The 143560-nt window shown below is 42.7% G+C and overlaps 3 protein-coding genes across 3 annotated transcripts; all 3 read left to right on the forward strand.

The window, feature by feature from the left end:
* The first annotated feature begins 1752 nt into the window (after positions 1-1752).
* LOC119807109 (ovostatin homolog) lies at positions 1753-46208 on the forward strand. Its single transcript, XM_042054513.1, has 36 exons — positions 1753-1904; positions 3334-3517; positions 4021-4177; positions 5618-5670; positions 6618-6638; positions 8512-8680; positions 9184-9268; positions 10945-11062; positions 12017-12128; positions 12409-12518; positions 12841-12999; positions 13927-14154; positions 15046-15100; positions 16039-16184; positions 16646-16795; positions 21571-21741; positions 22310-22451; positions 23792-23894; positions 24348-24576; positions 25189-25318; positions 27812-27930; positions 29681-29732; positions 31147-31230; positions 32691-32867; positions 34055-34136; positions 34655-34811; positions 37377-37451; positions 38878-39043; positions 39776-39987; positions 41080-41289; positions 42488-42612; positions 43433-43523; positions 43843-43911; positions 45067-45166; positions 45797-45861; positions 46107-46208. The coding sequence occupies exons 1-35, from the start codon at positions 1753-1755 to the stop codon at positions 45847-45849; spliced, it is 4446 nt and encodes a 1481-aa protein (XP_041910447.1). The 3' UTR covers positions 45850-45861; positions 46107-46208.
* On the forward strand, positions 27036-27389 carry Mpc1l (mitochondrial pyruvate carrier 1 like). The gene has a single exon (XM_038319099.1). The coding sequence runs from the start codon at positions 27036-27038 to the stop codon at positions 27387-27389; it is 354 nt and encodes a 117-aa protein (XP_038175027.1).
* Positions 46209-57193: 10985 nt separating the features above from the next.
* Positions 57194-103411, forward strand: LOC119807786 (pregnancy zone protein-like). Its single transcript, XM_038319938.2, has 36 exons — positions 57194-57353; positions 59406-59589; positions 60579-60732; positions 61240-61292; positions 62448-62468; positions 62969-63137; positions 63986-64070; positions 65727-65850; positions 69020-69134; positions 69745-69854; positions 72241-72402; positions 73958-74185; positions 74963-75026; positions 78989-79131; positions 82470-82619; positions 83674-83826; positions 85344-85440; positions 88070-88238; positions 88643-88871; positions 89431-89557; positions 89923-90044; positions 90235-90286; positions 93639-93722; positions 94187-94363; positions 94634-94721; positions 95231-95387; positions 96189-96263; positions 96520-96697; positions 97209-97432; positions 98221-98439; positions 98798-98922; positions 99495-99585; positions 100680-100748; positions 101208-101310; positions 102081-102122; positions 103243-103411. Exons 1-36 carry the CDS (start codon positions 57271-57273, stop codon positions 103263-103265), a joined length of 4449 nt encoding a protein of 1482 aa, XP_038175866.1. The 5' UTR covers positions 57194-57270; the 3' UTR covers positions 103266-103411.
* Positions 103412-143560: the final 40149 nt, after the last annotated feature.

A 143560-nucleotide genomic window follows, 5' to 3' on the forward strand; every position in this document is an offset into this window, starting at 1 on the left:
AGAAGTTTCTGTGACTTGGGTCCCTCCACCCCACCATTCCAAGTCCACCTTCCTGTTCTCTGTGGAATATCAGAATTATTACACTCATGACTCTTTTTTTCCTAACGTGGTCTTGCTGTGTATTCTGGGCTGGTCTGGATTTTCTTTCCTACCTGAAAAATTTCTAATCACCCTGACATTTCCAGTCCCCAAAGCACCTGCTTATTAAACTGTTTGGCAATGTTCTCCTTCACAGTGCTGATGTGATCTCATAGAACACCAATCGTAGCTCCAAAATAAATGACTGCTTGTATCAATTGGCATTGACATCTGTGCTTGCATACGCCTCTGAATAGACAGTGGATTATTCTTGGTATTGTTCATGGTGTTGTCGCAACAACTTGGTACAGCCCTAAGGTGCATTCTCTCTCACCCTGTGGTTATTTCTCAACTGCACCCCTTATACTGGCTGCAATAGGTACGCATGTGTTTGGCTATTTCATCTTTATCTTTCTGGTAAGATGATCACTTCAGTCCCTTCTATTTTTCTATTCATGTCTACCACCCTACCATTACACTGCGTACATTCAATAAGAAGCACCCTGAGTAAGCACAGCCGCAAACACCAGCGACCCACATGGTATTGAATCTGTCAGGTGATTATAGAGACAGGAATTTGTAATGCTCTCCTCATGATAACAGAGTCACACTCAACACTTCTAAAACAAAAGACATGCTGAGAAGAAACACCCATGACAGACTTATCGAATGAAAGTTTAATATGACATGAAAGAACCCAGAAATGGAGACACAAAGGCCCTGAACTGTCAATTTAAATGCTTAGATACGATGAGCAATAAACACAGAAATGTGACTGGACCAAATGGATGACCTTGTGCCAACAGAGGCAAAGCCTGTGTTGGTTCTTTTCGTTGTTGTTGTTTTTGACACTGTGTGTGGTATTCCCGGCTCCTGAGAACAAAGCAAGACTGTTAGAATGGAATCCTTAGATTTACCACCAGTTGAGGTGAATCAGAGAATTTTTTATAGCCAATGATTAGTCAGAGTTACATCACTACCAAAAATACCCGAAGCAGTGAATTTTACAAAGAAAAAGCATTCATTTAGTTCTTCAGAGTCTCAAAGTCCATTGGTTCGATCATTGGTGACAGCGTTGGATACTCAGCACACCTAGGCTGAGGTGCTTATGTGTAGAAGATCTTACATGTTCAAACAGGAAATCAAAGAGAGAAATTGGTATTTCACAATCTCTTCTGAGGCGCATCTCCTTGTAGTGATGAGCTGAGGGCAGGCCTGCTTTTCCTCCCGCCCGGCTCCCGCATGGTTAGCTTTACACCCAAAATAACAACACACAAACTGTATTCATTTAAACACTGCCTGCCCCATTAGTTTCAGCCTCTTACTCACATCTTGATTAACCCATATCAAATAATCTGTGTAGCACCACAAAGTGGTGCCTTACTGGGAAGATTCTTGGGCCGGAGCTTCATCGCGTCTGGCTCAGAGAGCCAGATGGCATCTGTCTGAGGCATCTACCTCACTTCGTTCTTCCGGTTCTGTCTACTCCACCCACTTAAGGGCTGGCCTATTAAATGGGCCAAGGCAGTTTCTTTATTAACAAATGAAATCAACGCAAACAGAAGACTCTCCCACATCATCTCCCCAAACCGGAAAGACCGCCCACTGAGTGTTCCCCAGCTAAGGTCTGCCATCTCCCAACAGCACCATCTTGAAGACCAAACATTGGTTACAATGGCCCCTTGGGAGACTGTTCACATTCAAACAAAGCAGCCAGCTCTGAAAATATGTCTCAGGCTTCAGGGGTTGCCTTTGGGGAAGAGAGGCTCTCATTTTCATGACTCCCCTCCAGATGCAGGCGCCCTTAGATTTTATAGCCCTCCTTGGTGAGAAAAGGGAGCAAGAAAATGGAAGACAGCATCTGAGGGCCTGTGATGTCCGGAGTGCAGTCATTCAGTGCAGATTCCTGAGATTCAATGTGACTATGTGTATCTGAATTTGTTCTTTTTCTTGTATATCCCTAGGCTCAACAGAACCCACTGAGAATACAAGCATGTGGCATTTGGCCTTTCTTATGTTTATTTTAGGTATCATACATACTTGATGTTAACTGAAAATAAGAAGAGCTCCTGATGTTTTGATGTGGTATAAAAGGCCATTAACTCAAGAGTAAATTCCTGATGGAAATACCTCCCTAAGTCCCTCTTCTTTTGTTCCTTCCTTCCTTCCCCCTTTTCTTATTTCTTTACACCTCCTCTTCCTCTCTCCACTCTTTCTTTCTCTCTCTCTCTCTTTCTTTCTACCTTTCTTTCTTAGTATTTGCTTCACTATGCCTTTAAATACAGAAAATTGAACACTACTTATAAATGATTTTCTTTACTTTATAGGATTATAAAAAATAGCTTAGCACATTCAGTTATCTGTAAAGTGCGTCTGTATTAAGATGTGTGATCCCTTTTGATTTCCTTTTGAGACTCTGTATTGAGACAGTGCTTTGCAGAGCTGTTTTCTTCTGAGCATTACTCCCTCGGTAGCGCTGCGTTGTTGTTGCTGCTGCTGCTGCTGCTGCTGCTGCCAGCCCCGTGTGGCACTCGAAAATAGTATGAACGCCTGTGCGTCACACAGCCACTTTCTTTGTTTTTCTATTCTTCCTGTCCAGCTTGCACTGCCGACTCCAAGCAAGCCAACACCCAGTGAACTTTAGCAGGAAGTTACACATAAACTGATACCCCCTGGGGAGGTAACAGGAGAGGCAATGTGAAGGGATCAGTCTCATGATCCTTGCTCCAAAATGTAATTGATCTTCTATTCTGTGCGACTATAAAGGCAAGGCAGGGTTGGAACAAAGGAAAGAAAAGAAAGCGGCACACCTAGGTAGCTGACTTCTGGTGAGAGGAGGAGAGGATGCTTCTTCTAAAGTTAACCATCAGGCGCTGGGACAAAACGATGCCTGCCATTTTGTTCATTTCTCTTCTGCTTCCTCTTATTCATGCTGTGACTTCAGAACCGTAAGGGAATTCTAAACTCTCTGTATCAAAATATTGGCAATGCCATACCATTAAATGGATTCCGTGTTAAAATCTGGTTGGTTCATTGTTCTATTTCAACTTCAGTGAGTGAGTGCGGGTTTGCCCTCTAAGTATTGAGCAAATATCAGGAGAATCAATGTCCTTAAGACACCACTATGATCATCCAATTTACCATAATCCTGCCTGGAAAGATGTGCAGTTTGGGAAATCCTTCCACAACTTAAGTTTGCTGTTTGTGGAGGGTCTTTAGACGTGTTGACAGAGTGCTGGTGTTCTCTTTGTGCAGGCGATACATCCTGTGGGTTTCTTCGGTGGTACAGCGCTTTTCCCCAGAAAAAGCCTGTCTTCATTTTTTAAACCTCAACGAGTCTGTGTCCTTGAGCGTCATCCTGGAATATGATGGATCCAATACTACTATCTTTGACCAGTCTGTGGAGGCGGGGAACTTCTACGCTTGCACCAATTTCCAAGTGAGGCAGCTGGAGCCCAAGTGGGAATAGGAACCTATTCTCTTAAAGCTGCTTTTCAGTAACTAATCTTGATTTGGAGTGACTTGCAAAATCTGGCCCCGGGCAGAGGGTGGGGGTAGTCTAAATTTCAAGAGAAGCAAAAAACAAAACGAAAAAGTTTAATGTACATCCTATATCGCTGCTGTCGTTGGCGATTTTCTATCATAGTAAATGATGAGCCAATTGCTATTTTAGAGAGTGAATGTGTGTCACGGAGTCTAAAAGGAAAATGTAGGCTCAAGGGTGGAGGGATTTGGTCAGGACAACACAAAAAGAAAATAGACAACAAGAAGATAGGGGCCTGGATTTATTTTGGGGGGGGGACCCTTATACTGAGTTGAGCAATTTCAACAGGTGATCAGGGAGTTTTTTGTCAGGTAGTGAGGGGTTTGCAAGGCTTTGCCTGTCTGAGCATCTAAATTAAGACATGTGATCTTCCCCTCTCTGCTCTTCTGCATAAACAGGTGTCTCAGACATCCTCGGAGCAGTTGGCCTTTGTGACATTACTTGCTCAGGGAAACACTCTGAAAATCTCTGAAAGGAGAGTAGTAGCCATCGCTGCTGAGGAAAACGCAACTTTTGTGCAGACAGATACACCCATCTACAAACCTGGAGACACCGGTAATTCACTGTAAACACAGTCTCCAAACTGAATTTAGGAAAGCTTGTCTTTCTTGTCATTGACGGCTGCATTCCCGTCATCCCTTCAGTTAGGAGACGGCATCCTTAGATCAGGAGCTGATGTTCATAAGACTCTGTCCCGACCTTCCATTGTGTACAAATCCCCCTGACACGGCTACATGGTGCAGTGGTTTCCAGCATAGAATGCAGTGTGTAATTGTTTGATCTAAACCACTGGCCCATAACATGCCTGTTTGGCAAGCTCATTAATTCTCTTTCTCAAGCCAATTATTTCATACCTGGATTAAAGATAATGAAAGTTTCTTGGGACTTTCAAGGAAGAAATGAGAGTCATTGTACAAACAATACCAATCACAACAAAGATCTCACCGGCAACATTGATGGATTCTATTGTTCTGTTTTTATGTTCATTGCGATAACACGTGGAAATCAGACGGAGCCTTTCTGCTTTCTTTACTATTGTCCCAAGCAGATTGTGGCAGACAGAACACCAGGCTAAAAGTAAAAATAACTTGCCTTGAATCTTGGCTCTGTTAATCAATGAATGACTTTTGACAAGTAAATTCTGATCTTTGAGATTTAATTTCTTCATTTGTAAAATTAATGTTTTTGAAATGAAACCACCTGTCCTGGTTAATATTACACATTTCTATGTTTTTCAAGGAGCTGAAAATAGGTTTTATTTTAGCTTAAACAACAGACATTTACTTCTGGCAGTTGTGGAACCTGTGACAGTGTCAGGGGTGGTTTCCCTCAGCGACTCTCTGCTGTGCTCTGACTGATGTGATGATGGAGCCGGGGGCAGGGGAGTTCCTCCACGGAGTCTCCGCTGTGCTCTGAATGGCCAGCTTATATAGGCTTCTTTCACTTTTCTTCTATAATTAATTTTAAGTCATCACAAAAGACTGTGAATTTCATTATGACATTTTCACATATAAAATAGCAAAGATAATTCTTAAAGAGAGACTTTCATTTTCTGATATCCCCTTTACTGCTCCTACTAAAATATTAGAATGAGTGGCACAAAGAGCCCACATCTTTCCTTTATAGTTCTGCTAAAATAACTTAATTTTTGCTAGCATCATTTTCAAGGAAAATAAATGTTTCACAGTTTTGTTTCTATGAATAATCTGTCACGAATTCTGTTTCAAGATGTCCCAATCTTTCATCTCATGGCCAACAGCGTAAAAGTCTCTAATGGTAGCTGGTGTCAGCACTGGGAACAAAAGGAATCATTAGCAAAGGGACGATACAGTGAGAAGTTTTCCCCAATGAACTCCTAACCTCAAAGGGTCAAGTGAGAGCAGGGGGGAGGGGATATGGGAAAGCAGTTAACTGTGTATATATTTGGAACAACCAATGCTGTAAGGTGGGAATCACGAGAGAAACACTTTGTGACCCTGCCCTATGTTCTTTCAGTTCTCTTTCGCATTGTGACACTGAACGCCTGGCTCAAACCTGTCGATGACTTGGTGAGTCCGCAGTGTCTAATGATGGCACAATGGAACTTAAATCCAGTAATCAAATCCATTGCTATACAAAGCGCCTTTCGGGAATGTAAGTCAGCGTACTTCAGATACCTGCCCATCCATGCTTTATTCCTGCACTATTCACGATAGCCAAGGTGTGGCACCAACGTAGGTGTCCATCAGCAGATGGATGGATAAAGCGTCCGTGGTGTGTGTATATGACGGAGTTTTATTCAGACATAAAGAATAGAATTATGTCATTTGCACAAAAATTAATAGAACTGGAGTTCATTGTGTTAGGTTAAATTAGCCAGACTCAAAAGATAAATATCATGTTTTCTTTCATGTGCATAATTATACCCAAACACACACAAACACCTACACATGCACACACACGCACGCACACACACACACACACATGCACAAACACATGGGACATGAAAGTAAAAGGGATACCATGAAGGTAGAGAAACAGTTCTAAAGGGAGAAGGGACAGAGAGGATGTGAGAGAGAGAGAAAAAGAAAATACCATGATTTCTCTCATATGTTGGATCTAGACTTAGCTATTTACACACACACACACACACACACACACACACACACAAGCAAGGGTGAGGTGGGGCAGGCAGGAGAGGGTGATATGAAGTGAACCCAAGCATGATGCAATGATGCATATGTGTGAAAATAACATAACAAAGCCCATTGTTTTATACACTCACTAAAAGAATTAATTAAAAAAATAAACCTTGGGCCGGGCGGTGGTGGCACACACCTTTAATTCCAACACTTGAGAGGCAAAGACAGGTGGATCTCTGTGAGTCCAAGGCCAGCCTGGTCTCCAGAGCAAGAGCCAGGACAGCCTCCAAAGCTACATAGAGAAACCCTTGGGAGCAACACTATTTGGCAAAAGAATGTCTCACTAAAATGCCATTCTGTGTTTTTTTCTTCAGTACCCTTCAATCACTGTTCAGGTAAGACATCTACTTTCCATTTCCGGTTTTAAAACATTCAGATTAGGAGTGGCATGTTTCCAGTTTTTCCATTTTATATAACGAAAAATTAAGACAATTGAAATAAATGGTTAGAAGTAGGCTTAAAATATAAGTTTGAAAACTCTGAAGGTGCCTAGAAATAATGTTTTCTTGTCCATGAATCCCCAAGAGTATTGTGCCAGAAATTTGAAGACAGAAACTTGTTTCTTTTCCCCCTCTGTATAATTCTAAATCTTATCATCATCGCTGAATAAACATATTTTGTTGATTTTTTTATTAGATGTCTTGCACTTGCCATGTAATTAGCTGGGCTTTCAGCTTGCTCGTAAATAACGATCAATCCCTATATTCATTTTCTCTGCATGCGGTATGTGCTCCATCATTAGCTAATCCTGGAGGTCAGGATCTAGGCTCATAATTCACAGTTATGGGCAAACTCAGACACTCACAAACTTCCAACTGGCCTGTCTAATAGTTGGATGCATTAAGTTCTTCATATGGGTGGCATCCTTAAGGTGACATGAATTCCAGGTGAACCAGTCTCGGGTTCTCTGCATTTCTCAACAGTTTGCTATCATATCTGCTGTGTTCTACTGAGAGAAACACAAAGCTTGGTTAACATTGGCTTAGATGAGGAGTCGTTCACCAGTCGCAAGTCACACCGTGTCGGTGTGGGCACCCAGAGCAGCATGGTGGCGTTCACCGAGCGTGGTGTTTTAGCCTCAATGCACATGATGCCTGGTTCTTTTGGAAATAGTTCATTCTGCTCTGTGACACCCACTCACATCTAAGCCAGCGTGGGCTCTCATGGGCAATCCTGAAGGAAAAGAGGTCTAGGATATCGAACACTCCAAACTTGAAAGTAGAGGAAAACAAATCATTAAAACCTTTGAAACAGTGGCAGTTTTGCTTCCTTACATAATCTGTTTAATGAGGCCTCTTTAAAGAAGTCTTTTAAACATGACCGCTTTAATCAGAGCTGGAAAGTGTAAAATAGTTATGGAAGTAAACATGTGTGTGGCCATGTGCTGAAAGCAAATGAAGAAGGTTGCTTTCTGATAACTGTCCCTGATTTTTAATATTACAGAAATTCCACGTAGTTATTGTTGGATAGGATAATCCATGGCCAATTTAGATAGAGACCAGGTGGAAATCTGTGACAAAATCATTTTTAATTTTTATTCTTAATTAATTAAAAAATAATATTTTAATTAAACTAATTAAAATTAATGGTTAATAAACTTAATAATTTATAATGTGTTGATTATTATACCTGGGTATTTTGCCTATGTCTATTGGCACCACATGCATGCAGTACCTGCAGAGGCCAGAAGATGGCGTCAAATCCCCTGGAACTGGAGTCACAGATGGTTATGAACCACCACCAAGGTGCTGGGAATTGAACTCAGGACCTCTAGAAGAGCAGCCAGTGCTTTTAACCACTGAGCCATCTCTCCAGCCTCTGTGATGATCATTTTAATCATTCTAAATGTTTAATATGATTGGTGTCCCTTTATATACTTATTAGCTATGATTTCACTCTGCTTTGGAGAGTACTATTCTGGACTAAGTATGCTGAATTTCTAATTTTTTAAACTATATTACTTTGGAAAGATAAAAGTCAAAGGTGTCAGTTATACATTATTTTTATATGAATTTTAGTTTTAAGAGAAAGAAACATCAATTGACTATGTTGGAGTAGTTACGTTGTACCAGGGACTTGAGGTCATTAGTCAGACATTATAGTAGGTTCACTCTTTGCTTCCAATAACTATGGAGAACACTCACGGTAAGGAAAGCGTCATTTTCACACACAACATCTGATCATCCTTCTTTATTCACCGTTCTCGAGGATCCCGAAAGCAATGTGATTTTCCAGTGGGAAAACGTAACCACTTTCAGAAACATCACCCAGCTGGCATTCCATCTGACTCCAGAACCCATGTTTGGGGATTACACAATTGCCGTAAGAAAACGATCTGGAATGACAGCGGTGCACCGGTTCACCGTTAATCGGGATGGTAAGCAAGTACTGGTTTTGATTCTCCTGCCGACGAGTTCAAAGCAACAGAACAAAACTTTCTAGACCCGGGGGTGGGGGAAAGCAGCTGGAGCCAGGCTGGGCCTCTGCTGTCTGCTTTTCTGTGGCCTCCCAGGTCCTCCCTTTGCCTTGCTCCCGGTCCACGTCTTTCTCTGATCCTTGCCCACCCCTCCCCTCACCGAAGAAATACCTCATTTTTCTGAGATTCCGATGCTCTCCTAAAAAAGATCTAACAGCTAAAACATAAAAAAGAGTGAATTTTCGAGGCTAGACAAAAACAATAGATAAAAATAAACAAGCCACCAACAGCAAAAATCAAAACAAACAAACTACGGAAAAGTTGCCCTTTAATGAGGCACCAGCACAGCCCCGGGTGAACTGCAGGGCTCGTGGAGGAAAACAGCCTGCAGGGACACAGTTTGCTCTAATTGCAGAAGCTCTGCTGTAGGGATTCTCAGCTGAAGCGTGTTTCTTTGTTTTCAGTACTGCCCAGATTTGAAGTTGAGGTCAGGGCACCAGAGACAGTAACGATTGCAGACCATCAATTTCAAGTGGTTGCATGTGCAAAGTAAGTGTTTCCTCAGACTAATCCATCCCTACAGGGTAAATTAAGTCTAATTATAAAATGCCATTTATATACTTACATTAAAATTATTTTAGAAATTTGTGAATGCTTGATAAATATAAAGGAAAGCAAACTACAGTGTGTTCTACCAATTGATAGCACATTATAGCTGATTTTCCTCTAATACTTTGTGAAATTTTTCCCTAGTTATATTTATTCTTTTCTTTCCATTTTATCTAATATTTTAAAGACAAACATCTCTATATTTTGCTAGTCTTTCTGTCTCTTCCAACTCCTTGCCCTGTAAGCATATCTTCACATGCAAATGGCAGTTTTGCTTAATTATTGTTCTACTATATAACATGTAACCTGTTGTATTGTGTTTTCTAGTAATTTATGCATTGGTAGTAGATGTCTTCTGAAAAACTGTGTAATAGTCTGACTTAGAACTGAAAATTGTTTACTTAAGAAAGAGTTCACTAAAGGTAATTGCCGAGTCAAAATGTATAAATAATATTCTTTTAGTTATAAATGTCAAGTTGTTCACCTAACTCCAGCCACTGGTGTGAAAGTACTGGCTTCACTGAATCTTTACCTTCATTGAGGGTTTTTAGAAAAGGAGGAAGGAAGGGAGAGAGGGAGGGAAGAAAGGAGTGAGGGAGGGAGGGAGGGAGGAGGGAGGAGGGAGGGAGGGAGGGAGGGAGGGAGGGAGGGAGGGAGGGAGGGAGAGAGGAAAGTGAGCTATTAAAAGTTTATAATTTAGCTTGAATTTATTTGGGTTTCCTAACATAGAAACACCCTATCTGCTCTTAGGAACATTTATCCCCTGTTTGGAGAAATTATTTCTGATGCCCTTCATCCTTTTTGTGATATCTTTTTTCAAATCTATAACAATATGTAAAACAGCTGGTATTTATTAGGTGGCAGCTAGAGAAATTATTCCCACAGTGTCGTAAGCTGGGAGCTGTCACCATCTCAACTTTATAAATCAAGATAAGCCATGAGTACTGGGATAGCCTCGGCTTTGGGAGTGCTCTGGTGGCCGATGGTTACACCTGGGCAGTTTGGAGTCACCGTCATTCTGTCATTTGATAACTATGCCATCCTATGAGCAGACACCTTGTGAGAGACGCTGAATGCTCTAACAGCTGGCATAAAACACTCATTTTGTGTGTGTGTGTGTGTGTGTGTGTGTGTGTGTGTGTGTGTGTGTGTGTATTCAATATATTGAAGCTGCAGTCTGGAAAGGGCTACCTGCTGAAGGCATAAAGGGGGGTCTTCATATTCTCCCAAGAATCTTGGAGTCCGTCTGTGTCTCTCAGAGAAGGATCAAGACATTTCTCTGAGCTTCCGTGCAGAGTATCTGCTCACTTTCCAATACTTCTGACAGATTAAATATATTTAAAATTTTTACTCATTACATTTTTCTTCACTGATATTTTAGATCATCTAAAACTAAATGTAACTATGAATTTATTTTTGTTTGTTTGCTGTTTGGAAAACCAGCCAGGTCCTCTTCATAAATTAATTTCGCCTAAATTCTGTGGCAGAAAATAACCTCAAAGGTGTTCAGATGGCAGCGCTCAGTCTCAAGGCTTCATATACGATTTCCGATGAAGTACATACATGTCACTCTGGTACTGCCCATCTGTGATCATGGATGCACCTTCTCCCACTAGGTACACCTACGGCCAGTCTGTGCACGGGAAAGCCCAGATCCGGGTGTGCAGAGAGTTTTCCTCCTCTGGGTATTGTGAGAGCGATAATAATGAAATATGCGAGCAGTTCACTGCGCAGGTACAGACCCCGGGCTTGCTCCAGAGGGACATCTCCACTCCCTTCTCTTAGTGATTGTATTCCTTTACAAAAGGACTCCTAGCACTGTCATCGTGCAGCTAGCGGAGGTTAGAGCTCAGTGAGGTGAAGAACACAGAGATATCACAGGTTTAAAATAACGTCTTTGCCTGTAGGTTTTTAAATCTGCAAAGAAACTCATTGCTTCCCTGTGCTCTGTGCCATTGGATGGTCTTCACGGCCGTTCCTTGGAGAATCCTCTCTCAGGCAGTTCATTTGGAAACACCTGCAACCCAGAGTGTTCTGTGTGCACTGTTCTAGACTTCTATTCTTCTCCATTCTGAATCCTGCTTATGAAAATCTCACCTGGGTTTACCATCATTAATACAATTTTGTGCATGTCTCTAAGCCACTGATTTTAATTCTCATCTTTTTAATTTTTTTAAGATTTATTTTTTAAACATGTGCATGGGTGTGATAATACTGCCTAGACCAAGGGATTGATATGAGGGTCAAATGAATTAGTGTATCCTTCCAATGTCTAAATTTTGAAGTTAGTAGATATTTCTAATATATACAGATTTCTAATTATTGTTGTTAGTAGTGAAAAAGTATGTTTCTCCTATTTCAAATAATAAACCGTTACAGGTATTGGCATCCTTCATTTAAGGGGTATTTATTACTCTTGGGATATCATTAACTGTATTCTCATCCTTTAACTGTTTCATGCCTGCGTTATTTCCAGGAGAATGGCCTTGAATCTGTAAAGTGCAGATATGTCCCTTCTCTTGATGTACGTCTTCTCCCACTTTATCTTCCTGTTTTAACTTTCTTTATTGGTTCAGTGACTTGGTGGGGGACCCCTGGGCACACAGGAGTGGGATGCATCTGTGCTAAAATTTTATGAGACTGTTGGATCCCTAACTTCTTCATTATACCTCTGTTTATTTTTTTCAGCTGAAAGATGGCTGTGTTTCTCAAACTGTCAACACGAAAGTCTTCCAACTATACCGCTCTGGATTTTTTATGACATTTAATGTGAATGTACTGGTCACAGAATTTGGAACAGGTAATGAGAGTGTTTTATGAACAAATTGGGAATACATCGTGACCCACTGAGAAAGAAAACCATACAGGTTAGCAAAATTGTGTATTAATTATTAATTACTGCTCAAAGGGGTAAAGAAACATCTTTAAAGGTGGCTTTTGCGGGGAATGGAAGTATTGAACCCATGGTCTCACATATGCTCAGGCAGCAAGTTTCTACCACTGAGATACACGCCCCACCCTCACAGGTTTTGTTCAAATGATTAATCCCTTCCTGACGCTGTGTTTTGTTATTTCTTCAGGTGTGCAGATCAGTAAAAAACACCCTGTTTTTATCACTTCGGTGCTTGGCAGCGTGAGCTTTGAGAACATGGACTCTTTCTACAGGAGAGGGATCACTTACTTTGGAACTGTAGGTTTGTCTAGATGTTTTAGATGTTTGGTTTTCTTTGTTCACAGATTATTGCTTGAAATTTCCTAGACACTTTTTTCTAGGTTCACAACCCACTTTTAACATTGCTATGTCTGATACGTTTGGAAAGTTCTAGGCTAAAAGAAAGCAACGTGTGAAATGATAGCCAGCTTCTCCTGTTTTATGTGTAAACACAATTAGCAGGATGGATATTTCTATTCGCTGAAGTTTCTGTTAAGTGGTTGCTCTCATGAACTCAGAATTCCCTGTAGACGTGTGAAGTCCGGGTCATAAAAGGATTAACATATCTGCTCTTGTACAGCTTAGATTTTCTGGTCCTGATAACACACCGATGGTGAGCAAGCTTTTGCAACTGGAGCTCAATGGCAAATTTCTAGGAAATTATACCACAGATGGAAAAGGGGAAGCTCAGTTTTCCATCAACACTTCAGAGATCTTCAATGCACAGATCAGCCTGAAAGTAAGACATCCAAGGGTGGGTGGAGACTGAGGAATCCCGCAGAGGCCCAGTGCTAGGGGCTTAGAGCATGAGAAGGCTCTTAGATGGTAGCATATTTTCTGCGACTGGCTTGTCCCTTCAGTACATGGTGAGAACAGAGATCAGACAATGAGACACCAGTGTTCTCTTCTGGTGACTCTACCATGACCAATATTAATGCTGTGGAAGAACAAGTAGCATGTAAGAAAATCTGGCCTTTGTCCTTACGTCATTCGGTGCACAGAGGGAGAAATGCTGTGGGATCTCTTCTGAAACGTCTACAGGTGTTTGCAGTTAAACTGTTTGTCATGGTTCACATGCAGGTGAAGGATACAGAACTTAAATCTAGTTCTCTGGCTGTCATTAAAGGTAAAAAGTCAAAGCACAGTAGTTATGCACCTAAGATGCTGAGTCAGGAGGATCTTGAATTGCAGGCCACATTGGACTACATAGTCAACCATCCCCTGACTGTCCCCACCAACAAACACAGAGAGAGAGAGAGAGAGAGAGAGAGAGAGAGAGAGAGAGAGAGAGAGAGAGAGAGAGAGAGAGAGAGAGAGAGAGAGAGAGAGAGAACATAACAGTTCACTGTTAGTCCAATTAGACACTCACATAACCACGGTCATTTTTTTATATACAGGAAAGAGAATAGTGTTATTATTATCTCATTTTCTATGAGTCAGTTCTTTCCTTCCACCACAGCAGTGCCCAGAGTCAAGCTTGAGTGGTCAGGCCTGGTGGCAAGTGTCCTTACATGCTGAGCCACCTTGCCAGACTCCCCAATAACAGCTACCAGTCAGCTTCCTCCCTGCTCTAAAGAGATGAGAAGCCTTGTGTTCTGAAGCATTCCCGCTCTTCGGAAGTGCCCACCATTCTAACGTCTTTCCTTTGTTTGTTCTGTCATGGCAGGCCGTATATGTCCGACCCGGAGTCTGCCATCGTCCCAGCTGGTTGAACCCTGAGTATTTGGATGCCTACTTCACAGTCTCTCGCTTTTACTCCCAAACCAACAGCTTCCTGAAGATTGTTCCTGAGCCAGAGCAGCTTCCCTGTAATCAAGAGAAGATAATTTCAGTACTTTACTCCCTAAACCCTGAGGCCTACAAGGATGACTCAGGCGTGAACTTCTTCTATTTGGTAAGTCTCAGCTGGCGGATCTGTCTACTCAGCACAACCCGGTTTAGGAGGTGTCATCTCTTAGGACTTGGCTACCTGAGTGAACTCTGTCTACCCACTTTGCTGATGAATAGCCCTGGCTCCATTAAGGACACGGGAGCCGGCTTGCAAAATAATCCCCGGCAATCTGAGTTCCCATGAGACCGAAACACTTGCTTCTTCAGTCAGTCCATTATACTTCCCATCAATATTTATGAGCATGTGAGAGGGTAAGCAACAGGGAAAGTTCAAAATGCTGAGCGGTCAAGGAGGCTGCTCTCATTCCCTCTCACCAAGGCTTCCTGGAGAGGAAAAACAGACTCGGAAATTAAGACGCTCCTACTTCTATCCCCCCTCCCCTCTCCTAGTCGTTAAGCATGTCCACCTTGGGCACCTTGTTCAGACTCTCTAAGCCCTGGCGTTCTCAGCTGTATATTCCTAACTGGAAACGATAAAGGAATCAATTAGACGCACCAACTACAATAGTAGGCTTGAGGCACTGTTAAAGAGCTTCACATATGTCAAGCCACCTGGTCAGCTTCACGGGCACTCCATTTCACAGCATGGAACAGAGGCAAATGGATAAACAATGGGCAGGTAAAGCCGCCAGCTTGTGCATGCATTGGATGGCTTCGCAAATTTTCTGGTGTTTTCTCTGTTCCGGCCCAACATGTATGAAGTTCCCTTTTAGTGTTCAGTAGTGGACACTATCTTGTTACAGGTCACTCGATCAGTCCACGATGACACATACGATGCTAGCTGCACTATGACACAATATGACGGTCACTGCAGTACTCACTCAGGGTCCGTCCACGATGAGGCGATACGATGCTAGCTGCAGTACTCACACAGGGTTTTCTTTGTCTGCCTCAGGTGATGGCGAGAGGAAGCATCTTCCTCAGTGGGCAGAAGGAAGTCAGAAGCCAAGGTGGATATGATGCACTTGCTTTGAAATACGCACCTTATCGTCACGCTTTTGTCTAGAAGTTAGGACGGGCACTTGTTTCCACTTGCAGTTGGAGGGGAGTAGATAGCATAGCCTGAGGTAATAGACAAAATAGTTTAAACAAGGAGATTGCTACCTTTCTATCAATGTTCTGGTTGGCTTTTTGTTACTGTGATATGCACTGGCCAAAAGCAACTTGGAGAGCAAAGGGTTTATTTCATCTTATACGTTCACCTTGGAGGGAAGTTGGGGCAGGAACCTGGAGGCAGGAATTGGAGCAGAGACCTTGGGAAAATGCTGCTTACTGACTTTCCCAGCCTGCTTTCTTATACCCCCTAGGTTCACCTGCCCAGGACTGGAACAGGCCAGAGTGGTCTGGGCCCTCCCACATCAATCTTTAGTCAAGAAAATGCCCCTATAGACATGCCCACGGGGCAATCAGATGGAGTCAATTTCTTAATTTCCCAGGTGATTCTAGTTTGTGTCAAGTTGACAAAAAAAAATAGCTGGTACAGGAGGCTGGAGAGATGGCTCAGAGGTTAAGAGCACCAGCTGCTCTTCCAGAGATCCTGAGTTCAATTCCCAGCAACCACATGGTGGCTCACAACCATCTATAATGAGATCTGGTACCTCTTCTGGTGTATATATGTTAGCATTGTATGCATAATAAATAAATAAATCTTAAAAAATAGCGGGTACATTACTATCAGTTAATCACACACCTTATAGAAGAGGGGTGTCTAAGACATTCCTGTTGTAATACCGTCCTTATCTGTGTATAAGTCCCCGCTTCTTATTTGCATTTGAATAGGGCCCTGTTTACCTTTCCTGTCCTCAAACAATTCTCCTTCATCCAAACAAACCCACACATACGTTAGGGCCAGCACCATGTGGTCTGTGAACTCTGCCTGTTTCCACAGCCTGGAACGGGAATTTCTCGCTCCCCATCAGCATCCGCGCCGATCTGGCACCAGTGGCTGTCCTCTTTGTCTACACCCTCCACCCCAGCGGGGAAATCGTTGCGGATAGTGTCAAGCTCCAGATTGACAAGTGCTTTAAAAACCAGGTAATGTTTCTTCTAACGGCAGGTCAGCATTTTGCTTCCTGCCACTTTCTTTTTTAAATTTCTTCTACTTTGTGTGTGTGTGTGTGTGTGCGCGCGCGCGTGCATGTGCATACACACATGCATGTGTGCCCATGAAGTGAGTGCATGAGGATCAGTGGACAGTTTGTAGGATTTCATTCTCTCTTTTCCCCATTTGGCTTCCAGGGATCAACCTCAAGCTGTTAGCCTTGGTAGCAAGCCCTCTAACCCCTGAGCTATTTTGCCAGCCCTCATAACCTTTACCCAGTAATCTCCTAGCTAAATTGATAAAGAATGAGAATCGTGAAAAGTTAGTCATCTTGAAGATGCCTGATCGTGGGGAGCTAGGGCACGGAGAAAGGAGATATTCCAAAAGGGAACTGAGAATGGACAGGAAAATGCATGTTATCTCCACCCTCATTGGTTGCCTTTCTCTGCTTCAGGTCAGTGTGAAGTTCTCAAAGGAGCAGGACCTGCCCGGCTCCACCACCCGTCTATGTCTTCAAGCAGCCCCGGACTCCTTCTGTGCCCTGCGATTGGTGGACAAAAGTGTCCTTCTGCTGAAACCCGAACAAGAACTGTCTCCTGAAAGTGTAAGCCCCCTTGTTTTTCCCTCGCTGTCTCCGAGCTGTGTGGATGCAGGCACTGGCCGTCGGATGTTCGAGGCCAGCCTGGTCTACAAGAGCTAGTTCCAGGACAGGCTCTAAAAAAAAAAGCTGCAGAGAAACCCTGTCTCGAAAAACCAAAAAAAATAAAATAAAATAAAATAAAAAAAAAAAAAAAGATAATTTTACTCGAGATGTGACGTGCCAAAATCATCTTTGCTTCTGTGTTCCTTCCTCGGTTGCTAGAACGGGTCACTAGCTACGTGAGTTTCCTGCCTGGCAGAACTCTCCCAATAGCTAGAGCAGGTTAAGAATTCTAAAGCAATGCGATCTTTTATTTTATTTTTTAATTTTTATTATTTATTTATTTATTTTTTTTTTTTTTTTGGTTTTTCGAGACAGGGTTTCCCTGTAGTTTCTAGAGCCTGTCCTGGAACTAGCTCTTGTAGACCAGGCTGGCCTTGAACTCAGAGATCCGCCTGCCTCTGCCTCCCGAGTGCTGGGATTAAAGGCGTGCGCCACCACCGCCCGGCTGCAATGCGATATTTTAAAGTCATAGTGGGAGAGGTTTTCAGTCGGTCTCTGTGCCCTTTGATAATGTCAAATTATAATAATTATGCGATGTCAGATTATATTCTCAGCTCTAACTAACTTCCTAGCCCAGGATGACCCAGGCCTATCTTTATCTTCTTTGTTCCTGCCTTGAAAACTGTTTTTGTTTTTATTGAAAACTGTTGTGTTTCTGGGAACACAGGTTCCTTGAATATGAAATATTTATCTAGTTATTTTTTCTTAAGTAAAATATATCCAGTTGACAAATTACCTCTGCTCAAATGCCGCGAGACACTGCCCTTATCCTCAACGGCTTTTCTATTTATTATAAATTATTTCTCAGTTCTACATTCTGTTCCTTTGGTTTTTCTTTTCCTATGTCAGTCCCACAGGTTCAAGGATAAAGATTAATTTTTGGTTATCAACTCCTTCGGCCAAGGAGTTCCAGGCATCTCATCTCCAGGCTGCCCCTTGCTATTATAATTGATTTTTAATATTAATATACTTCTAACTTCTCTAGCTCAAGGAGGGAAACCCAACTGACATTTTTACTGTGATTGCGTGGGATTTACAAATTAACTTCAGCACTGCCCCCTATTGGGGGGCTATTCTAATTCAGAATTTGGCTTTTTATTTTTCCAAGCATATTTTTCTGTCACTTATGAACTAAGTTTTAAATAGTTTTCTCATGTAAATTGTTCATGACAGCTCTGTCGCCACAGTAAACAAGGCTTTCTGCAACTACGTAGTCTACTGTTACTCATGGACCCGCAGCTGTTCTACATTTTGCTAAATTGATAAATTCCTTTATTAATTGGATTATATTTTTCATTGATTCTCTGTTTCTGTGTATTACATAACCATCAATAGAAAGTTTTCTTTTTCTTGCCCTCCCTCCCAGTCTCCCCTCTTCCCTCCCCTTTCCTTCCTTCCTTTCTTCCTTCCTCCCTTCCCTCCCTCCCTCTCTTTCTCCCTTCCTCCCTCTTCCTTCCTTCCTCCCTCCCTCCCTCTCTCTTCCTCCCTTCCTTCCCTCTCATCCCATGCCTCCTGCAGGATTCCAGCACAGTGTGACATCCTGAAGACAGCAGCATCCTTTCCTTGTTCTTGCCTTAGTAGAAACCACAGTGGAACCTGAGCTCCTGCTGGCTCATGTGGGACAGTCTCTTGACAACTTTCTATGTTTGTTTTATAAAAGTTGGCCCGTTTAAATATTGTCTTTCGGTTGGTGCTAGTTTGCCTCATTTCTTAAGCAATTAAGATAAAAATATTTATTATTTTATTGTATGAATATTTTGTCTGCATATACATCTCTGCATGCTGGAAATCGAACCCAGGTTCTCTGAAGCACAGCCAGTGCTCCTAACCACTGAGCCATCTCTCCCAATCCTAGATTAAGAATTTTATGGAAATTTCCAAATTCATTTTGTTGAAAATTAAGGAAGTCCTTATGACCTAAGAGCTATGCTTTCTGTGTCAACAGTTGTTTCTTTATGTTTTATTATATTTTATGATTATGCTTTTTCCCTTATTCATCGCTGACTTACCCATTTTTTGCTGAGTTATCAACTAAAAATAAAGTGGCTTTTGTGGGGGTTTGCTTGGTTTGGGTTTGATGCTCTGCCCCATTATTCTTACATTTTGTCATTGTTGTTTTTAGTAGTATTTTAAAAATCTATCTCATATTAATGTAGTTAAACAGGTTAGAAGTCTAGGCATTTTCCTGTGATATCATTGGCTGTCTGTTGTTTGCTATGGTGGTGGGATTGGAGCCAGGACTCGTGTGTGCAAAGCAAGGACTTTGTCACTAAACTCTGTTCCTAGCCCTGCTCCCCGCCTTCAAACTCCCCCATAGATGCCAATGTCTAGTGATTGCTCCATTTCTGTTTTTCAGAATTTTTTTTTTCTGTTTGAAGTTACCCCTTTATGCCAAACATTCACATACTGGGACTTTTGTAATTGTATGTAAAAGACAATTTGTCGTAGCTTACTCAGTTATTTTGGGTTATTCTGCTTTATGGTCAGTGATATTTCTATTTTATAAAAGCCCTCTGGTGTGTCGATATGCTCAGATATGGGTTTTGAAATGTTCATGCATGTTATGAAGATATAGTTCTTGGTTTTAACTCATTTTATAGCTATTAAATCTGATTACATATGTGTATGTATATATGTATGTATACTTATATGTGTGTGTATATAAAAGTTGCATCTTTCCTTCCCTGGAGAACACATAATGCTTACAGTTGTGTTTCTCTCTCGTTTCCTGAACTACTCTGCTTCCCAAGCCGTCTTTGGGTTTCCTGAATCGTATCCTCTGCTGGCTTCCTCAGAAGGGCACATGGTTACCATGACACTTCCCTCCCAGAATCATTTTTCCTAAAGCCTTGACTTAGAAGCGGAGCATGGTGGTGGACCCCTGTGACCTCGCCACTTGGAAGGCGGAGGCAGGAGGATCAGGAGATGACGGCCAGTGAGACATGAGACCTGTCTATAAAAACAAAGCAAACAGCAAACAGAAACTTTTAAAAATAAAGAACAATGCCTCGATGCATGAAAGATGGGCTAAGTGACCATGTGCTTTTCTTTAGATTTCTTGAGAACCCTGCTCCCCTATACCTCGCTGTGGACATTATTTTAAGGAATTGTGCTGTCAGGTGAACTTATTTTCCATGGTAGGTTATTTGATCTTCTTCCCTGGAGGCCTTGGAGGGTTTTTCCCCCTTTATATTTAAACTAAACATTTTAGTAAAATGTCACTTAGGATTTATTGTGTGGGGGAAAATCCAAAGCTGACCCTGAATTATAACTTAAATTTTAAGTTTTTTTTATTTCTTCCTGTCTTGAAATTTTTTATTCATGTGTTAGCTGTTTTTCATGGGCTCTCAAACTCTCATGTTTGCCTGTGACCTGCTTTGGTTCTTTTTTTTTTCTCTTGTTTTCTATTTCTCTATTCTGTAAGCTTGGTGTGCTGGCTGTGGTGTGCACATCTGTAACCTCTTTACTTGGGAGACAGACACAGGAGACTCAGTAGATAAAAGTCACAAGATCTGGCCTCAGAAAACAAGAAGCAAATAAGCAATGGATGGTTTCTGTCAATCATTTTTTTTCTTGGGGTCTTTAGTCTTTAGAGTTCATTTCTGATATTTTTGTGATTTCTGAGTTCATTCTCAATTATTTTTTGCTTGGTTTCACCCACTTTTATCCTTCCTTTGTTTAATTTCTGATTTATAATCTTTTTAAGTAGCTTTCATGCCAATTTGGGAATATTTCCTTTATTATGAAATATTCGAGGAATGATTTTCTCTCTTAGTTAATTATTTGGGCTGAGCCATAAGCTACAGTGTGTCCTCTCCTGTCACATCCTCCCCTCCCTCAAGCACCATCTCCAAGGGTCAGTCCTCTCCCCTGTTCACACCACCCTGATCATCAGTGAGTCATGCATTTCAGTGAGAGGAAGCTGCCCCTGCCTCTCAAGCCCTTCCCTGGGAGCTGTTGTGTCCAGGGAAGATGGTCAGACTCTGACACGAGCGGCTGGAGTATTTTTACCCGGGACTGATTTGGTATGTGTTTCTTCTCATTTCTTTGGGTCACTCTCCCTTTGTGCGTGTAGTTTCTTAAGCTTCCCTTCAGCTTCACATACCCTTGTGTCTTTGCGGTCTTTGAGAACATGGTTTGCATAGTTCTGCCAACGACTAGAAGAGGACAGCAACAGTCACCCTCCCTCGTAACGGCGAAAGCATAAGTCTTTGACCTCACTCCTTGTTGGCTTTTTTAATGGGTGCACATTCACTGCACATAGCCCTGGGCTTCACAAGAACATTTTCCTGCAATTATAAAGCACTTGGACTGCTTGTTCATTACTTGATGCTGTATTTTATCTGGGGAGAGGTTTACTGTGTTAATACTTAGATTCAAGCAGCTGACATTACACTCGGGGTCTGAGAACTTTACTATTACACCTTCAGGCAGTTATCTGTGTGCTAGGCTTTGGAACAACTGAGCATGACCTTTTCCTCTTTGCTATCCCAAATCCTGCACTGTTGGCCCAAAAGGCTTGCCAATAACGTTGACTACGTAAAACAAAATTGGTCTCCTTCTTTGAGTTTTTGGAAAGTTGACTCAGAAATAAACAGTTATGACACAGAAATTTCCAATCTTATAATTATGAAAGAGGGCTTAAAGTCACCAAAGACCATATCTTCCTGTCCTAGGTATACAACCTGCTCCCAAATATCCAACAATATGGTTATTTTTACCATGGTCTCAACCTGGATGATGCTACAGTAGATCCATGCATACCTCAGACAGATTTGTTCCACAATGGACTATATTATACACCTGCAAGCAATGCTTGGGATGGAGATATTGCCAGTCTTCTCAGGGTAAGAGCACAAATGAGTCTCGAAAACATTCCCTGTTGTAGCTTTAGTGGTCCTGACCCCCATCTATGTCTCTCTTACTGTTAAACCAAGAAGATAACTTACAGTCTGTATTCCACATAAACAGAGACTGTCAGCTCCATGTGCTCAGGGTCATACATGAGCTTCATGATCAGAGTCATAGCGGCTTAGAAGCGGATACTGAGCCAGACAGCCTTTAGTTCAAGTCCCAGTCTGCTGTTTACCACATGTGCACTGTGTGTAGACATGCATGTGCATGTGTGCATGCATGTTTGCTGTTAAGACAGTAGTGGTGCTGATTTCTTGTTTTCCCTTAAGCATACATGGGAAAAAACATGAAAATATTGGCATAATAATAAAAATATAGTGATTACTGGCTTTCTTCCTAATTGTGAATTTTTCTGTAAGTTGAATATGTAGACTTGATTCCTATGGTACTGGATCATGGCTAATACAGAAAATATTATATTTATTGTCTGTTTATTTTGACTGTAGACCTTTCGTGGTTTTCTCAGGATAGGAATGTATAACTTTTGTTTCTCTCTGAAAGGACATGGGTCTGAAAGTCTTTACTAACTTCCGGTACCGGAAACCAGAGGTGTGTGCATCCCAGGAAAACCTGCACTTGCTGAGGTCGTTTGATAGCCCAGAAGGACAGATGATGATGTTCGGCGCTCCAGCTGCTTCCGCCTGTGGGTAGTCTAGAACCTCCTGCTGGAGTATCAGTCAGCAGAATTCTTTGGACTGGGTGTGTGTAAGATAAAGCCATGTCAAACACAGGTCTTACAGATGACTGATGACGATGTGGAGCAAGAACTAGAATTTCTACAGTTCAACGAGACAGGCGAGAAATAGTTTTGGTCATGAGGAATAATTAGCTTCTGATACAGGAAGAAGTCCAGGTTTTGGTTTCTGCCTTTCATTATCTTTCTAAATTTTTGTTTGCTTCTTAAGATGGGGTCCTTCTCTGTAGCCCAGACTGGCCTCAAAATAGATGTGAAGACAACTATACAGGAAAATGCAGGCAGCAGCTAGACATGGTGTAAGACAACTCAATGAGACTTGCTTGTTTATATTGAGAAAGGGTCTCACATAGCACAGGCTGGCCTTAAACTTGTTATGTAGTCAAGGACAACCTTAAACTTCTGATTATCCTGACTTCACTTCTCAAATCCTGGGGTTTGCATGCATACACCACCATGCTCAGCACCATAGTTATAATTTTCATGCAGAAACACTGACTACATGCATCCTACACAAGACTACAGGCCGCTCCTATAAAGGACAATGTTCTGGAGAATTAGAAATAGTAACGCCACTGAAAACTTCAGCAAGAATAATGTCCGTGGGCGAAGTTGGCAGGTACTGGCATGTCAGCCAAGAGTCAGGGCAGAGATTTAATTCATCCAGATTTGGCTGCAGGTGATTTGTTGTTTGTTTGTTGTAACTTTTAAACAAATAGAAATTTGAGCATCAAAGTTGTGACACCCAGATTGAAATTTGGATTTATCGGTGTTAAGCCCTAAAAGCAAATTTCTGTATCACCTCATGCTAAGACACACTAGGCCTGATAGAGTCAAGAGCTCAACTCAAGGGCCTGGGAGATGGCTCAGTGGGTAAATTGCTTGCTGTGCAGTCGTGAGGGCCTGAGTTCACATCCCTAGCACACGCATCAACGCCAGGCATTCCAGTGTACTTCTGTCACCCTAGTGCTCAGGAGCAGAGACAGGTAGTCTCCAGAGATTAGTGGCCCACCAGTCTAGCTGACTTGAGGTGCAAGTTCAGTGAGACCCTATCTCAGAAATCAAGATGGAAATGCAAGTGAGGAAATCAACCTGTCCGCTAGTACCTTCACAGATGGTCATACATCACTCTCTCTCTCACACACACACACAAACTCACACACGTGCACGAATGAATACACATGCACTAATGCACACACGCGCGCACAAACACACATGCACAAATGCACACGCACACACACGCTATTCCTACATGGGACATTTTTTTGCCCCCTCCCTTCTCATTTTAGTTCATGACATCGCAGATGGCATCAACCAGGCAGAACAGGCCGTCAAAGAGACAGTCAGGACGCACTTCCCCAAGACCTGGATATGGGACCTCGTCAGTGTGGAGTGAGTTTTACTTTTCTGCTACTTCTTAGGTTTTTTTCTAAAACAGATTTCTTCCCTGTACATCTCCATGTCTATTTTTCTTCTTTTGATTTGTTAACTTTTATTTTGGGGCAATAAAGTAATAAAGTATCTGTAAAAAAAAAATCATTCACTTGTACATCCTGATCATGAATGTTTGATGATTTGTTTGCTTACTTGTTCTGTAAAACTTTACTTTTCCACCAAACCTTTGCTCCTATAAATTTCATGCAGGTAGATATATGTTACCTCAGTTCTTTAAAAAATATGTTTATAGAAATATGGCATTTCTAAGGTTCGCTTCTACAGACATTCAGACCAGGGACCTGTAATGATGCCTTACCTAACTCCTGAAGTCACTGCGTTTCTGTGTGTTCTGCCTAAACTCGGGTTCCCATTTAGAGGACATAGGTCACCCACAGCCTGTCTTTTCAGTTCCTCAGGTTCAGCAAATCTCTCATTCCTTGTACCCGATTCTATAACCCAATGGGAGGCCAGCGCCTTCTGTGTGAATGGTGAAGCTGGGTTTGGCATCTCACCCAAAGCGCATCTACAGATCTCCCAGCCCTTCTTCGTTGAAATTGCCTCTCCCTTTTCTGTTGTTCGGAATGAGCAGAGTGACGTGGTTGTCAGTGTCTTCAGCTACCTGAGCACGTGTGTAGAGGTACGTCACCCCCTTGATCTAGAAACAAAACTCCAGCCAGCTAAATTATTCACTAGTCTTTTCATTAAATATCACCAGTCTATTTACAAATAAAAAATTGTACTATAAGAAAGCCATTTCTTTCTATAATCTTTAAGAATAATTATTTACAGTTTTAATTTTATTTTCTGAGTATGATTGAGTGGTCTACATGTATGCACATGTACCATGTGCATTTCTGGTGCCCACAGAGGTCAGAAAAGGACATCAGAACCCCTTGAATAGACGTTATTGGCTGTGGTGAGCTGCCTCATGGATGCTAAGAACTGAACCCAGCTCCTCTTTAAGAGTAACAAGTGTTCTTGACTGCTTGGTGAACTCTAAAGTCCCAGAAATAATTGTTTTACATCACAACAATGACTTGAAATTTTAGTGAGAATGTCATTTTGTGGTGACACACACTCTACTATTTTGTGAACTTGTGAATGAGTCCTTGGGCATCTTTTCATTTTTCTAAGTTAAAATAAGAAAATCTTCTTAAGATGAAAAATGCCAACTTCTTGGGAGCCATTGAAGAAACCATTGTGTGAGAGAATTTAAAGGGCTACCCGGTGGCCATTGTTCTGTTTTTAGATTTCTGTTCAGTTAGAAGCATCTGAGAATTATGAAGCAAATAGCAACACCCTGAGTAACAACGGCAGTGATGTTCTCCAGGCTGGAGAACGAAAAGCATATGTCTGGACCATTGTACCAAAGACACTGGGTAAGCAGCAATCTTTCGTGGATTGACACAGATCCTATTAACCTCTGTTTTTCTTACATTTCCTGAAGAAATGTGATTTTTTTTTCCTTCAGCATCATATTTTTTTTAATTTCCTTTATTCATTTCTCTATATTCAAAATTCTTATAATTTCCTTGTTTAAAGGTATTTTATTTTCTGCATGTATGTATGTGCCTGCATGTATGTATGTGCACCAGGTGCATGCACTGCCTGGGGAATCGAGGACAGGGTGTTCCTTTGGAACTCGATGGTTGTGAGTTGTCTTAGGTGAGTGCTGGAACAAACCCACGTCTTCTGCAAGAGCAGCAGGTGCTCCAGCACTGAGCCCTCTCTCCAGCCCTACAGCCTACTTAGTACTCTGCGGAACAAAACCCCATTCATTCACACAAAAAGTATAATAAGATTAAAATATGGCACAAACACTAATGTGATTTATGAGTCCACATAACATATCCCAAATAAAAACCAGATCTCCAATGCTACCGTGATTCTGGCATTTGCTGCTTTACCCAACATTCACATAAAAATGCCACTTTTAGAAAAATTTCTCCTCAGACAAAACCATCATGAGAGTCACTGGGATTTTTCTAAACTAAATGTAATAGCTCACCAGATACAATAAACCCAACCATTGGATCAAATACTGAGAACTTTGCTCTAGTGCCTGGCAGTTTAGAAAGTGTTTGCAGAAGTCTCTTGCTGATGATACCAGAAAAGGAAAAGCTTAAAAGTTTAGTGAACTAAAACTGCTAAATGTAGATGATTCTTAGTTTGAGAAAATATTTTTAAATTATGTCATTAAAATTATTTTATTCCATGTCTGTGTTTATTGTTTTATTACATCAGGAGAGAATATGTTTTTGATTCATCTGTGATATTGGTTCACCTCAGACCATTTTTCTATTAGATTTAAAACTTATTAATCCTTATACTATGTAAGATCTTCAAATATCTCACTCAGGAAAGGGAGACAGAATACTGCACATGCTATTTCTTGGTGATGCTCAACAGAAAGAAATAAGCAAATTTCACACAAAGACAGAGAAACAATATGTTGGTTATGTCTACAGCACACAGGCTATGTTAAGTCTTATAAGCTTTCCCAATCCTCCTCTCTATAAACAAGGATACTGGAGATCAGTTTTGATTGCATACTGTGATACCACAGAAATTAAAATCAACAGATTTCTTGCCAGCACTCAATTTAAATCTGGTGGCCCTTGTGCTGTATCAGCTCTTACTGTTTTTCTTTGGTCTTAGAAAACATTAGAAACCGCAGTTATTACCAGGTGTGGTGGCATTTTTATTTGATCCTGGGAAACATTAGAAGCCCTAGTTACTGCCAGGAAGGGTGGTGCATGCCTTTAGTACCAGCCCTCGGAAGGAAGAGGTGGGTAGATCTCTGTGAATTCTAGGCTTGGTCTATGTAGTGAGCTCCAGGTCAGCCAGGAAGGACTACATGGTGAGACCCTATCTCAAAAAAAAAAAAAAAAAAGGAAGAGAACCCCCAGATATCTGATGTCATATTGTCCAAAATCAAGGTGTTGGCACAGGTTCATAAAATGTTATCTTTCTTAAAACTTTGTAAGTTGGCCGCTGGCTATTGCTGCATCAGGGTCCGTTGCGAGGTCGGCGGCGTTCGGTGTTCCATTATTGGCTGGCAGCTTGGCCGTTGGCACTCCTCCCACTGGGGCGACCATGTCGGGGGTCGCAGCGCTAGTGCGGAAAACTGGAGAATATGTGAAGACCAAGGAGTTCCGGGATTACATAACCAGCACCCACTTCTGGGGTCCTGTGGCCAACTGGGGCCTTCCGTTGGCCGCCTTCAAGGATATGAAAGCTCCTCCCGACATCATCAGCGGCCGCATGACGATGGCGCTCATGTTCTACTCCATGGCTTTCATGCGCTTTGCCTACCGGGTCCAGCCTCGAAATTACCTGCTGATGGCGTGCCATTTCACCAACGTGGTGGCCCAGAGCATGCAGGCCAGCCGTTACATGATGCACCACTACGGTGGTGGGGTCAAGGGCAGAAACCCTCCGGCCAAATAAGCTTGATGACTGGGGGATGGGAGGGGTAGCCTGACCCAGACTTTGCAGCTTGCAAACCCTGGACTGTATTCCTCCTAAAGAAAGGCCAAGGAAAACTTTGGTTTGGACCCTAAAACAGTGCAAACCCGATTTAAATAAAAACCTGCAGTTTGGTTAATTAAAAAGGCATCAAATTAAAAAATACTTTGTAAATTCTATGGGAATAAATGAGTAACTTACTACAGAGAATCTTGAAATATGTAGAACAAGAAAGACATATTGCCTTCTCTCCAGGCAGGAGAAGAAGCTGGTAGTCTAAACTAAAATTTTGGGAGATTATAAGAGTTTGGTTCATCCTATTTAAGATGATTGACAAACTTGAAGCATCTCCCATTGAAGAAGGTGTCAGTATTCTTTATCTTATTCTTGGCAATATTTTCCAGGTAAAGTAAATATTACTGTAGTGGCTACATCCAAACAAAGTAGTGCCTGCCCAAATGACGCCAGTGAGCAGCAAGATGTCAACTGGAAAGACACAGTGGTCAAAGGCTTACTGATAGAGGTATGTACCTATGAAATACCAAGTTCTCCATGATAGGAAACAGAGTCTACAAGATTAACTAGGACATTCTTTTTGAAAATGCTTAATTGACCAAAGTTACTTTTGACACAAACCTTCTGCTTTTAATGAATTACAGTATTATACATCCATCCTTTCTTAAATCAACACCTCAGCCTTCACTGGGTGTATGGCTCAGTGGGAAAAGACTTGCTTAGCTGCGCAAGACCCTAGGTTCTATTCCTAGCATCTGCCAACCCAACCAACCAACAGAGCCTCACCAAGGATGATGAGGCCCCTTGAAACATGCTTTGTAGTTTCCTGGCTCCCTTCTTGATGTGAAGCAGCCTTTACATCTTCTCCCCAACCCTCTTTTTTTTAATTGATTATTATTGGGCTCTACATTTTTCTCTGCTCCCCTCCCTGCCTCTCCCCTTCCCCCTTCAACCCTCCCCCAAGGTCCTCATGCTCCCAATTTACTCAGGAGGTCTTGTCTTTTTCTACTACCCGTGTAGATTAGATCTATGTATATCTCTCTTAGGGTTCTCATTTTTGTCTAGGTTCTCTGGGATTGTGATTTGTGGACTCGTTTTCTTTGTTTTATGTTTTAAAACCACTTATGAGTGAGTACATATGATAATTGTCTTTCTGGGTCTGGGTTACCTCACTCAAAATAATGTTTTCTAGCTCCATCCATTTGCCTGCAAATTTCAAGATGTCATTATTTTTTCTGCTGTGTAGTATTCCATTGTGTAAATGTACCACATTTTCCTTATCCATTCTTCTGTTGAGGGGCATTTAGGTTGTTTCCAGGTTCTGGCTATGACAAATAATGCTGCTATGAACATAGTCAAGCACATGTCCTTGTGGCACACTTGAGCATCCTTTGGATATATACCCCAAAGTTGTATTGCTGGGTCATGAGGAAGGTTGTTTCCTAATTTTCTGAGAAATCACCACACTGATATTCAAAGGGGCTGTACCAGCTTGCATTCCCACCAGCAATGTAAGAGTGTTCCCTTTATCCCACAACCTCTCCACCATAAGTTGTCATCAGTGTTTTTGATCTTGGCCATTCTTACAGATTTAAGATGGAATCTCAGAGTTGTTTTGATTTGCATTTCTCTGATGATTAAGGATGCTGAACATTTCCTTAAGTGTCTTTCAGCCATTTTAGATTCCTCTGTTGAGAGCTCTCTGTTTAAGTCTGTACTCCATTTTTTTAATTGGATTATTTGTTCTTTTGATGACCAATTTCTTGAGTTCTTTGTATATTTTGGAGATCAGACCTCTATCTGATGTGGGGTTAGTGAAGATCTTTTCCCATTCTGTATGCTGTCATTTTGTCTTGTTGACCATGTCCTTTGCTTTACAGAAGCTTTTCAGTTTTAGGAGGTCCCATTTATTAATTCTCTAACCTTCTTTTTAACTGATCCTAAAGTCCAAGAGACAAAATCATTGTCTCCATGTTTATGAGCAGTTCCTTTTATCCTCAAAAAAAATCAACAGAGCAGTTGAAAGTGTCACTCAATGACTCAGGGTTATCTTTGCACAACCTATGGGAGTCGCAGGTCTAAAGGGGCATTGGTACTGTACACGAACTTTTACATAATAAGGTCAGGAACAAAGAATAGCTCTCAGGAACAACCCTGAGCCAGTCATGCCTCTGGTAACTGATGTTTGGTCTTGTTTCCTTCAGCTGAAAATGGCTCAACTTATTATTCTGTTCTTGTTTTTGTTTACTCTCTAACAGCCTGAAGGTATTGAAAAAGAAACAAGCCAGAGTTTCCTTATCTGCACAGAAGGTAAGAGGGCTCTCCATGTGGTCAGTTGGTCCTAGAGCAATCAGTAAGCACAGCAGGTTTACCTCCTCAGCCTATGCACAAGCCACAAGTCAAGAACCCACTTGGCATCTGGGGGTTTTACTTTATTTCATGTTTTATTGTTGGGGTCCGGTGCTAGCCCAGACCATAAATTATTTCTCTACCAGACCCCAACATAAACTATCTCTCTCTGGACCGGCGTGTAGGAAACGGGAATAAAGACACTACTCACAGGGTTTCATTGGGAGGGAGATTCTTTCTCAGTGGTCCCTCATAAAATCCTGAGTTCACATCCTGAAATTTTTTTCTCATTTATTCTCCAAACAGCCTTTATACCAAAACTTAATTTAGCATTCTGTCTCCTAGGTAACCAGGTGAGAGGCTTTTCCTCACGTCCACAGCTACCTGTCTGCTCTGTATGCTAGCTCTCTTGTAGGCTTGAATCAGCACCTCTATAAAGCATCCTCCAAATTACAAGAAAGGAGCAAAGCATCCTGACCTTTTGTTAGGTTAGGGACAGCCTGCCTGGCAGGATACGTGACCCTTCTCAGGTATGGCTTATGGCTATCATGATGGCTTGGCTGCCATGCCACATAGAAATATGGGCCTACATTTTATCTTCATTGATAGATAATTTTTAGCAAACAAAATGTGCATTAATGAGTGACATTTGTTTGTCTAAGATTAGTCTACCTCTGCCTATTTTCTCCATCTTGATTATTATGATGGTCTCACAATCTTGATCAATGGACTATCACTAGCATAGTGGTTATTTTTATATTCTTGGTATGAATTCATCTGTAAATTCATTACTGGCCCTCAGTTACCTGATTTGTGGCCATCATGAGTATCGTTTTAGCTAGTTAGTGATAATCTGATTTTAATGTCTACTCTGTCTCTAAGCATTCCTTCTATGAGCTAAGTCTTATATCTTTCATTTTTTTCCATAAACAGTTTAAGTACTGAACTGATAGAAAATGGAGATCACTGTTTAAGACAAAGCATGCATTTTTTTTCTGGATGTTCCGCTGTTCTAAACTAGCTCAAATTCTCAGCTTATTTAAAAAGAGCTTTTATTATTACCTTTATTTGTGTGTACAGTGTGCGTGTGTGCATGCACGTATGTGAGTGTGCATTGCAAGCCGCTGGGAGTGTGGAAGTGAGAGGACAACTTGCAGGAGTTCCTTCTCTCCTCCTACCGTGGGTCCCAGAACTTAAACTCAGATCATCAGGCTTGGTGGCACATGCTGTCACCCTCTGAGCCATCTCACATGCCAAATTCACAATTTTATTTTTTCCAAAAGCAAAACTAACCAATGGTCTTTTCTTCCTAATACAGCTGTTCCAAAATTCTGCTGCCATGACTTTGCAGTGTTTGTATGGCATTTTCTTTCAGGTACCAAAGTCTCAAAGCAAATGCTTCTGGAATTGCCAAGCGATGTAGTGGAAGGGTCAGCCAGATCCTTTGTCACCGTTGTGGGTGAGTTTATCAAATTCTTGTCATGGTGATTTGAAAATCTTGATTGAGGTAGTCTGGAAAATAAGTTCTATAATAACAGAATGGAGACACTTTCTCAAGCTATCGGGGCAGGAATGGTGTTCAGACCACCCCTTCTGCCTGTTTCCATGTGGGGTCTGAAAGCGTAGTTTCCAGACCTGCATCTCTAGGAAGCACTCCCGCTGGTCGGTAACAGTAGATGCTCAGGAAACAGGAGATCCTGGTATGACCTGTATATATGAAGGCTAAATTAGCCTCTTGGAGATTATGATATATTGTGATGCTGAGATTTTCTTGGTTAAGAAAGAAAAGAGGTATGTTTCCTAAAAGTAGTTATTCATCTATCATCAGCATTCACGTCTGTAGGAGAGGGGTGGGTTATAGCTTGTATTTCATCAGTATCTAAAACCACAAATGAGAAGCAAGCCAGCAAGGGGCACACTTCCTGAGCATCCTCCTTTCGGTGGGAAGGAGACTTTCAGGAACATTTCATACCCGAAGCCCCTCTATTCCTCACTTAGATTCCCTCTAGGAATCTTTGGCTTGTTTATACATTTTGTTTATTTTAAATTATGTGTGTAGAGGGCAGTATGTGCACGTGAGTGCAGTGCCCAAGGAGGCCAGAGGTGTTGGTTCCCCTGGAAGGGAAGTTAGAGGCAGATGGGAGCCACCCAACATGGGTACTAGGAGCTGAATTCAGACCTGCTTCCTGAGCAGCAAGGTGTAAATGCAGACTCCATTTTCATTTCCCGGATGCCCAGACCCAAATAACCACACAGAAACTATAATAATTACAACACTGTTTGGCCAATGGCTCAGGTGTATTCCTAGCAAGCTCTTCCATCTTAAACTGTTTTCAAATATTTATTTATTATGTACACAATATTCTCTCTGTGTATATGCCTGAAGGCTAGAAGAGGGCACCAGACCCCATTACAGATGGTTGTGAGCTACCATGTGGTTGCTGGGAATTGAACTCAGAACCTTTGGAAGAGCAGGCAATGCTCTTAACCTCTGAGCCATCTCTCCAGCCCCTCTTCCATCTTAAATTAACCCATTTCTATTGATCACAACCATGAGGTTGTGGCTTACTGGTAATGTTCTGGCATCTTTCTCCTTTGGTTGCTACATTGCGTCTCTTCAACTTCACCTACTCTCTATGTATATCTCTGTTCAGATTACCCACCTGGCTTTACTTTGCTAAGCCATTGACCAAAAAAGCTTTGTTCATCAACCAATAAAAGCAACACATATATAGAAGGTCATCCCACATCAGCAAGGGCTCTTAACAGCTAAGTCACCTCTCTGGCCTCCCATTAACACCATTTAGAGCCAACTTTAAATTTCTCTGCTTCCACCATCCACTAATAGCCACAGGTTCTAATGCTGAGGCAGCAGCACAACATTAACATAAGTGAATGACTCTCCTTTTCTGTCTTTAGGAGACATTCTAGGAGTCACGATGCAGAATCTAGATAGCCTTCTTCGCACGCCCTATGGGTGTGGCGAGCAGAACATTGCCCAGCTAGCATCTGACACTTACATACTCGACTACCTGAGAGCAACCCAGCAGCTGACGGAAGAAGTCAAATCCAGGGCTCTACTTCTCTTAACTAACGGTGAGAGGGGATAAGTAGTTTCTGCCAACAAAGGTGAAGCCAATTGCAACTGATATGCAAATGTGATCAGTCTTACTCTGTGGTCCCCGACTGAGACAAATGTGAACCCTTGAGGTACTCTGGGTTCTAGCTGTGTGCTCCTTTTGACTTTAAAATCTATGTCCATCATTTAACCTTGTGTTATAGAACTATAGTTTCAAATGTGACCTCATCTTTATTTTAAATTTTCTTTATTCATACATATATGCATATAATAAAATAGGATCATGTCCATCCCTATGTCTCCCCTTCAACTCCCACCTCACTCTCCCCAACATACCCCCTCCCAACCTTGTGTCTTTTTTTTAATGACCCACCAAGTCCAGTTAGCACAGCCCATAGGTGCATGGGCATAGGGACCCACCCACCTGTGACCACACCCTCAATAAAGAATGAGTCTCCCACCTGCAGCAGAACTCACTGTCAATAGCACCTTAATACAGAACTGTACCTGGAGGCCACTATGCCATCTATGCCAGGATTTTGACTGGCTTGCCCGTATGGAGATCTTGTCCAGGTAGCCATAGCTGCTGCGGGCTCGCAGTTGTAATAGCCGCATCAGCTCTGAAGACAGCTTTCGGTAGCACTCCTCCCCGTCCTCCAGCTCCTGCATCCTTCCGGTCTCCTCCTCCAAGATGCTCCCCAGAACTTGGTGGTAATGGAGTTTAGCATCAATGAACTCATTTGTAAATTGTAATAGTTAACAATAAGGTCTTATTTGTCGTGGTTGTGAACAGTGGCTGAAAATGACTCATTCGTCAGCCCCTAGGCCTGCTTGCTGGGCTGTGTTCCAACGCAGGGAAGTGATGGGATCTGGATGCTGAAAGGAGCTACACAAGCAGCATCACAGTGTGGTAATGAGGACAGGGCCAGGAGGAAATGCAGTTTGAGTTTCCTTCCTAGGAAGGTAAAACCGAGTGAAGTAAAACCACCTCAGGGGATAGGTACCGACTGCTAATAAGCACAGTCCTGAGACAGCTTTTAAATAAGGCATTCTCTGTGAGCATAGAGGTAGACAGCCTGACATTTCGGGAACCAAAACTGAAGCGGTCACATGGGCACACCCAGGGGCTTGCATTCACCCAGGCTGCGTTGTTCTTTTCCTTCTCTCCCAGGCTCAGCAGCAGCTTCCTTCTATGTTGTTTCAGGTTACCAGAAGCTCTTGTCTTTCAAGCACTCCGATGGTTCATATGACATGTTCTGCCAGAGCAATCAGAAAGGAAGCATATGGTGAGAGATAAAAGCTTTGTTTTCAATAATATAGGGGTGTTTTTTCTAAGTGTGACTTGCAAGAAGGTGAGAGCAGCTAGTGCACAAATTTACAGAGAATAAAGCAAAACCCCAAAATGTTTTAGTTCAGATGTCACAGCTCATCAGCTCCATGGCAACTGTCACATCTTACTCTATGCCTCTCAGTCTCATTTACATTCAGGGAAAAGAAAGTAGAAGGCCCCATGGCACCGATTTCTAGATCATACCATTCCTGTTTCTGGGTACATGCAATCAAACGGACTCTACAGTCAGGCCTTTGGGTGGCTAAAATCCATCTGCTCTAATTTCTACAGATTTGCTGCTCATCATATTTGACTGGCTTCAGTGAAAGGGCTACTGTCAATCAAGACTAGTAACTGTCACCACTGGACAATGTTGTATGAATGCATTACCCGAACAGAACAACACTGATAAACCTGTGGAGCAGCGGACATCATCTTTCCCCCTAACTTTTGCTTTGTTGATCCCCGTTACAGGCTCAGTGCCCTTACTTTCAAGACATTTGAGAAAATGAAGGAATATATTTTCATTGAAGAATCAGTCCCCAAACAGACGTTAACCTGGCTTTCGAGAAAACAGAGACCGAATGGGTGCTTTGGGAGGGATGACAAGCTTGTCAACAATGCTTGGGAGGTAAGGAACCCACAACGAGGCGTCCTTTCCCTGTTTCCCTGGGTCATCTGTCTCTGTTGCCCTCCCTCATCGGGAGTGCTTCCCCCTTGGGAATGCTACGCCTTTTGAGTCTGCTGAAGTCACAGGTCCCCTGCGTCCTTTCCATGAGTATCAGCGCTGCTTCACGATGTTTAACCAGAGCCTAAGCATAACCCTGCAAGAGTCTTTTGTTTGCCTTCTTCAGACTTCAGTCTTTCTACAGTCAGGATTCTGTAATTATCAAACTGGGAAGAGCAGAAAAGAGGGACTCAGCCGAGAAAGCTTCTGGGAATTTGGAGTCAGACAAGGAGTGTGTCTTGAATGTGTGAGGAATTCCTGACGTTGAAATCATGGCCACAGGCTGGGAATGCGGCTCAGCTGGTAGTGTGTGTTAACCCAAAAACCCAGCTCTTGCCTCAAAAAGAATAGGAGATAACTTATTCTGAAGCCCAGCATGAGTGACCATGGTCCAGGAACACAGATTTAGGTAAACCCAAATTCCGTGTTCCAAGTTTGCAACAATTTGATTGAGTTTTTATGTAACAGAGTAAAGAAAGTCGTCACTCAGAAATCTTTTCAAATACATTGGTGGAAATGCTGGCGAGGTGGTCACAGCAAAGCAGGGAGACTGGGCCCCAGGACTCAGAGGACGTCTGAGAACACTCTTAGCGGTTCATTGGTGGCAGCTAGGGATTGGTTAAGTTCATATTCCAAAAGGGTTTTATCTCTTAGTCACAGGTTGTTAGGTAGGACACAGAGGTGATCAAGGAAAGGCTATGTAGGAGGTTAAAGATGGTTGAACTAGCTTCTGCAACATTCCGGCCTCCCCACGACCACTGACGGTTTATTTAATCAGTCACTCAGAAACCTTGTAGAAAGTTCAGTGACCGGTGTGACTTCCTTCAGGGAACTTCGTTCACAAATGCGTGCAGTGTGCATGAAGCCCTGGATTCAATCCCAAGTACCACACAAACCCTACCAGGCATGCACCATGCTTAATGGCAGATCCCTGTAATCACAGCACTTGAGAAGGAGAGGCAGGAGAGGCAGAAGTTCAAGGTTATCTTTGACTAACAAGTGCGCCATATGAGAACCTCCTTAAAAAATAAAAGTGAGGCATGGCAGCCCTCACCTTAAATATCAGCACTCAGGAGTCAGAGGCAGGGGAATCCCGTGAGAATGAGGCTAGTCTTACGTGCTAGGGAGCTCCTGGCCACCCCAGGCTACATAGTGAGACTGTGTAAAACAACACAGTCAAAATGAAAGCCAACCAAACTGCAACAACAGAAACTTCACAGTCTCTGGTTTAATGCTAATTTTCTCCAAGGATTTTTATGCACGATCAGGGTGCAGCCCATGTGTTTTTTTAATTCTTTTGTAATTTGCACTATACTCATATGTGAGTCCTGATAACTGTGTTGGCTAGTTTTATGTCAACTTGACCCAAGCTGGAGTCGTTTGGGAAGAGGGAACCTCAACTGAGAAAACACCCCCACTAGACTGGCCTGTGGGCAAGCCTGTGGTGCATCTTCTTAACCAGTGATTGATGTGGGAGGGCCCAGACCTTGGGGCTGATCCCACCCCAGGGCAAGTTTTGGGGAACAAACCAGTGAGTAGCTTTCTTCCATGGCCTCCGCTTCAGCCTGGAGTTCCTGCTCTGACTTCTGGAACTACATTCTGTGAGGTGAAATAAGCTCTTTCTTCCCCAAGCTGCTCTTGGTCACTGGCTTAGTTAGGGTTTCTATTGCTGAGAAGAGACACCATGACCACAGCAACTCTGATATAGGAAAACATTTAATTGAGGTGGCTTACAGTTCCAGAAGTTTAGTTCATTATCATCATGGCAGCGTGCAGGCAGACATGGTGCTGGGGAAGGAGCTGAGAGTTCTACACCTTGATCCACAGGCATCAGGAAGTGAACTGTCTACACTGAACATAACTTGAGCACAGAGACCTCCAAGCCCACCCCCACAGTGACACACACACTTCTTCCAACAAGACCACACATACTCCAACAAAGCCAGGCCTTTTTATAGTACCACTCCCTATGAGCTTTTGGGGACCAATTGCGTGTGAATGATGAAGTTGTGGTGCTCCCCACAGAGGCAGAGCCCTAAGTAAGACACCACTGTAACTGCCACTTGGGCAGGAGTTTCCATGAAATCTTTCATTTCTTTCTGTCTCACCCCATCGGCAACATGTTTCTTTGCTTTCTTCAAATTAATACAAAACAGCCATGTGAGCCATTGCTCAGAATTCAGGCCAAACACCAGGCCACATAATACTATACAGTTATGTACAACCAAGTAAGCTAAAAATTCTTATGTTTTATTTCACAATTTTATTGAGTGTTGATGGAAACTCACCCAGATAGCACGACTAACATTTCCCTAACTTAAAAACTACAGCTTAGCATGTTTTCGTGAATAGAAATTTTTGTTCAAGCATTTTTCCCCTGGTGAGTCTCCGTTCAGAAGCAGCTGCTCTTTCGTGTTCTGTGATCCTGTATGCTGCGATCCTGTATGGCTCACTCTCCCTCTGTTTCAGGACAGCGATGAAGAGGATGTTGCGCTCACTGCACACGTCGTTGGGGCGTTCCTTGAAGTTGGATTCGATTCCAGTGTATGAATTCCCATCATATCTGGCTTCACTTAATTGAATGAACCTTAGATAGAACCTGTTTTCCGAATGACTTGAAATTCTTAGACGGGAAAAGATACCAAAACAATTCACCCATTACCATCCTTTAAACCAGTGATGTTCAAAATTCTTTTGGTTCACCGGTAGGACTGAGGTTTGCCCAGGTTGGATACACTCATGAAAAAAAATTTCTTTTCATAAGGTCTCAGGTACTTATATGCTCCCTGACGGGAGCCATAAACTTCAGATTATGAACCTCTGCTGTGGCGGGCATAAGGGCGCACACCAGCATTCAGTGTTCATCAACTCAAGGCAAAAGATCATGGCATTTGAGGCCGGTCTTGTCTATGCAGCAAGACCCACAATCAAAAAACAAAGTCAGTTATCGCTGAAGAAGAATGCTCTCAGGGGAGCTGGAGAGATGGCTCAGCAGTTAAGAGCACTGACTGCTCTCCCAGAGGACCCGGGTTCAATTCCCACATGGCAGCTCACAGCTGTCTGAAAATGCAGTTCCACAAGCTCTGACACCTTCACACCAATGCACATAAAATAAATCATTAAAAAAAAAAAGAATGCTCTCAGGGAAGTTTGTTTTCAAGTCTCTGAAGCATTTTCAGAATGGTCTCAGTCCACAGACTGCTCATTTACCAAATCTGTCCCTAAAGAAGATACCGTGTGCTTTCAAGGTCATTAGTGTATCTTGAAACCAAACCTCTATTTAAAGCATGAGAATAAAACATTTTAGGTCTAAAAGACCTGTGTGTGATCTGGGGAGATGTCTCAGTTAGTAACGTATTTGCCTCACATGCATGAGAAGAATCTGAGTTCGGTTCCTAGAACCTGTTTATAGGTGCAGGCTAACATGGTGGCACATACCTGTAATCCTATGTCTGAGGAAACAGAGTGGAGGATCCGTGGTTCCCTCTGGCAAGGAAGGCTAATATAATTCCTGAGCCCCAGCCAAAGAGGGGCATTGTCCCAAATGAGGTAATTGGTGGTCTTCAAGTTGGCACCCAAATCCATCCACTGAGCACTGTGCCACATGCACATACACATGGATACACACCCATCCACACACATACAATTGTATGTTTTACGACATGGAAGAAGTTTATATTATAGGTAAAATATTAAAGCTCATTTTATGCATTAAACTTTGTTTCCCCCATACTAATAATAGTCCAAATTATTTTTCTGCTGCTTTAAAAATAGATTGTGCAGATATATATGATAGGTTCGTATATAAAATTAGAGTATATGAATTTATATGATAGATTTGTACACGTAATGTGTTTCGGAGATGTGTCGTATACATTGTAAAGTGCATTACAAGAGTGCTTAGCTTACGTATTCAGAAAACTCGTGCAATGTTCAGAGTGTCTTACAAGCATTTCTTCCTCCCCACCAGTTTCCTGCCCTCCGCAATGGTCTCTATTGTCTGGAGGAGGCATACGCAAAGGGCGTGACCAACAGCCACACTCAAGCTATCCTGGCTTACGTGTTTGCCTTGGCTGGAAGAGAACAGCAAGTAAAATCCTTACTCTCGATCCTGGATCAATCGGCTACAAAAATAAGTAAGTCTTACCACCATTTGCCTTTGCGAGGGGAGAAACTCCTAAAAACAAAGTGCAGATCTCACTGAAGGCTTGGATCAGAGCCCACCCTCCACCAACATGCTCCTGCTTCTCCTACAGAACACGTCAGCACCCGTGTCTTAAAGAGTATCAGATATTTAATCTCCCTCTTTCTCGTGTCCACTAATTTTTTTTTCTCAAACAAAGTAAAGGAAATTAAGCATGCCACAGACAATAACAATTACTCCTGAAACTGCTTGTGACCCCAAGGGGACACCATATTTATTTCCCAGAGTCTATATGGAAAATTGCCACAGACTGGCTAACTTAAACCTCAGAATGCTTTTTTTCTCTAGAGGGTAGAAGTCTAATATTTGAACAGCAGGAAGTGTGGGGACTTTGCCCTTTGCCCTCATGTGGTGTTTCCTCTGTGTGTGGACAGCCTTGGCGCCCTTTTGTAAGTCCATGTCTCCTCTTCTCATACTCACCATCAAACCGGACTGTGTGGCACCTTAGAAAACTCATTTTAGCTGTATCATCCCTCTAAAGAACCTATCCCAAAATCCTGTCACATTCTGAGCTCAAGGCTTCATGATATGAATTTAAAATTCAGGCCACAACAGGAATCCAAAGAACAGAACCTGTATCCTCTGGATGGATACCTTATAGGAGCTTGTTTTTAGGACTGTGAAAATTCTTTTTATAGAGACTGACTTCTCCCTGTTTTCTCAGATAGTGTGATATATTGGGAAAAAGAAGAGAAACGCCAAGCAGAAGGCTCTCCATCCTTCATTCCTCCGGCACTTTCTGGGGAGACTGAGATGACATGCTATGTGCTGTTGGCTGTCATTTCCCAGGTTACTCAGGACCTCGATTATGCTAGTAAGATTGTGCAGTGGCTTGCCCAGCGGATGAATTCTCATGGAGGCTTCTCTGCCACACAGGTAAATGTGTTTAATGCTGAAGATGCCAGTCTAGATGACAGCAATCATGGTCATAAAAACATAGATTCTGGGGTGGAGAATACTTGATATTCTTTTTAAAGATTTATTTTGCTTTATGTATAAGAATGTTTTGTATGCATGTGTGTGCACCACATGCATGCCTGATGGATTACCCTGATCTGGGGTTACAGATGGTTGTGAGCCACCATGTGGGTTCTGGGAATTGAACCTAGGTCCTCTACAAGAGCTACAGTGCCCTTAACATCCGAGCCATATCTCCAGTCCCCACATTTGATATTCTGAATCCATGAAACACATGGGCTCACCATTGTGTTTCAGACACTCTCGCAAGGAGACTTTATTTTTATAAAACTTTGATAAATAAGTTTTAAGAAATTTGATAAATAAATTTTAAGAAATTCAGGCTTTCTGTGTTTCTGTTGCACACTGGAAAGCAGAATGTAAGTCTAGAAGAGATTTTCTCTGTAAGAGCAGAGTCTTGATACAGTAGCTATCTGATGGCACAATGGTCAAACCATATGTCAGTGAAGAATAAAGATTTCCCTCTGCTTCTGTCTTCTTCACATCAGAGAAAGCAAAGGTTGGGGAACAGAAAACAAGAAAATAAATGGCCTTGAAGTAATGAAGGATTCCTTCCCTAGCAGGAAAAATTGAAAGTCAGGGGAATTTCATTTAACGAAGACAATGTCCCCTTCCCTCCTCCTTTAAGGCTGAGTCCCCATAAGATGGCAGGCTATTGAATTGCCAGAGACCCACCCTCTTCTGGCTTTTGTCCCTCTGTGAAGATGAGGAGACAGAGATGCAGTCATCACACTTAGCACACCTTCACTTTCTGATGAGATTTGTCGTGATTTTCAGCAGTGGGGATGATTATTTATTTTTAGAAAATTAAAAGCAAATTAAGGTTTGTTAAAGAATACGAATTGGCAACAACTCTCACCTGTGAACATTCTCTGTTGCCCGGGACATTGTTTCTTATCCCATCACCAGCTTCAGGAATGTTTGCAGAAACGGGCTGAAAGTCCCATAGTCAGCAGTGCCTGACCTTGCACCCACCCCTGTTCCATGCAGGACACCACAGTATGCCTTCTCGCCCTAACCCAATACATGAAGTTAACTGGCTCTAACTCTCAAAACACTGTCACATTGAGCACCGAAGACTCCGAGGAGGTTTTCCCTGTCAACAACGATAACCGCCTTCTGGTACAGCACTCAAAATTATCCACAGGGCACGGGCAATACGCGGTTGATGTAGAAGGAGAAGGCTGTGCGTTCATCCAGGTAACAGAAACCCTGCACAGAGGGAGAGCTGAGCTTGCCTGTGAGAGTTCAGACCACTGTTCAGTTACGTGTGAAGAGTCTTGTCATTTGACACTTTCTGTGATTATCTCTACTTCCCTCACGTTTTTATAATCAGTAGCAGAAAATGCAGGATATATTACACTGAGGTTATTTGCATTTTTATTAATTGCAATGTTAACACACAGGGACTAGAGAGCTGATGCAGTGATTAAGAGTACTGGCTACTCCTCTAGAGGACCTGGGTTTGATTCTCAGCACCCACATGGTAGTTGCAATGCCAGTTCCATGAGATCTGACGCCATCCTCTGGCCTCCTTGGGCACTGCACACATGAGAAGCATACACACAGGCAAAACACCCGTACACATAAAATAAAATAATTGTCTTTAAAAAAGTAATAAAGTTGGCATGGAGAGTAATAGGATTCATGATAGCATTTTCACGATGTTTTGTTGTCTGTCTTTCTCCCCTTTCATGTCACCTGCAGTGTCCTTTATCCCCTCCCAAATAAGAGCTCTGCTTTCCATTTCATGATTTCATGTCTAGCCTCTCTCTCTCTCTCTCTCTCTCTCTCTCTCTCTCTCTCTCTCTCTCTCTCTCTCTCCCTCTCCTCTCTCTCTCTCCCTCTCTCTCCATACAATGCATGCTCATACAAGCACAGATGTGCAAATTAAAGCTTTTTATAATTAAATTTGTTATTTGACAGTTTTGCATGAGCATAGCTGACAGCCGGAGTTTCTTGAGGAATGCCGCCAGTAAGAAGTGTTCTAGCCTAGTCAGATTACATCACCACGCTGTGTCTCATGTTCTAGCCTCGTCACATTACATCACCACGCTGTGTCTCATGTTCTAGCCTAGTCAGATTACATCACCACGCTGTGTCTCATGTTCTAGCCTAGTCACATTACATCACCACGCTGTGTCTCATGTTCTAGCCTCGTCAGATTACATCACCACGCTGTGTCTCGTGTTCCAGCCTCGTCACATTACATCACCATGCTATGTTTCCTGCTCCATCCTCATGAAATTACATCACCACGCTGTGTCTCATGGAAACTACACATAGTTTATCCTGGTTCCCTGATGACAATGACAGACAGCACACTGGTGGTGGAGCATAGACGACGGGTCCTTCAGCTCTTGCTACAGGGTGCTTTTCATGGTGTTCTCCTTTCTAGGCCACCCTCAGGTACAATGTGCCGCTTCCTAAGAAGGCATCGGGATTTTCTCTTTCCGTGGAAATGGAGGAAAGCAACTCTTCGGATGTATTCCAGACAAAGCTCAACCTCACAGTGGCCCTCGTGTAAGGGTGACATTTTGATATCCACTCCTGGGTTAGAGAATTATATCAAAGAATAATTTCACCTAGGACTGAAAAAAAGCAGGTTTGCGTGGTGGTGACTATGGTGAAGCACGTGTTGAAGGCTGATATTCTACCCCACAGGCGCGTCCTGTGTTGAAGGCTGATATTCTACCCCACAGGCGCGTCCTGTGTTGAAGGCTGATATTCTACCCCACAGGCACATCACGTGTTGAAGGCTGATATTCTACCCCACAGGCACATCACGTGTTGAAGGCTGATATTCTACCCCACAGGCGCGTCCTGTGTTGAAGGCTGATATTCTACCCCACAGGCACATCACATGTTGAAGGCTGATATTCTACCCCACAGGCACGTCACTGCCCTTTCAGAACCTGGTTTAGCAGCTAGACCTTCAGCAAGGTCTATACATGTATGGTTCACGCTCCTCAGGTATAACCCGTGAGCTGTTGCCTTGCTGACAGATAACAATGAGGAAGACCTCCTCTGGGGCTGGGCAGACCTAAGGCTGACAGGAACCTACCTAACATAAACAAGGACATTTTGTCTGACTTTGTGAGACTGAGGAGACTTTGCGTCCACAGACTTCATCATCTGCAGCAGCTAGTGTCGTGTTGTACACTGTGACTCGGTTGTGATTATTCTTTGACATTCGAGAATGAAGTTTTCCAGACCCTTCCCTTCCAACTTTTGCCAGATCTCCAGACCTGAGCTTATTGGTGCATCTGTCCACCCGCCATCCTTGCTGAGAGAGCTCATGTTTCTAAATCCATGTAGAAATGGGTTTGCTTTTTCATTTCAGGTATACGGGAGCTCACGAAAGCTCCGGTATGGTCCTTGTGGATGTGAAGATGCTGTCTGGGTTTACTCCTGTCCTCTCATCCATCGAGGAGATAAAGAGGAATGGCCCTGTTCCCTGGCACAGACATAATGAGAATGCATAAAAAAAAAAAAAAACCAAACTAAATAATGGAATTCTTCATCCGAGCATACTTCTTCAGATTCAAGGAATTCTGTTCCTACTCGGCAGCAGCATAGTCATTATGCCCATTGCTCAGCGTGTATTCTTTGCCCAGTTCCCTTGTATACTCACAGAAACCCTGCGGTACAAAGGACATTTTCCTAAATAGAAGGCACAGTGCTCGTTTCTAGAGGGGATTCTCGGGAATTCTAATGCCTGATGCTCATCCCTTCCTGTCAATCTCTTCAAAGCTTAAACACAATGGCCAAGTAATGAAGACAGACATAAAGAATGGCCACGTTCTTTTCTACTTGAAAAATGTAAGTCCAGCAACAATAATTTTTTCTTCATGCTTTGTTTCACGGCTTTGTTTTCTGAAGGGTGTTTGAAAGCTCTTTACTATAGATGTGTGTGGAAGAGCTTATTGTTTTAATGAGACACTGAATATAGTCAGTGTTCTGCCTCGCTAATCATATCGTTTATATTAACAAGCTATTTCGTGTAAGTCATGGTTACCTGACTAGATAGTTCTCATGTTTACAGGCATCTTCATTCCTTAATGCATGTAATGTAGTCATTTACAGACACGAATAATTAATTCTCCCACAGCTTGAACACCAATGAAGGATAACATGGCTATTGTTTAAACTGTGTATATCTAAGTGTATACTGTGACATTTTGATATACATATGCATTGAAAGTTGTTATAAACAAACTAACAATACTCACCATATAATTATCTTTCTAGTATAATATTTTCAAAATTTATTCTGAGTTTTGTACATGTATATGACATGTTTTGATCATAGTTACTCTTTATTCCCCGCACTTCCTCCCAGGAACCCCCCCACACACACACACACCCTCCCAGTTCTATGTCCTCTTTTTAATAACTCACTGGGTCTAATTAGTGCTACCCATATGCACACGGGTATGGAACCGTCCCCTGTTGCATGGTCAACCTACCAAAGACCACACCTCAGAAGGAAACTGACTCTCCCTGTCCTCACAGACTTCCACTGTTGATGCTGAAAGACATCCTCCTTCTAAAAGGTCCAATAATTTCCTGCTGTGCGCATACCACAGTTTCTGTCTCCATCAACACGGGTTATTTCGAGTTGTTTCTGTACCTTAGCTATTGTGACCAATGTTGAAGTGAGCATGTGCAGTGCCTTTTCAAGATAATAACATAATTTGTCTTGGATGCGTACTCACTAGTAGGCCTTCTGAATCATACAGTAGATCACAATTCTCTAACACACAGCTAAGCAGTGTGACTTAAGGGTTTACATGATTTAACATCAGCTGACTATCTTGCTATTTTTATTTTTATTTTATTTTGCTATTATATTAGATATTGGTGGGCTTTGCTTTCTGTTTTAATCAAGTAGATGATGTGCTTGTGGGTTAAGTTTCTCAGTGATTTCCTATTTTCAGACCTACTATGACTTGCTGATCATTTGTGTCTTCATAGGTTTCCAAGGCACCGGCCAGCTTCACCTTCTCTGTTGAGCAAACAAACATTGTGTCCAACATCCAGCCTGCCCCAGTCACGGTCTACAGTTACGAGAAAGGTAAGCAACCACTTCCCAGCCTTGAGCACGCTGTAGCTCACACTCTGAGCCACTGCATTCCCCCAAATCATCACTCTGTCTTCAAAAAGTGATCAAATGATGGTTATTATTATTATTATTATTATTATTATTATTATTATTACATGACGTGAGTTCTGACTATGCCAGTTCCCAGGGTATCCTAACACTTAAAATCTCTTTGGTGAATTGTGAAAAGACTCATCCTTAACTTGAAATATAAATGTTGCTAGCCTTCCAAGCCTTTTTCGTTGTTGTCGTTACCAAATCAAAGACTTACTATTGGATGCTGCTTCTATGGTTTTCACTTAAGAACTAAAGGGAAAATCATTATAGGAAAAACATAATGGATTATGTTTCAAAACCATGACATGTCCCTTGGAAGGTCAGCTCATGAAAATCCATCAAGGAGTCGATGAACAGTCTGTCCAATTTAATGCATTCCATCACATGATTTACTTTAGCAGAATATTTAAGACTTGATAAAATGCATGAGTGATTACTTCTCTTGAAAAATTATTGGAAAGATAATATTTAATGTCTTTGTATGGCCACAGTCTAATTACGCACTGTTGGAGATTTGAAAAGACAAATGCTTTTCTTATTTTTCAGATGAATACGCCCTTGATTCTTACAGCATCAACAGCATTTCGGATTCCCAATAAGACAGCAGAAAAGTAAGGACATTGTATTGACGCCTTCACAGCCTTGCATATGCTTCTTAAAGTGTCTCTTTTTATTAATAATTTAACATGTTATAAGTATATTTGCACACATACACATCAGCATGCATGTTATATTTACAGATTTGGGGATATATGTGTATATAAGGAGAAATATACACGTGTATATTTATTGTTTAAACTATGTCTTAAATCTCAGGAAACTATTTCTTTGAACAAACTGTTCTCTTGGTCACCAGCCTAACAGGGAGCCGTGACCAGACAACTGCCTGACATCCTGAAGAGTCTTCAATCACAGTGACTTCTTGACAGCTTCACTTCCTTTTTTCCCATTAAAGGACATCATTTCAAGTCTGAGGTCATTGTTTTCTATTTATTCTTCCTAGTTTTCATTATAGAAATCTCAGAGCTTTGTTTAAGTGTAACTAAATAATTTGTTTCATTCTTTCAACTTTAAACTCAAATTTGGGCGCCTAAACCATAACTAGAATCCTCCAAGACCAAAGAGGGAGAGAAATAGGTAGAAGTGGAGGCAGGGAGAGTAGGTTAAAGTTAACAAGGACTCTAAACTTGACACAGTAACACAGTCAATGGAACATTCTCAGGGAATGATCAGAAATCGGGGGAGGCAGGAAGCAGAAAAGAGCTCTGAATTAAGTGATAGATTCATTGAGTACAAGATTGAGAGGCTAAGTGAAGGGCATTTTGTCATTTTAAACCTGTTTTACTGCCTCAAGCCTAACACTTGTACCAGGAAAGCAATGCTATACTCTTTGGTCTGACTTAGTCTTCCTGCTGTGAATTTGAATTGAGGACAAAAGGGTGAGAAGAAGCTGGAGAAAATGATAGAAACGGAAAGTTTCTGCATCAACTTTCACATGGGCTTCTGGGTTTGCTAAGAATCTTTACAGGCAAGAGAAACTACCCAGTTTTCCACTTGTGCAGTTAAAGAATCTGGAACAAGATCTCCTAGACCAGTGGTTCTTCACCTTCCTAATACTGCGGCCCTTTAATACAGTTCCTCATGTTGTGGTGACCCCAACCATGAAATTACTTTCATTGTTACTTTGTAACATAACCGTTTGCTACTGTCGTGAATCATAATGTAAATACCTGTGTTTTCTTGATTTGTAAAGATTCTCTTTTCCTCTGGTTTTTGTTTGTTTTGTTTTGTTTTGTTTTTCAAGACAGGCTTTCTCTGTGTCGCTCTGACTGTCCTGGAACTTTCTCTGTAGACCAGGCTAAGCTCAAACTCAGAGATCCCCCTGCCTCTACCTCTCAAGTGCTGCAACTAAAGGCATGTGCCACCATGTCCAGCTAATATCTGTGTTTTCTGATAGACAACCTGTATGAAAGGGTAACAGTCACCCTCCAGGGGGCCATGACCCACAGGTTGAGAACAGTTTTCCTGCAAAATTTGAAAATATCCAGCGTTTGAGTGGCGAGATGTGCTTCCTCCTCGTATGGGTCCTCTGCTCAGGGTATCATGCTCACGGTCCCTATGCTCATTTAACCAGTTACCCTTGAGATTGATTGGAAAGACAAACAGTATGTTTAAAATATAATCAAACAATGTACGCAGACATAATAGATGAACATAATATAAGAACCAAGAAGGTGATAAATGTGGGAGCTGTAAAGACTAGAGAAGGGTCAGGGGATCCAGTACACGCTGCTGGGGACAGGAAAGATTGAAAGATGAGAGATGACTTTAAGGATAATCTCATGCAGCAGTGACATTTAAGCAAAGGCCTGAAGTATGAGAGAGAGCTCATGACATAAATGTCCCAGCAAGGTAAAAAAAAAAAAAAAAAAAAAAAAACAGACTCATAGAGATGTGCTGTGTGATCAGAAAGAGCAACTAAGTGTGAATAGAGCAACAGAGGAAATCAAGGATGGGCACCAGATGCCAGACCTGGTAGGGAACTGAGTCATTGCTGAGACTTTAGCTTTCTCTCCGTACGAAACTGCAACTCATTACAGGGTGTTAGGTAGCAGTACCTGACTGGTTGTTCTGATAGGATCACCTGACTAGAGTTAGTGAGGTCAACCTGTAGGAGCATCATAACAATTGGAGGGAATGTTACCTACACATTGTGTGTGTGTGTGTGTGTGTGTGTGTGTGCGTGTGTGTGTGTGTGTGAATATACCCAATATATATGAACAAATCTAGCCAAGAATATGAAAGACGTGTACAATGAAGCCTTGAGGACAGTGGACTCCATGGCATTTTCCTTCTCCAAATTAAACATTCTTCCAGTATACAAAGGACAGTGCATGAGCCTCTGGAGGGAAACAAAAGGTCACATATCCAAGAGAGTAAAAAGATTTACAAGGCCGCTACCCAACAGTACAAAAGGAATAAACAATTTCCAGGGGTGGAAAGCAAAGATGGTAAGAACACGCCTGCAGGTGGTGTAGAAAGCGCCAGAGATGCAGCTTTCAGCTGTTGTTACCATGGGGGTAGCCTTCCTGAAGATGTAGCTACTTTTGAACTATCCCTGCTCCCTCTAAGTAACCCCTCATCTGTGTCCCTGTTAGTAACCCCAATAAAATCTCTTTTGTGGTGGTGTCCCCGTACAGGCTAATATATTAGAAAACTTAGCAGGGAGTGGAACTCTTTGATAGAATTAAAAGGATTAAGACTCAAGGCCTTGTTGGAGGAAGTGTGTCACTGGGGGTAGCCTTTAAAGTTTTCAAAAGCCCACACCCCACCCAGATCAATCTCTCTGTGTCTGTCTGTCTGTATCTCTCTCTCTCTCTCTCTCTCTCTCTCTCTCTCTCTCTCTCTCTCTCTCTCTCTCTCTCTCTCTCTCTCTCTCTGTGGGTGTGTGTGTGTGTGTGTGTGTGTGTGTGTGTGTGCCTGTGGATTAGTATGTAGCTCTCTACTTTTCCAGTTTCATGTGTGCTGAGATGCTCCCTACCGTGTTGATAATGGACTAAGCCTCTGAAACTGTAAGCAAGCTCCCTGACTAAATGCTTTCCTTTTGTAAGAGTTGCTGTGGTCATGGTGTCTCTTCACAGCAATAAAACAGCGACTAACAAAATTTGGTACCAGTGACTGGATGGGGTATTGTTGTGACAAGCCTGACCCTGCTGTTTGATGGGGGGAAATGGAAGACTGTGGGACTAACAGACTAGAAAAGTGGTTGGAAGCTTTAAGTGAGATTTAATGGGTCATCCTACTAGGAGGATGGAAGACAGTGCTGAGCATAGTCTGAACTGTGGGGGTCCAGCTCAAGAGGTTTCACAAAACGGTAGATATTAGTAAGTGACCTAGAAACTGCTCTTGTGCTATTTTGCTGAAGAATATGCCTGTTTTCTGCCTCTGCCCCCAAAAATCTGCCTGAGGTTAAATGGAAGAGTTTTAGATTACTTGTGTACAAGGAGATTTCAAGACAGCCAAATACTGACTGTGTCGTGTGGTTATTAGTAATTCATCTGATGCTGATCTATAATAAAAAGGAGAAAATTGGACAAAGAGAAATACAAGCTGTACAATTTGAGAAGAAAAAGGAGCACCAGGAAATGTAATAAAGTTAAGTTCAGTGCTCAAAAAGATAAAAAATTTCAAGAAAAGCCTGATGCTAAATGAAGTAAAGGGAGCGGTGACCTCAGAGCAAGACCAAGCTAATCTTCCAACTTGTGAAAACAAAATAAAACTTAAGCAATGAAGGAAACCATTGTTTCTGCTGCTGAGATGAAACACCATGCCCAAAGCAACGTAGGGGGAAAAGAGTTCATTTCCCTTACACTTCCACCTTACTATTCCTCATCGAAGGAAATCAGAAGGGAACTCAAACAGGACAGGAACCTAGAGGACAGTGGACTAAACCCCTGAAACCATAAGCAAGTCCCCAATAAATGCTTGCTTTTATAAGAGTTGCCTTGATCACGGCGTCTCCTCACAGCAACTGAAGAGTGACTAAGACAGCATTGGTTACCAAATTGGACATTACTACAGACATTACTTTGGTCTGTCACAGGCTCCTGTCTGGGATAAGTAGATAGATCTATGTTGTGTCTCCCCGGGAAAAGTATGTCCCACAACACACTGCAAAAAATAACTGAAGAAAATTCAGGAGGAGGAAAGTATTAGAAGCTACTGAGGACTAGCCTCAGCACTCCCTTAGGGTTCCGAACAGGACTTCTATAACAAACAAAAACAGGCTTGGGAATGAGAACTGAGGGGGAAAAAACCTGACTCAATCACATTTTGCCTGTATGTTTATTTCTTGGGGGAAGATGCAAAAAAAGAGAGAAAAGGAAGAAGCATAGGAGCATAAGGTATAATGCAAAGGGCAAAGCATCAGGCATAAGGGTAAAGCTAAGGGTAAGATGTGACCTCCACAAGGCTTTCAGTTTATATAGGCATACAGACAAGTTAGCAGTCCCATAGGTGGTAACAATAGCATCAAGCATGCATTTTCACAGAGTCACAGGAAACCCGTGGATCTGGTAAGGAGACACCTTATGTCTCAGAGGAGGCGTGGTTGGGAACACAGCACAGGTAGCTATATTAATCTGTGGACTTGATTTGCATTAGCATCTAACTGATTGAATTAAAAGGAATAGCTTCTGGGAACCTTGTTTTTGACTCCAACAGAGTGCCCAGATGAGAATTTTTCTGTCTGAAACAAGTTTTAGCGACTCAGGCCTTTTTCCTGTATAAACAGTTAATTTCCTGAGCTATATGTTCTTATGTTAGTTGAAACCAAGGTGACAAGTAAATACAAAATATTAGTAGCCTGCGAAGTCAGAGCAGAAGACCAGTAGATTCCACCCTCCTGAGGCTGCTGTTAGAGCAGACATATTGCCTCCTGTATGAGGTGCCTTTCTTGTCAGTGACTACTGTCAATAAAGAAAATCTGTGGGGAACTATAGAGAGATTGTGGCTGTGAGAACAAGAACTTGACTGAATCCTTTTCACACCATGGCTTCATGGTGTGGGGCAGGTATCTGGTTGCCCTACAGGAAAAGTTGGATTTATACACTGCAGGGATACTATAGAAAGGAGAAATGCCATGATTTCACAGATTTTTTTTTAGAGAATTGACGGTGACTTATCCAAAGAACAGGTGTGCCTGTAGCTCTGCAAAAATGAGTTACTCCAGGCGGAGTGTATGTATACACTTCCCGTGGATAGTCCAGTAGAGCTGTCAGCTGTCCATTTACTGTATAATGCTTGTGGGCTCACCATAGGAAAGACCTCCCACGATCACAGATCAGTAGAATTACTCTTGTATAAATGACCATGCCACTAAAAGCAATCTACACATGTAGTGTGATCCCCATCAAAATTCCAATGCAACTCTTCATAGAAATTCAATAAAATAATCTTGAACTTAAGATAGAAGCACAAAAGCCCAGGATAGTCAAAACAACCCTGAACAACAACAAAGCTGGTCAAAATTTCACCATCCTAGATTTCAGGTTACACTACTATACTATAATAATTAAGACAGCATGTGATAGTATAAAAATTGACACATACCTAGGTTTGGTAGCTCACACTTTTAATCTCAGCACTCAGGAGGCAGAGACGGGAGGTCTCTGTGAGTTCAAGACCAGTCTGTTCTATAGAGCCAGTTCCAGGACAGCCAAGGAAAAGCACAAGGAAAGCTCATCTAAAAAAAAAAAAAAAAAAAAAAAAAAAGAACACATTGATCAATGGAATAGGATTACAATCTGACATAATCACATAATCATACACTTCCGCAGACCCCTTATTTTTGTCAAAAAGGCCAACAGCACACAATGAAGAAAAGACAGAACCTTCCACAGATGATGCTGATCACACTGGATAACTATGTGTAGGAAAATGAAACTAGATCTTTATATCTCATCCTGCACAAAACTCAATTCCACATGGACCAAAACCTCAGCATAGACCTGGAACCCTAATTGTAATTAACACAGAAGAAAGCAGGAACCACATTTGAAATCACTGGCACAGGAAAGGACTTCCTGAACAAGACCCTGGCGATGTAGACATTCAGACCAACACCTGATAAATGGCACCTTGTAGAAGGAAACGGCGGGGCTGCGACCCGCCACCCGGCCGCCGGCTAGCTTTATACCCGAAATAATTACACAGAAACTGTATTCATTTAAATACTGCCTGGCCCATTATCTGTAGCCTCTTATTGGTTAATTCTCACATCTTCCTTTAACCCATATTTAGTAGTCCGTGTAGCACCACGAGGTGTGGCTTACCAGGAGAGATCTTAACCTGCGTCCATCTCAGAGAGGAGAATCATGGCGACTCACTATGGTGACTGCCTGAATCGTCTCCCCAACTCTCCCAGAATTCTGTTCTGTCTACTCCACCTACCTAATTTTCTGTCTCTTAAAGGGCCAAGGCAGTTTTCTTTATTAATTAACCAGTGAAAGTAACATAGACAGATAACTCTCCTCCATCATTTCCTCTTTTTCTGTTTAAACAAAATAGGGCCAAGGCAGTATCTTTATTAATAATGAAAGTAACACATAGACACTCCTCCATCAGCACCTAATGAAACTAAATGTTTCTGAAAAGAAAAGGTCACCAATATTTAAGTGAAGAGGCAACCAACCAAATGGGGAGAAATTTTACCAGCTATGTATCTGGGAGTTTCCATCCAGGACATGCAACAAACCCAAAAATCTAAACACCAAGAAAACAACAACCCAATTTAAAATTATGACATGGAACTAAACATAAAGTTCTGAAAAGATGAAATAAAAATAGCTGAGAAACTTTTTTTCCAAGTTCAATATCCTTAGCCATTAGAGAAATGCAGACTAACGTTGAGATTTCATCTTAACACCGTTAGATGATGAATTTTCTACAAGGGCATTTTTAATCGTGTGTGTTGGGGTCAAGGAATGCCATGAAGTCTTGAAAAAAAAAAAAACGGAATGGATGAATCCTGATTCCCTTGACAACCCCGAGTTGATCTCTGAATGCTAACACACCATGTGACATAAAGTCTTTGCAAAAGAAAATAGCACGCTCCTTATGTCCTGTTCGTCTTTCTTCCTCCCTCCCAGGAGCATACCCTGTGGGATGAAGGGTGGAAATTACACTGCATAATCTTCTTGTTTTTCCACTAGGTTCTCCGCCAGAGCAAGGTTCACAATGGAAGAAAACACACCAAGTTATTGTGCTGGACGAGTTAAGAAAAAGATTGTCCCCACTTCTGTTTTTCCTTAAAAATCGTTGTTTGTAGTGCTGTGTACTTATGAGTTTCAGTTTATGTCTCAAAATACCAGTAACTGAAAATGCAGCTCCCCCAGTGCACACTAACATGCGGAGGCCACTTTCATTCTCAGGCCACTCAATTGCTCAACACTCTGCAAACACCTGCCTCACGAACTGACATTGGTTCAGAACTATGTCCAAAGGGTAATGATGTTTTCCACAGTCATTTTAAGTAGTTTTATCCTGGTAGTTTAAAAGATTTGTTGTTTAATTAACGTGCCAAAATTCAGCGCAGCGAAGACATCAGCTCCTCTAACTCTTGTTGGTGTAAATATTTATTCAGCCATAATTTTGCTTTTTAGTCATTGCCGTTAAAGCTTTGGTGGTTAGTAGAATATGAATTTGTCAGTCTTCATGAATGTGTAATAGTTGTTGGAATGCCAAAGGGTTTGTCATTTTACATATTTTATGGAGTCGGACAAACGCCGTAATGCACATGCAGGGGTCAGAGCACAGCATCAAGGGGTACTTACTTGTCTCCTACCATGGGAGTCCTGAGGCTCAAACTTGAGTTACCACACTCGGGCACAGGTGCCTTGACCCTGCTGAGCCATCTCATGGGCTCCACAGGCTTATGTTTGACATCTGGCAAAAGTCTGCCATTCAGATTCAACTTTGGCCTCAGTCTATTTCAACACCATTTCTGGAATCCTTGAAATTCTGGATGATCAATAATCTTATGGTTGTTGCAGCCATCACTGCCCTACGGCTGACCCTAGGCATGACTTGGGCGTTGTTGTATGTGAAGCCCCTCTTCCCAGGGTCACATGTATTTCAGATGTGCCCCAGAGTAAAGACCTTCCTTCTGGCTTCAATCTACACCAACATTTGTGTAAACTCTTAGAATCAAGGACTCTTCAGCTTGTCTTAAGCTTCAAACACCTGTTTCACTCAAATTTATTTCTGGTACGAGACAACGATGACACTAGAAACTAGCTCTTCTGGCTCATTCTGGAATTTTTTATATTCACGTGTAAATGACCATTTTTGGTTTAAAATCCTCTTTTGGCTTTTCCTCACACTCCACTCTCTGCCGGGAGCTGCACAGTAGTAAGAGAGAGCATGGGAGAAAACTGAAGGGGAGCACGTCTCACATTCTGCAGACAGTGGCTCTCCAGCCTGATCACTCAGCCTCGCACTGAGAAGTGCAAGAATATCCTAAATACAGGAGTTCATTCAAGAAAAACTAATTTAACAAGCACTGAGCTGCGGTCGAGGTTTTATATATGTGTAATGGGCTAAGTGTAGAGCATGGTTCTGATCAAATAAAAGCATCCCATGGAATACTGTATCAACAAAAGTCTTGTTGCATCAAAAACTAAACAAGGTGATATTTTAATTTATTCAGATTTGCTAAACACATTGGGTTCAAAACTGTGTCTTTAATTAAAAAGGTGATAGTCGGTAGTCATCCCTAAGTCCTAGTGAGCCTTTGAATGAGAGTTCTAGGAACTTGGTGTAAAAATGACTCAAAAGAGAGATTTCTAAACTCCTATAGCTGACTGATGTACAATATCTGTTGTTTTGAGCTTGTCTGGTTATTTTAGGGTACTGGTCGAATACGCGTTCACTTACAGCACAGAGCCATACTCTCAAAAGAATGAATGTACAGGTAATACATCTACTAAATTAAAATTTAAAATTAGTTTTAATGAAGATCATAATATGATCTCTGTCTCCCAAACTTGGAATTAAATGATGAAATGGCTTTGTTGAAAAGGCCCCTCTCCCTTTTCTATCTCTTTTTAGAACAAGTTTTCTTATTGCTTCTATCTATCTACACAACAGGAAATAAAATAGAAAAAGACAGGTGAAGAATAGACAATCAAAATTTGTGTCAAACTAGCAATAATCAATATCCACCCAAAGATACACAATCTCATCAAGGGAGCTAAATGTAGTATACATTTAATTTTATTAAAAAAACAATTTTCCAACAAACTTTTCTCCTGACCCTCCTAGAGCCTCACACATGACAGGAAACACAAGGTCACTGAGTAATATTTCAGTTCTTTTTTTTTTTATTTGAGCGATGATCTCACTTTGTTCCCCTGGCTGGCCTAGAACTCACTGTATAAACCAACCTGGTCTTGAGCTGGGGAGTAAATCCCACGCCTCTGCCACACGAGTGCTGGCATTATAGCCATGTGCCACACCCCACCTTTCCCCAGCCTGCTCTCTACTTCTTATTTTGAGTCAGGGTCAACAAATTTCTCAGGCTGGGCTTAAACTCACTCCTGCTCCCAGGCTAGCCTTGAAGTTATATCTTTCTGCCTCAGTCTCATGAGTACCAGGGGCACAGACATGCATCATAATAGCCAGCAAAATAGACAAAACTTCAATCTTGTGGTGACCGTATATTAATTTCCTTATTTTCGTAGCTCTGTAAAGTAGATCAACCAGTCCTATCTTGGAAAACAAAGAGAACAATGAATCAATACTGATGAAAATGTTTTATTTCATCCGTGAAAAATTCAATATGAATACTTATCAAATAGAAATTATTCCCTTATAGAATAATCAATCTTTATTTCTTTGATGTTTGGTGATTTATTAAATATGTACATATGGCTTAGGTCCAGCTGAACTGTCATTTTCTTTATAATAAACAAAGATAAGAAGAACCATAAAAAAATAAAAGTCAAACTTCTACACATTGGAGGGAGGGCTGGGGAGGTAGTTCAGTCAATAAAATGTTTCCCATGTAAGCATAAGGACCTAAGTTTGTATTCCAGCATTCATTCACATAAAAAACCAGGCATAGAGGTGTGCACCTGTGTTCATCCACATAAAAGGCCACGTGTGGAGGTATGCACCTGTGTTCGTTCACATAAAGAACCAGGCGTGGAGGTGTGCACCTGTGTTCATCCACATAAAAAACCAGGTGTGGAGGTATGCACCTGTGTTCGTTCATATAAAAAAAACAGGCATGGAGGTGTGCACCTGTGTTCATTCATTCACATAAAAGGCTAGGCGTGGAGGCATGCACCTGTATTCATTCACATAAAAGGCTAAGCATAGAAGTGTGCACCTGTGTTCATTCATTCACATAAAAGGCCAGGCGTGGAGGCATGCACCTGTATTCATTCACATAAAAGGCCAAACATGGAAGTGTGCACCTGTGTTCATTCATTCACATAAAAGGCCAGGCGTGGAGGTATGCACCTGTGTTCATTCACACAAACGGCCAGGTGTGGAGGTGTGCATCTGTGTTCATTCACATTAAAGGCCAGGTGTGGAGGTGTGCACCTGTGTTCATTCACATTAAAGGCCAGGTGTAGAGGTGTTCACCTGTGTTCATTCACATAAAAGGCCAAGTGTGGAGGTATGCACCTGTGTTCCTAGCCCTATGAGGCAGAGATGGAATGTTCACAGCAGCTTACTGGCCAGCCAGTGTATCCAATTGGTGAGCTCTTGGATCAGTGAGAGATGGCTGCTTCAAAAATTAAGATGGGGAGCTGTTGGGAAGCTACCTGATGACATCTTCTGAACTCCACACTTACATGCGTCCTCAGACACACACCCATGTAATGTCAGACTTTCGCTGGGGAAGCCCGACACAAACATCTATTCACCCCAGAATAGGAAGCAATGACAGAACAAAGTCATGATTCTACCAAGGCTTTGTTTATTTTAATTTCTTAAAAAAGAAAAAGGGGAAAAAAGACACTGAAACACATACCTCTAAGCTTACCTTATCTAACATTCTGAGGTAAATTTCATTTATTATGTCATTTGAAAGAAGGCATTGCTCCCTGAATTACCAAGAGCAAATTGATATTATATATTAGTACTCATTGTCCTTTTTTTAAAAAAAAGTGTCAGTCATATTGATTGATTTCATCAAACTTTGTGATTTATTTTATTTTTTTAATTGTTTAAAGTGCTGAGTATTAGTCTGAGTTGCTGGCAACCTTTAGGCACAATTTTTCAAATTTTACGGTAACTTCAAAAAGTCAATAAAAGAATAGAGATGGTACTGGAAATTATCTGGAATTGATTTTTTAACAGTGAAGTAGTTAATATGTTACAAAAATAAGTGGTTGGTAGTTTACTTTCATTGCCCATCAGGTAAAATAAAAACCAGTGGCTCTGGACAACGATCAGAGTTCAAGGGGCCGAGGGCTCGGAACCAGTCTCCGCTTCTGGCCCTCTCCACCATGAGGGGAAACCAGCAGCTCACACTGCTCTCATTTTTACTGTTCCTGCTTCTTCCCAGAGATGCCGCAGCTACTGCAAAACCGTAAGCAATTCTTACTTCAGAAAATCCTTCCTTCCTACCGTGTTATCTCTTTCCTGGCTTCCTATGCAGTTTTCTATTGTCAAAGAATTTGGAGGGACCAGTAAGTTGTCATGGGTCATGTAGAAGATCTACTCCAGTTCTAGAAACCTCAGATATATGGGGCAGTAATCTTGTCAAACAACACCAGATAAAAATATAGAATTTCTACCAAAAAACGGATAAACTGTTTGTCACAGTGGTTCTCAACCTTCCTAATGCTGCAACCCTTTAATACAGTTCCTTTAATACAGTTCCTCATGTTGTGCTGACCCCCAACCATAAAATTATTTTTATTGCTATTTCATAACTGTAATTTTGCTTTGTTATGAATTGTAATATAAATATCTGATATGCGGGATATCTGACAAGTGACCCCTGTGAAAGGGTTGTTCAGTCCCTCAAAGGGGTCACAACCGACCGGTTGAGAACCACTGGTCTATCAATTCATAAATGCCCTGCCGTGTCCTGGTATTGGGAAGTAGCTCAGTGTCTCTGTTTCCATAAGTTGAGGGGGGCACCCAAGGCAAATGGATGAGAGACTGCGTGCGTCCCTTCTTTGAATCCTTCAGAAAACATAGAGGCTGCAGTAGATTTTAGAAAACATTAACAAAATTCAGACCCTTCCTGAAACATCTCACAATATGGAAAAGGAGATATGGTACTCAAGAAAAAGAAAGAAAGAAGTAAAGAGATAGCCCCAAAGAGAAACAGCCATTGCAGAGGCCCACGAAGAAAAGCTTAGATTTCATAGGGCCGACGCAGGAAAGGGATCTTTGGCAAGTTTGGCAAGTTCTTATGAGATAAAAATTTCCAGGACAGACAGACACTCAGGAGGTGAGAAGCAGTGTGAAATATGCAACCTTGCGGAGCGGGGCACGTTGCCTGACCGTGAACAGCATGGACGTGCTGGGAAAGGCGTGTTCTCTGCTTAGCAGTGTCTGGGGATGTTTGCTGATTACCTCAGCAGACTGTTGGCTTACATCACCAGACAGTGAGGGGAAGGAGGGAGCTTAGGTTGCTTCTTAAGCTGGATTGAAAGCAATTCAGCTTTTCCATATGTGGCGTGTTAGTTTCTAGTGCTTTCTGGGTGAGAGATTTGTGGTACTCGTATGGAGCCTGAGGCCACAGGCAGTTGGGTTTTTAAGGCTTCCAGTGATGAATCACTTATTAGTTCATGGTTTGGAAATTTGGAATTTTCAACCAAAATATATGATAGCTGTCACATCAGATGGTGTGTGTGTGTGTGTGTGTGTGTGTGTGTGTGTGTGTGTGTGTGTGAATGCATAGATCAGGAACATCTATCCACCCCAGATAGAGAATCAACAATAGACCAGAGTAGACCACCTTGGTCAACTTGGTCAACTTGGTCAACCAAAGCATTTACTGGGGATACCTACAGGAATATGAGTCAGGGATTGCCTATGGGAGCATGGATGATTCAAAGGCAACTACAGAACCAAAACCACCTGGGCACTGATTCATGAAAGTCACACCCCTGGAGCTCTCTGAGTGACTTGCAGGTAGTTCTACTAATAGAAGAGTCTCCTACAGGGAGCTTAACTGGTCCAGGAATATCTTAGAGAATTGACTCTAAGATATTCCTCTCTCCTCTCCATCAGTTGTTCACTGCTTCTGTAACCATGGAAAGATGTCATCAATCCTGTTAGTCTCAGCTCTCCAGAGCTCATAAGATTTACTTCTTGAGTCTCAAGTTCCTCTCTGCCCCCACTCCAGGAAGGAATGTTCCAATTTGGAGGAAATTGCTACACAGCAATAACTTGAATTGATCTCCCAAAGTCTCTAATATTAAATGTTGATATTAAACATTCTGTGGATGAACATTTCCTGAAAGCCAGAGAATCACGTCAGTATTTAATCTGGGATTTTTATGGTGACCTCTGGGGAGCCCAATCTTGCTGAAACCTATTACTGATGGCAATATGAAATACTAGGGAAAAAAACCACAGGAATGACATTCTTTTAATCCTTCATGCTTAATCCTCTTCCCCACAGACAATATGTGGTGCTGGTCCCATCACAGCTCGACGCAGGAGTTCCTGAAAAGGCCTGTGTCAACCTCCAGCACCTGAACGAGACTGTGACACTCGACATAATTCTACAGTATGAAAAGCAGGCCACAAACCTCCTCACAGGCCAGACGGTAGAGAAGGATTCCTTCTACTGCAGCCCTTTTACGGTCAGTGTCCTTCCCGGGATGTGTGGTACTGGCAGAGAAAGAGTAATCGAGTTGAACGTTATGTTCTCATCTATCAAAAAGAAAAATATCTTAAGGAAAATGTAACTTAAATTTCTTTTTATGAAACTTACAAACAGATCTAATGAAGTGCTTGAAAGGTTACCATAGCTATAGGAAAGATTTAATTTTACCTTAAAATGCCTTCTGAGGTAAATACTCTTTATACTTTTACAGATAGAAGTATTGAGATTCTTCTCTTAAGATTTATTTTCACAAGCCGGGTGGTGGTGGTGGTGCATACCTTTAATCCCAGCACTCGGGAAGCAGAAGCAGGTGAATTTCTGTGAGTTCAAAGCCAGCCTGATCTACACAGCGAGTTCCAGGACAGACTCCAAAGCTACACAGGGAAACCCTGTCTCAATAAAACCAAAAAGAGAAAAAAGAAAAAGATTTATTTCACTTTCCATGTCTCTGTGTATGTGCACATGAGTGCAGGTAACCACCGAAGACAGGAGGGGACACCCTAGAGCTAGAGCTGTGGACAGTGGTGAGCCTCATGACATGGATGTGGGACCCTAATTCCTCTGCAAGGGCAGTGTGTGCTTTTAACTGCCGAGCCATCCTCAGAGGTCTTAAATACAGACTCATAAAAGCCAAGTTACTCATGTAAGACAGATGGCTGATAATGGCCTTGGAAGGTGGAATGTGATAATTATTTTTAATACCAAGACTTCGCTTTGAAAATGAAGACACCATCTGTTTCATTGTGGTGGCTGCACTGAAGGATGTCCCGCTGTTTCCCCTCTCCACCTAAGTAGTGAATTGCTAACATCACGTGACACAATCGTAGCAGGCTCTGGATGTAACAGGAAATTGAGTCCTTGACATTCCCTTGCCAGTTCTCAGGGTTTCAGGCGGAAAACAGACCCTGTAAAAGCTGAGCGCTCGGACGCGGGTATGAGCACACTCTTCACATTTCTGCCTTGCAGATCTCCAGTCTGCCAGCATCCTCAGCGTTCATTATTGTGCAGATAAAGGGGCCGACCCAGAACTTCACAAGGATAAGGCCAATGCAGATAAGAAAAGCAGAGAACGTAGCCTTTGTCCAGACAGACAAGCCCATATACAAACCAGGACAAACAGGTATAAGGAATTAACTGAGCAAGGACAACTGTGGGGCTGTGGGTGGGCGGTATTCTTTGTGACTAAGCCGCAGTCATGGCACCTCTGGTCCTAGGTTCCCACTGTGCGGGGCTGGGGGACAGACAGAGACTGTGTGCTCGTTTCCCACCCCCCACACCCAACACAGAAGCTGTATTAATTACAACGCTGTTTGGTCAATAGCTTAGGCATATTTCTAGCCAACTCTTATATCTTAAATTAACCCATTTCTATTAATCTGTGAATCACCCTGAGGGTGTGGCCTACTAGTAAGCTTCTGACTGGCAGCTAGCGTCCTTCTCCTTCAGCAGTTACAGGGCATCTGACTCCACCTACTTTCTCTATATATCTCTGTTTGGATTTCCTGCCTGGCTTCATTCTACTAAGCCATTGGCCAAAACAGCTTTTTAATAACCAATGGTAATAAAACATATTCATAGCATACAGAGGGGAACCAGTGGAGTCTCACAGAGAAAATCTCTGTTTCAGTGAAATTCCGTGTTGTCTCTGTGGACACCAGCTTTCACCCGCTGAATGAAACGGTGAGTCTCCTTTTGGTGGGTGAATTCAAATGAGAAAAATATGTAAACACTTAAGTCTCATTCATTAAAAAAATAATAACCTGAAATCATGAAAGAGATACTAAGTCTACCACAGACGATTGCCCGAGCATACCCATGCCAGAAGCCTATGCAGTGGTGGCATCCATGCCGTTCACCAACTGCTTTCTTAAAGATAAAGCACTCAAAAACAAGCAGCCATGGTGATGTATGCTCCTAGTCCCAGAATATGGGAAACTGAGTTGAAGGATCACAAGGCCCTGGCCTGCCTGGACCACACAGTAAGATGTTGTCTAATAGATAGATAGATAGATAGATAGATAGATAGATAGATAGATAGATAGATAGATAGATAGATAGATAGATAAAAAGATATTCAGTCGGAAATGTCCTCTTAAGAGATTACAGCCACTCCAAAAGTGCATCCGGTTTCTCTTAAGCAAATATCATTTGCAAAACAATAGTATATTTATTATTCAGCTCTTTCACCCAGCTAGATTTCCTCAATCAGCTGTCATAAAAGGAAAGTTGTGACTTCTTAAGACATTTATGTTCTACACTCAGGAGGCAGAGGCAGGCAGATTTCTGTGAGTTCGAGGCCAGCCTGGTCTATAGAGTGAGTTCCAGGACAGCCGGGGCTACACAGAGAAATCCTGTTTCAAAAAATGAGAGAGAGAGAGAGAGAGAGAGAGAGAGAGAGAGAGAGAGAGAGAGAGAGAGAGAGAGAGAGATTGATTTATGTCCCAAACCAAACATGTAAAAAGCTACAGATCAAACAGGGGATCTCTCCTAGCTCTGACAAGAGAAACAGAGACTTAGCTCCTCTGTGTCACAATTGCCTCTGACATCCGTGAATATGGGGGCAGCATAATTGGACTTTGGTGGTGAAAAGAGAAAGGAAGAGGAAGACCTGAAACTGGGTGGGTAGGGAAGAGGGCACGGATCTGGGAGGAGAGGGGTGTGTATGAATATGGTCAGAACACACTGTACGAAATTCTGAAAGAACTCATCGGAAAGGACAAGTGACAGGACAAGGAAATAAATCATGGCATGAGAAAGGAGCAGTAAGTTCAGTAAACTTTTTAAGTTGTAATTTTATTCCACAACACACTCATACTGCTTTTTTTTTCTTTTCAGTTCCCTGTTATTTACATTGAGGTAAGTCACAAACCGCACACAAGATACACTCGATTCTTTTCTCCTTTTAGATGCCACCTCAACTAAACAAGTGCTACTTTTGGGGGGGCCTACCTCAAGTTCTTTGTAAAAATAAAAGTTAAATGAAGAATTGCAGTTCTTTAGGGTACTGTGATTTCATGACTCCTCAAATATTTCAGGCCAAAATAAACATGTATCAAAAAGAGATTTATTATATCACGTAGATGCAGGGTCTCCCTCCTAACCCGCTTGACTTCCAACATCAGGAATAGTTGATGCATTCGGGATGGTGCGGCTATGGGATCCATAGGATCCCGCAGCTGGTGCCCACGCCGTCTGTTTTCTGTTATTCAGTCTGGGAATCTTTTTAAAAGTGGGTTCATGACTTTAGCACTAATTCTTCAACCACTTATTAATCTCCCAATGTTGTTATTGCCTGAAAAGCCGATCCCTAATCAAACTATGTTTGAATTGTTTACACAACTCATTTCTTTCTGTAGAATCCCAAGAGGAACCGAATTTTTCAATGGCGAAACATCGATCTGCAACTAGGACTCCACCAGCTCTCGTTCCCACTGTCAGTTGAGCCAGCTCTGGGTACCTACAAGGTTGTAGTGCAGAAGGACTCTGGGAAGAAAATAGAGCACGCCTTTGAGGTGAACGAATATGGTAAGAATCCTCCAAGTATTCATGACACTGGAATCTGGGGGTTACTTCTGTGTATATATGTGAGGTGCATGCATGTGTGTGCATGTTGGGGGTGGTATGTTCGCACTCTGTGTGTTCATATGTGGATGGCAGAAGTCAGTGTCAGAAAACCAATCAAAAAACAGGGCTCTCAACACTCCCAGAGCTGGGACAACAGCCTTCATAAGGTAGTGCCTTTCACAACCGTGAGAGAGGTTGGAAGAGAAGGCTCCAACAAGAGGAAGTGGCAAATCTTAGAACATGACTAACAAGTTCTGAGGTGGACATGGATTAGTCAGAGCATGAGGGAGTTGGGGTGGGGGAGAGGCGGCACCTTCAGTTGCCGGAGTGGAAGATTCATGGAAATCAGCAGAAGACCTGCAGAGAGCTGTCACCTCTGATATTCTCCCATGCAGTAGACCAGGTTTCTGGTAGCAAGGCTGGGGATGTCTGTCAGACTAGCTAGCACTTGATAAAAATGAGAGGCGGGGAGGGAGGGAGGGAGGGAAGGAGGGAGGGAGGTCGGTCACACTGGAGCCCACTGACCCTCTGTTCCTACATCTAACTGCGGTGGTCTTCAGACTCAGGGATATTTCACCCACCTTTGAAATCTTGCACAAAACCAGAGAAGAGAAGTCTGGGAAATGCAGTCCCAATTTCACCAAGTTAGCACGGCACAAACTGCTCACAGTAATGAGTGCCAGCATCTCTTTCCCGGTATTGACACTGGTGCTCCTTCCAGGTGATTCTATGTCACAGGTTCCTCTAATGAAATCCCTTGGTAATACTGATGAGATCTCCTACCTCTTTTTTTCTTCTATTCAAAACAGTTTTGCCCAAATTTGAGGTGAAAGTAAAAATGCCCAAGATCATTGCTTTCCTGGAAGAGGCATTTGAGGTGTCAGCCTGCGGCTTGTGAGTTACATTATTTTTTATCTTATTTTAATGTCCATATTCTATTTGAAAGGATGTACCTTAAATAATATTTAGTGGTGCATTACTCATCAGCACATACAAGCATTAGAAGGGATGTACAAGAAGAAAGCTATGGCCATGAGGCTATACCAACCTCACAGGTGGGCTAAGGGGAGATTTTCAGGTATTGTTCTATATCAGCTCTATGGGAGGAGCTTAATTAAAATTAGAATCCCTGGCCCCACTCACAGAAATTCTCATTACAAATCTAAGGCAAGAGTCAAGAATCCTCCACCACAACCAGAATCACAGGCCTAAAACAGCAAGCCGATTCCAGCCTCGTGTGGTGCCGCGTATCATATCCAGCAGAAACAAATTGAGTTATCGTGATATTATTTATAAATCATGTTTTTATTTTGTAGCCACTGCTTTCCCAAATCATCCTCTCACTTACTATTTTAAAATACTTAGAAATATAGTCATTGTATATCTTTCTCTTTTTTAAAGCTAAAATAACTCTGGTAATCTGACGGCAGAGACAGTCTTTTTTTAAAATAATTTATTTAACTTTATTTCATGTACATTGGTGTGAAGGTGTCAGATTCCCTGGGACTGGAGTTACAGACAGTTGTGAGCTGCCATGTGGGTGCTGGGAATTGAACCCGGATCCTCTGAAAGAGGAGCCAGTGCTCTTAACCTCTGAGCCATCTCCCCAGCCTTCGACAGTCATTTTTTAATTAATTGTGTGGGTATATAGGTATATGCCATATACCTGGGCAGGTACTCAAGAAGGCCAGAGGTATCAGATCCATTGAGGCACTGGAGTTGCAGCTGCAGAGAGTTCTGAGCCACCCGATGTGGGTGCTGGGGACAGAACTCAGTTCCTCCGGAGGCACAGTAAGCACTCTTTGTGCATGTGGGGGGGGGGGTTGCCCACAGTTATGTCTATGCACATGCATGCCTGATGACTGAAAAGGCCAGAAAGGGACATCAGACTCCATGGAACTGGAGCTCCAGACAGTTCTGGACCCCCAGGTGGATGCTGGAAACCAAACCTGGGTCCTCTAGAAGAGCAGCAAGTGCTCTTAACTGTTGAGCCACCTCACCAATGCACAGGACAGTCTTAATAGCAAAACCTCACCTAAAGGAGGGGGGAAAATAGGTGTTTAATTACAGTACCCAGGAGACAGAGGCAGGCAGATCTCCGAGTTTACACCAACCTGGTCTACACAGTGAGGACCACATAATGAGACCCGGTTTTAAAAAAAAATTCAAAAGAAAGGAAAGGATGGAGGGAGAGAGAGAGGAAAAGAACGAAAGGAGGGAGAGAGGGAGGGAGGGAGGGAGGGAGGGAGGGAGGGAGGGAGGGAGGGAGGGAGGGAGAACTTTGGAAAAATACTAAATCTGTATCTTTCCATTTAGAGGCATTTTCAAATAGCTCCCTGACTCATTTGTCTTAGAATTATAGGCACATTTCCATCCCCACTTAGATGTCAGGATGCAGCCTGTTGTCATAAGCTGTTCTAGAGTACAGTCGCGAGGGACATAAAACAGGTGCCTTAGATGAATACAATGAACCAGAGAATGGGTCGGGTGAAGAGACATCTAAGTCATTCACACACAGTGGCATTTGGAATGATTGTTTTACTGTTCTAGATACACATATGGAAAGCCCGTTCCTGGTCTGGTGACAATTAGCGCGTGCAGAAAATATTCACGATTCCGCTCCCACTGCCATGGCCAAGATTCACAAAGTATCTGTGAAGAATTCAGCGGCCAGGTATGTAGAAACCACTCCCTGGTTCTTACTTTCTCATGAACTACAGCACTAAATGCAACACGACAGGGGATACATTTGAAATGTCATCAAGCAAAACATTGGGGTAGGGGAAGGAATGTGAGAATGGGCGGTCGTGGTAGGGAGTCAGTTGAAGATGGAGCACATGAATCTGTGCACGCATTTGACCAGTTCTGTGGTTTTTCTTGCCATCAGCAATCAACATGTCATGTTCTAAAGGGCTAAAGAAGTGTTCAAACCTGGCTTTTGTCACAGAATAGGCCAGGTGTTAAGAACTGGGATAGTAGCTGGGCGGCGCACGTATATTCCCAGTACTCAGAAGGCAAAGGTGGGCAGATCTCTATGAGTTTGAGGCCAGCCTGGTCTACAGAGTGAGTTCTAGGACAAGGTTCAAAGCTACACAGAGAAACCCTGTCTTGAAAAGTCAAAAAGTGGGGGAGGGGGGGGAGAAGGAAGGAAGGAGAACTGGGATAGTGTGGGGATCCAGTGTCATGTCATTTCCAAATGACAAAGGAAAATATTGAACAATGATTGAGCATCTGGCCCAGAAGGGGACGATCTAGAAAACACAATTAGAGACCCTATTATGTCACAGAAGAGATTTAATAAGAATAATTAAGGAAAACAACTGAAAGAAGAATATGTTGCATTGAAAACATTTAGATGCAGCCGAGTGTGGAGGCTCACATCTGTAATTCTAATCATTGGGAATCAAAGGCAAGAACAGGAGTTCAAGGTCTTCTTTGGCCATATAATGAGGTCTAAGCCAGAGGAGGCTGAAAGAAAACCCATCTCCAAAAAACTGGTAGGACTGGAGAGACGACTCAGTGGGTAAGAGCACTGGCTGCTCTCGCTGAGGATCTAGGTTCAATTCCCAGCACCAACATGGCAGCTCACAACTTTCTGTAACTCCCCTTTCAAGAGTATCCAACAGCCTCTTCTAGCCTCCGTGGGTACCGCATGCACATGGTGCACAGACACACATGCAGGCAAAACGTCCGTACACATAAAATAAAAGTTACAACAAAAATTTAAAGTTGGGTGCATGAACTCTGTTTTCAGGGGGAGAATTTTAAAAATTCGGGGAATAAAAGTTCAGGGATGGCTATTAGAGCAGACACTGCATGGAGGCTGCAGGGAGCTAGTCAGCGAGAGGCTGCCATGGAACGCGCAAAGATGAGCAGTAAGGAAAGCTCTGATGAACAAGACCAGTCCAGTCACACTCTAGCTGTCCCGGTCTTTAAAATAACATGAAGACTGGTACTAAGTTTTTATTTTCAAATTACTCACAATGTCTATAGATTAATTATGATCAAATTTGAGAGGTGTGCGTGTGTTGAGACCCACCAGCTTTTTTGAGACAGGTTCTCTTTCAGCCCCCACTGGCTTCAACCTCCTTTTGTAGCCAAGGATGACCTCGAACTCCTGTTCTTGCTTTCGCTTCCCAATTTTATAGCTAGCTTGGAATCCACTATGCAATCCAAACTGACCTCAAATTCACAATAATTTTCCTGCCTCGACCTGCCAAATGCTGGGATTACAAATATTTGTCAAGTTGCATTCCTATGATATGATCTTTTTAAAACCTAGGTCACAACATTTAGTTCAGAAACCTAATTACTATAAGGGTTTGTCTAGTCAATGGATATGCACGCTCCCAATGTCTCAGACATAAGTCACATTATTTAGAAAATACAGTCATGAATATGTAGAGTCCATGAAATAACAACAAATTCTGGCAAGTATACAGAGAAAAGGAAGCCCTTATAGAGTGGGAATGTAAGCTACTCCAGCCACTAAAGAACCCAGAATGGAGGGTCAAAAAAATTAAAATAAAAATTGATCTATTGTATGACCAACCACAGCCGAGTCTTTACCTGAAGGACTCTAAGTCAACACACCACTGAGATGCTTGCTCATCCACCGTTATTGCGTCGTTGTTCACAAAGCTATGTTATAAACCAACTGAGGTGTCTGTCAGTGGAAGAGTGGATAAAGAAAATGTGGTATAATCTGTAGAATAAAACTTTTCAGTCATAAACAAGAGCCAAATTATTCAATTTTGTGGGAAAATGGACAGAACTAAAGATAATTGTGTTAAGACAGTTGTCAATCTTGCCAGGCAGTAGTGTTACATGCCTTTAATCCCAGCACGTGGGAGGCAGAGGCAGGTGTTCCAAGACAGGCTCCAAAGATACAGCAAAACCCTGTCTTTGGGGGAAAAAAAAGAGTTGTCAATCTCAAAAGAACAAACATCACATGTTTGCTCCCATATGCGGATCCTATCTTATGGTAAAGATACATAAAGTCATGCAAGCCTTTACCTATGGTGTGAAAGTAGAAGCACAACACCTCGGCCATTGGTTTTCAGCCTTCCTATTTCTGTGACCCTTCAATACAGTTCCTCATGTAGTGGTGACCCCATAAAATTATCTTCATTGCTATATCATAACTATAATTTTGGTACTGCTATGAATTGTAATGTAAATATCTGTTTTCCGGTGGTCATAGGTGACACCTGTGAAAGAACCATCCAACCCCCAAGAGGTCACAACCCACACACAGGCTGAGAACCACTGACTTAGGTGGACAAAAGAACTAAGAGGAGGGAGTATAAAGAGAAGAGAGGGGAGAACGTGTTCAAAGTAAATCATAGACCTGCATGAAAATATCCTGATAAAACCTGCTACCATATACAGTGAATGTTGACCAATATATTTAAATATATAAAAAGAGCACACATCCCAGTTCAGTGTTGAGCTAGAAAAGGTTATAGAAGCCTCTTAGAAAATGTTCTGCCTAAGATGAGTTTGAGAAGCAGGGACTGTTAGTCAAGGGAAGAAAAGAGAGAAAGAATATCATCATTTGAGGAGCAACATATGCAAAGAATTACAATTACAAACTATGATGGCACACTTGGAAACTCCAGGAGAGCTGATGCAGTAGAAAAATGATCCAGTTTTGGAAGAGAGGAGAGGCAAAGGTTGGCTATAAATAACCCAGAGATTAACAAAGAAACCATTCATCCTTAGGGTTGGGAAAGGACACACACAAAATAGGTATCTGAATGCTTAAAATGTTTTTTCAAACTTATAATTGGCATTTCGATGGCAAATAAAAGAGCTTGATAACTCTCTCCTCTTCTCTTCAGGCAGATGATAAAGGATGTTTCAGAAAAGTTATAAAAACCAAAATATTTCAGCTAAGACAAAAAGGCCATGACATGAATATAGAAGTGGAAGCCAAGGTCAAAGAGGAGGGAACAGGTCTGTATTATTTTAAAATAAATGTCAATTAAGTGGGGACTTATCAAACTTCCATTCCATTTGGTATACTTTATAGAGTCTACATATTATGAAAATGACAGGTCACTGATCTCAAGAAATTAAATGTTTAAAAGCAGAGGGTGTATTGTGTTGGAGTGTATGTGTATAACTGTGATCAAATGTCCATAAGGAATTTGGGACTTAAGTAGTTAATTCTAATGCAGAGACTGAAGGGGGACCCTTACGCTGGCATTTGATGCGCTCTGTGGAGGATGAGTGACATTTTGGAAGATTAGCAATAGGCCAGGGAAAGCACAAAATCACACTCAATCTCAGAACGGAGGAAATTGAGTCAGACGATGAGGTGCTTACATGTGCTTCTGAAAAGCATGGATAGCTTCAGATATATTTGATAATGACCTACACAAACCAATTTTTCAAAATAAGGCTAACAGAAGATGCAGGATAAGTAAAAATGTATTAGATGTGATACCTCATAAAATTATTCAAAGAGTAGTGTGGCATTCTGTAATAACGGATGAGAGCTGAGGTAGAGGTAGAAGGTGAGCTTGGGATAGATAAAACTAGCTTCTCTCTTTTTCTCTTTCAGGAGTGGAACTCTCTGGTCATGGATCATGTAAAATAGCAAACACCTTAAGCACATTGACATTTACTAAAGCGGATACGCACTACAGGCCAGGGCTACCTTTCTTTGGGCAGGTAAAATCCCCCATAATCATACTTAGGGGCATGAAATGTTCTTCTGTGTATATGTTTGTGCGGTTGTGATACATATACATGTGCATATATGTCTTTACATGAGTGTAGGCACACATGGATGTGGGTACACTTGTGCTTGTGGTGTGCACGTCGGGAGACCCCAGGTTGACATCAGGAGTCTTCCTCAGGCGTTCTTCACCTTATTCTTTGGCTCAGAGTCTCTCACTTGAACTCAAAGCTTGACAGGGCTGGCTAGTTTAGCTAGCCAGCTTGCTCCAGAGAGCCTCTGTCTCGGCCTTCCAAGCTCTGCTGCCATTTCCACTCGGCATCTCTGCAATGCTGGGAATCAGAACCTTCATGCACATATAAGAAGCATTCATCCACTGAGCCATCACCCCAACCCCAGACACAAGATTTTTAAGAAAAAATTTAATTGCAAAATCAAAATATATTACAGCAATTACATAGAAAAAGAAATAATAGCAAGTTTCACGTTTATCAAGGAGAGTGAACTGTTGAAAAACAAAGCAAATTTTAAACTATCACCTTCATTACATAACTCTGTAATAGTTTCTTTGTTTCTGTGTAGTTTGGCTATGTTCTCTTTGATTCCCTCTTTATTAAAAAAAAAAAGCTTTTCTAATGTAGTTTTCCCCAGAAATAATTTTTAAAAGTAATTGTGTTAGTCAGTCAGCTTTCCATTACTATAACAAGATACTTGAGACCTTTAACTTATAAAGGTAAAAGTTTATTTAGGCCCAGGGAAGTCTCAGTCCATTGTGAATTGTGTCTGTAGTGACACCACACATTACAGTGAAGATAAAAAGAAGGGCAGATTCTCCCTCTCATGAGAGAGAGAGAGAGAGAGAGAGAGAGAGAGAGAGAGAGAGAGAGAGAGAGAGAGAGCCCAGATTCCAGTCTCCTTGGACAAAACACTCCCACTGAGCCAAGGACTTCAAATCCAGTACCAATAGCACCACACTGGGATCCAAGCCTTTGGGAAACATTTAACATCCAAGAGATATCAACAGCCTTTTGTCTAGATGGCAACATTTTTAATTACTGAAACATTTTTAAAGACTTATTTTTCAAGGCTAAAGCAATGTTTGCAATAACAACGCTGGTAAATTCTAGGCCAGATAATACAATGGCGTAAACTGCCCTTTTCCTTTCATATAATATCACCTAGGTTTGGGGCAGTTTTCAACTTTGCTTTCATGACAAATAATCTTTGGACTAAGTTGATGAGCAATTTCCTCACTTATATTTGGAAGTTTATGTCTGAATTTGACTTTTACGCTTTCTTTCTTCATTTATTTTTACTATTTACTATCAAATTGGAGGAGACATGGAAAAATGTGTTGTGGTTTGGCAAGGCCATCATGGGTAGAGAAAAAATCACGAGAAAACAGAAACATGTGAGTTCCCTAGAAATGAAAGATAGAAAGAAAGATGGTAGCCTAACAGCTGGGAAGTCAGGGCAGGAACTCAAGGCAGGAACCTGGAGGCAGGCACTGAAGCAGAGGCTATGAAGGAGTGCTGCTTACTGACTTGTTCCTTATGGTTTGATGGGTTTACTTTTTTATGAAACCCAGGGCCACCTGTCCAGGGGTGGGCCCACTCACAATGGACTAGGCCTTCCCACATCATCATAAAGAAAATGCAGCACAGACTTGCCCACAGGCCAACCTAGGGAGTGCAATTTTTTTCAGTTCAGGTTCTACCTTCTAAAAGGACTTTAGTTTGTATCACACTGATATAAAAGTAACTAGCACAAGGAGTTGGGGAGATGGCTCGGTGGCTAAGAGATGGCTCCTCCTGAGGACCTGAGTTCAATTCCCAGCACCCACATCAGACAGCCATAATGGATAAGTTCACTAAGTGGATATAATTATTCTACGTTACATGAAGTTAGCAAGACACCACATCGCATTGTACTCTAAAATTCATACAACATTCTTATTTCTCAATTAAAAAGAATAAAATAGGGAGCTGGAGAAATGTGTCAGTGGCTAAGGACACTAGCTGCAGTTTCAGAGGACCCAGGTTCAATTCCCAGCACCCACAATACAGCTTACAACCACCTGGAACTCAGGGAATCTGATGCCCCCTTCTGAATTCCAACACACACTTGGCACAAAATAAAAGGTAAATATGGTCATTTAAAAAACAATAAAATAAAAATAAACTTTCAGGTTTCAAAAACTTAAGGAATATTTAAAGGAAATATCACAGTTTAAAACTCAGAAAATGTCTCATTTATAAATGTAAAGATCTTCAGTAAGGGACAGGGACAGAGCACGAGGCAGAGATGTAAACAGAACAGACTGGAAAGATGGTGTGGCTAGCTGGCATTGGTAACCAGACATCACTTTCCTGTTTCTAGGTTCGTCTTGTCGATGAGAAGAATCAGCCAATGCCCAACAAAAACATAACTGTCCGTGTGGATGTATCTAAGTACCTGTCCACTTTCACCACTGATGAGCATGGCTTGGTCAACCTTGCCATTGACACGTCCAACTTCACGACTTCATTCATGGGCATCGCGGTAAGTGGGAATGGGGACATGATGCCGAAAAGGCTTAGGTCAGGGGACTACACAACTACACAACATGAGGATGTATGAGAGGTGCATGAACTCTGGGGACAAAAGAAATCGTGATAGGAAATAACACAAACTGAGTAATGTGGAAACTTAAATCAGGAAGGCCAGAAAGTTCTGTGTCAGGGACACTTACAGCATGGCCTGCCTTCAGGAACACGAAATACCAGCCTTGTATCGCCTTGAAGTTTTTAATATTTTCATATTTCTATTATTAGTTAGATTATCCCTGATTCCTTTAGAATAATACAGTTTTTGTTTGTGCTTGAACATTCAAATAATCTTAAGCAATAAAGTTTTAAGAAGATAAAGCAACAGCTACCTACACAAGACCTGTACATAACCAGGCCTATCAACACTTCATAATGGATTGGGGGCTCATAAGGCCCCACCCTGCCAGAGGAGCAGATTGTGGAAGGTTGCAGGGGGAGGGGAATCATATTCCACATTGCCCCCACTCAATCAAATAACCCCCAAGTGGGTCACACCAAAAAAAAGGCACAAAAATAGAGAGGTTCAGGAAGAAGAGACTTAGTTTGATGGTCAATGGGATAAAAAAAAATAAGTTGGAGGACTTGATTAAGAATATAGATATGAAATTAAAAAGGATGAATAAGTAAAGGGAAAATAAGTACCCTGACATGCAAATAATGAAATAAATCTATACAGAAAAAAATATACATGAGCCTCACAAGCATAGTGAGCATTCCTTCCTTCCTTCCTTTTTTCCTTCCTTCTTCTTCCTTCCTTTCTGGGGCAGAGGGTTTTGAGACAGCCTGGCTGTCCTGGAACTCACTCTGTAGAGCAGGCTAGCCTCGAGTTCACAGAGGTCCACCTGTGTCTGCCTCCTGAGTGCTGGAATTAAAGGTGTGCACCATCACATCTGGCTCAGGGTGAGCACTTCTTAATCCCAGTACTCAGGAGACAGAAGGAAGAAGTGTAAGGTTTAAAGCCAACCTGAGATACAGAAGCTTAAATAAACTTAAGATGTTGACTGAGTTTTCTGTCCTGCCTGGTTTCTACAATCATTAAGTCCCAAAGAAATCACACAGAGGTCTACACCATTATAAACTGATTGTCCTAGTATCTCAGGCTTCTTATTAACATTTACAACTTAGATTAGCTCATTATTCTTGTCTGTGTCAGCCAAGTGGCTTGGTACCTTTTTTGGTGAGGCAGTTACATCTTGCTTGCTCTGTGGCTGGGTCAGGACTGCAGAAAGAACTTCCTTCTTCTCAGACTTCTCCTGTTCTCATTGTCCCACCTCTATTTCCTGTCTGGTTGTCCCGCCTATACTTCCTGCCTGGCTACTGACCAATCAGCATTTATTTAAAATATAATTGACAGAATACAGACCATTGTCCCACATCATTAAGAGGGAGGTGGGAAGGCAGTTACTGACTTAAGAAAACAGACTTTTTACAAAAAGATATTGTATAGGTAGGTAGTTGGATAGACAGACAGACACTAAACACAAATGTGCTCTTCATTTTCCCATTAGGTCTCCTACAAGAATAACCATAACTGCTATGATAACTGGTGGCTTACTGAACTTCACACACAAGCACATCATTCTGCAACTCGTATCTTTTCCCCGAGCAAGAGCTTTATTCATCTTGAACTTGTTCTTGGTACTTTGTCCTGTGGGCAAACTCAGGAGATTCGGACACAATACATTTTGAACAGAGACCTCCTGAAGGGTGAAAAAGAGCTAACCTTTTACTATCTGGTAAGAATGAGAATCCCTGCATCTCTTTCTAATTGTATAAGCTCCAGATTTACTAGATTCCTCTCAGAATAGCAGGTTTTGTAGGACATCAGTGTTAATACTGGAGTTTTTTGGGGGGTTGTACTGAAAGATAAACTGCTTCCTATGAAATTACTCAGGCTTTAGTTCATCGTTTTTCCTGCTCACCACTGAAATATTGACTCTAGACAGCATTCCTTTATTTCTATGAAAAGGTAACAAATTTACAAAAGTTTTAATTTCTGCTTCATCTCTTCATGGTCCTGGGACCTTGGATAATTTACTGGACTTCATGCTCTAAAATGAATATGTTATCTCACCTGAACACTGGAAACAGTCCGTGTAATTATATATATCAAATTGTTCAAATTACCTTATTTCAGAGTCAGGCACACAGAGAGCAAGTTTTGTTTATCTTAAAGGATGAGTTTTTTGTTTATTTTAAAATAAGAATAACAGCAGAGGATACTTCTATTTTACATTTACCTCCACTGCATACTTCACATACAGTAGGTGCTAAAGACATACACATACATACTTTTCACAGATTCCTAAGAATGACAAATATGAACAAAATAAAACATGAAATTGTGTACTTATTATTTAAAACGTATGTATGTACATACAGGAAAATGGTGGGAGGGAAATATCGTGATAGAAATAACTCCTGAGTTGCAGTAACATGGTAGTCGATTATATATCATAAGTATGCTGAAGCTAGGTAGACAGGCCTTACGATGGATTTCCTTCTGTCTTCAGATCAAAGCAAGGGGAAGCATCTTTAGCTCAGGAACCCACCTGTTTTCGCTTGAACAGGGAAACAGTAAGTATCTTCCCATTTTTATGCCCTCTCATCTTGCCAAATCCTCTGGGCAAGCTGGAACCCTTCTCACATTACAGGGAGTGCATGCAGCTTTCAATTATCCCGTGAGGAAGCTACTCTGAACACTTCTGCATCTTAGGGATTTTTCCTGAAAGAAAGAATATTAAATTTATAACTATTTTCAAAAAGTCAAAAATAATCAAAATGAAAAAAAAAACCTTTTCTTTAGGTATTTATGTGTCAGATCCCTGTTGCTGCTCTGATGCGATGCCACAGATTTCCTGGCATAAAACACATTTTTGTTCAGAAGTCTCACTGGGCTCAAGTCAGTGTATTGACAGGACCGCCTTAGATCTGCTAGAAAGACCTAATGTCCTTGCCTCTCCTACATGCCTTTGCCATGTCCTGATTGATTCCTTTACCTTCAAAGCCAGCTCCATTTTCTTTTTTTTTTTTTTTCCCTCATGGTTTATTTTTTTTTTATATTTAAAAATTTCCATCTCCTTCCCTCCTCCTCCCCCCTCCCTCCCCTCCTTCTCCCCTTTCTCTCCCCTCCTTCTCCCCCTTCCCTCCCCTCCCCTCCACCCATACCTCCCCTCCCTCCCTCTCAAGGCCAAGGAGCCATCAGGGTTCCCCACTCTATGCTAAGACCAAGGTCCTCCCAACTCCCCCCAGGTCCAGGAAGGTGATCGACCAAGCTGAGAAGGCTCCCACAGAGCCCGTCCATGAAGAACAATCAGAGCCCAGAGCCATTGTCCTTTGCTTCTCAGTCAGCCCCCGCTGTTGGCCACACTCAGAGAGACGGGTTTGGTCGCATGATCCATCAGTCCCATTCCAACTGGAGTTGGTGATCTCCCATTAGTTCTGTCCCACCGTCTCCATGAGTGAACGCACCCCTCTCGTTCCTGACTTTCTCCCTCATGTTCTCGCTCCTTCTGCTCCTCATCGGGACCTTGGGAGCTCAGTCCAGTGCTCCAATGTGGGCCAGCTCCATTTTCAAAGCTCACCTGCCTTTGAAAACCATCCTTGTAATGACCTTGACTCTACCTGGATAATTCAAACCAATTTTCACATCTCAAGGTCTTGGTTTAGCATCTGGAAAGACTTTATTGCCACATAAAACAACATACTCAAAGATTCTGAGATCCAATATCCAGGGTTAAAATTCTGCTTACCACAATCATTCCAAAATCCACAAATACATCCAACAAGTCAAATTCAGTCTCTCCATCAACAAGTGCCTCAATCCTCCATCACGGCCTTTATATGAGCCCCCAAATCTCATATATCATACACAATTAACCAGTCCCAAATCGCATCATCTCAAATCTTCTAAATTAAGCATAAGTACAATCCAAGCCAAGGAGAAAAATCATGCATCTGGAACAGTGTTTTCAACCTATGGGTCGTGACCCCTTCAGGGTCACTTATCAGCCATCCTCCATATCAGATATTTACATTATAATTGATAACAGTAGCAAATTACAGTTATGAAGCATCAACGAAATAATCTTATAATTGGGGATCACCACCACATGAGGAGCTGGATTAAAGGGTCGCAGCATCAGGAAGGTTGAGAACCACTGGTCTGCAGAGATATGAAATCCACTTAGACAAACAGCCCCAGATTCCAACACAGACCTGTCCTCTTTGGCTGGCCTCCGTCCTCTTAACTGACTCTTAACTTGAAGCCACCTTTCTTTTTCCACTAACACGGCCTGTGTCTGCGGCTGGTTTTGTGTCCTGTACTTAGAGGGATCAAACGCCCTCCCTCCACTTACCCTCTCTGTCCCTTTATGACCGTGTCTCTTTTTAGGTAAATTCCTCAGGAATCATGTTGTCCTCCTGTATGCCACACAATATTATACCTCCTACTGGACAAGGGCCTTTCCATGGCTTTCTCCTGGATAACTGCTCCTGTCATTTTGGCTTTTGCTCAGATGGAGTGGGAACTGTCCGCCATACTTATGATCTCTTCAAGGGAACTTTGAAGAGCGAGCTCTGGGATGGAACATAGTGGCATTTTCACTTTTCTATGGCATTAGCAAGAGGACATCCGCCATGTGGTTTCTCTCTCTAACGTGTAATCTCCAGAAATTGCTCTGTGTTCCTTAGAAGCTGGATAATGTGAGTTTCCAAAAATTATCAAGTCCTGCTTGCTCCGTGGTGAGCAACTCTGTTATCACCTTCCCACCACAGCAGGAAGAAACCAGGCTGGACATGAGGCTTCTCTCTGAACACCTCAATCCGTTCCATACGTTTGCTTTCCACATAGCTTCAGGACATGGTTCAACTAGACTTTCTACCATTGTACTTCAAGAATCCCCTCCTCCATAGCCCTCACTGGCAACAATTTTTTAGATTCCTCATCATTATAATCATCAATATTTATTGTTCACACGAATTAATGGGTTTTACAGTGATGTCTCCAAGCATGTATGGAACAGACTTTGGCCTCCATTCTCTTGCCCATCCTCCTCTTCCCTTCCCTTTCCTGGACTCTTCTTATAGTTTTGAGTCATTATGTCTCCTTATATAAGAGAAACCACATAATACTAATCTCTTTATCTGACTTGTTTTGTTTAACATAACGTCCTCCAAATCCACCCATTTTCCTGATGATGATATAGTTTTGTTATTCTTTGTGGCTGAATAGTAATTGTCCATTGTCTAAATGTACCACATCTTCTTGCCTGTTCATCTGCTGATGGATGCTTAAGTCAATTCCACATACCGGTAGCAGTGAACAGAGCCACAGTAAGTGTGGATGTTTAGGCATCTCTTTTGAATGCTGATCTCATGTCCTTTTGATAAACACTGAAGAGTGAGTGGCATAGCTGGTTCATATGGTTAATCTATGTTCTGTTTACTGAGAATCCTCCATGTTGTTTGCCACGGTGACTACGCTAAATTACACTCTCTGCTTTTAGAGGTTCCCTCGCCTCTACATCTTTGCTAGAGTTTGGGTTCTTTATGGTTTCTTTTTTGCTGTTCTGACTGGAATGAAGTGGAATCTCAATGTAAATATGATCTGCATTTCCCTGACCGAGTAGGCTGTGTCTTCACTACTGAACTTGGCATGCTTCCGCAGCCATCCACCTCTGAAAGCAGCTGCTCTCTGGTTGACTTTTCCCTAAGCTGGGGAAGTGATTGGTGACTACCATCAAGCCGCCATCTTGAATCTCCAAACACCTGGCACTACTTTCAATCTCTGTTTTTCCTAACCAACTGTTTATACTATGTTACGCCTTCTCTGAGATGTCTACTAGACCATGACGTTCACTCTGCACATTTCCTAGAGGGCGTTTAGCCTTGTAATTCTACCAGTCTAATAAAGATGCAGCATCCCTTACTCTAAAGTCAGGCTCACCATGGGGGTCTACTTCGTCTGTAGCATCTCTTCATTCTCTGCAGTCTCACTATAGTTGTGTTATCATAGAGATAGAGAGAGAGAGAGAGAGAGAGAGAGAGAGAGAGAGAGAGAGAGAGAGAGAGGTATATGGAGAGATGGCTCAGTGGCTAACAGCACTGGCTGCTCTTTTCCAGAGGACCCAGATTCAATTACCAGCACTCACGCAGTGACTCATAACCATCTGTAACTCCATTTCCAAGGGATCTGAAACCCTCTTCTGGCCTTTGTGAGCATTGCACGCATCTGCTGCACAGACAAGTATGAATGCAAAGCACTCATACACATAAAATAAAATATGAAAACCTTTAGAAATAGAGCCATAAACTAAGTGGTTTTCCTACTGAACCAGAGGACAGAATTAAAGATGCACCTGTAAAAACGTCATTTGTTCTGCATGCACTTATCAAGCACCGTGTCACACAAGCTGGCAAAAGTGTGAGCCCTTCTTACGTGACCCAAATATAAATTCCTAAATATTCTAATAACTGTTCTGATATAAAATTGAGAGTCCACTCCTAATCCGCAATCTCGAATCTTCTTCATTCTCCAGTGAAAGGGGTGTTTTCCTTCCCACTTCAAGTGGAGCCAGGCATGGCTCCGGTGGCCCAGCTGCTCATCTATGCTATTTTACCTGATGGAGAGATTGTCGCCGACACTCAGAAACTCGAAATCGAAAAGTGCTTTGCCAATAAGGTGGGTGGTTATGTCTAAGCCCAATCCTTTTATTCTATCCTTTATGAGTGTGGGCAATAAATAAGTAATATCTATTTTCATTTTTTTGAGACAGGGTCTCTCAGTGTAGCCCTGGATGTCCAGGAACTTGCTAGTACACCATGTTGACCTTTAGCTCCCAGAAATCCACCTGCCTCTGCCTTCCAAGTGTTGGGATTAAAGTCATGCACACCATAGCTGGCTTAATGCCCATTTTAAAGCCACCACACAGGGCTCTAACTTTCCCCCAAGTACCTCTCAAGTTAGCCCTCTGGTGGTACTGCCCAAAACAGGTGGCCACAGGCAGAGTGGTTTTTTTTTAATTTAAAAGACTCACGTGGATTTCAAAATCTAGTCTACAGAATATATATATATGTATGTATGTATGTATGTATATATATATATATATATATATTGCCATTTATTTTATGCCTATGGGTGTTTTGCCCAATGTGTGTCTATGCACCTTATGTGTGCTTGTTACCTGTGAAGGTCAGAAGAGGTCACAGGATCCTCTGGAACTGAAGTTATAGGTGGTTGTGAACAGCCATATGGGTGCTGAGAAGTGAACCCCGATCCTGTGGAAAAGCAGCTAGTGCTCTTAACTGTTAAGCCATCTCTCCAGGTCCCATATCAAACTTTTAAATTATTTTAAAACATTTTGTTACCAATTTTCCGCTGAAAATGCTGCTTCATCAAGCTGTGTCAGTCTTGTCTCATCTATCTCCTGGTACACCTCTGATCCTGGCACACCTCTGATCCTGGCACACCTCTGATCCTGGCACACCTCTGATCCTGATCCAGTCATGGCAGAAGAGTGTGTGCTTTGAGCATAAATTGAGCTCCTGAATATAGTCAGGAAAGTATACAGGTTTTTGACACTGTAGTAAGGATTAAATATAAAAAAAGTAACTTGTCACAAGATCTTTTATTATGCTCCAAGGAATGCTGTTAAAGCTGGGCATTGTGTCAGGAGCGTGGGGTAGGTTCTGTCTTCTGTGAGTTTTGTGTGGTGGGCCTCCTACATCAGCCCCAGGGTCTTCTGCTGTGGGTCGTGCACGGTTGCCAGGGAAATCTCGGGAGGGTTAAGTTTTGGCTCACACCACTCTAAGCTGCAGTGGGCAGCAGTCCCTCGCTGGTGAGTTAGTCTCCCCTCATCACATGCCTCACACTCCAGACTTGAAACTGCCTGACAGCATATAACTGACAGAAAAAGATTACTTTCTACTCAGAATCAAATCTGAAAAATGCCTCTGATGCTGCAAAGCATTGGAAACCTCTGAGTAACACCATAAAAACTCTCAAAGGAAGCTCAAAGGTGCATTCACTCCAAATCAAATGGCTTCTCACTCACGTTGCTCAAAGGCAACAGAGAAAAAAAGCACTGACGATCACACAAAGGAAGACTCACACAACACTCACGAGAACACTGCCTGCACAGAGATGCCAGAAGGACGGGTATAGGAGAGTCACCAATTCAGGCCCCGATGGTGTGGTGAGCAAAGGGGGGCTCGAAAGAGTGAGAAAGGACCTGGGGTCAGACAGGGACACATTTCTTCAAACCAATCTATTTTTTCCATCTTTTACTGGACAGAGAGAAACTGTATCTATTTAAAACGTCTTCCTTTTAAGACGCCGTGTACACATTAAATATGTATTAGTTTAAATTGTTTTTCTGGCAGCTAGCCTTGCAAATGTTTGTGTATAATGGAAAGCTAAGTAAGAGAGAACAACACAGGGCAGGTATGGTGGGTGCATGCCTCTGATTCCAGCAGAACCTGGGGTACACACTGAGTTCAAATCCAACCTGGGCTGTGTGCAAGATCCTCTCTCAAATTCACTTAAAAACAAGTCAAATGAGAAAAGGAAAATGGTTCTGAATTCAGGGCTGGAAACCGCTCAGTCCCCGAGATGAACAGCTGCTGTCTGAGCTTTCTTCTTCCTCGACTGTGGAGTGGCACACCCCACACGAGATGATTTTTCCCTGTGGCTACGGTGGAATAAAAGTGGCACATGAGGTTTTCAGCTCAGATGTGATGGACCCCATGGTCTAATCTGCATCCATGCACGTGCTTTCTCCTAAAAACCACAGAGCAAAAAGTCCTGGGTGTCACATCGTCAGGCTGTTGGGCATTTATCCTATAATTCCATCACAATAAAAGAATAAGTAACTCTTTTCCTTTGAAACCTCACCCCAAATTTTAGTCTCCACTGGCTGGGCCCACTCGTTAAGGAGAGCACTGACTCCTGCATCTAGTGCAGCTCCCTTCAGGACGCACACTCGGTGTCCCTTCTGGATCCTGCCATAGGGAGCAGTTTTACGTTCTCCTGACATGTCTGTTTCTTGGCAAATAATATTGTCAGTTGATCATAATCTCAAATAGCTAACTTGTTCATTTGACATAGACATGAACTGATTCTAATGAACTTAAATTTTCTAAAATCATATAACAGGTTGATGTCGAGCTATGATGCAGATGTTCATCTCATGACAGCACGATTTCCAAGTGACCCCTTGTTGCAGCGAAATTCACTGACCTAAGTATCGTAATTTCACGGAGCATACTGACAATAGACTTCTGATAGAAAATAATGAAGTAAAATAAGATAAAGCGAAACTAACATACTGGAATAAGACAAAACAAGCAAGCAGGAGGAAAGGAAATTTAAGAAATATCTACATCAAGGGAAAAAAAACAACAGTTCCCTCACCCATGACTTTCTATTGGCCAAAGCACAATCCAAACCCTAACAAAATTCGGGACAACTTCCCATTGTTCTGTTCTTCTGTACTAAGCCTTCAGGTGCTTTTTAATTTTAAGAAACTTTTTAATTTCCCAACATACATCTTAAAGTGCATATTAGATATTTCATTTTTGATGGCCCAGTAAATCTCCAGTGGCCATCAGCACTGCCCTGCTTTAGAATGTCACGTGACCATGACTGGAGGAGGCCAGGTGTCCCATCTCACCAACTCCTTACAACCTATCCTTTGATAGGTCAGCCACCCAAAGTTTTGTGTCTTCCTTCCCAGGAGTGTTTTCAGTACCATACTAGATTCTATTTCAGAGGGATCAACATCAACTTTCTACCAGTTACATAAAGAAAAAAAAAAGGTAAACCCAAGCCACACTTCCGGGTCATTCTGCAGATGCTGAATGAAGAGCCCCTAGAAAAGTCCACGTTGTGAACCCGCTGAGATGGGAAAAGAGAGTGGAAGTGAGAAACTCAGAACGGGCTGGAAGAGAGAGTCAAGAATGTAATGTTCTTTTTTTTTCTCTTTCTTTTAAGATATTGCTATAATCATACGCTCTTTACAGGTAAATTTGAGTTTCTCACCAGCGCAGAGTCTGCCAGCCTCTGAAGCCAACCTGAAGGTCACAGCCACGCCCCTGTCCCTCTGCGCCCTCCGTGCGGTAGACCAGAGCGTGCTGCTGCTGAAGCCGGAAGCCGAGCTCTCACCTCAATCAGTGAGTCCCACTGTGGTCTTGGTGTCACGAATGCTGACATGATAAGACCGTTTTTGTTAACCATGACCACAGAGGACAAGATCCTCAGCGTGATCAGTATGACATAATTCCCTAACAGTTGCTGGGCACAGGGTTTTACAGAATCGTCACGTTTTACTCTGGTATTTCTTAACAAGTGAATAACAATTTGGGGTAGGTCTTATTACTGCAGGTTATGAGTAATAAAACACAAATAGGATGTGTTATTTATATAATAAAATTACGTTTTAGAGGAACTAAATTTCTTCCAATCCACTTGCTAGCCTGTAACAACTCGGATTACGTAAGATGCCGGGCTTTTATGCTTTCTCTAAAATCAAGCAGTTACTGGTCTTTAAGAGTGGACAAAAATAGTTTCTTTTCAAACATGCCCTCAAAACGTCTTTGTGTTTTCAAAGAAACATCCTTGCTTGATGGCTTTGTGGTGTCTTTAGCGGTTTAGTTATCCTCGGCTTCTTGCCTCCAGGTCCAGCACTCCTGAGACCAGGGTAGCTAAGAAGTCATCTAGCTGTCTCAGTGTGTCCATTACCCTGCCTCCCTCTGCACCGTTAACCTGGAAACCGCCAGCCTCGAGCTCTTGCCCTCATAGTCTTCAAATTTAAACCAATATTGACAAATTCACTTCATTTTTTTTATAAAGACAGTTAAGGATGACCTTGAGTTTTTGATCCTCAGGCCCCCACCTCCCAAGCGCTGGGATTACAAGCTTGCACCAGCATGCCTGGTTTATGTGGTGCTGGGGTTGAAATCCAAGGTTTCATGCCTGTTAGACAAGCACTCCACCAACAGAGCTACATCACCATCCTCTCGGCCCTTTAAATACTGTATTTATGCACAAGAAGATCAAAAACTTGGACATTCAGTCTTTTTCCATGATTCCCTGCCTTATAGCACACACGCGGCAAAGGTGAATACAACATGGTGGCTTAAATTCCATATCGAGCATTATCCCATTTAAAATTCTTTCAACAGTAGAACAAGAAACAGTTTCCCTTTGTTCTCCTCCAATGTACAGATCTATGGGTTACTGCCAGCAAAGCCTCCCCAGGGTTTTCATTATGGCGGGAATGACGAAAACTGCATCATGGCAGAGGATATCACTCACAACGGGATTGTGTACACACCAAAGCAGGACCTGGGCGATGACGACGCGAGCAGCGTGTTTGAGGTACTCCCTCCTGGAACTCTCCAGAGCTCATGGATAAGCCTGTGTTAAAATGCAAAATCCTGGAGCTTCTAAGCACTACAATCTTACCCTACCATCTCTAACCAAACAGTCATCAACAGAAAAGACGCTCAGAGTTTGTTACTTTGTGCACATACTTATCTACCAGAATTTCTCTAGCACCTTAAGTAACAGTGGCTTACTGTTTTATAGATAAATATGTAGATACGTAAATATATGTATATATATATATATATATTACATCTTAGAGATTAATACATGAGTAGCTCCTTGGCAGCTGTAATATAAGTCATTTGAATGATAAATTCTTTAAAGTATCTGTATATACATTGTTGATCATAGTTCCCAGGTATTGTCTCCCCTCCTTTTCCTTAAACCCCCCTTTCTGTGAGTTCCCTTTGTCCCCCAGAATGTTTTGCTTCTACTTTTATTAATATATGTGGACATGACTTTATGTATCTTTATAAAGTCTAGGAACCCCAAATGATAGAAAACATAGTCATTAAAAACATGCAATATTTTTAAATATTTTTCTAAGACTGGTTTAGCTCACTTAATATGATTACCTACAGTTATGTATGTTTTCCTGCCAATGTCATGGCTTCATTTTTTATGGCTGAAAATTCATATATATATATATATATATATATATATATATATATATATATATATATACACTTTTTCCCTTATCCATGCCTCTGGTTTTGGACACCTAAATTGGTTCTGCAAGTTAGCCAACAGTGATTCAATAAACAAGTGTCTCCGTGGTGAGCTTGTTTGCAGTGCTTTGGGTAAAGGGGTAGTAGAGTCATATGGAATATCTACTTCCATTTAGACTTTTGAGAAACCTCCATACTTCCACAGTGACTGAACTGGTTTACAAGGCCAACAGCAGTAACCATTTCCTCGTCGGTATTTGCTGTTGTGTTTTTCCTTCATGTCTGCCTTTCTGACTGGACTAACAGGGAATCTCAGTATGATTGATTTGCATTTCTCCAGTGGCTAGGGAAGTTGAACTCGTTTCATATGTTATTTGACCACTTACATTTCATTTTTTAAGAACTATCAGTCTGTTAATTTCATTAACCTGTTTGCTTATTGGGTTGATATTTTGTTGTTTAGAGTTTTCTTAGCTATTTGTATATCGCAGATATTAATCCTCTGTCAGGTATACAGTTGGTCAAGATTTTCTCCCCTTCTGTAGACAGGGCCTTCATGACCAGCTGACTGGTTTCTTTGCTTTGCAGAACTTTTTAATTTCACAGGGTCCCATTTGTCAATTTAAATTTTTAAGATTAATTACAACTAATCTGAGCCATGAGCGTTAAATATATCCAGACTGTGAACTAAATTTTATCTTATCAAAATAGACTAAAATCTTTTGTTTTTTACCTTTAAAACATATAATTCTTCCTATAGAGGTCTGCAGCTTAGCTGAGAACAATTTAAGTCCCCTCTCTGGAGTTTCCAATATGCTTTAACATGTAATATTTTTCCAGTCTGCAGGATTAAATATTTTTACCAACTCCAAAATCCACAAACCACGCTTTTGCCAGCTGCCTCAAGCCTATGCAGGAATAGGAGGCAGCTATAGAGGTAAATGTATGATTTCTTTGTCTGCTAGAATAAAAGGAGCAAAAATGATGCTTCACTGGGATAGGGTGGGAGTTTAAAGACTGTTTTTATACAATTGGCTTATACATATGTATACATATACATCATATACATATGTATCATATACATGTACGTCTTAGGCACCACTCAACTCCTTTGGCAATGTATTCACAAGTCACATCTTCTGCCAAAAATAGAACTCAGATGAGATTACTGCTTCTCTCCCTAGCATGCCTTCCCCCCTCCCCACTTCTCTCTTCCTCCACATCCCTCCCCTCTCTCCCTCCTCTTGTCAAAATCGGCTTTTTTATCCTAGACATCAATCATCTCGCTTCTTCATATCCCTTCTATAGACACCACAGCTTAGTCAGTCCTGACAGCATTTGAGGCTTTGGGCCACGCCCAGCACTCCATCTCAGTGGCTGAGCTTCGGGCCACGCCCAGCACTCCATCTCAGTGGCTGAGCTTCGGGCCACGCCCAGCACTCCATCTCAGTGGCTGAGCTTCGGGCCACGCCCAGCACTCCATCTCAGTGGCTGAGCTTCGGGCCACGCCCAGCACTCCATCTCAGTGGCTGAGCTTCGGGCCATGCCCAGCACTCCATCTCAGTGGCTGAGCTTCGGGCCATGCCCAGCACTCCATCTCAGTGGCTGAGCTTCGGGCCACGCCCAGCATTCTATCTCAGTGGCTGAGTTTCAGGCCACGCCCAGCACTCCATCTCAATGGCTAAACTTTACATGGCTTATCTTTAGGCTCACACAGAAGCTGTTGTGAGTCTGTTTCTTTTGTCTCACTGAGTCTTGCCTTAAAAGACATCTTTATCCTAACCTCTATGGCGTTTTATTCTATAATTACACTAATGACTTGTTTGACTATGGTAAGAACACTCCTGAAATATACATTCTACCCTAGAGAGGCTTTTCATTAACCTCGGAAGGCGCCTTTCCACCTTTGTGAATCCATTTGCACAGCTGTTTCCCTGGAACTCCCTCCCGTTCCTTGGCTTCCCATCAACCAGTGACCTCCTTAAGCTCCACATGGTGAAGTCACCAGGACCAGCTGTAGTGACACCTGATCCCGTGGTGAATCATGAACTTGTTAAACTTTGTGCACTTGTAGCCTCTTTTCAGATGCAACCCTGGCACGTAGCTGTATCAAACAGCTATGAGTGTAAAATGTTTAATGACAGTGAATGATTAAGAAATTTATTTTAAAACAATTCTTTGGTACACCTATGCATTTGCCATTTATTAAAAACAAAAGCAAATAAGCATGCTAATGAGATGGATATGGTTGTCTCTCTTGCACAAAGGATTAAATTTTGGATGCATGTTGGATACTATAGCATCTGACACATCTTCGGTGTTTCTCAGCCTTGGCTGTTACGTTAACTTTATACTCATCAGTGCTAACAGTGGCACTTCACCTAAACATACAGTAAAAAACAGTAGTCACGTGTTTATGGCCATTTCAGAACTGATGGGCACTTCCGGGCTAATTCCACGCTAAAATTCATTGAATCATTTTTTTTTTTAAAGCAAACTCAAGCCAACAACTCAAACAGCGGCAGTTTTTAAAGCTCAGACATTCTAAATGGTACAATCCAGAGACAGACCAACCCGATGTCTCTGTGCTGGAAGGAAAATATTAAAGCTCTTTATTTTTGCAATTCGGCCATTATGCTTCCCTGAGGGCAGCAGCCTTTCTGTGGAGAACAAAACTACCGCAGAGACTACTGGAGAGATGGCTCAGTGGTTAAGAGCATTGCCTGCTCTTCCAAAGGTCCTGAGTTCAATTCCCGGCAACCACATGGTGGCTCACAACTATCTGTAATGAGGTCTGGTGCCCTCTTCTGGCCTGCAGGCATACACACAGACAGAGTATTGTATACATAATAAATAAATAAATATTTAAAAAAAAAAAAACTACCGCAGCTCACAGCACACACCAGCCTGGAGTCTGTGCCAGGTGGGTGAGCAGTGATGGGCAGTGCAAAGTGCACGTGTAGTTTGCTCAGCACCAAGGTCACAGCGAAATCGAAGACGCCATCTGAGAGAGCGCCCGGTCTCATCGCACCTTTGACGATGGACTAGTTTTTGCCGTGGCATCTTCAGAGACCTTCTTGCTGTTGCCCATCTTTCCCAACCTCTAGACTGGGATACACAGTCCCGCACGGAGCTGGGATCCATTTCCAAGGCTAGCTTGTGTAGCACACACATTCCAAGATACTACTGTTTACTGCTTGCGTTTCTATCTCGTGCACTGTTTCATGAGTCCTATTTCTGAAACCTGGCTGCAGTGAATTTCCTTTCCTGGCCTTTGGTGTTGACTACCAGTGTCAGTGGGAAACACGACTATCATTTCAAGAGAACAGCCATCTTAGAGGAAGTTATGTTTGCTTTACAAAGAAAAAAAAATATACTTACCTCTAAATCCATGAAGCAATAGAACAAATGTATAAAATATAAAAATAATAAACAAAAATATAAGAATATTAAAAAGACGTTACTATCGGGTAGATGTGCCTCTCCTACTTAAGAGACAACAACCACTCCAAGTCAGTTATGAGAATGGGTCTCACGGCGGGGCTCGCATGTTGTCTTCTCAATAGCACCTCAAGTCTTACCTATGGCAGCAGTCGCAACAGGGAACTTCAGAGGAATGAATTATGAGATGGCGGTAGACTCGGCCTTAACTGAAGAGTCTTCAGAGGTGGAAGTAAGAGAGACCGTGAGGAAGTACTTCCCGGAGACCTGGATCTGGGACATGGTGCCACTGGAGTGAGTTGGGTGCCCCTGGGACTTAGCATAGGTGACAGTGTGAGTCCCTCTCTGGGACGTTGGTGTCGTCCTTGGTTCCGGATCCTTTCTGCTCACTTATCTCACAGCCAAACATTTCCCCTCCTTATGTGGCTCCTGGTTTACAGAAGTAACAGGAAACCGGAAGCTGTCTTCTCTACCAGGGGAAAAGGAAAGGAACAAAGGAAAAGAGAAAGGGAGGGGAGAAGAAATTAAGAATGGGGGGGAGAGACAGAGCGGGAAAAAGAGGAGGAATTCCAGAGAACCCCGAACAGAAGCATCAAGTCCCTAGATCTAGTCCCATGTTTACTGCACTTGATTTCTGAGTCACCACATTCTGGTTGTTTTTGTTTTTGTTTTTTCCTGTCCTTTCTCCTCCACACCAGCATATCAGGTGGCAGTGAGCTGACAGTGAAGGTCCCTGATTCCATCACTGAGTGGAAGGCCAGCGCATTCTGCTTGTCCGGAGCTACTGGCCTCGGTCTCTCCCCCACCATCTCTCTCACGGTCTTCCAGCCCTTCTTCCTGGAACTCACCCTCCCCTACTCTGTGGTGCGCGGAGAAGCCTTCACCCTCAAAGCTACTGTGTTCAATTATATGACTCACTGCATTCGGGTAAGGGCACTTCTCTGGAAGCGAGTGCGAAGCCCATCACCCCCCATTACCTAGGGCTCCTCAGACCCCTCCTAGAGCTGGGTGACACGCCCTCATTTCAGAAGGGATCAAGCACTCAGAGAAAAGCTTTCTGACGACATGCTGTTTTCATTCAGGACTCTGTGTAAATGTTCCTAAATTCAGATATGGTTTTCACATGATTACTCTTTCCTTTTGAGTTTTTTTTGTAGGCAGATAGTCTCACTGTGCACACAGCTCAGGCTGACCTAAAAGTGCCCACCTTCTTGCCTCAACCAGCTGTGTGCTGGAATTATAGGACTATGCCACCACGCCCAACTAGTTGACTTTGTATTTAAAGTCTTTCTAAAGAAACATCTCTTTCTCCACTGGTGCAGAAAAGTCCCAGGCATTGGCACCATTCCTATGTGTAAAAATCTAAACTTCAAAGTATGTGCCAGGGTTTACCCATTATGACACATCTCAAAGTCTCTGACCTTGTCTGCACTCTCGGCTTCTAGTCCCTCCTCCTGACTCTCTGCCTGTCTGGGTTTGGGGACAGATCCGTGTGGACCTAGAGAACTCTCCTGATTTCCTGGCAGTCCCAGTGGGAGACCATAAAGACTCTCACTGTATCTATGGAAATGGAAGAAAAACTGTGTCCTGGGCTGTGACCCCGAAGTCACTGGGTGAGTGTCAAAGCTGTTGTGTTGCAATGGTTTGCTCTGTCTGTGGGCCCAATGCATGCTTTTTCTCCTCTTGAGTTTAAAACAACCAAGCAGAAAACCACTGTGTTACTGTGGGGGGGGGGGGGTGGTGACGCACTTAGCACAGTATAACTGTGCTTTTCTGAATTTCCAAATACGTGCATGTGTGCCAGGACGCACATGTGGAGGTCAGGTGACAACTTGTGAGGAGCTGGTTCTGTTTTTAGCATGTGGGTCCCAGGGATCAAATCTGGGCTGTCAGGCTTGGCAACAAGATTCTTCAATGGCTGGGTCATCTCCCTGCCCCAAGTATTACCATTTAAAGCCATCAAAATTTTCTCTCCCAGGGGAGGTGAACTTCACAGCCACCGCAGAAGCTTTGCAGTCTGCAGAATTGTGTGGCAATGAGGTGGCGAAAGTGCCAGCCCTCGTACGGAAGGACACCGTAGTCAAGCCCTTAATAGTCGAGGTGTGTGAGTACTGAGTCTGTCGTACGACATTGTGTTTGTAATCTGGGTGACTGTATCTCACTTCCAAGATTGTGCATGGATCTATAGCTCAGTGTGCTTCAAAGTATTTAGTTTGGGGTTTGGTTTGGTTGGTTTGGTTTGGTTTTATATGTTATGTATCATTTTACCTTTTTTTTTTTCAACTCTAAGCCTGAAGGAATCGAGAAGGAACAAACATTCAACACACTACTGTGTGCATCAGGTAAGCGAAACAAAACACAAAATTCTCAAGGTAAGCAATTTATAGCTGTGGAAAAATCATCTCTGGGATACAGCTTACTCTGAAGAAAAAAATAAAGCAACAACTTGTATGCTCTTTCTATGAAAACTTAAAGATATTTTATGAAGAGAAGCCCTTTTTGATGAAAATCTCTCAAAATATGCTCAATTTCCCTAAGGGAATAAAGGATAAATACTATTGATGATATTATCATATTATTATCATTATTACTATATTTTAAGGATAAAAAATAGGCATGGTGAAAAAGTTGCTTGCAAGCTCCTGGTTAGTGACAAGAAGCTTTGACCTGGGACAAGATTCTTTCTAAGCCATCTGTGTCTGTAAAACTCCTCCTTAAACTATGTTGAGGCTATTGAAGGAACTGTGTGTCCTCGCCCGGTTATACTGTTACATTAGTAATTTAAATATTTCCATACTTATGCTTTGATTGACAGTATCTCTAGAGTACCAACAAAGTATTTGATTGATACTGCTAGAATGATTATATAAAGATCTCCATCTAAAAAGTTGTATGCCATCTAGACTGTTCCTCAAGGTGAGGCTTTACCTACAAGCCCATTCCTTATAGAGATGCCCTTCAGCTTACAAAGGGGTTGCAACCTACTAAGTCCATCACGAATTGAAAATAATGAGTCAAAAGTCCATTTAATATACCCAACCTATGGGCTCTCATAGATTAGCAACACAATTGTTGGCTCTTCCATTCCTTCCCATCTGGCTCAGTTGAAGCGGAGGGCAGCTGTGTCTGCCCGGCATCACTAGAGAGTGCTGCATCCCACATCACTGGTCCAGGGAAAGGGTGATGCTCAGAATTCTGGGAGCTTATGGTTTCCACTGCCTGTGCATCACTTTCAGACTCTAGTGACTGAAAGTATCGTGAGTTAGAGACCATTCGTGGAAATATCCTTGGTCGTCTCACCTACATACAGTGTGTGTTTGTGTGTGTGTGTGTGTGTGTGTGTGTGTTCATGTTCCTGTGGAGGGTGTATATATGTGCATGCATATGGGGGACAAAGGTCAGCCGTAGGCATTGTACCTCAGGTGCTATTCACCTTGTTTTTGCGAGACAAAGCCTCTCACTAACCTAGTAAACTAAGCCAGCTGGCCAGCAAACCCAAGGGATCTCCCTGTCTCTGCCTCCACAGAGCTGAGATTACAATACACACCACCACGTCTGGCATGTCCTCCCCACACAGGTCCTGGGTATCGAACTCAGGTCCTCACACTTGCAAGGCAAACACTTTACTGACTAAGCCACCTCCCCAGACCTAGGCACATAGCTTTAATAACAACCGAGTGCCAGAGTCTACAGATTTACATGCTTCAATGGTGCAGATCTGCTTCCTGAATTCCTGTGTTCAGCCACCATCCGTGCTTACAGGATGTAGGTCTAACAGGTACCTGAGAACCACCCTGCCAGCAAAGGGAAGCACTACTGGCTCCACTACGTGCTCCTCCCAACTCCCTTCATCTTATAGTGTGGCAATTTCATTCTTCTACGTGTCAGGTATAAAAAAACGCATCTGCATTTATCATGTTATTTCTCTTCTACGCCACCCCAATCCATTCACAAACGTAATTACTTCACTTTCGAGTGATATCAGAATTTACCCACTTCTCACCACATGAATATTGTTCCTCAACATTACCTAGATGCAATCCTTTTGTTTCTCTTGAACCTTAAGCGATTTCTTGATGCAATTCAGTTTCTCCCAAAGTCACCATTTGTTTCATGGTAAAGTTCATATGGCTTATATATTTGTACTAAATGTCTATAGCTTTCCTACGTTAGCCCTTCTCTCTGGCTGGCCTATTTCAATGATGTCCTAACTGGGCTGCACGTGGTGGCACAAGCTCAAAACCCTAGCCATTAGAAAAATGACACAGGAACATCACAAGTTTGAGGCCAACCGAGGCGAGACAGTAGACCAGGTCTCAATAAATAAATAAATAAATAAATGAATAAATAAATAAATAAATAAATAAATAAATAAATAAAAGTGAAGTTAGCATTTTCCTAACTGAGCTCCTGATCATACTCCCTTGTCCCTGTACAGCAAGGGGGTTCCATTCAAGAACATGTCAAATCAGTCAGAATGTGTCCTTCCTCTGCCACACTTTTCCTACATTCCATGGTGCTAAAATCCTCACCATGACCTTCAAGCCCTCCCTACCCCTAAACACCATGGCCTGATGCTCTGTCTCTCACTCACTGTGAGCCCGCCACACCAACCTTCTCCTTCCTCTTGGGACAATTTATCACACTTCAGGCTCTAACATCTTTTTCCGTTTGTTTCATTTTTCCTGGATATATCTTACTCTGTGACTTACCGAACACAATGACTTTATCGAGGAGTCTTTCCATAGCGAGTCACCTCCCCAGTCTTTCACTTCCTGATTGCCCACACTTGACTAGTTCAGCCCATAAACAGCCTCTTCTAACTTTCTCCAGGACCCACCTACGTCAGTCTCACTAAATACATCTTCACTTGCTTACCTAACCCTTCTAGTAAAAGCAAAAGCTCTAAAAAGTCAGGAAATGAGTTTTGAAAGTCACCATGTAAGACAGAACCCAGCACAGTAACAAATTTCACGCGTATTCGTGGGATAAATGCGTGTGTAAAAACATTAACATTGACAGGAAATGCGCCTGGGGAGACGGCTCAGTAGGTAAAGTGTTTGCTGTGCCGGCCTGAGGACCTGAATCTGAATCCCCAGCCCTTGTGTAAAAGCTGAGCAAGACAGTAAGAGCACCGGTAATTACACTGTAATCCCAGTCAGCACCAGGGGACTGAGGAACAGGGGCAGGAGGACCCCAGAGGAAAATGGGACAGCCAGTCTGGCTGAAACAGCAAGTTCTAGATTCAGTGAGAGACCCTGGCTTATGGGTGTATGTACACACACATACACACACACACACACACACACATACACACACAGAGAGAGAGAGAGAGAGAGAGAGAGAGAGAGAGAGAGAGACAGAGACAGAGACAGAGACAGAGACAGAGACAGAGACAGAGAAATATAATCCGTAAGGGGAAAGAAGGGAGCCTTTGTAATGTATATGCTTATAAGGAAAGCTATAGACATTTAGTACAAATATATAAGCCATATGAACTTTGCCATGAAACAAATGGTGACTTTGGGAGAAACTGAATTGCATCAAGAAATCGCTTAAGGTTCAAGAGAAACAAAAAGACTGCATCTAGATAATGTTGAGGAACAATATTCATGACAACATAGAGCGTTTCCATCATCCCCCTCCCCACGCGCACTATTACTGTCTAATATCTCGTCTGTCTTCTTTCCTTAGACGCTGAATTACTTGACGAGTGGTCACTGATCCTTCCACCCAATGTGGTTGAAGGGTCTGCCAGGGCTACACACTCCGTTCTGGGTAAGTCTCTCAGCTCCAGCCATAACAGCTGTCTCTCCGTGTAAGCCCCTTACACACCAGGCCTCGCCATGAATGGCGGGCACCAGATGTTAACTTGAGGAAGGAGTCGCAAGCTCAGGGCTACCCTGTGTAAGAGCGAGGAAGCGGGTTTGACAGCTGCTGTATGCTTTGGTTAACTCTGACAGCTAATAAGGGCTGTGCCTCATCTTCAGTGATCAACTGGGTGACAGTGTGCCTAGCAGATATGAAAACAGTAGTTCCATTTTCCCAGACATTATGGCCCACCAAAAAAGATGTTATCTCTTGCCATTCAGTTTCTTCCCTGCTCTCTGTTTTTCTCATTTTTTTGTATAATTCTTTTTGTCTTCCATTCCATTAGTAACATAGCCTCTTGGTTATATTTTTTATTCCAGCACAAACTATCTCCATATTCCTCTAATTTGTAATAACCTTTTACTCCTCAGGCGATATACTAGGCTCTGCAATGCAAAACCTCCAAAATCTTCTCAAGATGCCCTATGGCTGTGGAGAACAAAATATGGTCCTTTTTGTTCCTAACATCTATGTCCTAAACTATCTGAATGAGACACAACAGCTGTCGGAGACGATCAAGTCCAAAGCCATCGGCTACCTCATCAGTGGTGAGCAATTTTACCTGCGCTCCTCACCTGCTCCTCACCTGCTCCTCACCTGCTCCTCACCTGCTCCTCACCTGCTGTTGGTTCAGATTCGGTCATCACTGTTGCTGTGATTTCCAATCAAATGCCCCTCTCGAGAATAATGACTCCCAACACTGTTGATACCTTTGGAAACATGTTCACTCAATGGTTCTTTGATAGGGTTAAGATAGGTGAGGGATAATAATTGTCTAGTATCGCTCAACTTCATAAATGACTGAATTCCCTCTCCAGGGTATCAGCGGCAGCTGAACTATCAGCACAATGACGGTTCATTCAGCACATTCGGGGACCGTGGTGGGAACAGCCTGGGAAATACCTGGTAAGATGAAATTAACTGTGTCTTCATGCTCTCCTGATCCAAGGCATTTCAGGAGTCAAGAAACTGCTGTTCTCTGTACCTGGGATTCTTTTCTGGAAGGGTTACTTATTCTCAAAACTCCAAATCTCATCCCTCCTGACCGCTGCAACCCCACCTGCCCTGCCGGCACAGCTGGTAAAAGCAAAGCAAAGAAATAAATGTGTAAGGCCGGAAGTACAGTTGTCCACCGTGGAAACTTTATCGCTGCCCTTTAAAAGAAGCAAGGTGGAGAGCAGGGAGAGAGATGCAGAGCAGTACAACTTGAAGTCATCTGGGAAATGCAGTTTTGATGGGAGGGTGCTGTGACAGTTCAAAAAAAGATAAATTTCTTAAGACCAAAAGATTGAAAACTATCAACTAAGACCCTCCCAAACGGCCTCCATCGAACTGTGAAGACCAGGGTCTGCAGAAAGCACATGGCAAACTGTAAAGTGAGGTGGCCCTGCTCTCCATCCCTTTTCTGCCTGCAGGCTCACTGCATTCGTGCTCAAGGCCTTCGCTCAAGCGCAGTCTCACATCTTTATAGAGAAGACGCACATGACGAAAGCTCTCAACTGGCTTTCAGGGAAGCAGAAAGAAAATGGTTGTTTCCAGCAGTCAGGACACCTGCTCAACAACGCAATGAAGGTGATGCCCTGGTCCTCTGGACTGAGCGCTGTGATGTATAGAAAGGAAGGTGATGCCCTGGTCCTCTGGACTGAGCGCTGTGATGGGTAGGGAGGAAGGTGATGCCCTGGTCCTCTGGACTGAGCGCTGTGATGGGTAGGGAGAAGGTGGTGCCCTGGTCCTCTGGACTGAGCACTGTGATGGGTAGGGAGAAGGTGGTGCCCTGGTCCTCTGGACTGAGCGCTGTGATGGGTAGGGAGAAGGTGGTGCCCTGGTCCTCTGGACTGAGCACTGTGATGGGTAGGGAGGAAGGTGATGCCCTGGTCCTCTGGACTGAGCGCTGTGATGGGTAGGGAGGAGGTGATGCCCTGATCCTCTGGACTGAGTGCTGTGATGGGTAGGGAGGAGGTGGTGCCCTGGTCCTCTGGACTGAGCGCTGTGATGGGTAGGGAGAAAGGCTTCTCTAAGAGTTCTCCAGTCCTTGGGGCTGGAGAGATGACTAGGTGGTTAAGAGCGTTTGGTGCTATTTCAGAGGACCAGTTTGATTCCCAGCATCCTCCTCAAGCAGTTCACAACCATCTGTAACCCCAGCTCCAGATGACCCAATGCCCTCTTCTGGCTTCTGTGGGTACTTCACTCATGCACAAATGGACACATAAATACCCAAATATACACGATTTTTAAAAAAGAGAGAAAGATAGTTTGTTTTCTTTTTAAAAATTAAAATTTAAAAAAAAGAGTTCTCCAGTCCTAATGGCATAGCGTGGAGGTCTAATGTTCAGCAAATGCCAAAGTGTGAGAATTCTCGCTCTGTCCTTCCAGGGCGGCGTGAGTGATGAGGTGACGCTCTCTGCCTACATCACCATCGCGCTGCTGGAGATTCCACTGTCTGCCGAGGTACGTACACACCCATCCCCACACCTCCCTCCCAGACATAAAGAATAAAAATAAAAAATAAAAACCACAGAACTACGATCCCCTGAGGGAAACCTCCAGTTTCTGTAGTCTTTGATTATGGATTCAGAGGAAACCACTCCCCAGTACAAACTCTACTGCCGGGGTGTCACAGCATGACTCAACCTGGGGTTAGCCTGGGCATAGTTCCTTAGCCTGGTTCTGCTATTTTGAAATTGGCTCTCATCTTCTTTTATAGCACAGTATTGTCCGCAATGCTCTCTTTTGCCTGGAAACAGCCTGGGCCTCCATCTCAGGGAGCCAAGGAAGTCATGTCTATACTAAGGCATTGTTGGCCTATGCCTTCGCCCTGGCAGGAAACCAAGCCAAGCGACGCGAGCTGCTTGAATCACTAAACACAGAGGCTGTGAAAGAAGGTAGGCGCTTCTATTGCAAAGTCTATCTAACTAGAAGTCACTAAGAGTGCAAAGGCAGAGTCACTCTTGTGCCACCTTAACCAGAAAGACAGCTAGAGAAACTGCCCTTGACCCAACACTTAAGTGATATGAACCATTTTACTGACACACGCATTACTGATTTTATATACTCCAACTGCTGGTGCCACGCAAGTGTGTAAGAGACACAAAGACTCCCCAAGTGATCATCTGGGAGTTTGGTCAAGATCTGTTTGTTTGATTCCCAGAACTTGGGAGGCAGAGACAGGGGGATCTCTGAGTTCGAGTTTGAGGCCAGCCTGGTCTAGATAATGAGTATCTGTCTCAAAAAAAAAAAAAAACAAAATATGTGCTTGATATATTTGATATAGACTGTTCTAAAACATCCATTTATTTCATCTGTGCCAGTTCATTAGCTGAACTCATCATCACTCATGGGATAGATCTTAAAACCATGTTTTAAACTTAAAATCTTATTCTTTCCATTTGAAAGAGGATTCAATCCACTGGCAACGTCCCGGGAACATACAGGAAGCAAAGACACCCTACTATCAACCACGGGCCCCTTCTGCTGAAGTGGAAATGACATCTTATGTGCTTCTTGCCTACCTTACGGCTCTGCCATCCCCATCTTCAGAGGACCTGTCTTCTGCATCCCAAATTGTGAAGTGGATCATCAGGCAGCAAAACTCCCACGGAGGCTTCTCCTCCACTCAGGTCTGTGGGGAGACCCTAGGAGGGAAAGATAAATCAACTAATCCAAACATATTCTAGGGATTAAATAGCTGAAACATTATCCCTCCATCACCAAGTCCCAGCCTGATTCACATATGGACCAAGGCTCTGTCCTCCTTACCTTCTCATTTTCTTCTCCCCAAAGCAGGTCCTCAGTATCCCCAGGGGCCAGTTTCCCAAAGCACTAATTCTATAGAATTACTTCCATGAGAAAATTAACTTTATGTTCATCCACAGACTAAAATTCTCTAATATTCTGCCTAAGCCACTTCCTGTCCACAATAAATATGTACTCATGTAGCTAGTTAGGCAAGTCCTTAGGCGGAATGGACTTGCTGCCATTGATGGGGCCATTTAAAACATCCCAGCAATTCCACGATGCCCATCACCCTCTCCATTAATACTTTTCATTATTCAAGAATTATTTCATTTTTCATCTTCAGTCTTCTTTTTCTATCTTAGCCTACATTCTTCTCCATTTCAGATTTCTACAACAAATACTGCTAGAGAGACTTATAAATTACTAATGATATACGTTCAGTTCAGATTTCTGTATATATTGTAATCTGTGTAGATGATAAAACTTATTCTCTCTGAAATACCTAGACTGGGCCATCATTAGTAAGCAGGATGGAATGGTATTGAAATTACAATGATTAACTGTGTTTTTTGTCTAAATAATTCTGAAAGGAAGCAATGTTGGCACTATGCATCAGTGTGGACTGCTGTCTCTCCATCCACTGCGATTTCTGTATCTTTCCTTTTCTCAGGATACGGTGGTGGCCCTCCAAGCCCTCTCCAAATACGGAGCAGCCACTTTTACAAAAAGTAAGAAAGAAGTGTTGGTCACCATCAAGTCTTCAGGGACATTCTCTCAGAAGTTCACTGTTCACAACGCCAACCGCCTGCTGCTGCAGGAAGTCAGACTGCCGGATCTTCCTGGAAATTACATCACCACAGTGTCAGGGTCTGGATGTGCGTACCTCCAGGTGAGGCCTCCAGGACCCAGATACTGTGCACGTGGAAGAGAAAGTGTCAAGGGTTACATGTTCATTGCAAAATCAAAAGGGGAAATCTGTGCTAAGTCAAGAGTTGAGTTATTTAGCCAGGCAGTGGTGGTGCATGCCTTTAATCCCAGCACTTGGGAGACAAAGGCAGGCTGATCTTTTGAGTACAGCCTGGTCTACAAGAGCTGGTTCCAGGACAGGCTCCAAAGTTACAGAGAAAAACTGTCTCAAAAAACAAACAAACAACAAAAAAAAAGAGTTGAGTTAACTTAGAAACTTCGAAGAGGCTGTAAGATGTTTTCAGCACTGAGATAAGGAATTTTGTTTTTGTTGTTTTCAGACATCGCTAAAATACAACATCCTTCCAAAGACAGAAGGAAGAGCACCCTTCACTCTGCAGGTTGATACTCTCCCCATAAACATTGATGAAAATCACAGAACATTCCAGATTCACATCAACGTAAGGTAAAACCTAAGTTGCAACCAGTCTGCTTATAAGACATGGAAAAAAAATGGATTAATGCCTGTGGAAGAAATACATTATGCAAAGTTATTCTTAACAAAAATGGGGTCTTGTATTCATGAACCAGGACATTTTCTTAACTCTTACTGAAAAGCCTTAGCGTTGAAACTATATCTCAGGAATATACACATACATAGACACACACATCATCTCTCTGAAGAGAGGAGAGGAAAATGGTGAGATTTTAAATAACTACACAGATACGGTTGATAAAGAAATGAGTGACAGGGGCTGGAGAGATGGCTCAGCGTTTAAGAGCATTGCCTGCTCTTCCAAAGGTCCTGAGTTCAATTCCCGGCAACCACATGGTGGCTCACAACTATCTGTAATGAGGTGCCCTCTTCTGGCCTTCAGGCGTACACACAGACACAATATTGTAAACAAAATAAATAAGTAAATAAATAAATAAATATTTTAAAAAAAGAAATGAGTGACAAAGAAGATTAGAGTTCTGGTTCAATCAATCCTGAGGAACCTTATCAGAAGGACTTAACTTTGTGCATTACCTTCACAGTTACACTGGAGAACGATCCAGCTCCAACATGGTCATTGTTGACGTGAAAATGGTATCAGGCTTCATACCTGTGAAGTCAACCGTGAAAAAGGTAAACCCTACGCCATCTGTAGAAAAGGCTAAATGCAGGAGGGGCTTGGTCCTGCCTCAACTTAATATGCCAGGCTTTGTTGACTCCCCACGGGAGGAGACCTTACCCTTTCTGAGGAATGGATAGGGGGTAGGGGAACATGGGGGGAGCATGAGGAGGAACTGTGGTTGGTATGCAAAATGAATTTTAAAAAGAAAAAATGGCTGAACACTAAACCACAGGTGGAAAGGGTTAACACTAACTCTTGCAGGTGGCAGTGCCATACTGTTTGTTTGATTTCACTGATGCAGTTTTCAAAAGGCTTACTCCTGCAAACTTGCCTCTCCAGAGTGTGATTCCTTCTGTAATTATTGCTTATACTAGTTACAGTCTGTTGTGTATGAGGCAGTTCCCCGAGGGGTGGCAGCGGGCAGCAAACCACAAGAAGCAGCCAGGTCCCACCACCCCAGGCTGGTGGGAGGCAGTGGCTGAGAGACCTGGGGGAGGGAGGTCATTGGCAGGGCAGTGAGTCCCACAAGGAGGTGGCAGGTGAGAGACAGAGAGGGATAGTCATGCCATGCAGAGAGAGGGTTTGGGTTTAATTTATTCAATGGGTTATGGGAAGAAAGGGAAGGGGGAGAGAAGAGGAAAGGATCCACAGCAGCCACCTCTGCAGACAGGGCAGAGAGAGCACAGGCTGGAAGTAGAAGGGGGAAGGAGTGGGCAGGGCTTGTCTCTTAAAGGGACAGGACAGACCATTACATTAAGTTCTGGCCTATATCCAATTCTAGCAAATCATTAGCTATCAGATTTGTGGACACACCATATATATATATATATATATATATATATATATATATATATATATATATATATATACACATATGTATGTATCTCCTTATACATTCCTAATATGTGTATTTATCATATATATGTATCTATATACATATGTATGAATTGAAAGGATTAAATAAATATTAGCGTATGACTAGTGTTCCTAAAGAAATAAAAAAATAGTAGTTTGGATTCTCCAGAGAAGCGTCATATGTGAAAAATACCTGAAAGCTTCTCCTAGCATAAACTTTCCTCACTCCATAACTCTGGCTTATCAACAGCTCCAAAACCAGCCTAACATTCAGAGGACTGACGTGACCACCAACCATGTTCTGATCTACATTGAAAAGGTAAGATTTGTGACTCTGGGGTCTGTAAGAATTGCTGGAGTGTCTAAACCAGACCATCAAGATTCCAAAGAGTCAATCTCCACCACTCTTCTTTCTCTTTCTCTCCTCTCTCTCTCTCTCTCTCTCTCTCTCTCTCTCTCTCTCTCTCTCTCTCTCACACACACACACACACACACACACACACACACACACACATACGTGTAAAGACAAAAATAGCTACTAAGGAAAATGAACCAGGACTGGCCAGCAAAGCTGTTAAATGACACTTTTAACCATGTACAGAACTTTGTTCTTTCATTTTTATTAGTTACGTTGTAGAGATCAAAACGTCCCATTTTCTTCTAGGCTGTGAGAGAGAAGATAGCACACTCCTACAGCTTAGTATATCTTAAGAAAACAAGATAGTGACTGACGACTGAGTTAATCATTGAGTCCAATTCTGTTCTCTCATCTTTCCAGCTAACCAGTCAAAGCCTGAGTTTCTCCTTCTTGGTGGAACAAGACATTCCAGTAAAGAACTTAAAACCAGCTCCAGTAAAAGTCTATGATTATTATGAGACAGGTAAGTGGAATCCAGATATTCTGAGCTTTGATAGAAAATAGAGTCTAGCCTAATTAGAGGTTATCTTAAATAAAATGAAACTCCACAATCTTTCACTGGAAGAAAAAGTGATTTTTTTTTATGGTCACTTACAGTTGTGTTTCTGTGTATTACCCTTTTGGATGCACTTAAACAAGCCTTAGGGCCACTCTGGTGAAAGACTTCATGAAACAATTGGTCATGGGTTCTATTTAAATTTCCCTGTAAAGCTGCTTGCTCTAGGCTGGATGATTCTGGAAAGGTAAGAGTAGCAATAAGAGTAGCAATAATTTTTTAATCGCATCTTGCTACTGATGTGTGATATAGAACCTATTATTTGATCTATCTTTTAAAGTGCTATAGATAAACCCCCAAAATGGGAGGAGACTGGATAGAGCAAGAAATTCTTCTGTTTCTTCCTGACTTTGAACTTGAAACTTGCCAGCGTTATATCATGTTGGCAGTATTAAACGATGTCTCCTTGTTAAGTGGAGGAAAGACAGAGAAGGCACAATGCCAGCAGGAAAGCACAGGCATGGGAAGGGACCATCTGAGTCTTGTGGGTACAGAGGCATAGCAAGCCCTCAGCTCTGTCCCAGAGCCTGGGTCTCTTCGTCTCCACCACCAAACAAAATAACTTAGTGTAGACTTTATTTCCATTGATTCTGCAGCTGTGATTTAAACTTTCGTTCTTTGCCGACAGGGCTTACCCACAGTTAACCGCTTTCTGCCTAAACATTTCTGTGTTCTAGATGAATTCTCCATTGAAGAATACAGTGCCCCTTTCAACACTGGTATGGTATAAACAGTCGAATTGAATGCCAATTTAAAGAAAATAAACGAGCACCTGCTTTAGTTCTCCATAGTAGGGTGGTTTTTTTAGTCTAACATTTTGTATTATATAAATTCTGGTGTATCATCAATGAATTGGACTGTATCAGATACAATGTAGAAATTTTTAATAGAAATATGCTAGTGGAATATAGTTACTGATACCTGGTAGTGACTTATTGTTAGCTTAATTTAAGAATTTGAGGGATTTATTTGAGAGAGAGAGAGAGAGAGAGAGAGAGAGAGAGACAGAACATGAAGTTGGGTAGGGAGAAGGTGGGAAAGATCTGGGAGGAGGTGAGGGAAGGGAAATAATATGATCAAAATATACATAATTTTTCAAATTAAAAAATATATAAAAGAATTTGTAAGGCACTAAAATTAAATCAACTAATGTTTACATTCTACACCTGGTGGCCACCAACATTTTATTTTGGTTTTTCGAGACAGAGTTTCCCTGTAGTTTCTAGAGCCTGTCCTGGAACTAGCTCTTGTAGACCAGGCTGGCCTCGAACTCAGAGATCTGCCTGCCTCTGCCTCCCGAGTGCTGGGATTAAAGGCGTGTGCCACCACCGCCCGGCCTACCACCAATATTTTTAAGACATTTTTAAGTGTGCACTGGCTAACCCAGTGTCCCTGTGATTAGCCACATGGCGCAACCTGAGAGGACACATATAAAAAGACATTCTTTTAGGCTGATTGACAGAATCGTTTTCTGTGGCACTTTTGGCTCTCTCCTTAAACTTTGAAGAAAATCTGAAAACAGTTTTCTTGTTAAATATAATTAAATTTAAAGATTTATAATTGAATGTTAAAATTAGTTCTTTTTTTTTTTTTTTTTTTTTTTTTTTTTTGGTTTTTCGAGACAGGGTTTCTCTGTAGCTTTGGAGCCTGTCCTGGAACTAGCTCTTGTAGACCAGGCTGGTCTCGAACTCACAGAGATCCGCCTGCTTCTGCCTCCCGAGTGCTGGGATTAAAGGCGTGCGCCACCGCCGCCCGGCTTTTTTTTTTTTTTTTTTTTTGGAAAATTAGTTCTTTTAGTAGGTTCTTGATGTCTCTTGATATTTCTACTCTTCTGTTTAGACGCTGAACAAGGAAATGCTTAAAAATGGGAACCTGTAGATCTCACCAGATGGACGTCTCCAGGCATGAAGAACCAAGACCTGTTAGAAGAACGGACAGTGAATAAATGGGAAGGAATTAGAGATATATGAAATTTATATATTGAATAAAGTTATGGCATTTACAATTATATTTTCTTTTCATACTTTTATCATTATATTTATTTTCTGAAATATGGTTCTAACACTTTAAGAGCGCCTAAAGAAACTACAGAAAGAGATATAGTAGAAAACACTATGAAGTGGAATTTTAAAAAAAAAAGTGTTTGGTCAACCCACAAGAACACAGAGGAAATGACCCCATGTTTTCTAACATTGGAAAACAGCCCAAAAGTGTATCAGTAGGCCCACGACGGTCTAACACGCTGTGTCTGTCCAGACCAGGGTGCTACTGCACAATATTAGATGGTGCACATCTGCCTAAGTCTTCTCGGGGACAAACTAAAAGAATTCCAGATACAGAGAGAAAGAGGTGATGTCAGGGGTGAGAGTGACTGGGTTGGTTTTCCTTTTCCAGTTCATTTTAAAGACTGTTCCTAGGACTGGAGAGATGGCTCAGAGGTTAAGAGCATCGCCTGCTCTTTCAAAGGTCCTGAGTTTAATTCCCAGCAACCACATGGTGGCTCACAACCATCTGTAATGAGGTCTGGTGCCCTCTTCTGGCCTGCAGGCATACACACAGACAGAATATTGTATACATAATAAATAAATAAATAAATAATTTTTTTAAAGACTGTTTCTAACTTCACTATCTAGTTTCATTTGCTCTATTCCATGAGAACTCTTTCAATGCTTACAAAGGAAGGCTACCAATAGGCCTCTTTTAGTTGTATATTTTTATGTTGCATTTGTTCCCATCCCATAAGTTTGTCTTTCTTTGGTTTCTTCTGGAATGCCTTCTCTTCTGTGCAGCCTCCTGTTCTGGCTTTGGAACAGCTTGTTCATTTTCAGTGGGGATCATCTCAGTGTGGAGGGGCAAGGGGACCTCATTTGTGGGTTAAGGATACATCTTGGGTGCTTTGCTCACCTGGATGTGTTCAGTGACCAGAGAATCTGCATCTAAACCCCTGAGTTATGCATCGTTTTATTGTATTTATTTATACTTTAAGTATAAGTGGTCTGCATGTGTACCTGCAGGCCAGAAGAGGGCATCAGATCCTATTATAGATGGTTGTGAGCCTCCATGTGGTTGCTGGGAACTGAACTCAGGACCTCTGGAATAGCAGTCACTGCTCTTAATCCCTGCATCATCTCTCCAGTCCCGGCTCCCTGCATTTCTAAGCGTGTGCAGCATTGTCAAAAAATAAAAAAGCACTTCTTCTATCAGTGTTCAGACAGACCTGGCCTCTGCCTCAACAGACTGCATGTCTTGCACTGAACATTAGCCCTACCTGCTCTGTGTTCTCTTATCTTCAGATTGACCTGTCTTCTGGCTCTCAGGTGCCCTGTCTCATTAACATTCACTCCCAGAAATTACTGCCCAACTCTAAGGTGACATCATCCACAGCTACTCAGACTGAGTCATGGATAGATCCTTGTTTCCAAAGAAATCCACATCCATGGACTACAAACCCCCACAGATGGAGCAGCCGGAATGTGCAGAGACATTTCCAAGTGTGTTGTTCATCCTCTGATATTTCCACAATGTTGTAAGCATCAGACAAGCTCAGCCTGACCTGAGACTAGAAATCAAGGCATGGAAAATTCTGTGCACATATTTTAAATTCCTGTGTGTAGAACATGTGCTATCTTCCGGAGTGTGATAGAGGCACAAACCATAGATCTACAATGAGATACTGGAAATGTCTGATGAAGTCATCTGCCTGGGCAGGCATTGAACAATCAGAGTCTTTTGGTGGTGCCCTGCCGCCATATAACCCAGCCAAGTTCAGAATCACAAAATAGGTTTGGTTTCCCAGTTTGTGTGGTTGTTAGGGGTTAGTTTGATTTGATTTGATTTGATTTGATTTATGAGTTTTAGAAGGGCTTCAGAAGGTGAGCAGTGTTGTTGATTTTTTTTGGTTTTATGGTACATAATCTTGCTGCATATTACAGGCTGGTCTCAAACTCCAAATCCTCCTCCCCAGCCTTCCAAATGCTGGGATTACAGATGTGTGAAGCTCAACCTGGATATATAATATATATTCTTTCTTACATATTTATTCTTTCTTCATACATTACATCCTGACTGCAGTTTATTCTTAATAGAAGCAAAGCCCAGAAAATTCCCCACCAAAGTTTTGATAGGAGTGTCTCCAGAGACCAAGCTAGAGAGGATCTGGGAAATGTTGAAACTGTATCCTCCAGGATCTGTAGGAGGCTTCAGGGAGAGGTCACTGCTATGCTGAGATGTGATAAGCTAATTCCTAAACTCAACAAAATGCTGATGTTGTAAACAAAGAATTCATTGCAAATGAACACTAGAAAGTATCTCTTAAATAAGTCTTCACGTTTTCATGACATTGAATTTTCTTGAGTTGCTTTTGAACTCGATACTTGTTGGGGACCAGCCTCGACAAAAATACCTCTGCCAGGGTAGAGGCGTGGAGATTTAGAAATATAGTAAAATATATGAAGACACGAATAAAAATAATAAAACAGAGAAGCATAGAATAGTGCCAGAAGGAAATTCCAGTGAGTACTGAAATTCACCCGCGTTTAATTTCCCACTGCTTAAAATACCCCTGATCGCAAAAGGTAGGAGTAAGACAAAAACTGCATTAACAAGATACAAGGAAATGAACAGACCAGTTGAAGGGAAGGTCGCAGGCTACATCCAGGGTTAAACATTCTGTTGCTAGAACAAAACAAGTCACACTCACTCACACCCTAGACCAAAACATTCTATAGGCAAATAACTCCCTGGGTGGAATCCCAAGTTATCTCCATAAAGGAACTGGACTCTTAGTTGGATCCTTAGACTTTTGTTTGAGGTAGAAACACATCTACGTTTCTTTTTCTGAAGTACAAGGTCTGGCCATTAGCCACACCTGTTGACAATAGCCTTGAGAGAGCAGTTAGGTGGGACATTTGTTTGAGGAAGAAGCAAGCCGAAAACCTTGAGAGAACCCTCTGACCTTTGGTCAGTATGGAAATAGGCTCATATTTTTGGGGCCTCCACATGTACTGTGTGAGTTGCACACATGTGACTATAAAGTTGTGTGTGTACAACCACACATGCAGATGCCCAAGGAAGACAATAGTGTCCTCTTATGTTAGTCTCTATCTTACTCCCTTGTGACAGGGTCCCTCAGTGAACCAGGAGCCATGTAGGCTGGGCTGAGTGGTCAATGAGCTCCAGGACTCCTCTATCTCATTTTAATAGCAGGGTTACAGGCACACGCAGCCATGCTGGGCATTTTATGTGCATTCTAGGAATTCAAATTCAGTCCTCAGGCTTGCAGAGAAAGCACTCACCCATGGAGCCATCTTTGCAGAGTCAGATACTATATTTTTTTATTATAGGCTGACTTAACTACATTTACAATGCTGGGTATTGAACCCAGGATCTCACCAAGACCAGGCAAGCACTCAACCACTGACCGACACCCCATCCACGAAAGTAAAGGTTTTTGTGAAGTAGGTAGACAACACATATAAAGGTACAGGCTATAATAGAAAGAAACACAGACTAGAGTGCTAAGAGATCACCTGATACTCTCTGCTTCCTGATAGGTAAGTAGGGGAGATGAAACAGGGCCTAAGGTCTCATAGAAGGGTCATTGCAGTAGCTAGACTATTTCATTAAATCTCTGCTCAATTCAAAAAAAAAAGTGGGGGCTGGAGAGATGGCCCAGTGGTTAAGAGCACTGACTGCTCTTCCCGAGGACCCGGGTTCAATTCCCAGCACCCACATGGCAGCTCACAACTGTCTAAAAAATCCAGTTCCAGGGGATCTGACACCTTCACACCAATGCCCATAAAAATAAAGTTAAATAATTTTTTTAAAGTGTAAGCAGAGTGGACCCTGTTGCATTTATACCCTAACCACATTTGAAACCTGCTTTGTTGTATCGTCTTGGGTTATAGACAGTTGAAGGTGTCAATTTGCCACTATTGAATTTCTGGGAAGTTTGGACAATTCTGATGGAGGGCTCCCATTGGCTAATAAAGAAACTGCCTGGCCCATTTGATTGGCCAGCCCTTAGGTGGGTGGAGTAGACAGAACAGGAAGAAGGAAGTGAGGTAGATGGCTCAATCAGATGCCACGCATCTCCTAAATTAGTCAGACCGCCGTGCCTCTCCTCGGAGAGATGCCAGATGCGATGAAGCTCCAGCCCAAGATGGACGTATGCTAGAATCTTTCCCGTAGGACACCACTTTGTGGTGCTACACAGATTATTAGAAATGGGTTAAAGCAAGATGTGAATAAGAGTCTGAAATTAATGGGCCAGGCAGTGTTTAAAAGAATATAATTTGTGTGATGTTATTTCAGGGCATAAGCTAGCCAGTGGCCGGGAGCTGGGCAGGATGAAAAGCAGGCCTGCCTGCAGCTCCTCACTACACAATTCAGTGTTTTTGTAAGGGAATCTAGGTGATGCTCTTAGGATCCACACGGTGGCAGGGTATGGAAAGACAGGAAGCCTGGGCATTGCAGCTCAGGTGGCATGTGGGTTCTGTCTTAGTCTGGGTGTGCTTTGCCATCGTGAGGCCTCTGACAGCAGAGGCAGGATGCTCAGATGACAACTGACAGGGAAGGATGTGGGAACGAAATGCCAGAGCCCACAGAGCCCTCCTTTCCTTACTCCTTGTTGACTTTGGAGGGGCCTGAAGGAGGAGCAGTAGACCAGGAGAGAAGCTATATACTGTACGCTAGAGTCTAGGTGGGTGAGGGGTGTGGGGACTGCCCTGAAACATCAGGAGTCATGGACACCTGAGTACTAGGGTGAACAGAGTCCGCCTACGGTCCTGGGAGAGATCCAGATGCCCATGTCCATCTACCCGCTGCTCTGGTTATACTCCACCATCTTCAGACACCAAGCTGAGTCCTAGGCACGTGCCAGCCTCCAAGGATGCTTTTCCTTGACCGTTATCAGCTGCCACCTTCTACTTAACTTAGGGTACAGGAGTGTGACCCTGCAAAGTTCCAGGTCCTCTGTGTTCACAAACCAACATGTCGACGACTTTGCTTTGTCTTTCATTGTCTGAAAATGAACTGACTCAGAGGAGTCACCTACAGGGAATAGACCACAGAGGAAACCTGTTCAAATGCCCTGCCGTGACTGCCTTGGTCACTACAAAGAAAGCACATTGAAAGGTTAAATAATTCTTGCCTTTAAGTCCCAGGCAGCTGTGTAACAAGGCTGGTATATGTCCCCACTGTGGCCTCATAGTGGAATATACCATCTTTGCAATCCCAGCAGGAGACAGTCAGCCACAGTGCCTAAGATCATCCAGGCCAGCCTCATTTAGGCTCTGTCCACACCGCTTCCTCCTTCAGCAGCTCTCGCCTGCTCAGCTCTGAAGTCTGATAAACCCACAGGAATGGAGACTGTGTCTCTGATAAAGGCAAACCAAGGGTTCAACAGCCACTAGGAGCCTGCTCCGTCCTGTGGGGAAGCATATCTAAGGAGTGAGCAAGGGCTGGGCAGTGAGAAGAAGACATGATCATTGCTATGACCAAACCCGCAAAGTCCCCAAAAGCCAACAAGGAGACCGTGTTTGCAAACTTGCGGTTTCTCCACATGTCCAACGTATTGGAATAAATGGAGAGCCCCGAGCTCAGTTAGAGTAGGGTTTTTATAGTAGTAAAGGTGGGGGTAAGTGTTATGGTTTTGGTCCCTGGTCCCTGGTCCCTTTAAGAGACAAGCCATGCCCACTCCCTCCCCATCCGCTGAGGCAGGCCAATCTTCCGCTTCCGACCTGAGCTCACTCTCTTTCCATCTTCCTCTTGGAAAGGCAGCTTCGCTTCTCTCTCCCCACTTCTCCTCTTCCCCCCCCGTCTCTCCTCTCTCTCTCTCTCTCTCTCTCTCTCTCTCTCTCTCTCTCTCTCTCTCTCCTCTCTCTCTCTCCCCTTCTCCCTTCCCCCTTCATAACCCCCTTAATAAATCTTCAACCTCACTCTGCATGTCGGCTCTATCATGTCTCGGTCTTCTGCCCACCCGCCATGTGTCTCCCTGCCTGGGACCAGCCACTGCTCTGGGACTGGCAGCCGTCTCTACCTGGGACTGGCTGCTCCCAGGGCTATAAAGTCCCTGCCTGAGACTTTATAGCATTTGCTACCTGCCTACAGCTGCCACCTGGGACTCCATAGCATTTTTTTTTAGGAACAACAGTGAGGGTTTTCTGAGGTTCAGGATCCCTGATTGGCTGACATTTGTATAGGGGTGTCCTGGTGAGTGTATGCTGGCAGGTGATCCTATCTACAACGGTTGGAATGTTAGGTATTTCCTGTGGATGGTCTGTTTTTGGGTGGTGCTCCGGTAATCTCAGTTTGTGGTTCTTCCTGCTACCAGGTATTGCTTCAGGGTAAACTACTGAGACTCTGGGGCCTCTCTACTCCAGCAGGTGATAATGATTGGAAGTAAAGAATTTCCTTTGGGTGATCTGTTCATATTTAGCTTATCATGGCTGGCTCCTACAACCACCAGCAGCCCCTGCTGGCTGAGTGACCCGGGCCCATGTCACGTGTTGCTACAGACAGTGACAAAGGCCTGTGTTCTTCTATCCTGCAGTTGCATCCACAGTGAGACAACATCCTCTGCCATTGACTTTTCAATTAAAGGGATGGTGGGGCCACAGGTGCCTGTCATCCAGAGTGCCGGAAACACCAAGATGCTGCTCCTGTGGGAAAGAGGCCTGGTCCTCCTGCCATCCTGCCATCCTGCCATGCTGGCTGTCATAGGTGTTGGCCCATTGTAGCCACTGGAGGCGTGGCCCTGCAGGCCCGTAGATAAAGATGGGAGATAAAACATTGAGGAGACCCTTCCCCACACCGTGTTTCTATTTTTTGTCTGTCTGCTCTGGGGAAATTTTCCTAGGGGAAAAAAACAACAACACAAGACCGAGAACCATTCTTCTGGCTGCGCCCCTGCTGTGGGCCTTTCCTGCCATCCAAGCGGGCAGCCAGCAGAGGGGGCAAGAGCTATTCTGTTTTCTTGACCCCCGGCTCCCTCCTCCTCCAAGAGGAACACAGCCGCAGGGGCGAGCTGTGGGGAGAATGCTGTCCTTAGCGGTCTCTTTGCTGGAAATTCAACTCAGATCGGAAAAACAGGGCCCTGAGAAACATTTCCTTCACTTCCCAGCCCTGAGCTGATCTTTATTTCACTGAATGTCTAGGAGTCCGGAGGGGTCGTCGTAAAAGCTACACTGGAGTAGCTAAAGCCCCACCCACCCCGCCGCAGTCCGTAGCTGCCCTCTGTTATCTTCTCTTTAAGGAAGCTAGTACTGGAAAGGAAAATAAAGAAAACAAAGACAAGAAGGTCAAAAACACCCGTGTGTTTGATAACCCACTCTGAATTCTTTTCAAAAAGTGTCGGTGGAGCAGTGGATAAATAGAGAGGGTTTCCGCCTGGTGGCTGCAGCTGAACTTGGGGTTCTGGGGCATTCCCCAGGATCTTCTCTCTGTGTTCAAGTGTTTGCATAAAATGTCTTTATTAGAATTCAAAAGCAATAACCCAGACCATCAGGACCTGGTGAACTCAGTATTGTCTGCGCTGAGGTATCATTGATGCGGGCCGTAATTTCAAATAAAGCCTCCAGTAAGTGATTTAAAGCATAAAGACAGATGATTTGGGGTATCTCTAGTTCTTCATTTGCATGCTCTAAGTCCACTTCCTCACACTCTGGGCAAAATTATGTGAGGTCAAGTCAGTGTGTCTCAGCTTCTTCAGGTATGAGCAAAGAGGAGGTCCCTCGGTACACGTCAGTGTACCAAGAAAGAGGACCGTCCCTGAAGGGTGTGTCTATCACCTGAGACGGACAGTGGAGACCCAGAGTCAAGGACAGGTTCTCCATCTCGGCTGGGAGAACAATGTCCATCTCGCCCCAGAAATCATTGCTCAGCCACCTCCTGTTTCACCGGGTGAACACCTTGGAAATTTCCAAGTCTCATTAAGCCTGAGGTGGAGTCACCCTGAAAGCAGTGAGTTCGGTGGCTTAGGCCCCTCCATCGTCCAGGCTCTCATGATCAATTAATTACTCGGTTTTGTAAAAGATTTTGTATTTATCCTTTTGGTACTTTTTTTCTAAACATGATCCCCAAAATTGAGTAAACATCCCTTCCTCAAAACATTACTGTTTGGTTTTAGGGTGGAAAAGGAGAGGAGGTTCAAAAGAGGTTAGCTGAGTCAAATCACTCTTGTCAACAAACTTTATTAGCAACAGCAACAATGTCCAGGACTCTGACTACCACAAAGCAGGTAAACCAAGGTGTCTACTGTTAAAGACTTCAGACACAAGGGAAGGGTCTTGCATCAAGAGGAAGCAGGTTCAGTTAATGTGACCTATGCTATATGACTACGGTAGGGCATAGGGCATCCTTGGAGCACTCTGTCTGAGGAAGGGAATAGGGTCTAGATATGTGTGAGCCGTGTTACACAACAGTGGGCAGATTGCCTCTGATCCCTGAGGAGCGGGAGCCAGAGCCTGAGTGTGTTCTTGCCCTCATGTGGCCCTCGGCCCTCCTGCTTACGGCCTGGTAACCTGGAGGACGTGGGTTCCCTAACATTTTCAGATGTGTGTGTGTGTGTGTGTGTGTGTGTGTGTGTGTGTGTGAGTGTGTTATTTTATAGAAATGGTGAGATCCTAAAGATTAGCAAGTACCTGAGTCATGAAGCCGTCTACTTCCTGCTGAACTTTGGCAGGATTGGGTTAGAAGGGCTCCTTGTTTGGTGGTGGGTAGTCAGGAGGTGATCCTTGGGTCAGAGCCTGGCATCTGAATTCACACATCAGGAGGACACTGTGAAACCATTTGGAGTTGGGTTTGTTGAATTATGAACTGCGTAAGTTTATGGGGGGAGGGCAAAGGTAAGTATAGGAGTTACCAAGCAAATGGGCACCGTCAGATGAAGGAGTGTCCACAACATCCCCAAGTTTTTACTCAACACTCTGAAAGATACACTTTGGAGTTCGAACCAGGAAAACAGATTGGCAGGGATTAGCTGTTCCAGTCTTGAGCTGATACTCACCAAGACAGAGGATCAGAAAAACTAGTTTTGTGCCCTTCTCTGTAAGGAGGAGTTTGCCAAAATCCAACACTGTATTTCCCTAAAACAAGCGCTGATTTAGGTTTGAATTTCAAATCCTCCCTCCAGCCTCCACTTCATATGGATAACAGGCTTGGGACATCACTGCCACCTGGTGATGCTGAGCATCCTGGCTCCCAAAGGTGTAAGAGACACACGTGAACGATGTGGCGGCTCACCTGAGTGACAGTTATCTTCAATCGGTTTAGCTCGGTTTAGTCACTTAGGAGATGCACTCGGGTGGGATTGAGAATACTTCAGTGAGAAATAACGGAGGAGGGAAGACCCACCCAAAATGTGGACGCCACATACCGTAAGTCCAGACTGAATTTTAAAAAGGAAAGAAAAGGGTCGGTTGTGTCCTGTTTTGTCATGTTCGGTAGTTGCCTCTTGGAAGCCTGCTCCTTTCTGAGGGGAAAGAGATGGGGAGTGGATCTAAAGGAGAGGGAAGGTAAAGGGGAAGTGGGGGGAGTAGAGGGAAACTGAGGTCAGGATGTACTGTATGAGAGAAGATTCTATATTCAATAAAACTAAAGAAAAACTGTAAATATTTTCACATAAGACTCTTGCTGTGGCATGGATAGCCATCTGTGACTGTAGCAACATTTTTACTCTCGGTACAACAGCAAGAGAGAGCTTGATAAATAAAATTTGAACATTTGGGGCCTCTTTAAAAAAAACTGTAGGGCTGGAGAGATGGCTCAGCGGTTAAGAGCACTGACTGCTCTTCCAGAGGACCGGGGTTCAATTCCCAGCACCCACATGACAGCTCACAACTTTCTGAAAACGCAGTTCCACAAGATCTGACACCTTCACACCAATGTACATAAAGTTAAATCATTAAAAAAATTTAAAAATTAAAAAAAACTGTAAAGGCCAACTGAATGCAAGCACTCATCTCTGTCTGCTTCGAGGTCTCTGCAGACATGCCCCAACCACACACTCCTGGCACTAGGAATTCTGCCATGCCATCACCACCACGATGGACGGCATCCCTCAAACTGTGAGCCAAAATGGACCTCTCCTTCATTTTGTCAAAGCAACAAAGAAAAGCAGCACTTTGGGAGAAGAAAAGTTATAACGTACACAAGAAAACATTCCATGTGGATCTGTGAATAAAATGCCACTGGGTAAAAAGGGGGGAAAGAGAAGGTAATTCCAAGCTGTCATCTTGGAGAACACGCCTATTTGCAACAGCTCCCACGGAAAGGCAGATCAGATAACTCACACTCAACTCGGCGAAAAGCTTTCCATCAGATCTAAGTGTAACCTATCAAATGTCCTTCTAATGACCTTGACAGAGTTATAGGAAAGACGAGAGGCTGGATATGGCCTAAAACCTAACTCCTGATTGTAGGATTTGCAGGATTGATTGGTCCCATAGTGCCTTCTCTTAGGCCAGGTCCTTTGAGAATTGTGTTGTTCTCTGCTTGGCTCCTCCTTCTCCTCCTTCCCTCCCTCCCTCTGCTAATCCTGGTGAATGGAAATAGACTCTCCAGGGAGGATAATACAGCAGTGTTTATTCCTCAGATACCTGTGTGTCAAACGTGTGATAAAACTTTGTTCCTTCTAGGACACACCATGAAAGAGCTTCCTCAAGTGAGCCACTCCTGGCTGTGATCCCCACTGCAGCAGCAGAGCCAGTTCCTCTGCCTGGACAGTGCTGCTTCCCACCACTGTCTTCTTTCTACAGCTGCACTCTCTGTTCAGAGCACCACTGCCCTTCGGCTTTAGCCTTCTGTTCCTCTGCCCTGGTCCTACTGCTGGACACAGCCCTTTTAAAGCTCTTAAGCCTCTTGGCCAACCCTGGCTTTCTCATATCTCACTCACCATTTAAATTATCTTACTATGCAACTTTCCAAATGTAAATCCCTCAGCGATGTGCTCTTCGGTTTACTCTTCATCCCAACTTCCTGCCAGTTTTATCTCCTTTAAACCATGGCAGGTCCTAATATATCCTAATCACTCGAAACCTATTTTTTCTCTCTTCCTGAGATAGTCTGGGTATGTCCTTCTCCTCCACATGTGTCTTCTGGCTTTGCTCCACATGACTTCACTCCTTAGCTACTTTTCTATATCTGCAAAGAGACCCCATGACCAAGGCAGTTTATAAGGGAAAGCATTTGTGGGCTCATTTGCAGTTTCAGAGGCTTAGTCTATGACCTTCATGGCAGGCAGCATGACAGCAGGCAGGCTGGCAGGCACTTACGCAGTAGCTGAGGGCTTATATGGTGAGACAACCATAAGGCAGAGAAGAGTGTGCTAATTGGGAGATGGAATGAGCTTCTGAAACTTCAAGGCCCACGCCAGTGACACCTCCAACTAAGGACCAAAATTTCAATTATATGAGCCTATGGAGAATATTATCATTCAACTCACCATATCTTTACACCCATTTGCTCCTCCCAAACCTCTTCCTCACCTCCCCTTCCCCATTCACTTGTGTCCCCTGCTCAGGACACCCTTGCAGAGGGGATGTGTACCGAAGAAGGGCTCCAGCAACAGCACAACAACTCGGGGGACACTTCTTCTCCTTGAAAACAGCCCCAGGTGCCACCGAATGCTGGTGAGGTGACTGGGGCTGACTTGGCAGACCTGCGCCAGCCTCCCAAAGCCAGCTCCTGCCTGCCGCGCCCGAGCCGGCGTCACTTCAGCACCACGGACAGTTCCTGGGATGGCCCTGCAGCACAAGCCCTCAGGGAGACCTTTTGCACCTCTAGGCTGGCTCCTCTAGCGTCTGTTACCCGTCTGTATAGTCTGTTGGACGACATGTGATAGAGATCAGTGAGCAAAAAGAGAAAGTCTGACAATCAAAGCAGAGGCCCTGGGCAAGCCCAATGGCCAAGAGGAGTGTTGAAAGGGGAAGAAGAAATGGGGATGGAAGGCAGAGGAATTCTAAAATGTCACAAATTCTTTTTCCTATGTCCAGGCATCTCTCGGAAGGTGAAGCTCATCTTCAAGGCTTTCTGATGAGGGGCCACACCTGCCTCTTTTGTACTCAGCAATCTGAATTGCCGGAGATGCCCTGGCACACAGAACCATGAGCCATCAGGGCCTCTGGAAAGCACTTGAACTGTGGCTGATGCTTCCAGACCCTTCTGGAGTGACCATTCTGCTTGACATTTAAGGAAGCAGGTGCAATTAGTAAACCCTGGATGCAGTTCGAGACCCCAAACCAAGAAAATTGTGTCATCTAGTTTAGAATGGGTCCTTCCACCACAATTAACAGAAATAAGATAACTCCACACTGGCAGAGCCAAAGGCTTGTTTCCCAGATAACAAGGATTTTATCAGACCAACAGTTAACACCCTCAAAATGCGATGTGATCTGCGTGTGTGTGTGTGTGTGTGTGTGTGTGTGTGTGTGTGTGTCCGTCCGTGTCTATGTGAACACGCATTACAGGCCATAGATCTAGTCAAGACCTAGACTATTTATTGCTCTCGCCTTGTTGTTTTAGATAAGAGCTCTCACCGAGCCTGGAACTCACTGATTGGACAAGACTAGCTGGCAGGTGAGCTCTAGGGAGCCTCCTGTCTCCATATCCCCAATTACAAGTGTGTGGTACATCTGGGTTTTAGGTGGGTATTGAAGATCTGAACTCAGATACTCATGATTGCACAACAAGTACTGTGCTGAGTCGTCTTCCCAGGCCTGTGAATGCTATTTAGAAGACAGGTAAGTGTTTTCATTTGATTATTTAAGCTACTCCCATACCTTGGCTGTGCCTCAATGATTATCAACCTTCTGCCTTGCCCTGCATTGGTATAGAAAAGACCCAATGATTAGCTTCTGAGATACGACATCAAGTATAGCCTTGTTACCCTTTTCTTTCAGTTTCCAAAAGCGGTCAGTCAGTGAAGTTTTATTGTTGGGGAAGCTGACCAATCCCTTGTCTGAGGAGCGTGACCCCTCCGGGGCACAAAATACGTTTAAAAGATCCCTGTTTTGTTTGTTTTGCTCTCTTGGTTCCCTGCTCTGTGCTGGAACTCTGGCTCTGTAAGTTTCTCCCATTTTCTCCTTTTATTAAAGCTGAGTATTTTATATAAGGCTAGTTTGGTTATTTCCAATTGCCGACCGATCACGCCCGCTACATTTTATTACTTAGATATGTTTGTTTTCTGCATTAATGATTGCAAACTTAGGACCTGCTTTATGACTTTGATGGTGATTATTAGGATTATATAAGAAATTTGTTAACTGTGGTGCTAAATGTCATAAAATTATATGGAGACTTTTGTTTGCTTATTTGCTTTCATTGGTATTTGTGTCATTTTTAATTTTAGATTTACTAGTTTATGTGTGCAAATGTTTTGCCTGAGTATATGTCTGTGTACTGTGTGTATGTCTGGTACCCACAGGGGTCAGAAGAGACTGTCCAATCCCCTGGAACTGGAGCTATGGATGGTTGTGAACCACCATGTGGGTACTAGGAACTGAGTGTACATTCTCTGCAAAAGCAACAAGTGTTCTTAACTGTTGAACCATATCTCCAGCCTCAGTATTTGTGTATTTAATATATAACCGAAGACAATGCTTCTTTATCCAATGTGGCTCAGAGAAGCATCCCTACGTGGCGGAGGCTGCTGCTGAGTGCCACTGCATAGCATCCTCTGTGCCTAGGCATTGTTGGAAGGAACCTCCTCAGTAGCATTCTCAGCTTAGAATATCTACTTTCAGATGAATTTGTATTTCCACAACACAGAGGCTTTAGTGGGTGTCTTCTTGCTTTCAGGGCATCTTTCTTATCTTCCCAGCACAGACTAAGAGGTTTTCATTAACAGTACTAATCTCTTTCCCAATTATAACTGCTTCTTCAGCCTTCTTGTCTGCAACTCTGCACACATTCATTTCCCCACCAAGTGGACCATTTTTCATCTCCTCCTAATGCAGTTGGATGCTCTCGCTCGTTATAGATCTGGAAAATGATGAGCAGTCACCATGTCACAGCCTGGACAGAACCCGCTCTTGAAAGTTCCTCTGTCAGACAACACTATCCATTACTTTTGAGTTCAACCTCACTTGAGTTCTCAGGACATGATCAGACAGCATCAGATTCTTTGCCAGAATACAGAACAAATGTTCTCTAACCCAGTTCCCAAGAGAGTTCTTGCTTCCCTCTAAAGCCTCATAAGCCATACCTCCACTGTCTGCATCCCTCTCAAATTCTGGTTTTCTAAACTCATACCAGAATAGGACATTAAGCTGTATTTATAACACTCAAGGGCTTTTCTAGCCCAAAGTTCCAAATTCTTCCCCATTCATCCCACAAACCAGCCCCAAAGACTTAAAAGTACCACATGGATCCACTTCTCCAGTTCTCCAGTTTTCTTCAGTAGTTACTTCCATTGCTGTAACAGATCACCTGACAGAATGGGCTCACAATTTGAGGAGACAGTCTATCATGAATATGAGAAGTGCTGGTCACAGTGTCCATAGTCAAGAAGCAAAGAAAAATAAATGCTGTTTCTCCACTTGATTTCTTGTAACGAGTCTTTCTCTGTCCTTGCTGCCAGCTCCCAAATAATAACATGGAGACTTCTTACTAATTATGAAAGCTTGGCATGTAGTAGCCTTGTTCCTAACTAGCTCTTACAACTTATACTAACCCATTTATATTAATCTATGTTCTATCACGTGGTGTTACCTCTCTTCCATCTTGCACCTCCTGCTTTCTGTCTGTGTCTTCTGGTGTCTCCTGCATGCCTAAATTCCTCCTCCTTTTCTTTTTTCTCCCCAGAAGTCCTGTCTTTATCTTCTGCCTAGATATTAGCCATTCCACTTTTATTACATCAGTCACAGCAATATACACTCACACAGCATAGAAATATTCTACAACATTTCCCACTTTTGTCTAAATAAAAGAAAGGTTTTAACTCAAACAAAGTAAAATTATACAGAATAAGAACAATTACTAGATAAGAATTACATTTACAATGTTTAGTACGTATATATTTGACAAATTTGGAGGAAGTACTATGTTATCAATCCTATCTTAGCAAGTCCCAAAACTTTACACCTAAACCATTTTTGTCATAACTTGTATTATCATCCTAAAAATATTTTTTAGACCTAAAAACATCTTAGATAAACAACTTAAGCTTTTATGTTTCTCAACCTTATAAACTTGATGTCTCTTATGTAAGTTTTTTTCTGAATTTGGTAACAAAGAAAATTGTATACTATTTAGTTTTCAACTCCATCAGAGACCTGAGAAGGATATAATATTATCCAAGTAAACAGGAAGTGCAGGGCAAACAACTTCCAAAACTATAAAAATGACAGAAAACAGCTGGCTGCCTGGATAGTCCCCCAAGATTCCTTTGCAACAGTGAGGCATCCATCTTCAGCCTATAGGCCTAGAATATGTGACAGACTTTTCTGTGAAGCAGGAAAATTTTGAAGGATTTCCCTGTCTTCTCTTGGCAAAGTTTGGTAATCACCTTCTTTTGTGTCCTGTTTATCCAATTGGACAGCATACTGTCAGCAGTTGAGGCAAAGGCAGCTTCTTACCCAGTGGCTAGCTTTGCCATGTTGAAAGAAAACTCCATATGGAGGTTCTTGGATGCCCTATGTCTTTTTTTTTTTTTTAAAGTAAATTGGTGCTGCCAGGAGCAGACATGATTCACTGTCATAAAAGCCTAATGTCATTAAAACATCTTAGATGACATATTCTGTAGGTCTCTAAAATGTTTGAAGACCATCCATCTAAAATATATCTCTGTATGACCTTGAAAACATGCCTAACATGACTACAAGTTTGATTCTTATAGATGACTAACTACTAAACTGGGTTTATTTTTTTAAGATTTATTTATTTATTTATTATGTATGCCTGTATGCCACAAGAGGGCACCAGATCTCATTATAGATGGCTGTGAGCCACCATGTGGCTGCTGGGAATTGAACTGGGGACCTCTGAAAGAGCAGTCAATGCTCTTAACCTCTGAGGCATGTCTCCAGTCCCTTAACCTGTGTTTCTTAATTACCCTAAATGGTTTATAATAATAGCTTCCAAGGACTAGAATTTTACATTACATTTTAAAATGAGCTGCATAGGTACAATGTCTTAAACAAGAGTAGAAACATACATACAGTATAACAAAGATAATCTTAAATTTTTATCAATATATAAAAATCCATACCAATGTAAAATATTTGAGACTAGTGGTTGTTCAAAAGTAGACTCAACAATACACCCTTTTATACCATTACTTCTGTATTATAGCCTGCCTTTTCGTTTCAGAAAGAGATCCTTGAATCTAATCTCCTTTATTCAGCATTTTTCCTGGCCATGACCAGTAACAAATTGTAACCAAACCCTGGTATAGGAGGTCCTTCTGTTGTGTGCTGTTTTCACTAGTTAATGAATAAAGAAACTGCTTTGGGCCTGATAGGGCAGAACTTAGGTAGGTGGAGAAGACAGAAGTAAATTCTGGGAGGAAGAAAGCAGAGTCAGGAGAGAGCCACCATGGAGCCACCAGGTCAGACATGCTGAATCTTTCCCAGTAAGCGATGAACTCGTGGTGATATACAGATTAATAGAAATGGGTTAAATCAAGATGTGAGAGTTAGCCAATAAGAGGCTAGAGATAATGGGCCAAGCAGTGATTTAATTAATACAATTTCTGTGTGGTTATTTTGGGTGTAAGCTAGCTGGGTGGCTGGGATGAACAAGCAGGCCCTCTCTTCCTACAAGACCCCCTAAACAATGATAAACGTCCATAAGCCATTGAATATCAAAAACCACTTACCCTATCTCTTGGGGATGTGGGAGTCAAGTTCTCTAGACTGCTTCCTGTTGTCTGGGTGTGACAGCATCTCTAGGGGACCCTGAGAAAACTGAGATAGTGATAAAGTCCTGGGAGAGGTAGTTCTATTATTTACTGTCCAGTCTATGTGTAATGGGAAAGTGCAGGGCTTATCTGAAGTCCTGGCTGGAGTAATACATGAGGTCATCTCACCTAGCAGCTTTGAAGTTGCTGTGGATGCAGAATTTTGAGGAAATTGCAACAGAGGCATTCTGAGGTGCTGGATCACCTGGGCTACTTGTTTGTATTGGTGTCTGATCCTTTTTTCTGAAAACAGATGAACTTTTAAAGGTAACATATCTGCATTAATGAAAATATGGAATATGCAGTGCAAACAAGTTAGATAAGTATTTTTTTGCTTCTATTTTTTCAGCAGGTAAAAGGTATCTGTCAACTTTATGTTTGCTTGGACTATTTAGCCAAACCTTTCTCCATACCAAACGAAAGGACAGCATGTAATGACAAGTCATGAAGATCATGTTTCATCCAGTCTCAGAGCTATTCCCAGAGTAAGAGGGATTAGTACATACAACACCTGTCTTGCAGTCTTTCTTGGTTTCTTTTTTCATGTCTATAGTCAAGATTTTCAAGAGGTCCCCCCACAATCAAATTTGATCCTCATTAATTTTGAAAAGAACCATAACTTTTTTGTTTCCTGTGGAAATAAAGGCATAACCTCTTCCCCAGTGCAACATATTTTTGACTTTCATTCTCAAGTGAAGACATTCTTAAAATATATAGGTTGGTTTAATTTGACAGTTTCCATAATCCAGTGTCTCCCAGCACCTATTTTTTTGTACATTAGCATTTAAAAATTCAAAGTCAACAAAGCACCATACAAGATCCAAATGCCCTGTGTATTTCCCATCCTTATGTGGCTTATTCTTTTTATATTACTTACTCTCTCTTTAAAGACCTTATTATATTTAACCTATTTTTTTCAATGACTGTCTATACCTACTTTTTATTGTGTCTGTTTTAAGGTTTCCTTGGTCTGGACCACTTTACTGTGCACCTGCAGCCTTCTCCAACCAGGAAACAAATCTCAAATGGCCACACCAGGCAGCTGGCTCTGCTCCTACCAGTTCCCTCGGAGTCTAGCGTCGTGCAGGTGCATTCACTGCCCCAGCTCTGGGGAGTTGCTGTGTCCAGTATGTAGCAGTCACTTTTACCTAGCAGGCTGCTCAAGAGCTCTGCGGTACAACAGTGCCTCTTAAAGAGTTGCACCTCAGACGGGCGGTGGTGGCGCATGCCTTTAATCCCAGCACTGGAGAGGCAGAGGCAGGAGGATTTCTGTGAGTTCGAGGCCAACCTGGTCTACAAGAGCTAGTTCCCGGAAAAGCTCCAAAAGATACAGAGAAACCCTGTTTAGAAAAATAAATAAATAAATAAATAAACAAACAAGATAAACAAATAAAAGAGCTATACTTTTGTATGCCAAGCCTACCCAAGAGACCACTTTCTCAGGTTCTATGTGGATATTTGAGCCCCACATTGCTTACCATATGTAGCAAGTCTTTCTCTGTCCCACAAACCAGTTCCCAAATAATGACACAGAAATTTGTATTATGAAAGTTTAGCCTATAGCTTAGGCTTGTTCCTAATTAGCTCATATAACTTAAATTAACCCATTATATTAATCTACATTATATCATGTGGCATTACTTTCCTTCCATCTTGCACCCCCTGTTTCCTCTCAGTATCTTCTGGCATATCCTGCACCCCCTAGATTTCTCCTCCTCTTCCTTTCTCTTCCAGGAAATCCCCCCATACCTCCTGCCTACCTATTGGCCATTCAGCTTTTTATTACACCAATCACAGCAATACATCTTTACAGAGTGTACAGATATTCCACAACAGCTTCTCCTGTTTAATCAGCACAGAATTGTGCGTCCCACACTTAAGTTGTATCTTCCCATCTTGGCTAACTTACTCCAGAACTCCCTCAGAGACCATCCAGTGCTTTGTCTAGAGCCTGCCAAGTAGATAACATTAGCTACCACAGACACAGTCACTTACACATATTATTTTTTATTATTTAGCAACCCTGGGGATGTAACCCAGGGATTTGTATGTGCTAAGCAAGATCTCTATCACTAAGCTGCATATTCATCCCAGCACATAGCTTTTGAGTCCCAAAGAAGTGGTAGCTTTCCCAGGGAGGCAACTGATATGCAGGACTGATGGAGCTGGATCCCAAGGTTTCAGCCAAGTTCACAGACTTGGCTCTAGCATCTGCTGAGAAATGGGGAGCCCCTGAGGAACAGTCTCAAATTGGGCTTGGGAATTGCCCTACTGAGTCATGGTATGAGTATTGGCTCCACAGAACTTTGGCTCTCTCTGCCTTTCTCTGTTCTTTATCACAAGAAGCTTTCAGCAGTCCAGTTCCTCTCTTGTTGAACTTCTGGGTCCATACAACTGAATAGTTGAGTTGGCTGAAAAGTCACTGGACCACTGATTTTTCCTACATACAACCATGCTTTCTTTCTAATGTTTTCCACTCTGTCTAAAGTGCTCTTTCTCACCCTGAATCCCTGAATATCCATTTTTTCTTCTTCCATTTGATTGCTATAGCATCTTGCTGCATTCATCTGAGATTTTTCACTATTTTTAAAATTGGTATTTGTAGAACTGTTTCCCACCCCCATATTAATTGTTCTTTTGTTGCTATAGTAAAATACCATGACCAAAAGCAACTAATAGAAAAAAAAGAGTCTATTTTGGCTTATAGGTCCAAGATGGGGAGTCCATAATGGTAGGAGAAACACAGCAGCAAGTGGCCAGAGCAGGAAGCTGAGCAGCCTCACACAGGAAGTAGAGTGTGAAAAGGAAGTGGGGTGGGGCTATAAACTCTCAAAGCCCACCCCCTATGACGTGACAGGTTTCCTCCAGCCAAGTTCTTTTCCTAAATATTCCATAATGTTCCCAAACAACACATCAACTGGTGAGCAAGTGTTTAAGCACCTGAACCTATGGGGCGTATTCCTTATTCAAACTACCACAGCCTCCATGACTATCAACTTCCTAGGAATGCTGTATGAATCAGTTCCCTCGCAATGCTCCAAAAGGCACCAAATTCAAGGCCTCGCACAATAAGTGTTCAAACCATATGTTCAATAAAAGGATAATGTAACTGTTGGGATACAGAAGTCAGAGGACAAGAAGCAGCTGTGCTTGACTGCGGGAGAGAATGGCATTCTATTCCTGTATATCTCACTTTCAAAATGCCATGGTAAAGGTTGGGAGTGTAGCTAAGTGGTATAATGCCTTGCCTAGCATGTACAAAGCCCTGTGTTGACTCCCGAATGGTAAAAAACGAATAGCAAGGTTAAATGGCATGATAATATATTTGGATAAGTTGTGTATATATACACGTGTTTATATATACATGTGTACATTGTGTATGCAGATGCATATGATATATAAGAATGTATTTTAATCTATATATAGCTGAAGATAAAATGTCTTAAAATTTAGATTTCTAAAAAAGTTACTATGATTTGGCTTAGACATCTGTCTCACAGACTTGTATATTTTAAGACCTGGTCTCCAGTTAGTGGCACTGTTCTGGAGAGCTGGGAGACATGGCTGGGGCAGAGGAATCACTGAGAATCACTTTGAAGGTCATAGCCCTGCCTTGTTTCTGGTCATTTTTTCTCTGCTTCCAAGTCAGCACCATGTGAAAAGTTACTGCTAGACGCTGCCATTGCTATGCATTGGCCCACTCGAGATGTCGTGTCTTCTTCCCCCACCAGGACAGACTGTGTCCCCTGAACAACAAACCAAAATAAACCTCTCCTCAAGATGCTTCTGTTTCGGTATCTGACCACATGACTGTGAAAAGTAACCGACAGGAGTCATTTCTAGGCTTCCTCTTAGTTGTGACACATACATGTTTTAAAAAATAATTCTAGCCGGGCGGTGGTGGCGCACGCCTTTAATCCCAGCACTCGGGAGGCAGAGGCAGGCGGATCTCTGAGTTCGAGGCCACCTGGTCTACAAGAGCTAGTTCCAGGACAGGCTCTAGAAACTACAGGGAAACCCTGTCTCGAAAAACCAAAAAAAAAAAAATAATAATAATAATTCTAGGTTAATTGATAGAACATGAAGATATTGATGAGGACTTTAGATGCTGACGACTACCTAAAGGAACAGCAAGGCCTTTGGTTTTTCTGTCTAGGCCACTAACTGAATGCATCCCCACTACCTTTTCTATCTGTGTGGCATTTGAAGCACTGTTTGGGATGAAGAGATTTGCTTCATTTCTGTCCTCAGGGTTTCCCCTGGTTCTGGTCAGATGTCTCTCTTGCTAGACATGCAGTGGGGTTGGGGGAGAAACACTGTGGAAGACAAAAGCAATATCAGCTTCTGCCCAGAAGATTTGCTGGATTCTGGACAACTGGGGCTCATTTTTTGTACAGAGTGGGCAGGGGATCTTCATTCTGTATTTAAGAGCACATTTGTACATCTCGTATAAAGGCACCAGCATAGGCTCATTAGACAAACAGCCCATGCATACATAGCTGCAGCAGCTTGTTTGTGGTGAGCTAACCTTTAACCTAGATGTAACTCGGATGACTCGGGAGGAATGTAATACTAAGTGGCCTCGGGAGGATGCAAACCCCCACTACACGGAAAGCTGGTGGTTGGAGGAGTGCAGGCAATGAAAAGGAGAAAATGTTAAGACCATGACTCTCAGAGACAAGGCTGACCACCTGACCAGAAGGACAATACTAAACTTTGGGATGATTCAGTGCCCTTGTCCTGATCTTCTAAAGTATGAGAGACAAGACTGGTCACTTGACCGAAGGGACAAGATTAAACTTTGGAATGATTTGCTGCCTTTGTTTTAACTCTCTATAAATATGAAAGACAAGGCTGACCATATGACCAGAGGGACAAGATTAAACTTTGGACTGATTTGCTGCCTTTGTCCTGACTCTCTATAAAGTCAGATAGCTGGAGACAGGAGAAAGAAGGCAGGATTTGGGATGTTAGTCCTCTGGCTTTTCAGACTGATAGCTCTGTAAATCCAGCACACCTTGAAGGTTCAAGCCCTATCTCTGCCCACTGGCATTTGTGGTGCAAAGCAACAAAAAAAAAAAAATGTAAGCATTTCAGTTCCAGTTCCTTCCACCCAGTGCCTCTGACCAGAATACCAGCCTAAACCCATGTTCCCACCCTGCTGCCACCACACAGACAAGAATCTCTGGATCATGCTGCTTCTTGTGCATTCTCTTAGGAGACTAGAAAAGAACCTCATCCTCATTATCATCCTCAGAGAACTAAAGCTGATAAGTGTGGAACTGTTTGCTGGATCTGTATCCACATTAGTGAGGCAGTCTGGGCCAACACCTGTATTACATGTTTCAAGGATCTCTGTGACTTGGCTTCTTTGACTATAAAATAGGCATGTTTAATAGAGGAAGTTCTAAGGATAAACCAACCATTCATGTGAGGCATGACCATGAATAAGTGTCTGATCCAGGAGAGTATAAACAAGGCATATATTGTTATCATTCTTGATTTTCAAAAGTCATAAATGAGGCTCAGCGACTATGTTAGCTGTTTGTCTCATCGTTGTGACAAGAAGCAATTTAAGGAAGAAACATGATTTTTAGTTTTGGTTTTGTTTAGGTTCACAATCCTGGGTATCAGGAAAAGACAGGCACACCGCAGCAGCTGCTGCAAGTCTGCTCAAAGACAGCCTAAGGCAGCTGCACACACTAGCATCTGCGGCCAGGAAGCAGAGTGGTGGATGCATTCAGATCACTTCAACCTTTTCATCCCCCTAGGACTCCAGGCCATGGCACAGCGGCGGGCGGATCTCTATGAGTCTGAGGCCAGTCTGGTCTACATAGTGAGTTTCCAGCCAACCAAAGATATGTAGTGAGACCTTGTGTCAAAAAAGAAAAGTCTTTCCACTTCAGTTAACCTAATTTAGATAATCTTTCATAGGCATACCCAGAGGCTATCTTGTAATGGTTAATCTTGGTTGTCCACGCGACTGCCTCTGGGATGAACTAAGAGGGATGTCTATGAGCAGACTTCCAGCAGCCAACCCAGCCGTAAGGAGATCCAAGGCAAAGCTCCTGCTTTTTGTTCTTTTGCCTTCCCATCTCTCGCTGGCAAGTTCGTCTACCTGGGCTGAGCCTTCGCCTCACCGCTGCCCACTGTCACGGACATCAGGACACAGATCCCCCACCCATGCATCTGCTGCAACACTTGGCTGCCATCTGAGATTTGGGCTGCACTGCAGCCTTCCTCAGAGAAGCTTCCTGCTGCAGTGGGCAGCAGCTAACGGAAACTCATAACTGCCCAAGGTGCTGAGACGGAGTGATGGTGGAGCGCCGGGCCCCATGGGGACAGTTATATCACTGCCACCAAGGCTCAAGGAGCTTCATGGAAGACATGGTGGGAAAGGATGAGAGCCAAAGGATGGACCTGACGCTGCCCTGACACTCGTGCACCTTTGCACAAGACCGGGCCCATGAACATTTCTTCATGGATGGGGGAGGGGCCCATGAGGCCTCAGTCCCTCCAGAGGGACAGTTAATGGCTGCTGAGGGAGAGGTGTCACTTTCTTCAGTGATGCAGCCGCTGTTGACTGCTCTCATGCCAGTGAATGATCTTCCACACCTGCTCTAAATTCAGGGGTCACACACAAAAAGAAGGCATCAAGCCGGGCGGCGGTGGCGCACGCCTTTAATCCCAGCACTCGGGAGGCAGAGGCAGGCGGATCTCTGTGAGTTCGAGACCAGCCTGGTCTACAAGAGCTAGTTCCAGGACAGGCTCCAAAGCTACAGAGAAACCCTGTCTCGAAAAACAAAAAAAAAAAACAAACAAAAAAAAAGAAGGCATCAAGGCAGGAGGGGGGCTTGTTGGGAAGAGGGGTTCCAGTGAGAGAAGATGGGGATAGGAAAGGAGGATGGAGGGTGTATAAATGAAAAAAATTCACTTCATGAACTCATTATCTAAGCAAATAAAATGCATTATGTAAATGTAAAATTCATTATTTAAACATATAAGCCTAAAATTCATTATATAAGTATACCAAACTAACTAAATAAATAAGTAAATAAAAGAACCCAGTTTCTTCCACTCTGTAACATGAACTAGAACAATGAGCTGCATATCTCAGCACCAATTTTCTGCAATACTTGCTTTTACTGTCATTAAGAGTCCCAGACAAAGCCGGGCAGTGGTGGTGCACACCTTTAATCCTAGCACTCGGGAGGCAGAGGCAGGCGGATCTCTGTAAGTTCAAGGCCATCCTGGTCTACAAGAACTAGTTCCGGGACAGGCTCCAAAGTTAGAGAAACCCTGTCTCGAAAAACAAACAAACAAACAAACAAACAAAAAAAGAAGTGTCCCAGACAGTGATAAGGAAGAAGGGGTTTATATAGGCTCAGAGTTTGAGGGTACAGTCCATCTTGGTGGGAAAGTCAGGGAGGTGGAGCTTGAGGTGGCTGGTCACACTGTCTGTATACAATGCAGGAGGCAGAGAGCCATGAAATTGAGTGTTCATCACTTTCGCTCTCTTATTCATCCCAGGACTTCAACCCATGGAGCGATACCACACTTGGTGGGTCTTTCCACTTCAACTAAACGAAACAATCCCTTCACAGATTCTCTGAGTGTCTCTAGATCCTATGGAGCAGTGGTGGTGCATGCCTTTAATTCCAGCACTCAGGAGGCAAAGACAGGAGGACCTCTGAGTTTGAAGCCAGCCTGGTCTACAGCGTAAGTTCCAGGACAGCCAGGGCTACACAGAGAAACCCTTTCTTGAAAAACAAAACAAAAAGAAATCATCACACATGGGGTGGTTTATAAACAACAGAACAGAGATCTCGAGTCCAAAATCTAAGCAAATTTGATGTTCATTCCTGAACGCTCTGCCTTCAGAGTAACCACCACCTAAAGGTTCCAGATCTTAATCCCATTTGTAGTGATACTTCATCTGTATTTTAGTAAAGTTTGCCTGAATATCAGGGAGTAAAACAACCCCACTGGTCAGCCTTATAGACACACACCTTTAATCCCAGTAACCACCCTAGCTGCCACAGAAACCTAGCGGTGCGTGCCTTTAATCCCAGTGGTCATGGCTTTAATCCCAGTGCTAGAGAGGATTATAAAACGGGAGAAGACAACTCTCAGGCTCAGTCTCATTCTGAGATTCCTGGAGGCATTTCAAAATGCCATTCGGACTGAAGTCAAGGTAAGAGCCAGTGACTGGCTGTTTTGTTTTTCACATTTTCAGGTTGAACCCCAATTTCTCTGTTTTTATTAATCGTGCTACACACATGCTACACACATTACCTTGGAACTTTTTTAAAAGGTATTTTTATTTTATGTGCTTTGGTGTTTTACCTGCATGTGTGCCTATTTGTGAATGTCAGATCTTGGAGTTGCAACACAGTTGTGAGCGGCCATGTGGGTGCTGGAAATTGAACCCAGGGTCTTCTGGAAGAGCAACAGTGCTCTTAGCCACTGAGCCATCGCTCCAGCCCCAATCCCATTTCCTTGGGTGTTAGAAATTTCAAAAGTAATTTGTGAGGTCATAAACATTCATAAACATTAGCATATAACTACACATTAATCCAGCTTCTCCAGGGAAACAGAAGCGTGTGTGTGTGTGTGTGTGTGTGTGTGTGTGTGTGTGTGTGTGTGTAGAAAGATTAATTTTAGGAGACTGGCTCATGTGACTTTGTAGTCTAACTTCTGCAGGTGGGGCTATCAGACTGGAGACTGCAGAGGGGCTGACTTGTAGTTCATGAATGCAGCTGGCATTAACTGCTCTATCAACCTATGTCCACCTTCATTTGCTTGAAACCTGCCAATTTTAATGCTATGCTCATGCAGAAACACCTTCTCAGAAAAAACCAGGAAAAAAAATCTGACCAAATATCTGGGCACTGTGACTCTGCCGAGTTGGTTGATGCCCATCATTAACTACCACACCAATAATAGCTTCACCCCCCCCCATTAACCGCATATTCTCCCAGTACACAGCACCATTTCAATTAATCTTGTAAACCCCCTAAAGTAGGTAAATATTCTCATTTTTAACTATGCAGAACCTAAGCCCTGGGATAATTTAATCTGAAAATGCACCTAATTTAGAATCTTGGCCCAGGCATGGTGGCACATGCCTTTAATTCCAGGACCTGGGAGGCAGAAACTGGTGCATATCTGTAAGTTCAAGGCCAGCCTGGTCTACATAATGAGTTCCAGGCCACCCAGGAATACAGAGTAAGACCCTGTCTGGGGAAAAAACATAAAACTGATCCCTGCCAACTTCAATGAAATAATGCAGTCAGTTCTGATTAAGTTGAAAACAATTCCCCCATCTTCCTGCAGTTTTCAAAGTGCTCACAACCAAGCCAGGCATGTGGCACACTCCTGTGAACTCAGCCACTGCAGGCACTAACACCAGGGGAATCCTGTGAGCTCTCAATTTCAAGATCAATCGGAGAAACAATCAAATACCAGCTTTGAAAATAAAATAGTAAGATTCCATCCTCAAAACAATAGATCAGGAGCCAGGTGTGGTGGTGTACATCCGTAATCCCTGTACTTGCTGAAGCTGAGGCAAGAAGGAAGCCACCCTGTGGTACAGAAGAAGACTCTTTTTTAATATTTATTTATTTATTTATTATGTATACAATATTCCGTCTACATGTATACCTGCAGGCCAGAAGAGGGCACCAGATCTCATTACAGATAGTTGTGAGCCACCATGTGGTTGCTGGGAATTGAACTCAGGACCCTTGGAAGAGCAGGCAGTGCTCTTAACCACTGAGCCATCTCTCCAGCCCAGAAGAAGACTCTTGTCTCAAAAACAAAGCAAGTAACTAATGTGGGGGGCGGGGAGTTTCTCATGACCAAATTCCGATGCCTTAAACGTTTCATCCCTCTTGATCATTGTCCTCTTCACATGAATGTGCTCAGCGCTGCACATCACTTGTCTCCATTTCCATGGCAACCCTGAGGGATGGAGTAAATCCACAGGCCGGACTGTGCCTGGGATGGGAAACTCCATCTGCAGGCAGGCCAGTGGGCATCTCCGCTGTCCTAACTTCCGCCACCGTCCTATCTCTGCCATCTTTAATTCACCACTTCTGTTCAGTGACCTAAGATACCTGCTATTCCTGCAGTCACTGGTTTGCATTCTAGTTATCAAGATGATGTTTGGGACAAAGATGGATGTGTCCGTGACCTTTAACAACACTTCCTGCACACATCGTCTTGCCAAACTCTGCTTGGTCAGAGTTTCTATTACCTGGCCATTCCTAACTGTGAAGAAGCCTGGGAAACATTCTCTATTCTAGGCAGATACGTGGTTTTCAAAATTTTTGTTTTCATTTTATGTGTATGTGTGTATGTGTGTGCCTGAGTGTACCATGCCCATGCAGATGTACATGAAGCCAGGAGAGGATGGCGGATCCCCAGAACTGGAGTGACAGTAAATTCTGAGGTGTAGGGTGAGGGTGCTGGAACTCAAACTCAGTACTCTGCAAAAGCAGTGAGTGTTCTTAACCAACAACCCATGGCTCCAGCCTCTGCCTCAGACTTGTGGCTTTTAAAAGGAGGCGTTAGAGATGATTGCAGATGAGACGGCAGTCACGGGAAGTTGGACGTGGGTCTTTGAAACAGAACTAATCAAGGTCCGCGTTTGCTGAATGATGGGGGTGTAGAGGGAGGGGCTTCCAACAGCAGTCGCTGCTTCCCTTGCTCCAGCTCTCTCCCTAGCAGGTTCTGCAGACACCCACTCTGTCTAGAAACATGATGGGAGGGAATTCTGAGGAACAGGGTTCAGTCACGCACTCACACACCCAAAAGCCATGACACACTCCAGATTCCTGACCCACAGAAACACTAATGAAATTTTAATCCTTGGTTTAAAAGCAACGTCATTAATAACTGTTTTTTTCTCTGCCAAGTCTGAGGCGGGAGTCTTCCCCAAAGCAGTATCAGAGATGTTTCTGATAAGGAATTCTTCAAACAGTTCCAAGATGAGGCTGGCTGGGTTGGCTGGGCTACAAAGGAAAGAAGTGATATATGCCAGGGTTGCTAGGCAAGTTTGAGCACAGAGGGGTTGCAGCAGATCCTGGGTAGACAAGGGGAGAAGGGCATTCTGCCTAAGTGTAACCGCAGCAAGGGAGCCGGGAGTGGAGTTCATAGCAAGGTTTATAGCACTCAGCTCAGGGGTGGTGCTCTTCCAGGGTTTTGAGCAAGTGCCTTTATCAGGGCCGGGAATGCTCAAGGCCTCACTTAAAGTCTACGCTGCCTGGAAAACATGCTGCTTGCTGGATCATAGGACACTCAGCCAGAACAGAGGATAAGTGGGGTACACCAGGTGACCCTAACACTGCTAATGGGGTAGAGGAAAGTAGGATTCACAATTCTAGAAAAAAAAAAAAAACAGCGGGTTATGTAGACAATAAGGTTACTTACATAATGTGACAATCTGGTGTACACTCTCTTGAGTGACAGGAAGGGCACGTGTTAGGCCTAGGAATGTCTATCCAGCATAGGTGGAAGACAGAAAACGGTGACTAAATTCCAGGACTGTACTGCTGTTCCTTTCTGACACAGAGAAGTCAGACAACTGAGTTCCAAATTCCAAGAACTGGGATGGGAGCAAGCTGACCTTAGGATGAAACAATTCGTGGAGAAATATATGGCACCGATTGCTCACAATCCCATGGAGAGATAAAGGGCAAGAATGCAAATCCCTAAGATGCAAACTGACTCTTCGGTGTGACAGTATTAGTCAAATTCAGTGGACAAAAAGTAGGAGTGACCGAGGATGGAGGAGCCAATGACTTGGGCCCCAACAGTAGAGACAGCATTGATTAATAGAGGTTCCCGGGCAGCTACATTTCACACACACCCTGCTCCTTTTCACACTCTTCTTCATTTTTCTCAAGATTTACTTTTAATGGGCTTGGACTCTACGGCGTGGACGGGCTCTGTGGGCCTTGTCAGCTTGGTTGATCACCTTCCTGGACCTGGGGGGAGTTGGGAGGACCTTGGACTTAACATAGAGTAGGGAACCCTGATGGCTCCTTGGCCTGGAGAGGGAGGGGGGGTATGGGTGGAGGGGAGGAGAGGGGAGGGGGAGGAGGAGGGGAGGAGATGGAAATTTTTAAATAAAAAAAATTAAACCATGAAAAAAAAAGATTTACTTTTAAGCATATGACTGTTTTGCCTGCAGGTGTGTATGTGTGCCACATCTGTGCAGTGCCCACAGGTCAGAAGAGGGCTTCAGAGTTCCAGTTGTGAGCCACCATGTAGGTGATGGGAACCTAACCCAGGTGATCTTAACTGCTCAGCTCTCTCTCCAGCCCATTATCTTTCCTTTTTAGTTTTCCAAACATTTTGTTGTTTGTTGTTGTTGCCACATATTCATTATACATAGTACTAGATTACGAAAGAGCATTTTCCAGCAAGTAAATAACATACATCATCTCAGCCAGTCTCTTCGACCCTCTTCTCTGCTCTCTCCCTTGGTTCCCTTGGTTCAGCTTTTCTCCTAGTTTCATGTCACATATGTATATGCATACATAATTGTATGTATCTATGTAAAACCTAGGATCCATCAAGGACAGAAAACGAGCTTTTGTCTGAGTCTAACTTTATGCACTTAGTATGACTATTTCCACCAGGAACTAACATAACCCACTCTTCTTTTTGACTGAATAAAACTCCACTGTGCACCTAGGCCACATTTTCTTTAATTCCATCAGTGGATATCAAGGTTGTTTCCATAGCTTCATTGTTGTGAAAGATGCTGCAATAAACAATGCGTAAGTATCTGTGTGTTGTCTTGACTTAGGGTCAAGAGCAGCACAGCTGGGGCAGCCTGTGGATCTATTTTGTTGTTGTTGAGACAATGAAGCTGATTTCCGTGATAGCTCTTCCTTCCCTTTTCTTCACACCCTCCCCATCATTCGTGTGTTTTATTCTGCTTTGAGATGGAGTCGCACTACATAGCCCTCACTGGCTTGGAACTCTCTATGTAGATATGGCTTCAACTCAGAGATCTGCCTGCCTCTGCCTCTGCCTCCTTAGTGCAGGGATTAAAGGTATTCACCACCACTCAATAGAGTTCTTAGTGGCCCCTGAAACAGCATGAGCCAGGCTGCCACTGTCCACATTTCTGCTGGCAATTTGGTTTTCCAAGTCCTCACCAGAAGGGCCCGTTAAGCTCTGCTGGCAGCATTCTAGAGTTTCTCTAGCCTCAGCTCCAAAGTATTCCACATTCTTCCTGAAAACTAGTCCCACAGACATGAGAACCAAACCATTTGTTTGCCATGGTAACCGTCCCATCCTCAGCACCAAGGCTCCGTGTTACTGCTCTCTTCATCGCTGTGTCAAATCCGGGACAGAAGTAAACAAGGGCTTGCTGTCCTCTCTTCACTGCTTCAGAATGGTAACAAGGTGACAATCCAGATTACTATCAAAACTGTCTCTGATCCCATCTCTTTTCTTCCTTTTGTCTGCTCCATGCCACCCTGGTGATCCTCTGACTTTTGAATTTGGCAAGTGCTCTTCTCTGAGATAACCTACAATTCATGACCTCACTTCCCAGAGTCTGGACTGGAGAGGCATTCTCTGATCACTAGTATGGCGGTTTCCTTGCCCCTCCTCTAGCCCCTCCTAGGCCCTCACTTTTCTCTCTGCGGTGTCTCTAAGATGCATGTAGTTACTCAGGCCATGTTCCTCCTTTCCCATCAGAGTGTAAGCTGCACAAAAGCAACAGCACTGGCTTTATTCGCGGCAGTGTTCCACGAGTCAGAAGGTACTCCGCACACAGTTTGCTTTCAATAACTAAGAAACAAATTTGGTGGGGCAGAGAGACTGCTCAGCAGTTAAGAGCAAAAACTGCTCTTGCAGAGGACACACACAAATAGGTTAAATAAGTAATCTTTTAAGAGGAACTAACTAGAGAGAGCGAGAGCTAGTGTCAGGACGGTCTCTACACTTACTACAGAGGGCAGAAATGGGTCTCCTATCACACTAAAGGAACACATTCCACAGCACAGCGGGTGACTGGCTCAGAATTACCTATTATACAGTTTACGGAAAACTAAAAAAGGATCACAAAGGCTCCAAACTCAGAGTATTGATAAGGGGATGGAAATGCTAGTTACTGGGATTTGGTCAGCATTTATTATATACAAAATGTACTAAAATGTCATACCACATCCCAAAATATGTATCATTATTTCAATAAAAAATGTTTTTTCGGTTCTTCGAGACAGGGTTTCTCTGTAACTTTGGAGTGTGTCCAGGTACTAGCTCTTTCAGACCAGTCTGGCCTCGAACTCATAGAGATCTACATGCCTCTGCCTCCTGAGTGCTTGGATTAAAGGCGTGCGCCACCGACGTCCGGCTCAGTGAAAATTTTTAATGTTTAAGGAAGTAGAATATAACTACCCTGATGTGTTCACTATATACTGTACACATGCTCTGTAGTCCATAAATCAAAAATAGTGAAAAACTAGTAAAAAAAATAAGTCTATGATTAATTGGCATTTTACATATATTTATGTATTTAAATATATTTTATTTATCTAATTTTACAAAGATCATGTAATCTTTCATCATATAAATGTAGATAAATTGTAGAAAATTATGCTATTTTATTTATCTCCAGGACCTACTGATGTGGTGGAAAGAGAGAAGCAACTCCTGAACGTTTACTGTGACATGTGCTACTACAGACAGACACAAAGTCAGACAGACACACATACACACAGGGGATGTGGATAAATGTAAAAAAAACTAAGTAGAACATTTTAATATTGAAAGGAAAAGCACACCAGCACTCAGAAAACAGGCAGTAAGATCATCACCTTGAGGTCACCCTGGACTACAAAGCAGGAGCGATGTCAGCAGGGTTACACAATGAGAGACACTTTCTCAATCCAGAAAGGAAAGGGTGGGAAGAGAGAGGTGGATGGGATAGAAAGGATCACACAGACAACTCCAGTTCTTCAACCTTCACAAGTCTAATAACCTAAAATAAAAAAGGCGTTTGAAAACATCCTATCATAAGAGTTCTAGAGGATCGAAGAATATTGGGAACATATCTCAATATAATAAAGGCAATATACAGTGAGCTTGTATCCAAAATCATGCTAAATGGAGAAAAACTCAAAGCATTTCCACTAAAGTCAGGAACAAGACAAGAGTGTCCACTCTCTCCGCTCATGTTCCATGACTGAGTGACTGAAGCGTAGCTCAAGTGAAGGAGATAAAAATGATACAAATAACAAAAGGAGAAGTCAATGTATCCTTATTTGCAAATGGTTCTACATTTAAGAACCTAAAGACTACACCAGAAATCTTCTACAGGTAATACACCCACTCAGCAAGGTAGCAGGATACAAAAATTAACACACAGGGGCTGGAGAGATGGCTCAGTGGTTAAGAGCATCGCCTGCCCTTCCAAAGGTCCTGAGTTCAATTCCCAGCAACCACATGGTGGCTCACAGCCATCTGTAATGGGGTCTGGTGCCCTCTTCTGGCCTGCAGATATACACACAGACAGAATATTGTATACATGATAAATAAATAAATATTTTAAAAAATTAACACACAAAGATCAGTGGTCTTCCTACATGCAAACAACACACTGAAAAAGAAACCAGAGAAACAACACTGTTCACACTAGCCTCAAAAATAAAATATCTTGAGGTAACTCTAACCAAAGAAGTGAAAGACTTGTACAGTGAAAATTTTAATACTTTGAAGAAGCAGGGAGGTGGTGGCACATACATTTAATCCCAGCACTCAGGAGGCAGAGGCTAGCAGATCTCTGTGAGTTCAAGGCCAGGCCAGAATGGTCTACAAGAGCTAGCTCCAGGACAGCTAGGTCTGTTACAGAGAAACCCTGTCTCAAAAAAAAAAAAAAAGACATTGAAGAAATGAATTGAAGATGATACCAGAAGATGGGACAACCTTGCTTGTGGTTTGGCAAGAATAATATTGTGAAAATGGTTGTACTGCCAAAAGCCATCTAGACTTATTGCAGGCATGCTGTGGGAACTCCAGTCAATAGCCTTAAGATACAAGCCCACTTTGGGCATGGTCTCATGTACTATAAATGCAGATGAAAACCATGTGTGGGTCCCTTGGCTGCTGGATTCGGTTCCAGTTCCCCACTTACAAAGAGGACTGCTGGGGGCGGGGATAAAAAAAAAAAAGAGGACTGCTGATCACTGCTTTTTATTATACTCCATTCTGGGCTAGTGTGGGACTGTTTTATTATAAATTGCAACACAGTCACCATCAAAATTCCAATACAGTTCTTCACAGAAATTGGAAAAGATATTCTTAAATTTCATATGGAAACATAAAACACCCAGGATAGCCAAAGCAATACTGCACAATTAAAATTTTAAAAAACTACCAGAGGTGCTGGGCAGTGGTAGCGCATGCCTTTAATCCCAGTACTAGGGAAGCAGAGGCAGGTGGATCTCTTTTGAGTTCGAGGCCAGCCTGGTCTACAAAAGCTAGTTCCAGTAGATCCAGGACAGGCACCAAAGCTACACAGAGAAACCCTGTCTCGAAAAAAAAAAAGAAAAAAAAAACAAAAATAAAAAACCTACCAGAGGTATTACCATCCAAGATTTCAAGCTATACCACAGAGCTATAGTAATAAACACAGCATGGTACAATGGCATAAAAGTGGACAGGTTGATCAATAAGATAGAATTAAACACCCATAAATAAGCCCACACTCCTATAGCCACCTAAACATTGACAAAGAGGCCAACAATACACACTGGAGAAAAGACAGAACCTTCAACCAACACTGCTGATAAAACTGGATAACTAACTACCTGTTGAAAATGGAACTAGCCGGACAGTGGGGGTGCACACTCGTAATCCCAGAACTTGGGAGACAGAGGCAGGCAACACAGGAATAAAGAAATGACAAACACATATACAGAAAAGCTGGGAACAGGCAGGTTGTGCTTGCTGATGAAGGGTACCAACTACACTACACCCTAGAAACTTGTAAAGCAGAGAAAGGTTTTGCCATCCTTGAGCCTCACCCAGGGAAGACTTGACATTTCCAGGTGTCTGAGGTACTGGGGTACTTGACATGGCTGTGCTTTTGTCAATAACAAAATTCACTCAGGATCCACTCACTTTATCTACTCATAATGTTTGGACTCACCTAGACTCTAGGCCTGACTCCCCCAACCCTTGTTTTTGTCCTCAGTCACAGTGGATGGGCACATGACATAGAGGAAATGTCTCCAGGAACAGTAAGGATTGTTAACCACAGCCTAGCAACAAGGCACAAACCTGAACCTAATCTGGTAGTTGCTAGTTGAACACAAGAATTTTAATTCATTGTGACTCTATACAAGGTCCTCTTGCAATTGTATTTATCAAAAATGATTTGATGGGCTAGAGATGGCTTGTAGGGAAAGCACACTTAATGCTCTTGCACAAGATCCTAGTTCCCAGGATCTACATGGCAGTTGATAGCTGTCTTATTGTTCTATTGCCGTGAGGAGATACCATGGCCAATGCAACTTATAGGAGAAAGCATTTAATTGAAACTCTTACAGTTTCAGGGTGTCAGTTCATGATCATCATGGTAGAAAGCATGGTGGTAGGCAGGCAGGTGATGTATGCTGTGAATATGTTTTATTGCCATTGGTTAATAAAGAAGCTGCTAAAGCCAATGGCTTAACAGAATATAGCCAAGCTGGAAGAGATATAGAGAATAGGCAGTAGGCCATGAGTCTCATGGTAAAATATAAAATAGAAATAGGTTAATTTAGGATATAAGAGTTAGCCAGAAATACACTTAAGTTATTGGCCAAACCGTATTAATTAGCCAATCTGTAATAATACAGATTTCTGTGTGATTGTTTTGGGAGTCTGGGCGGCCAGGAAACAAATGAGCAGCCTCCTCCTACAGTCAGGCATGGCGCTGGCGCTGGCGCCAGAGCTTAGCGCTTACACCTGATCCACAGGTTGCAGATAACAAGCAAGACTGGGCCTGGCAGGGACTTTTGAAACCCCAAAGCCCACCTCAGTAACACAGCTTCAACAAGGCCATACACACACTTCCAATCCTTCCCAAACAGTTCTACTAACTGAAGACCAAGCATTCAATCATTTGAGCCTATGGGGGCCATTCTCATTCAAACTACCAACCATCAGTAACTCACTTCCAGGGGCTCTGATGCCTTCTTGAGGGCTCTTCAGGGAGTGCATGTGTGGTACACAGGAAAAACACTAACACGCATAAAATTTTAAAACAGTAAAAAAAAATTTAAGTACTTGATAAAATAACTTTAAAAAATATTTATGTGTAACCAGAAATAAATATAGAATTTACATGTATCAGTGCTTATTGAGGAATTTGAATTTAGAAAAAAGTTCAAAATACTTTTAACAATACATAAATGCTTAACTATAGTACAGATATATAAGACACTGTGTAGCCAAAAATATTTTTTAAATAATATTTAATTACATGAAAGGATATTGCTGCTGCTACATCATGTTTTTAAATAGTAAAAGAGGGCTGGAGATGCAGGTCAGTTGGTAGACTACCGGCATGGCATGCACAGAGCCCTGGGTTCAGTTCCAGCCCCACATAACCTGGGTGTGTCAGTTTATCCTCTAATCCCAGCACATGAAGGGTAGAGGCAGAAGAATCAGAAATATAGTCATCTTTTGCTAAATAGCAAGGTACAGTCCACCCTAGACTCCATGGGACCATCTGAAAACAAACAAGTTGGCTAAGCAAGTAAAGACATTTGCTTTTAAGCCTATGTTGACCTGAGTTCAACCCCCAGAACCCACATGGTAGAAGAGAACTGTCTCCTGTGGCTTATTCTCTGACTTCCATATGTGTGCTATGGCATGTGAATTCATACACATACTTCCACACAGACACAGATTAATATGGTAGGGGAGGCATCAGATACAAACAAGCTGCAGGCATGTAGAGGGGTAAGTCTGCCTGCCCACTTCTGAATTATTCAGAAAGCGTAACTTTTCCTTATCTTCTGTTTCTTTTTCTAAGCATGGTTTCCTAACAGCATGGGTTTCCTTGCTCTACTCCCTTCCACCATGTGACTACATCTCTGCCACACGTCTGACCACCACGCTGGCTTACACGGCATGGGTTTTCCTTTTCTCCTCTACCTCATCCTCAGAGCAGCAACTGTGGCTACAGCTCGCCTGCCCTGGGAGAGTTTTCTTCCAAAAGCTAATAAAATTGTCCTAAGTTTCAAATCCACTCTTAAAATCTTTTATTAATGAGACTAAGAACCCTAAAAGGGGACCCTGGTATTGTCTGGTGACCACTAAAAGACCCCAAAACCCCAGTGACAGACCAGTTAGTACTGAAATGTCTCTGAGGAGATAGTAGCAGAAACTCAAGAAGTGTTTGATAATATGAACTAGAGAGACGGTCCAGTGGCTGAGTCCACTTGATGCTCTTCCAGAGGACCAGGTTCAATTCCCAGCACCCACATGGCAGTTCACAACTCCCTGTAACTAGTCCCAAGGGAATTCAATCCCTTTTCTGGCTTCCTCACCACTGCATAAAAATTGGTATATTTATACACATACATGCAACATTGAGACACATAAAAACAAATTTCAAAAAAAATTTGATAATATAAAATCCTAGTGCTACATTTGTAAGGCCCCAGGAATTCACATTTACAATTATGTTCTTAACTTTGAAGACACCTCACCAAACATCAAATAAAACAAAATCACAAAAACATGAGCACACTATCACCAAAGATAAAAAAAAATACCAACTCATTATCACATCATCCTAATTATTTACTACTGCTGTGATAGGCACCATGATCAAGGCATCTTATGGAAGGAAGTCTATTTGGGATTATAGTTCCAAAGGGTTAGAGTCCACCATGGCTGAGCTAAGTAAGGCATGGTGGCAAGAGCAAGAAGCTGAAGGCTCACACCTTGAATCATAAGCACAAAGCAGAAAGTAAACTGGATGTAGGACCAGTCCTTAAGCTCTGAAAGCCCACTCCCAGTGACACACTTCCTCCAATAAGGCTACACCTAAACCTACCAAAAGCAGTGCCACCAGCTGGGGACCAAGTAGCAAATGTCAAGACTATAATGGACATCTCATTTAAACTACCACATTCACGAGTGACTGAAGACTAAGAGAGGTGAGAGGAAGCCAAGCACCAGCATTCGGAGAAAGCCAAGAGCCCTATTCCTGGGTCTGATGATGATGATGAAAGGCTCTCTTAACAGTTTGGGACTCAGTGGATGGTTTCATTTAAAGAGAACTCACCTTTGACCCTCAAGCTCAGGCCACAGCACTTTCTTCTGAGTCTGGAGTGATACCTACCATTGTTGGTTGTGCTATGATTGTTCCTTTGGATTTCAGACTTGTGATGCAATTCTTGTTTTTCATTTAGAAAAACATTGAGTTGGTTAACTTATTTCAAATTAATTTCATAATTGTGTGTTAATAAAGAGCACATACAGGGCTATAGAGATGCTGGCTATAGAGATGGTGAAGAGCACCATCTGCTCTTAAAAAAAACTGGAATTGATTCTCAGCACCCATATGTGACTCACAACCATTTACTTCAATTCCAGGGTCTGTAATGCCCTCTTCTGGCTTCTGAAGGCACTGCACACATATATTACAGACACACGCATAGAGGCAAAACACTCATATTTATTTTTAGAAAAGTAAAAATAAGCCTGGTGGTGATGGTGTACACCTTTAACCCCAACACTCAGGAGGCAATTGTAGGCAAATCTCTGTGAATTCAAGTCCAGCCTGATCTATAGAGTAAGTTCCAGGACAGCCAGAGCTACACAGAGAAACCCTGTCTCTAAAAACAAACAAAAAACTAAAGTAAAAACAAAAAAAAAAAAAAACATACATTTAATGATGGAGGAGTGTCTATGTGTTACTTTCATTATTAATAAAGATACTGCCTTGGCCCTTTAAGAGACAGAAAATTAGGTAGGCGGAGTAGACAGAACAGAATTGTGGGAACAAGGAAGTAGAGTTGGGGAGACGCTTCAGGCAGTCGCCATAGTGAGTCTCCATGCTGCTCCTCTCCGAGATGGACGCAGGTTAAGATCTCTCCTGGTAAGCCACACCTCGTGGTGCTACCCAGATTAATAAATATGGGTTAAAGGAAGATGTGAGAATTAACCAATAAGAGGCTGAAACTATGGGCCAGGCAGTGTTTTAAAAGAATACAGTTTCCGTGTAATTATTTCGGGTGTAAAGCTAGCCGGCGGCCGGGTGGCGGGACACAGCCCCACCGCTTCACACTACAATTTAAAAAAATAAAACTACAAGAGATGTATATAACTTTATACATCTTAACCATATGTGGATATATGTGGATATATAGTCATACAGCCAGAATATATGTATACTACACATACATCTCTATGTGCGAATGCATACATATACACCTATGTGAATGAAGGTTAAAATGGAAGGAGATCTATCAAAAAAGTAACATCCAGATGGTGTAGTGTCAGGGACCAGCCTCAACAAAAATACTATTTGCCAGGGAAGGGGTGTGGGGATTAGAAATATAAGAATACAAAGACACATTTAAAAATAACAAAACAGAAACACAGAATAGTACTGAGAGGAAGGTCCAGTGACTACTGAAACCATCCACGTTTAATTTCCAATTGCTTAAAATACCCAACCCTAAGAGGTAGGAGTAAGATAAAAAAAAAAATGCATTAACATAATACAAGGAAATGAATAGATCAGTTGAAGGTTGCAGGCTTCATCAATAGTTAAACATTCTGCTGCTAGAACAAAACAAGCCATACTCACACCCTAGACCATAACATTCTGTAGGCAAATCACTCCCTGGGTGGAATATGTTATCTCTTTAAGGGAGCAGGATATTAAGGGAGTCTGTATATTATTGTCAACACCTGTTGACAATAACCATGAGAGAGCACAACTCTCTGGTCTAAATCTAGGTGGGACCTTTGTTTGAGGTAGAAACAGACAACAACCTTGAAGGAATAGGTAAGGTCCAACCCTCTGACCTTTGGACAAGGTGGAAACTGGCTCACATTTTTGGGCCTCCACAATATAGTAGACAATCCTTATGTTCTTCCAAGGACTTTGCTCTACATTTCACAGTCGAGATGAAACATGTTACCAGAACTGCCATTTGCAGTTATTTAGCAGTTCTGAGGATTGACACCACGGCTTTGTCCATGCTAGATAAACATTCTCTCACTGAACTATATCCCTAGTCAACATGTCCTATTTTAACAGACTCCCCCAATGTTGAAAGGATTACACCCCAAATGGGCATTCTAAGAGGCCAAGTTGTTTGTTTGATTGTTATTTTAATTTTTGGTTTTATTAACATATGTCAATAACAAAACAGTAGGTTTCACTTGGACATTTTCATTCATGTATATAATATACTTTGACCACATTCACGCCCATGAACCCTTTCACTCCTGCTGATCCTCTTCTTTTCAACTAGCCCTCCTCCTGTGTTCCCCTTGGTGAATCAATGAGCTCACTTAGGGTTATTACAGGAGCAGGACAGCTTACCACTAGAGAAAGTGTCTCTAACTCTCCCCAGGTACCACTAATTGCCTACAGATCCTCAGGGAATGGTGGTGCCTTTTGAGACTCTCTCCCTTAGCAACCCTTAACTGCCTATAAGTCCTCAGGGACCACCAGGACCTCATCAGATGCTCCCTGCTCCATGACAGAATGTTGGTGGGTTAAATGTTATGCAGATTTTGTGTAGGTAATCAGAGCTGCTGGAAGGCAGAAAGGACAACAGCCACACCATGACTGGAAGACAGTACTTCACATCACTTTACCCCTTCCTCTGGCTCTTACATTCTTTCCGCCCCTCTTCCGCAATGTTCCCTGAGCCTTGGAGGGGGTGATACAGATGTCCCTCATTTAGGGCTGAGCATCCCAAAGAGTCTCTGATTTTTGACCAGTTACGCGTGAGCCTCTTTCTTCACGAACTGCTGCTGCCCAGAGCAAAGAGAGGCTTCTCTGACAAAAGCAAACAGCAGCATGGATCTATGGGCATGAATACAAGCACATGAAAAGCATTTGATGAGCACATCATATTGAAATATCAGAAGAAACTCCCCCAACTCATGTCTATGACCTCCTCCAGCTTAGATGTAAATTCCCCTCTGTGGAGTGGGCCTCAAATCCACTCAGAAAGTGAAAGGAAGGCTGTAGAACTCTTCCCCAGTTCAGACTTCAAG

Source organism: Arvicola amphibius, chromosome 2, assembly GCF_903992535.2.
Source record: "Arvicola amphibius chromosome 2, mArvAmp1.2, whole genome shotgun sequence".
In the NCBI taxonomy this organism is placed as follows: Eukaryota; Metazoa; Chordata; class Mammalia; order Rodentia; family Cricetidae; genus Arvicola; species Arvicola amphibius.

Coding starts and splice junctions, on each gene's coding strand:
- Mpc1l (XM_038319099.1), top strand. CDS start 27,036: ATGTCGGGGGTCGCAGCGCTAGTGCGGAAAACTGGAGAATATGTGAAG.
- LOC119807786 (XM_038319938.2), top strand. CDS start 57,271: ATGAGGGGAAACCAGCAGCTCACACTGCTCTCATTTTTACTGTTCCTG. Junction 60,733..61,239: donor ATACAAACCAGGACAAACAG/GTATAAGGAATT, acceptor TCTCTGTTTCAG/TGAAATTCCGTGTTGTCTCT. Junction 88,239..88,642: donor TGGGACATGGTGCCACTGGA/GTGAGTTGGGTG, acceptor CCTCCACACCAG/CATATCAGGTGGCAGTGAGC.
- LOC119807109 (XM_042054513.1), top strand. CDS start 1,753: ATGGCCCCTTGGGAGACTGTTCACATTCAAACAAAGCAGCCAGCTCTG. Junction 12,519..12,840: donor GGATCACTTACTTTGGAACT/GTAGGTTTGTCT, acceptor GCTCTTGTACAG/CTTAGATTTTCTGGTCCTGA. Junction 37,452..38,877: donor AAGTTGGATTCGATTCCAGT/GTATGAATTCCC, acceptor CCTCCCCACCAG/TTTCCTGCCCTCCGCAATGG.